The 107804-nt window shown below is 41.0% G+C and overlaps 1 protein-coding gene across 14 annotated transcripts; it reads left to right on the top strand.

Moving 5' to 3' along the window:
• The first annotated feature begins 360 nt into the window (after positions 1-360).
• TMEM65 (transmembrane protein 65) lies at positions 361-100673 on the top strand. 14 transcript variants are annotated; one of them, XR_014953045.1, is made up of 12 exons: positions 379-735; positions 3400-3639; positions 7555-7635; positions 20983-21027; positions 23077-23144; positions 23918-23972; positions 25160-25202; positions 25839-25944; positions 53499-53610; positions 71693-71743; positions 72355-72811; positions 73659-100673. XR_014953045.1 is itself a non-coding variant. In XM_085572531.1 (11 exons), exons 1-11 carry the CDS (start codon positions 417-419, stop codon positions 72501-72503), a joined length of 1269 nt encoding a protein of 422 aa, XP_085428657.1. In that variant the 5' UTR covers positions 379-416; the 3' UTR covers positions 72504-100673. The 14 variants fall into 14 exon arrangements, 12 of the variants coding, with proteins under 12 accessions (XP_085428656.1, XP_085428655.1, XP_085428664.1 ...); XR_014953044.1 differs by having other exon boundaries at positions 72355-91303; positions 91392-100673; XM_085572531.1 differs by having other exon boundaries at positions 72355-100673.
• Positions 100674-107804: the final 7131 nt, after the last annotated feature.

Below are 107804 nucleotides of genomic sequence, written 5' to 3'. Positions count from 1 at the left end.
TGGGAAGGGAAGGCGCTGGGAAGGGAAGGCCGTGGCAAGGGAAGGCGCTGGGAAGGGAAGGCCGTGGCAAGGGAAGGCGCTGGGAAGCAGCGCTGCCCGGCCGAGCGCCCGCAGCTCCCCGGGCGCGGCCGGCCCGCTCCCCTCAGGGCGGCCGGGCGGGCGCCTGCGCGGGGCCGCCCCGCGGGCCGCTGGCCCCGCCCTGCGGCCGCGGCTCCCCGAGCGGAGCGGAGCGGGGCCGGGCCGGGCCGGGCCGGGCCGGGGTGGGGCGGCGCTGCCGCTGCTGGCGGGAGCTCGGCGGGGCGGTGCCTGGCGCGAACCGCCCGGCCCCACCGGCGGAGCAGCCGCGGGAGCGCGGCCCGGGCGACTCGGCCGCGGGCGGTTCTGGCGGCCCGAGCGCCGCGCCCTTCGCCGGCTCCATGTCGGCGTGGCTCGGCCGGGCGGCGCTGCTGCTGGGGCGGCCGGGGGGCCCCGCCGCCGTCCCCTCGTCCTGCCTGGGCTCGCTGCGGGGCCCGCCGTGCTGCTGCCGCCGCCGCCCGGGCAGCCTGCGGGGCGGCGCCGAGGGGCTGCTCCTCCCGCGGGGGTCGCGGGCGCTCGGCACCCACCCCAAGAAGGAGCCGATGGAGGCGCTGAACACAGCGCAGGGGGCCCGCGACTTCATCTATAGCCTACACTCCACCGAGCGGAGCTGCCTGCTGCGGGAGCTCCACCGCTTCGAGTCCATCGCCATCGCCCAAGGTGAGCCGCGACCCGCCCCGAGCCCGGCTGCGGGCGGGAGGGCCGGGCCGGAGCGGGCCGAGCCTCTGAAGTTCGGGGGTCGGTCCCCTCGCCCGAGCGACTCCTTCGGGCGAGTAGGAAACTCAGCGGGAGGAGGCATCGAGAAGCGCTCGCCCCTGTGTGTTCACGTAATTGGTATAAATGAGGCACACGACCTGAAATTTAGTTTCCAGAAGCATCCGCAGCACCTTTGGAACTTAAATTTGCCCAGTGTGGCAAATCCTCGGTGGGTCTGTCATCTCACCGGGTGTTTCAGAGAGCTACGGGTGGCCATTTTTCGGGATGGGAGTAGGAAAGTGTGTCTCATGATATCCTCCGGACACCAGGGCAGCAGTAAATTGATTTCAGACCTCTTAAGAGACGCCGGGCTGCTGCTGCTCCGGGAGCTCATTCATGAGTTACACTTCCCTGCACGGGGAGCTGCCGGCGCCGCTTCTTGGAAGTGTCGGTGTGTATGTGCTGGGAAGGTTTACAGATGTATCTCTGAATACAGGGCTATGCAACGCCAATTAAAGTAAATCACAGTGATTTTTTCTAGTCTCATCCAGCTGTTCTTGGCAACTTGACACTGTTCCTTTAACAAATCAAAAGCTGACAAAACCAAATCCTCTTAATTACAGCCTCCTTACTTCTAGTTCTGATCCTCAGTTGTAATTTACAATCCCTATTGCAGCGAAGATGATAGCGGGTACTTAAGAGATCAGTGTGCATTTGATCTAGGCCTCTTTGTGACTTTGATAGTAGCGTGCCCTTGGAAAGGGCATTTCTGTGTCTTGTGGCTCCTCTGTAGATGTCTGGAAACAAATTTGGGTGGGCAGTGAACAGGTCTGAGGGTCAGCTGCAAAAGTGTGGCTTTTGTGAAGAGACAGAAGCCTTTCAGGTATCTCTTTGGTTTTGTTTGTAGCACACTTGCATATGAGCACTGGTGTTTCTAGTCAGAGTGAGAGTAGTTCACTTAAACACTTCATTTTGGGAGCAGCGCTTCTGTTTTGCAGACAGTGAATCAGTTTTATTTTTTTACAACACAGAGGGTAGAATGCTTTGAACTGTAAGTTGACAGTAACTTTTTAATATTAACAACTAATGCTCTTCCCAAATAATTCCTCAGCACCTGAAGGGTTCTTTACTGTGAGGTTTTTGTGTGAGTTTCTGTCTCATTGGTTATTGCTCAGGTTAAACAGGATGGAGCTGTGTATCTGGAGGATTGTGTGGTGGATATCAAAATAAGACTTTAAGATTTCAGTGTAGTATCTCAACTTTTATACAGATATAAATCAACAGATGGTCGTATTTAGTATCGTGTTGCTCAGATGCTGTTATAGTGTGAAAGTCCACTGTGTAAAATGCTGTGACTTTCTGATGCTTCGGGATTTAGAAGCAAAGTAACAAAAGCATTTTGACATTTTACTGCATGGGAGATTATTAGTTGGTTTTAAGTTTAGTCCACTAGTGGAAACTGCAATTCACTTGTGCCTGAAACTGTAATGGTTAATCATGCTGGAGAGATTGTTTCAGCAAAATCTCAGTTGTGGGTTTAGTAGTCTCATCGGTAAGGGCTGCGTAAAGCATTGTAATGCCATCAGACCTCATCCTTGGAGTCAGATTCTTGATCTGCCCATCTAGCTTGATAAGACTTTTTTTTGTAGATAACCTTTTCCATTAGCCTGCTGTATTCATGGGGTATTTTTACCAGACTGCAGCATGGTAATAGCTGTCAGCTTTTACCTATAAGAAATTCTGTTTCTTCATGTGTTACGAAAAAAGAAAAATCATAACTGAAAAGGGCTTCTAGTAAGTCTGATAAAGTGAAATTGGAGAAAACCCTTACTTTTAATTTATTGCCCATAGCTGTTTTCTGTAGAGGATTGGTATTGAAAGAATTCAGATTTTGTGTGAAGAAGGTCAGAGAGGTGTTGGATATGTATCATCACTCTTAACACTGGAGTGCCAGAAGACAACAAGGTGGATAGAAGGGCTACACTTGGAAGAAAATTAGAGGCTTTTCTGAGCTAGATGTTTGTATTCTGTATTTAAAATGCTTTATTATGTTTAGAAATATTTTGTATGGTTGCTCTTTCCTGCTGTTGAAATGGTGACTGTGTAGCAATGACCTGAATAGGTATGCAGGTTGTAAGTAGCAGATGAGGGGAGAGCTATCTGTGCCTTGCTTTCCAGGTACTTTCTCTGATTGACTTGTGTCACTTTTGATCTGTACAAATAATGAGTTCAGTCAAGACAAAACTGTTTTAGAGATGTTTGGTTTCTTATCAATCCTCTTATTCACTGGCAGCATGCTGTGGCTCTCAGCAGCTGATTCTTTAGCTGAGGTCCCTTGTTGTACTTTTGTGTTGATTTCCAATGAAAGTGATCCAAATGCAACCTTCACATTTTCTTCTTTACTGCTTGTGTAAACTCCCATGTTCTGTTTGAGTCTGAAAAATCAGTTTCTCCTTGATCATGAAATGGCTATGCAGTTTTGCTGCTGTGCTTAAGCTTGTTTTGTGCCTGTTATCTTTTCATTATTTTTTATGGAAAGGGAGGTGTTAGTCCATACCCTCTTAACACAGTCCTTATTGGGTTAAGTTTTGACCTTCTTCCTTCAATACCTCTTCTGTGCCCTAACAGACCCCATATCAGCTAGGGGAGGCTGTCAGCAATATGGGGAGACCTGGGCACATCAAGAACCAAATGGGGCAAGTTCCTCAGCCCATTCCCAGGCCTACCACCAGAAGGATGCAGTTCCACCAGCTAATTGCCCTAGCACGAAATATGACAGGACACACTATCTGTGGCCTCCGCTAATGGCAGAGGCTGCGGGGAAACCCATCCTTTGCTGCGGCTGCTACGCTGAAGGACGGTCCTCAGGTAGGTGAGCTGTAGCTGTTACCTGTAAGTTAGGTGAGTCTCTGAAGCATTTTTGAAACTTAAAACATCTGTTTGTGCTGTAGAATATGTAGTCACATGTTCTACAAAAGTGTAGGTGGGGAGAGGTTTGTGAATATGTTCCTGCCTGCCATCACCTTGTCACCTGTATTACCTGCAGGTTCATGGAGCTTCCAGATACTGGGCACTAGAGGTTGGTTAAGCAGCCTAGCTTATGAATAAACACTGACTGAAATTCTGCTGTTGTAGTGCTTCAGAAGACAGAACTCTGTGAGAATGTGATGGCTGAGAGCTGAAAGCCTGAGTTTAAATTCATAGATGCATTTTGTATAATAGAAGTTGGGGGGAAGACTGTGAAACTGAATCTTGATAGAATAATTCTCAGAAAATATTTTGAAAACTGTCCTGATTTAGACTATAATCTGTATCTTACTATCTTAAAATTTAGTCAAAACATCACTGAGCTGTTCTTTCTGAAGACAGCTGCAAATCCTTTCTCATCTGGATTTAGTTTTCCCTCTGCATTGAAGTGTCTAAGTACATTTTTTTCCCTTGTGAACCTTGGAAAGATGAATGAAATGTTCCATTTTCCCAAGAGCTTTGAAACAAAGTTTTTAAATTTTAGTTTGTGTTTCTTGTAAGCATGTCAGCCACACCCAGCCGCACTAGGTAGAGATGATACATGTGGAATTGAATACAAGTGATTTGTATCTTTTCATTTTCATGGTTATAGGAGCACTGAAGTAGCAAATAGGCTGGTTGATTTCAAATGTAATAGTCCTGCTTTCTGTTTGTAGAGGTGGTGCCCTGTAAACAAGGCTTAGTTTTGTTTGCTTCAGATAGTCATATTTCTCTTGTTTCTTTCTTGCATAATGCAGATGAAATTGTAAAATCTTTCAGGAATTATGCAGAATGATTTAATGCTTCTGACTTTCTATAGCAATAGTTCATTGACAAAAGTGGTGTTAGGAAGAAGATGGATCTTCTTTCTTAAGGAGCTTATATTTAGGGTTTCTACCTTTAGTTTCCTGTGCGATGATTCATGAAAGATGCACTTGTAAGCAGTGCAGCAGGCCAGGTAATGAGGCGGGAAAATACTAAAAGGTTTGACTTTAAGTAAGAAATACTAAACTTGGTATTTTTGTTGTGTCTTTATTGCTTCCTAGGGTACTGTTGGTCTTTTATGGGCTGCTTTGCAACATTCTTGAGCCCAAATCTAACTACTTTTCATTAATATTACTAACACAGTGATTATCTAGGGTCTCTAAGAAATCTCAGTCTTGACAGTGAGAGAATTCTTTATTTTCCCATCTTTTGTTGCAAAGATGGGAAAACAATTCCTGTTTTCCTGTCTTTCTGTACATACACATAAAATACGTATGTATGTGTATATATAATGCATAAAATAGATGCTTTTAGTATATAATGTATATACATTGATCACAATTCTTTTGATGCAGCTATAGTTGCATTTTATATTTTAAGTGGAAGACTTTTGTGAAATGATCACTAAGTGGAAGTGTAATTTCTTCTTCTGCTGCCTGGTGAGGTTGTGTATTACCTGGAAAACATGCAAAAGCACCATAGCAATGAGTCTTGACAACTGGTTCTGTAATTTAATTTGCAGGTTTTGGAGAATGCTGTTTCTAGGTAGATTTTCTTTGAAGGCACTGGGATGTCATACCATTCATAATAATCTGAGATACATAAATAATCTGACCAAAATGGCGCATTCTGATAGAAAACTGTTCATAAATTCTAGTTACTTCATCTTGTTTTTGTTAAAAAAAATTCAAAACCGTAGCATGCAGGTAAAGGGCTCCACCTCCTTGCATTCAGTTGGGCTGACAGCTGATGCAGAATCTTAGGGAATTCATAAGGTTTTAGCTATTGCTGGGTGAAATCTTATTTGGTGTCAGAAGAAACCTCACTGACTTATGTTCTGGTGTTAAATGTATGAGCTTCTCAGTTTACTAGAATAGCTTAGTGAGTGTTTGAGCCTATGTGCCTCTAGTTCCACAGCTTTACAAAGAAAAGTTAATTCAAAAGATGCAGTGCCATCAAAGATGAGTGAATTTCATTGAGGCTTTTAGACACTAAAGAAGTCTCCTGTGAAAAAGATTTCCTCTGTTGCGTAAGTCAGATGCTTCTTGCTGATATGAACAAACTGGTTCATCTGCCATGGTGGTTTAGGACTGCTTGGATTTTAGCACCTCTTTTTGTTAGAACTGAATCTGTACTAACACAACAAAGCATAATTCCATCGTTCTGGAAGTACTTGTCCTGTTTGAAGAGTGATTTCACAGTGCGAGGTTTGTGGCAAGCACTGCCCTCAGCCCGCTGAGCTGGGAGACAGGAACTGCTCGTGCTGCTGAGCTTTGACAGGTACTGTGGCACCTGGTGGGACAGTTCTCTCTTCCTCTCTCCCTCACAGACCCAGCACATGCAGGTGAATGCCACACTGTGTGGAGCAGTGTCACCTACTTCTCTGTCCCTTGCTGTGACCTAGGGCAATACATTTTTTTACTCTAGTGTTTGGTTGCTATTCTAGGAAAAGGTCTTCTGGCAGACTGCTGGCGAGTGTCTAATTCACAAGTTTGAAGTGCCCTGTCAAGCTGGTAAAATGACAAACTCTTGCCAGTCTGCCTTTGTGAGTTCCTTTATACTCTCAGACCATTGCAGTCTACACCAGGACTGTTACCAATCTCACTGCTGTGTCAAAAATACTAGGTGGTGAAAGAAATACTCAGTTTCAGATGGAAGGATGAGCTACATTTTGCTTTTGAAACTTTTTAAATATACCCCCCACCTCCTGCCCAGAGTCTTGGAGCTCTCTCATGAAGGCAGAGTGCAGAAGGAAAAGTGTAACTGAGGCTCTACTGATCATTTTCATTAACATCTGAACCTCATGAATCACAGAATCATAGAATATCCTGAGTTTAAAGGAACCCACAAGATTCATCAAGTCCAGGTCCTGGCCTTGCACAGGACACCCCCAAGAATCACACCATTTGCCTGAGAGCATTGTTCAAACTCTTCTTGAGCTCTTGAGGATTGATGCTGTGACCACTTCCCCAGGGAGCCTGTTCCAGTGCTGGACCACCCTCGGGGTGTGAAACCTTTTCTTAATATCCAACTTCAACCTTCCCTGACACAGCTTCAGGCCTTTCCCTTGAGTCTGCCACAGACAAGAGGTCAGTGTCTGCCCCTCTGCTTCTCTGGGCTGAGTAAGTTTGGGCTGTTTGGCCTGGAGAGCCTTTCTTCAGTTAGGAAGAAATTCTTTACTGTGGGGGTGGTGAGACACTGGCATAAGTTGTCCAGAGGAGCTGTGAGTGCCCCTTTCCTACAACTGCAGGTCGGATGGGGCTTGAAGCAAGGGGGTCTAGTGGAAGGTGTCCCATGGGGTTGATCATTAAACAGTCTAACATGGGGATGATCATTAAATCCCTTCAAACCCAGACTGTTAGGTAATTTAGGGGCTGAAGTTTTAATGTCATAAACAAGAAAATTGGTGCATGGTCACTCATGATAAAACTGTTCTGAAACTACTCTCTGAAAGTGTCAGCTGTAACTGTCTACCTTTTAACTACCTGCAGCAAGGTAGTGTTTTCTGAAGTTCATGATTTTTCTGTTGTGGTTTGGTTTGCTTCCATATTCTGAAATTTTACTTGCTCACATAACTTAAAGCAGATTCATTCTGCTTGAATGCAGAAACTTTCTCTTATTTTTTTTTGTGGAGAAAACCCTGTAACAATCAAGCGGAATTGGTGTAAAACTCACAGAAATTCAGTCTTAATATTTATAAAGGATTTTTTATTGCTGATGGCTGCTTCAGTATTGATTGGAATAATTTAAATAATGACTGATTGCTGTTTTGCTTTTGAAAACTCGTTGTAGCATTAAGGTATCCTAAACCACTGGTACCACTCGAGAAGCCAGCAGAGGACCTAGAGTTGCCTGAGACGACCAGTGAATTTGGTACAGTAGAAAAAACCCAAATGGAAAAGTGTGTTTCCTGACATGTGCATTGCATAAGGCCAGCAGGCTGCTAGTTTGACAGACTTCCTGCATGCTTGTTTTGATGCATTTGGCATGTATTGCTGCAAGAAATAAAACTACACAGTTTTTGTTTGTGTTCATATAAAGCCTTCAGTCTCAAGAATTTCAGCAATCCACATCTTCAGGTACTTATGCTTAATTTGACCAAGGTGTTGCAAGCACAGGTCTTTTGGAAACTGCTGCACTATACTAGAGTTTCTAGTTAATACTTGACCAGAGATTTCAGATTATGAAGCAGCTTCATTTTTCTGAAGCAGCTCAGTATCAGCTACCTTATGCTTTTTTTCTTGGAAAGTGATATGCATTAAATTATGGGGTCCAAATATAATGTAGGAATGATGCTATTACTAAAAAAAATTATTTAGTTAGCTGCCTTTGCCCTTTCCTGCCAAAGGTAAAATAAGATTGTTTCAATTAAAATAAAAGATTGCTCCAATTAAAATTTGTTTTGTCTTTTGCATGTGTTTCAGCATGTGATGAATACAAAATAGGTGTCATGCACAAATATCTTTTATATCATTAATCAGAAAAAAAAATCTGATTCTGAAGCCATTGTTCTTCAGCTGTGTCTTTTGTAAAATAGTACATTTTAGAGCTAAAAGGAATATCTGTCTCCCAATAACTCTCCTGTCAATTACAAAAGCTGCTTTTGATTCAGGGCTTTTTATGAAGATCACTTGAAATGCAGCTTTTACTTAGAGTGCAACTTAAACCCTTGAGAGTGATAGGTTCAAAACATTTAGATCTCCCTGCAACAGGCACGAATGAAATAGATCATGTGTATTCTGTGAACACAGAGGTTCTAGTGTGTAACCTCAATTAAAAGAAAAGGAAGTCTGCCAGTTTCTCTGAGAAAGAAATTATTTAAAGCTGACTCATTCAACTGAAAACTCTTAGCTTTAGTCAGCCTCATTTATTATTTAATCAATCCAAATATGAAACTACAAAGGCATCTGTTGTCTCCAGAAAAAAAATCCTTTCTAAAAACAACAAGTAAATGGAAAAATAAATACATCATGCAAACAGAGTACTTAAAGAAGCTGTCTTGGGTCCCTGTGCTGTTGTTGGGATTTTTTTATGAAAATGGCTCATTTTGGGGAAAGTTGGACATGAATATGTGAGCTGCCTTGTGCCTCCCTTCTGCTTTATCCTTAAATTAGTACAGTTATATTTCAAATATTCTGAAAGCATGTATTTTTGTTTCTGTTTTGTTGCTGTGTGTGAGAACTTCCTTTAACAGTGAATGAACATGGAATTTCTGGGACGTGACTAACTCATGCCTAAACACATGCTTCCTCTGAAACATGGGGAGTATTTTAAGGCAAAGCCCACAAAATACTTTTTTCAACCCAGCAGAGTGCATGTTTCATTCAAAACTATGGACTATAAAACCATAGATTTTTTTTTCAGTGTTCATTTATTTAGGGTGCTTAGATATTTATATGCTAATTGTTAATAGCATATTCCCTGGCAGCCATAGTACATAGTGATACTTGCTACTTGCTATACTTTTCGCCTGCATCAATTGCCAGTTTGATTTTGTATGTAATGGGTTCATAATATTCATTCATTTTTGGATATCTTTTGAGTTTTTATTAAATTTTATTTAGACTGAGATACTTTTGGCAAATATTAACAGATAATTTTTTAAAATCACATTATTTTCTCTAGATAATAGAAAGGGGAAATAGATACATATTTAAAACACTGTGTTTTGAGATGGATCATATTCTAACTCTCCTATTGGCTTAAAGCAGCCATAAGAAGAAGGTGGTTTATTTTAGTACCTCCTACTGCCTGTGTGTAGGGATAAAACCTTTCCTTAATGCTGTTAATATACTTCATGGCTTTTAGGCATTTCCAGAATTAAAACATGTTTTACTGTTTGGCAGTGATCCTGGTGAAAGGCTCCCGCATGACCTGGGGGAAGGACACAGCTTTGAAAAATCTTTCTAATTTCAGGAAAAATTGAAAAGTTTGAGACAAAAAGGTTTCTACAGTGAGACCAACTTCAACTGAGAAGAGCCAAATACAGTGTCCAGAGTGGCCTGGCCTTAGATTCCCAGAGCTCAGTTCATGGAGATAGTCTGGGACCTGTTGTCTGGGATTCCCAAAACATTCTGGGAAGCCCTGGGGGAGACAGTCCCTAGTATGTGATTCTTGTCTGTGCCATGGACAGACGTCTCTGCTTTGGGTTGTGTTGTGGTATGTGAACTTGTACTGCCACAAAGCTCGGGTCCAAATCCTTACTGGGAGCCAACAATTGCTGCACTTTGACCTGCTACATTTTTCTTTTAGGCATTATCAGTTTCTGGTTATTATACAGTTACAGTAACTTTTAAAATTATTTGCACTTGATAGTGTTTGACTTTGTGCAGTGATCTATCCCTTAGTACTGGCCAGTTTGCTGTAACTTATCTTGCACTAAGGGTATGAATCATCAGTCTCCATGAGGATATCATTCCATCTTTCATAACAGTCTGAACTAGTAGAAACTGTGTTTTTTTACTTTATTTAATGTTGTGGAATACTGGAGAAAAATGTGCATGGAACAAACTAATTTCTTTAGCCAGATTCCCTTTCAAATACCATCAGCTTGTATTTTCAGATTACAGATAACCTCTTGATCCAGTTGTTTCTTTGCTTCAGTTCTAGTAACAGGTTGATTTTCACAAAGTGCGAGTAAAGCTTTGATGTTACAAATGTAAAATTAACTGTTCTGCTCATGAGTGATATTTAACAATTTCCAGCTAGATTTCCAGCCATATTGTCTGATAAAGGTTTTTGCCATAAAGAAGAGATGGTACAGCAGCTGAAAACCCAACACTCGTTCCACAATTTCATTATCTTTTTATATTATTTTATGGAGTAAAGTAAATCAAATAAATAGGTAGCTGCAAAAGTGATGGTGCTGTTATAAATAATCAGCCTGGTGAACTTTTCCTCTTGCAAATATTCAACAGACTTCTGATTCTGTGTCCCTTTCCCTGAACAGAAGAAGTATACCAATGTGCAGTTGAGTTCTGACAAATCACAAATGGCCCAGGCTGAAAAAGACTTCTTATTGGGAATTATATGTGACCTTTTTTAAGTTTTTTATTTGTTTATTGGATATGGTTTACCAAAACAACAAAAAAAAGTATTTGGATTTGTAAAGTTTTCACTGTTGGATTGCATCTCAGAGTGGGATGCTAGGAACCTATTGTGTCTACCTCTTTTCCATGCTAACATCAGTTTTTGCAGTTGCAGATTACTGAGTTTTACTGTGATTTGTGTCTGATCCTGTGTTAAAAGCTCAGTTTAAAAAAAACTCAATTTAATTGCTTTTTCCCAGTCATAGAGAAAAAGCATTCTCCCTGGTTTCCTGCAGTGGGTAAGAGCAGGCCTGGAAGAGCTGTGGATGAGGTGATGAGTAGTAGATGTGACTTGGCCATATGGGTGTGGATTTACTCTGGCTTCACCTGTGTTGTTGTAAATGAGTGTTCTTTCCCAGTCCCAAAAAACCTCTGGGTATGAAAGTCTCAATTCTGCTTCCCATGGTCCCACTGGAGGTCTTCTCTGGGCCTGGCTGTGTACCTGACTGAGAACAAGTGCCAGAATAAAGAAGTCCCAAATGCATGATCAGGTGGGAATTTAGAAACAGGAGGAAAGTATCAAATCACCCCTTGCAGTAACAACATGACTTCAGTTCAGGGTGCAGTTTTTTATGTGACATAAGTTTCTGCCTTTCTGTTTTCTCATGGGAAGGGCCAGGAGGGTTTTTGTGCCTCAGGCAGGAGCCTGTTCTGGGATCTCTGTGTTGCTAGCAGCACAAGGTGACTTGCACTAGTGAGCAATACTGGTTTTATCTCCCAGGTTACCTTTGCAGTTTTGGCAAATACTTGCAATTATATTTTTTAACTCAACATTTGTCTTGTGCCTAGGAAGGGAGCTGTCTCTCCACTCCCTTCCTCTGGCTGTCTATTCAGGATTATTCATCGTGGTCTGAGTGGCTACCCCCACATCACCACAGTACTTTGCTTCAGCACTGCAAAAAACAACTTCAGCCTGAATCCTTCCCCTTCTTTGCTGCTGGATAAGGAGCTGTATAAACATTGCACAGATTTTGGAGAAGCAGAGGGAGAAGAGAATGAGGAAGGAAAGCAAGCTGGAGGCACACTGTGATCAGTCTCCATTGCACTGTGAAAAGCTAAAGGGGTGCATATTTCATTAAGATCTCCAGTAAATAGTGGCATTGCAGTATGTCACTGATGTGGGCAGTGCCACAGCATACTTTCCATTGCCATGGGGAGAAGTGTTAAATACATTAGATTCCATATTTCCTCTCCTCTGGAAAACAAATCAGGTATCTGTATGCAGAAAACTCTAAGCTGAGGATTTGTGCTTGTACTTCACTAATTCTCAAGCTGATTAGCAGAACTGGAGGTGATGGGTGTAATTTCAGTACTCACAGGATTCTGCTGCCTGCTTACAGTGGAGCTGTGACAAAAGAACAGGTTAAAATAAACTGTCAGTGGAAAAGGGGAAATTTGTAAAGCTGAAAACCAAAAAATGTCCTAAGTAGCAGAACTGTGTGTTTCATAAACTGGCATTGGGTACTTTCTGAGAAAGTGAGGAAGCATTGGGATTAAATAGATGGACCAGATGTGCAGCTCTTCATAGAGCAGAGGTCCTGAGGCAGCTTTCGAGGGAGTGTGTGCACAGCTGGCACTATACTCCAGGGGTGTGACAGGAACTGAAGCTTGCCTTGGCTCTGCAGCTGGAAGCTGCAGGGATGCACTTGTGATTGAATCCTCCTGAGTGAGGCCTCATGCTTGCCAGAGGCTGGAGAAACACTTTCCAGGAGAAGGCTGTTCCTTTTTTTGTTTTGCAGAATAAAGGCAATTGGTTGAAAGAGTAAAAAGTGAGCTTAATCAGAACTGTTCACTTTTAGGAAGAGTAGAACACAGCAGCCTTTGTCTTCTGCTTCTTCCTTCTGTCTGACTTTATTTACAAAACTTTCAAAATATTTCAGATTAATTTTTGTGAACAAAGTGAGTTTTTTATTAGAACTTAAAATTCACGTGCAGAATAAATTATTGCATAATGCAGCTGCATAACAACCCAGTAGATATTTCATAATCTTATTAAATTAAAGCTAAAATAAAATATTTTAAGGTGAAGTTTCATGTGAAGTGATTTCATCTGTTTATATATTATAATCATTCTTTCAGCTATTTGCCAGAGACAGTCGTCATTGCAGATTGAATTTGACTATGCAGAGAGTCAGATGGGAGAGTCAGACTAATTTCTCAAATGAGGCTTTGCTAAGGTATGTGAGGAAGGGAAGGGAAGGGGGTATCAAAGTGATGAATCTACTGCATTACCTCTAGCAGCAGGTGAAGAGTTAAGAATAACTTCATTCCTACTGCATCCTGTATTCATGAGGCATTTATATAGAGAGGCACAAATTATTTGAATGTAATTTATGGCTGGAATTTAAATTGTCACTGGTTTCCTATGGTGTTCCTTTTGCTGATAGGAATTATTAGATTCTTAAGGACTTCAAGGCAGCTCATAGTTTCGTCTTTAATGCCCCTATGCAATGAAGAATTAGGAGGAATGTCATTACACTTAGTATGAATCTGTAACAAAATGTTTGACAATCATTTGATTTATCTGTCCTCTCTTATTTTGGGTTGCTTTTTTAAGTCTGAGACAGATGAACAGCAATAAACTCCACATGCATTTAAAGTTACTTCAGACAGAAGCTTATTTCTGTAGTTGTACTTGCTTCCAAGGTCATGCTCAGTCAGGGAATGGAACTTTCTGCTCACGAGAGTGCTGGTACTGAGTGGTATGTGATTTAATAGCAGTTTGTCTTCAGCTCTCTGTAAAGATTGTAGTTGAGTTTTCTCAAAGGAAAAGAATAATCCCACCAAACATATTTAACAAGCCAGCCCCCCCCTGCCTGGTGCTGCTGCAGCTGCCTGGGGTGGTGGTGGCTGTGGGAAGGGTTTTTGCTGTCTGAGTGCAGGTACTGCTGGTGCCAGGGGCTGTGGGAAGCACAGCTGTGGCTGGGCACAAGCCCCTTGTGTTATTACACTCTGTTTTGTGCCAGGGCAGCAGAAGAGGGAGTGTTGTGGTTCCCCTCTGTTCTGCACAAGCTGTTGTCACTGAGCTGTCTCCTCTGAGGGGTTCTGCAGCTGGCTGCAGGTACCAGACATGGCCTTGAAAGCCAAAGCTGCTCCCTGTTCTTAAAACCATATTCCCACTGGCTTTCTTTCCTGGGGAAAGGAATATAGTTTTGTGCAGGATGGGAAAGGGCATAAGGGAGAGGAGGGGCAGGAATAAAGCAGCTTGTCTCTCGCCAGCTTTTCAGATTTCTTGTTAAAGCTGAGCCTGGGGGGAACATAAATGAATAAAGGATATTGTACATATAACTCCTTAGATATTTCATGAACTCTCATGTTTAGACAGAAATGCTGCCTAACACAACTGTTTAAGGGTGATGAAAGTTCTCTAGTAGATCAGATTTCTGATTGTGCACAGAGTGCTGATAATTTTTGTTAACAAATCTTTTGTGGTGTCCCACAGAATTGTTTTGCTTGTCCTTTTACAGGAATGTATTGCACTCTGATGCACAGATACCGTGGTCTTGTTTCCAGTTTAGCACTGTTGCTGTGCTGGTACTCTGCTCAACTGCTGACCCATGAAATGATGCCTAGATCCCTCCCTTGAATGAGAGGGGCCCAAGAAAAAAACCTTACTGACAGAGAAGTGCCAAAATCTCTCCTTACTGAAACAGTTAAATGAATATATTTGGATGACACTAATTCTACTCTGTCAGTCAGAAGGACTCATCTGATCTTTTTCCAAATCTAGTGGAGAGGTTGTTAATAAGCCCAGGCAAAGATTCATTGATCTAAAATGCTGTGCCACTGGGAGATGTCCGTCCTCTGGCTCCCAAGAACTCCTTGCAGTCCTCCAGCATTGAAATGTGGAAGGTGAGGAGGGAAGGCAGAGCCAGCCTCCTCTTGGCAGGATAAGTATTTGGTTTTTTGAGGTAGAGAATTTTAACTCTGCAGATGGTTCTTTCCAGTCAGGGAATTACTATAGGAAGCTTGTTTTTTGGCAGCTCTCAAGTATCTTCTTTTTTTTTTTTTTTTTTTTTTCAACAAATAATAATATAAGCATTTACCTGTGGAACATGGATCTCAATATTGTTCCTGTTTGGTCTCCTATCAGTTTGACTGCATTCCCGGCACTTTTATGCAAACACTTCAGCTGTTTTTCTGACATTTTCTATTTCTCTCTGAAGGAGACAGCTCACACTCTCTATTTCTATCCTTATGCTGCATCTCTGTTACAAGCTGCAAGTCCTTTCTGTGTTGTCATCACTTTAGCTGATTAACCCCCTTGAATTCCAAGGCAAGCATCTTAAGTCTAACTTTTTTTTTTTTTCCAGCTGTGGTTTGAGACCTTTTTTAAGCAAACCACTGCAAATACTATTTTGGCATGAACCTACTTGAGTGGAAATGCTGACCTTCACATTTTTAAGGCACTGATGGAGATGGGGATTAGGTCAAGGATAAAACCCTCTTAATGATGGGGACAGTGATTTGAGCCTCTGGGTAGCTGTTTACATTTCATGCTTTCTCCTACATTTCCAGTCGGGGTTCCCACCTCAGGTCTCTCTGTTTTGTCAAGCATCTTTAAAAAGATATGAATACTGAGCCACATTTTTTAAAAGGATAATAGGATAAGTGTATTGTATACTCACTATAGAGGATCATAGGTGTGAACGAAGCCTGAAGTCACTACTGGGGTTTGTTCTGAAGGGAACACACTGCATTCCTACAAAGCTTGTTCAGTCCTTTGTTCAATAGATGTAACAAAAGTTTCAAATAAAGGTGATAATCTCCTGCTACTTCAAGGTTTTGTATCATTTTGTAATTCTCTACAATGTTACAGGGAGTATTAAAAAAAAAAAAAACAACAAAAAAACCTGTCCTATTTCTATTTATGCAGAATATTTGTTTGGAACATAGTTACCTTCTCCAGTAGTAGAGAAATTTTCTATCGCCTCCTCTATTTGTACCAGAGCTTTGCCCAGCTTTCCCTCTGCTGGGCATGTGACTGAAGGGGCTGACATCCAGGTTTATATTTAGCACTGCACAAGTAAGCCTCCTTTCATGCCTTAATTGCTGTAGTAACAGGAAAACACTTGTAAGTTATCACAAATGATGCAGAATTTTTTTTACTGTCAACTCATGAATTGTTGTTTCCCCACCTGGAATATTAAGGGAACCCAATTGAAGATCAATGGGACAAGATTTTTCAATTTTGCTAGATTGCAGTTTTGGTCAAAACATTGAGGAAGAGCAGAGGAAGAAAAAAGGATGATGAGGAGGTGTCTTATGAGCTTATTCCATAAATGAACTTATACGTCAGTCAGAAATTTTGAAGATCCATCTCTGAACAAAGCAATAACACAGCTCATTTTTAGGTTCCAATCCAGAATTTTGGTTGTATAGATCCTCTCATGAATTCACATGCAAAGGAGTACCTCTTTTTAGTAGATAAAAAAATTGTTCTGATTTCTTGTTCTGTGTAAGTAATGTTTTTGCAGTATCAGTGATGTGTATCTGTATGATTAGCTGAAATTATCTGGACAGGCTTTTTGGAAGAAAGAGATTGATGAATTCAAGAGAAAACCCTCTGTAACTTCTAGATTACATGCCTTTGGAGCCTAAAATGATTTTATAATAGATCTAGATTATTAGTATTTATTGTATTCCTCTTCCATTGTTTAATAATTAATTTAAACAATTCAGTCACTATTTAAAAATCTATAAAACACTGCTCATATTTTTATCTCAGATATGGCAATACTCAGCAGAAGCAAATATTTTCCTAGGATAGCTCTGGCAGTAGTACCTGCGTTCAGTGTTAGTGTTTCCTGCCCCTGGGTGACAGTAGCAGATTCAGCTATAAAATTTTATGGTGGTGTTACCTGCAATTCAAATCAAACATAATACATGCCTTTAGGCTTGCAAGTTCTCTTGTATGCCAGTTCTTAAAAAATTTATAATTCAGAAACTGGTGATGACAACTTGCTAGATTTTGGTTGGGTTTTTTTTTTAATAAATGCGCTCCCATTACCTTTTAGTCAGTTGTCGTTAGTTTGTCAGCTAAGAATAATAATTCTAAAACTAAATTGCAAGTACTTTGTTATAAGTGGCTTTAACTTGCTGGGTTTGGGCCAAATTGTGGATAACAGTATTATTTATGTTGATGGTTTCCTATTTTACTCCTTTACCCCCATGCTCCTCCCACCTCCTGGTTTCTAACTATTTTTTAAAAATAGTTAGAGGAAAAGATGGTAGTATAAATTTTAAAAATATCAAGAACAGATTTAAGAAGCAGTAAATGTTCTTCTGCTTCCCAGACTTTGCTAATTCAGGGTTCATGACATGTATTGCACTTGAACCTTGGTTTATATTTATGGTAATGAATGTCAGTTAGAAAATAGCAATTCCTCACTTCACCATTTCATTTTATTCCTTCTGCAATAAGATGAATTCTATGTCTTGTTGAGTGCTGTGACGCAGGATGAGATGGCGAATGGCCATTGCGAAATGCAATTCTGGAGTACTTTAGAGTTGTTTTCTTCTCTTCTCCAGAATTGTTTGATTCTGACTGAATTGAGCTCTTTAAAGAGGGTTTTGCAATTTAGATTTTTGTTTTCTCTCTGGGAAAATAAACAAAGGACATGTTTCCTTTACTGTACTCTCTGAATATTTTTATTCTCATTTTTTGCTGAGTCTTGAAAATTCATATAGTCAGAACAACTTCCTATGAATAAATACCCTATGCTGAAATACATTTTGCTATCTAGAGATTTAAGAAATTTGTTTAAAGAAATTTTTTTGGCTCTCAGTGCCTTCACATCTTGCAGAGTTTTAAAATACGTTATGCTTTAAAAAGATAATATTGGAAGTAAAAAGGTTTTTGGCTTTCATGCCACAGTGATTGGGTTTTTTTTTCTGCTTTAATTCTTTTTCCTTTCCCATGTCCAAGCTTTAGACCAATCTTTGGCCTGTGCAAGTAGAGCTGAGCTGGAGCAACCCTTTCCTGCAGTGAGCAGCGTGGCAGAGGCAGAGCATCAGTTCTCAGGGAAGCTGCCTTTGTGCTTTAAAACTTTGTTTGGTGCTCCAGAGGGGACAGCTTTTCCCATGAGCCTGGTCCTGCAGGTACCGTGTGACAGGCTCTGAGCCCCACTGCTCTGTGCTGGGGGGAATGAGACACTCTCCCAGGCTCTGTCCTGGCTCAGGCAGAGAGGGAGCTGCCCTGTCCAGACCATGTGCAGGGCTCACCAGCACCAGTTACTGAACTTCATCTGGAAGACTTCTCCTATCCCAGTCTCATTAATATGTGTAATCACATTTTTTTCACAGATTAATTTTTATCTTGATGGTGAGGGAAGCTGTAAGCCAGACATGCTTCCACATGAGTTTACAAGACTCTCTTTTATAAAATAATGTTCTTGCATGTGCAGTAGGAAGATGCCATTACTGGCATGAGCTCCCTATGGCTGATCAGGAGCAGTCTGGTTCTCCACAGCATGGTGCCACCGTACTGTCCCCAGTGACCTCTCTTGCAACTTATGTCCTGATAGTGTTGAGGGACTCCTTGATAAAATGCCTATTTAGCAGGAATCCCATGCTACTGAAACAGATTATGTCAATGATTAAGTAATTTTTGTTTATATTTTTAACCCCATGGTATTTCCCTCTATCTTGCACAAATTTGTCTTTCCTCTAACCTCCAAGTAGTGTCCCCCAGCCTCCCTTCTTTTAGAAATGTCCCAAGGTAGTCCTTGATGTATGTTCAGAAGGAGGAGCTTTTTAGTTATTATAACTTGGAACTCCCATTATGCCTAGATGCAAGACATTTTTATTTCTTTTTCCTTCGACCAAACACCCTTAATTCTTCCTTGTGGCACTAAGTTTCTCAAATCAAATATTCACTGGGTTTTTTTAGCTTTTTTAAATAGCTGTCTAGCTAGACTGAGTAGAATATAATCGTGTAGACTGACAGGTGCTATCAAATTTGGTTGTAGTTAAATCCAGAGAGCTGATGTCCTAGAGCTTTGTAATGTTTTGTGACAAGTTGAATAGTCTTTTGTATTCTGTATTGATACCCAAAATAGATTGAAATTATCTAATCTAACTGGCTGTCACAATCAGGGAAACTGTGAAGAGATGTCTTCCTCAGAGGTATTATGTTTCCTGGAAATTTGTTTATGTTGTTACAGTTTCTTATCACAGAAACCTTTATATGGAGACCTAGATGTAGAAGCTAGATGGGCACTGCAGCAGGGGCGGTTTCAGTGGCAGTGCCACAGGAAGCCCAGCAGCCACAGTGGTTGGTGTGAGTGCTTCCCATCAGAGCAGAAACCATGGAGGGCAGCCCTCTGTGACATCCTGTGCTTGTGTTCGGTTTGGGGTGTTTATTCTCTCCCTGGCATTCAGCAGGATGGAGCAAATGAGTTTAGGGAAGCTCCATCAGGAATGTGACAGTGTTGACTTAGGTTGCCCAGCCACCCTCAGGGCATCTGGACCTTTTGGAAACAGTGGCCTCAGCTAATCTCCATTTCGTGGTGGCTCCAGATTTTCCCCAGTGTTGTGGAAATTTATTGTCTCTGAGAAGAGCTGCCCAAAGGGCAGTACTGGTGTATACAGATAGTTCTTTCTTTGTCCGTGCTTCTGTAAAAGATCTGCTTAACCTGTGAGAAAATAAGGAGACCATATGAAAATGGGTCCTGCCCCCAATGCCATTCACCGTGAACACATACTGAAAATTTTGGTCTGAATTTTTCTTGCTGTCAATACTCAAGGCTTCAGAAGATTCACTCTCACAGGAGCTCCTTATATTTACCATGTTCCTCTTCTAGCCTGAGCTTTGAATCTGTGGATTCCTTGGCATTTTCTATGGGAGAGCAAAATAATCTTTATTTCTGTCGTATTTGGGCTAAACTTGTCCCATTTGCATGGTGAGTACACCTGGTGTTTGTAGAGCTTAGGTCATGTTTATATTGGGCAGAGGGAGGAAGCACCTCTTCAGTAACTGCTTGAGCTTGAAAGTGTTAAAGACCTTCAATTAGTAAAATTATTTTGGAAGTCAGTGTCCTGGTTGGCTAAATAGTGGTATTATGATCTAATATTTTTTCTTCAAAGATACTTTAAGTTAATGTTTTCATTTCTTCCTTAAAATAGCTTTGAATATAAGAGTGCCTTGGATGCAAGAATACTCACTCCGATCTGCAGTGCTGAGACATAGGCTCAAATTAATCACACTCTGTGTTTGCAGCATTGTCTTTCCATGTACTTGTCTTCCCAAGTAAAATTTGAATACTCGAGTATTGTAGGTTCCACATTTTACCATTCTTAACCTTTGTCTGTAGAAGTTACCTCAGCAGAAGTATGGCAACAACTTGTCATAATATTGGAAAATATTTGAGGAATTATTTTTTTCTGTTTTCAAAAGGAGGTCTTGTGCATTTTTTAATGTAGATACTGAGTATAAGAAAAACCTAAAAAAGTAGCTAGGTTTTTTCCCTTGCTGCTGTTAAACGAGTAACTTGCTGTTGCAGAAGCCCAGCATCTCTGGTCACAACTGCGTTAGTTTCTTGTAGAGAAAGTACTCTGTCAGGCTCAGGAGTGATGTCCTGGTCCTTGCAAAGTCTCATTGATTTGACTCTAGAATACCTGAAACATGTGCCAAATGACCAAACTTAATCTGCTGATACCAAAATCAGTGGTCTCTATTTTTCTTTAACTGTTATATTGCTATGAAAATTACCTTTTGTGAGAATAAAAAAGGTAGAATTTGTTTTGCAGACTCTCTGGAGGAAACAAGGTTCTCTGCTGCATGTTTAGAGGACCTCTAAAAAATAACATGCAATTATCTGTAGAAGATTTGATTTTTCTAATTTTAGTGTGGTTTTGTAATTTTCTAATTAAGATGGCTGTTGGACTGTTTCTGAAGTATGCTGTTACTTTGCATAATCACTTATACTAGTGTAAGCTTGTAATATTTTAATACCATGTTAACTTTTGTAAAAATAATAAAAATCTAGGTGTGAAGTATTTTTCTTTCCATTTGAAAGCTGTTAAGTAACATAACTGCTTTTTTGCCTGCTAGAAATTTGGTAAAGACTTGATAATGAACTGAATTTGTGATGAAGCAGCTAACTTTCTCATTTCATTTTGACTTCTCTAGAGAAGTTGGAGGTTGCACCACCATCTCCAGGACAACTGAGACATGGTAAAAGAAGAATGTTTGTTGACTGTGGTTCTGTATTTGTGCAGTCTCTCTCTGAATTGGCTTCATCTGTGTTCCACAAGTGCTGGTCTGTCCTCATCCCTGTTGTATGGAGTAAAAGAAAACCAAAGCAAGCACCAACACTCACCCTGCTGCCTTTGTTTCATAACACCTCGGCTGGAGAATGTGCAACGCTTAGAGAAAGTAGGACAGAAAGCCCAAATGAGAGCACACAGTTCAAAGCCAGCAGCAGACATTGTTTTTCTAAGCCAGGCAATGTTGGTGCTGCAGTGCCTTGTGGAGGTTTTGTGTTTTAAAAGGACTGAGAAGTGGTATAAAACTGCAGAGAAATTGGAAACAGATTATGCATTTATAATACCATATATAATATAATCAAATTCTGATTTTGTTTCCAAATTAGCATGTTTTTGTGGTTTTGTACTCTGCACTGAGCAAATTTATTTAAGCAAACATTTTCCTTTTCTAAATATCTACTTTTTTTTTCTAATTTGTTCCCCCCCTTGTCCCTGGAGTTCTGTTTGCTCCATGAATTCCAAAATAATGTGCATTTCAACAAGAATTTGAGGTGTCAGTTAGCTCCAGTACACACATTTTGAAAATACTGGGCATATCTGTGTGCTTGTTTTGTTATTTACGTTTTGGTGGGTTTATCCTGTGATAGTTTAAAAATAATTGGAAAGTTTTGTAGGTTTTGTGCTGTAGTCTTTTGCCTGTGCACTTTAGAAAATAGGTGTGTTCTCACAAAGTAGTTTACAGATGACCATTCATGTTCTAGTACCTAAGCATGAAAGATCTTGAATGTGGCTTTGGATGTTTTGTGTGGTCATGGATTCATACTGCCTGCAGAAAGGAATCCCAAAAGGTACTGGTACCAGTTTCTTTTCACATGACTGTGAGGTTCATGTACTCTTCTTTTGTCCCTCTTCCTAGGTTTGCATCTCTTTAAGTTTATAAAATGTAAAAATTATAGTCCAACATGAAGTGAAAAAAATACCCCAAACTCCAACCAAATCGAAAAGGAATGCTGCATCTTAAATGTTAAAAAAATGAAAAATTTAAACTTTCAGCTGTATTGTTGTCATGTAGTCTGTCCTCATGCTGTATTTAGTCTTATGAGGTGAGCACCTTGAAACTCAACTGGAGACAACGCTGTGCAAATTTAATCCCAACTCCATCAAAAGCTTACAGGCAAAAACCTGAGAAAGAAAATGAAGCAGTACAAAAAGGAATGATACTGTAGCACAGTGCTCATTTTTAGAAATTACTCAGACCAGCATGTTCCAAGTTTCTGCAACAGAAAATATTTTCAGAAAGGATTTAATGGGTTTTAGAAGTAAAAAAGAAGAAAGTACGTGAAACAAAAGGTGAAGCTTGGTTTCTCAAGCAATGTATTAAGAAGCAGCTACAAGTCTAACTTGCACTGAGGATAATGCACAAACAAAATCAAGATACAATTCATAATTTAAATTGTGATATAATTAACAGTATATGACACCCTAGTGAAACCCACCTTAGCATTTGCAGATTTGGCTGAAGGAGTTTTGACAAGAATTGTTTATCTCTAAACAGTGCTTTTAAATATGAAATTTTAGGGATGTGTGAAGAAGATGGAGCTCTTGCACAGAAATAGCAAGGGACTTGCAGGACAGGGCCTTTCTCTTGTGAGACAGTTTGATGATCTTCAATGATACTGCCACATCACTGTAAGGTCTGTAAATAATACCAGAGTTTGTGTAGTTTTAAGTATTTCTCTTATGCATTAGTAGGCATAAGTGGCTTCCATCTGAAATTGTACAAGTATTTTCAAAGTAGGTTGTTTAGCTGGTCCTTCACAAGCCATTAGTAACATTTCTGTGTAGCAAAGGGTTTTACCACACCTGCCAGCAACAAAAAGGTGACCAGTAGGAAAGGAATTATGTGTATTTTGGCTTTGTTTCTCTTAAAAGCAATATTAGACATTTCAGTTGTTCCTGTGCACTAGTGAACTCTCTTATAAATATTTATTTTTTCTTTGTTACTTATTTCTTTTAGTGTTCTTCCACAATGCATTACCTTTTGTAGGGTTTGGATTTTTGGATAACGCAATTATGATTGCTGCGGTAAGTTCACTGTTTAATTCCTTGAACAAATCTGTAAGATTCATATTTTTCAAGAGAACAGAATAGAATGGCCTATGAGGTCTAGTCTAGAAAGTCCCCTGCTTAGGACCTTCTCAGGGTCTCTAGTCTAACCTCCTGCTCAAAGCAGAGCCAGCTGTAAGACGAGACCAAGTTGTTGATGGTTTTGTCCTGAGGGATTTGAGAAATCCAAGGGCAGCCTGTCTGAGCAACCTGTTCCAATGCCCAGCTGTCCTCAGGATGGAAAATGATTTGCTGTATCCAACTGGAACATGTCTTGTTTTAGTTTATGCACATTGTCTCTCATCTTTCCACCATGTACTGATGTCTCAGTGTAGACCATGTGGCTTTGTTTCTTCAGCTGAAAACATAAGGAGCTGTAATACTGTGTTTTATTTGTTCGCTCAGTATTTGTAGAAGTTTTTGTTCAGAGCTCTACATTGAGCTAAGAATTGCAGTGGGGAAGATGCTATGCAGGGATATGCAGGGTTGTAGGTTTGTCTGCCAGCTGCCTGGTACAAGTATGAAATATGTAAAAATGAAATATTGAAAGATTTTCAGAATTAGGCCCTTGCTTTAGGGGGGAATATATGCCAGGAAGATAAGATCTCTGTGATCTAATAGAAAAAAAAAGTCCATTTATCCTTCCACTTTTAACATATACAAGCAATAAACAATACTTCTGTCAGTTGTAACAGTATAATTTATTTTAACTCCAAATCCCTCAAATAATGAGAAAACTGTTTATTTTTCAGGGAACCCAGATAGAATTGTCAATTGGAGTTGTCTTAGGAATTTCAACTATGGCAGGCAAGTATTAAAGTTGCAGCACGTTTAGACTGATATGGCACATTCCTATATTTTAGGCTGAAAGTGCACAGGGCTGGAAATGGCTCTTCCTCAGTCTTGCAGCTGCCTTTCCTAATAAAGAAACAATCTCTGGGTGAAGCTAGGACATATTCCATTTGTAGAAATGGAATTTCAGTTAAAATAGTTTTTGAAATGCTTGTTTTGATTTCAACCTAGTAATTAAAATCCTGGGGCAGTTGGGAAAGTGTATTTACGTTTCTGTAATGGAACTGCTCTAAATTCCCCAGGGCCCACTGTCAATATATGTGGATATATGTATTTGTACCTTGCTGTGTGCTTGCAGTGCTAAGGGGAGATCAGTGTTGGTGTCTTTTTACTGCACTTCTTGGTGGCTCCTCTGCCTTGGTGAGATACCACTGGAAGGCCAAGCAGCCACCCTGCTCCTGCACTGGGGCAAAACTGATAAGCTCTGCTCGACAGCTTTGGTGCTTCTGCAGTGTCAGGGGTGCTCATGGATCCACCAGCTGCAGGTGCAGCATTGCTCAAAAGCACAAGGAGGGAGAGCTTAACTGAAAATGTTACAGCAGAGTGAGTCAAAGATTTGGAAATTTGCAGGCCTTGGTTCAATGTGAGATAGTCACAGAGAAGCTTATCTTACTAAGGTCTGCTGTGAAATCTTGCATTTTGTGTGTAACTTTGTTCACTTGTGTGCAGTATTTCTTCTTAAATTGACACAGTTCATGTATATATTGACATGTTTATCAAAGCTGCATACCTGAGTGACAGCTCCTTCTATTTCCAGTGCTCCTCTGCCTCTTCAGGCACTGGGAAGGCCTTTCTTGGTGTCCAGCATTAGCTGCATGGAGCTGACAATCATGTGCAGCTGTTCTTAACTCTGATCTCAAAAGTTATGTTGATTTCTAGGTGTCAGTGTTGTCATTTTGTATTTGTCAAGCTTTCTCCGTGTAAATTGAGAAAAACAGTTGCACCTCTTACTAATTCTAGTATGCTGCTGTTATTAAACTGTAATAAGGTCAGAATAAAAACACTAAAATATAAGGAACTTAAGTCTAGTCTTTAATTCTATGTAAATTGAGAGTAAGTGAGGGTCACTGGAGGGTGGGAGCTGCTTGTTTTTTTTTTTTAGCTAAAATAATACCTTTTTTTTTTTCTCTTCCTCCCTCCAGCTGCAGCTTTAGGAAACCTTGTTTCAGATTTAGCTGGACTGGGGTATGTATGAACTTGTGTCAATAATATTAAGTGCATTCATTGAGATGCAAAGTGGAAATTTTTTTTTTTTTTTTAATATAGCTCTGCCTAATATACCATCTCAGGTAGTTATCCCCAGATCTGAAGAGATTTCCTTCTCCTCAGCTAAAGCAGTATCTCTGCAATGTCTTCAGGTCTAGGCATATCTATTTCTGATAAAAACAGATACAGCTTCTTTTACTTTTCCAAGGAATTCCTGCATAACTGCTGAAAGTAAAGCTGTTTGTTATGCCTTTTTTCCCCTCTTTACCTCTGTTTTGTTTTCTGCAAATTACAAGGCTTGCCACTAACTGCTCTGTGTGTGACCTTTCCTCCAGTAAAGGTTATTTATAAAGCTCTGCAAAATTGCATTAACACCAGTTGTGTTATACTGCATAAGGTTTTTTGGAAATATTGTATATTAAATCAGCAAGATAATTAATTACATTGAAAAATGTAATTTAGTAGTCTGAACTCTGTCCCATAGTTTTCTCTCAATCACTTTATTGGTATGCTGAAGGGAAAGCTCTGGGTTTTTGTGTTCATATATTTCAAAACCCTCACTAGGAGATACTGTGTGATTCAAAAATGTTTGTTCTTGTTTTCTTGTTCTTCCAGTCTTGCAGGTTATGTGGAAGCTTTGGCTTCCCGGCTGGGTCTGTCAATCCCTGACCTGACACCCAAACAAGCTGACATGTGGCAGACCCGTCTCAGTGCACACTTGGTGAGTATCCTGTGGGCAGCACTGCTGGTGTGGAGCTTTTTGTATTTAAACTAACTGATAAATGCTTTTTGTCACTTTTTCCATTTATTCCTTAATGGCCACCAATTTAGTCCATGTTCCCCAGAGGTTTTAGTCTTGAACCCATGTCAGGGTAGAAGCAAGAGATTGGAGTTTTTTGAGCTTCAGTGGGTTTTTTGTATGCAACCAGCCCCAAGTGACATGGATAATCTCTGCCATGACTTTGTGTATGCTGTGCAGATACCTGGGTTGAGCTCTGGCTGTGGTGATAAGATAATTTACTTGGAAGTTATGACCACTTAGTAGTTTGCTCCTATACATTTTGCCAAGTACTTGCTATTCATATACCTGTGCTGATTTGTACTAATTTCAAATATTCTATAATTAACTTGGAGAAGAAATCACCTTTTCTCTGGCCAAACTTTTAGCATTTGAATTAATATTCACTGCCTGTGTTTACAGTTACAGGACACTCACCTTGCAGATGCATTTTCAGGATGATTACTTACTTAACATTTAAATATTTGAAGTGGTCCCACTTCAGTAGTGAGAGCAATGATTCAATAAATATATTATCAGAAACTGAGGAAAGAAACAGGTACTTCACTTTGCCAGAATGAGCCTTCATTGGAAAAAATACTTTAGTGGATTTAAGGGAAAAGAAATAGCACTTACTGAGGAAAAGTTAGGGTAGAAAAAGTCAGGTTTTAGCAGTGATATCAAAGCACAGAGCAATGAAGTGTTGGCATGTTCTCAGGGGGTTGCCCCATATTCTAAGAGTCTTCTCAGTAAAAGCTGAGCCTATGGCAAAACCCTGTTATTGCACTCTATTCATATTCTTTTTCTGTGAAAATACTTCTGTGCACCTTTTTCTGTATGATAGCGTTTTGCCTTTTTTACCTGCTGTCTCAAGTTTTTCAACACTATCTACCTGCTGCTATTGATGTGGTTTGGAGGCTGCTTGTCTTATTTTATTTCCTCTCCTCTTGACTTCTACATTCAGGTCAACTGAAATGTTTTCCAGTTTTTGTTGGTTTTGCCTTGTGCCTTTGAAAGCCATCATGTTTGCAAGGAGCCACTCATTCCTTTGGTGATTTGCAGTACCAGATACAAGCAGATGCATTCATAATTGCACCTAAAATGTGTTTAGGTGTTGTTTGGTAGTTTGTTGTTTTGGGTTTTTTTTCATTTCATTTTCTGTCTTCTTGGCCATTCTGCTAATCCTTCGGAATGTTTGTTTCCTCCCTTACCAGCTGTGCAGCTCTTCATGAACATTGCCCACCTTCTTCTTCAGAATTGTCTTTTATCACAGCAAACACTGTTTCTAACCTTGTCATATCTGCCTCTCCTTCATAGACTGAGTTTCTAGTCTGCATGCTAAGAAAAATTTGATTCCCAGCTGAAAACTAGAACAAGGGTTGTGTGTCCCTGGTTGTGGTGGTACATGGGGAATGAGTAATAATGAATCAGTGAAAAACTTATTTTTTTCCCCCTCTTTCTTTAGGGTAAAGCTATTGGAGTGACCATTGGCTGCATTTTAGGAATGTTTCCTTTGTTGTTCTTTGGCGAGGAGGAAGAAAAACTGGAAGAAAAATAATAATCTTTTTACAAGACATATACAAATGTAAACTACTGTACCTCAATTATTCAATTATGCCGTCAATATTTAGGAATTAACAGACAGTAAAAAATGTATAGACTTGGGAACAAAACCTTCAGCATGTCATTTTATGGAAACACTAATTTATTGTGGCCTTGTTGTGTTCAGTACTTCTTTTTATAAGATATCATCTAACTTTTTATTTAATTGTAAATTTTTGAAGTGTTTTCACTTATGGCAAGATGTTTACCACTTTCCCCTTTGAACTTTAATGGATTATTACTTCCATAATCTACTATGGATGACAGTATCACTCTTCAGCTGCATATTGGTTGCTTAACAGTTGTAATTGCATGACAGAAATATCACTGGTGTTCATCAGGTCCTTCAATGCAGATTATTAAGAAGGTCAGTGATGAGTAATTTGAAGTCCCTCACTTTGCAAGGAGACTGGTTGCCCTCACCAGCCATCATTTTGCACTGTCTTAGATTAGATATTTCAGTGATCTTTGACAGTATAGTTTCATTTTTTTCACAATTCTGACCTAAGTGTCTCTGAATTGTCTTCTGAGATGATCATGTTGATGCTTTGACAAGGTAAGTGTTTCCAGTGTAGGCTCTCTACCAAGTCCATTTTTAAAGTGGTGTTTTAACACCTTCTGTACTTCCATATCCGTGTCTCTTTTTTCCCTATCTAAACAGTGTTTTGTGAATTGAGTTGAAATATCCTTAAAATTATCTTCCTCTGGTTTGAATGTGGTATTAAAAAATTCATACCAACTGTTTCAAAACCATAAGCAACTTTTTTTATTGTTCTGCTTAATATAAGGTATGAATAGTTGATTGGGTAGATGAGGCCAGGGAACAGTTCAGGGTATGAATGAATGCTGACATTGCAAGTTTGTAATGAGTGGTTCAGTTGAAATTATAAGTGTACCATCAGTCTGGATTAGAGGACCTGATTTGATGATAATACCTTTATGTTTAAGATTCAGCCTTTGCTACTTCTTTTTCCTGAGACAATTAATTTTAAAAAACCAAGCAACAAAAATAGGAGAATTGAAGCCTTTTTACTTCTTTTTACTTTTATTTTTGTAGTCTTACTTGGCATATGATAGACCTGACAGTGCAGTATCATGTAACTCTGCTTTTTTATATGGTTATGAATAAAATTATGACAACTATTGAATATTCATATTTCAGGATCTTACTTGCCAATAGCATAATGCTAAACTGCTAATTGTCCCTTAGAGGAGAAGGTTTCTTACTTGTTTGAATACCATTTGGAAAAGCCACTAAAAAGTGGCACAGCCAAGGCACTTTAAAAGTTTTATTGCTGAAATTGCTAGCACTTCTGAAACCTAGAAAGAAATGTTAAAAAAAAATCAAGTCCCCTGATGATTTTTATTTGCTATAGGAAAAGTCTTTCTGTAATGTTTGTGTTTTACAAAGCTCATTGCTTATCTCATTGTTACAAATATGACTTCTCTGTTGATTTCTAGAAACCCTTTAACTGCAATACTGAAACTGACTTATTGAAGGTGGCACTTGTATCTGTTTCTTAAAAAGCAGATGTTGAAAGCTTGGAGTGAGTAGTCCTAATAGTATGTACTGTATTTTGTACATCAATCCATGAAAATCTGGATCAAGCTGTAAAACTGAACAAAAGCTCAGCCAAGCATCAGACAGAGATGCAGAGGAGTTTCGGCTTGTGCTTCAAAGGTGGAAGCTTTGTTAAAATAAAATTAAATAAAAAAACAAATAACAACAACCCCCACAACTCTAGGAAAAAAAAGGACATCAAAAAACCCCAACCCACAAAAACAATCCAGAAAGGCAATTATGCACTCTTTCACCAACAGATTGCTGCTGGTGTGCAGTACTTCAGTGCTCAGAGGTTTTTTTACTCATCCACACATTTGTCTTTTAACTTGAACTTACTTGTCTTGAACTTTTAACTTTTCGCACTTTTGTTTCTATACAAAGTTGTATGTATTTTTCACATTTTTCTTAAACTGAAGTACAAGTCAGAGCAATTTTGTATAGCTTCTTTTGTTGCTGTTTTTACAATTACTTCAACACTGTTTCCCATTACAATACTGGCATCTTGATTGGAATCTTCCAGCAGTGGCCAAATCTGTTCTTTGGCATTGTACCATCGGAACACTGTTTTCATCACTCTATTGCAGCTCATGAGAACAATTGGAAGGTTGTGCCAGCTGTCACAGTAGTATTTGTTTCATAATGGCAATAGGAAAGACTGTGTACTGTTGTTGAATAGCTTGTGCATGTAAATTGAGTACCTTTTGTTGCTGTATGTCAAACTATTGTACTGCAACCAGTGCTTTTATTGAGAATCAATGAACTAAAGTATCTTGAAAGAAGTTAATCATGTGTTGTCTTGTTAAACTGTTTAGTTGACCACAAAAATGTGACACATGGTAAGAAATATTGGGTGTTTCAGTGTGATACCATGATGAAGAAAGTGACTTCTGGGGTTTCAGTATTTTATAAAGGTGAAGAATAACTTGTGATGTGAGAGGATTAGTAGTGCTGTTGGAGGCTCAGAGAAGGTCTTTGTTGGGGCCAAGCTGCCCCCCTGAGAACAAGGTAGTTTCCTTTGGCTGCAGGATCTGCACTTGTGTGGACATGGCACTGCTTTGTATGGAATGGAAGATCTGTGCCTGATCTGTGCCCTGTCTCTCCACTAGGAGAATGGGTTTTTCTGGGTATACGGATGAAAGTAATTCCTGATGCTCTATCACACTTACTAAAAGCCTAACTGAGAAGACAGAGTCTCCTTTATTTCCTGGTATCTTCTCCCTTCTTGATAAAAGGAAAAAGAAAACACTTCAGGCTTGTTAAGAGACTTCAATATTGCTCTATTTTTTTTATTCTATCAGTTTGTCCTTTGTTAGCAGGAATTTCTTTTGCCTTAAAGGGCTGGTAGACCCAAAATTGCATTTGAAATACTGTCTTCTATTGTAATTTAAATTATAAATGTATTTTTGACTGTATGTTATCTCTAGGAACAAGGAACATGCATCTGATAATAGGGTTACCCAAATCTTCTTGCCAGTATTTTCTCATACATGTACTTTTACATAAATTATTTGAATTCAGACAACATATTTTGTATTGTCTTTAATTAAATTGTTGAACTTTCTGTAAACTTTTGTACTACAGCAAAGCTGTTCTGTGTTTCTTTATTAGACCAGATGCTGGAGGGGAAATATTAATATCCTGTGGGTATTCAGCCTCAGTTATACAAAACAGGAATTTATTATGTTTAAGTTATAAGTAAGTGGTCCTTTGTCACTGTCATAGGAAATACCACTATGGAGTGGTACTCCTGTCTCTTCATGCTCAGAAGAGAGCAATTTAAATAATTAAAATATTTGCATGGTAAACTGGTGGTGTTTGTGATTAATATTAATCAGAAGTTCACTTGCACTTGAACTTTTGGAATTAACTGCAGTTTTTGTATGTAAACTAAACCTTTTTGAACTTTCCTGGACTTTGGAGTTCCTCAATTTTTTTTTTACTCGTTGGTTAGTCCTTTTTGTGGATGTCTGTGCAAGAAGTGCTGTGAGTAAAACATCTGTAGTGTAAAAATGCTCTCATTTAATTTTGAGAATCTGTACAGGCTGACTATTGTTTTACTCCATTGTGGTGTTTTGTGTAGTTGAACTTCATTCCTGCTGTTCAGAGAGACTGTCACACTTCTATCTGACATTTCCTCTTCTTGGTCTGATGTTTTACATGGTCAATGACAAGCTGACAGAGCAGCAGTATATAAACTGAAGGCCTTAATAGAGTATGGAGGAATTATCACCCTGCTCTAAGAGTCTTATGCCTCTGGAATTTTTCAATGCCTTTATTAGATGTTTGTTAAGGCTATTCCCTTGTCTCAGTGTTCAGGACCCTTGGCATCCAGTGTTGCTTCAAAATAGTGTTGGGGCAGGGCAGGGGCTGTGGGCTGAGGGCTTGGGCAAACTTGAGATTCTGAAGCCAGGCAAGATAAATGCAGAATGAATTTTTTTATTTTGTGTTGGAAGACAGCTGTGTGTGTTAGCATGCTGATGTAGAATTTCTGTAAGTAGATGATGCCAAGGTAAGGCCTTTGGCAGGCAGGAAACAGTTCTGACTTAACGGTCTTCAACTGAGTGGCAGACACTATGTGAGCCAATGGCTTGAAGAACTAAATGCAGCTTCACAGTTATGAGTTACTCCTTCTGTGTATGTGTGCAAAGATTAAGTTGCTGTAAAATACCAAAACTGAGACCTTAAATTAATGCATTTTGTGTCTGTTTGGTGTTCTCTTCTTGATACTGTGCTTATCAGAGTGTCTTGTTTTTGTCTGTTGGTATGAAAAGGACCTTATGGTTTTGCCTGAAGAGCTTAAGCACTTCCAAACATGTGAGTATTGATTTATCTGTTAGAAAGTAGAGTATCTTGTTGTGGAATATGAAGAGTCCTGAGTGGGACCATTCACTGTTTAGAAAACTTGGATCGAAACAGTGAGATTTGTCATATGGGACCTACTGCTGTGATTCCTGTTGAGAAGAGGTTTCCACTGAGCAATACCATGGATTGGTAGAACAATAACAGGGAGTGCTACCTTGTCTTTGCACAGCCGTGCTGCTTGGGTTTGGTAGGGTGGTCTGTTTGCACTGTTGTTTCTTTATAGTTTTGTCAAAATGACTTGTCACTTCCAGCTAATAACAAGGAAAGTGAGGAGAATGAGATTCTTCTCTGTCATTTTCCCTACATGTGGATGCAAAGGGGTCTTATTAAAAGAGGGGAAAGAAAATATGGTTTTCATTCATGGTACTTTCAAGCGCTCTGTGCCTTGAGAGCGCTTTTGACATGCTGGAACATTGGAAGATTCCAAAGGGCTGGTGAGGTTTCCCTCCCCAAGACTGGCTTCTCTGCTCATCTCAGCTATTGAATCATGGAGGGAACCATCAAAGGAAAAGAGATAAAAAGGGACAGGGGTCCTTGAACAGGAAGAGAAGAATGTTTACAGGTGATTTACCTTTGCAATACAAGTGGCAAGCTACCAAAGACCACACCAAAAGCCAGTTGAATATTAAAAGCGGAACAAACTCTTTCAGGTAGGCTTTCATGAAGATCTGTGACTGTTTTCTTTCTCTGCATGGTTTCTGCTATTAGTTACTTGCCCCTTTTTGGGTAGGAACATTGGAGGGTATCATTTTCCTTCTACACACTGTGCTCCCTGGGAGCTGCACAATGTTCTAAGGAATGTCAGGACTGGGGAAAACTCTTCAATCAGAGCCACTGTTTATAGGAAAACATCCCATCCCTATAACAGCCCATGCTGTCTGTGATAGGTGGTCTCATCTTCATTTGTATTCCTCATTTGTATTGTAAAGGGAAGCAGACACTGGGATAGTTTCTCTGGGAAAAGAAATGTTTTTCTTGGACTGTATTCATTTGTGGCAAGGGTTATTGTGCTGACATGCTGAGGAGCAGGGCAGTCCTTCATATGACTATTAAAAAAAGAAGAGGTTCCTCCTGACCCCCCCATTGGAAACCTTAGTATCTTATAGAATAGTCCTCTCCTAATCTCTACAGTAGATGAATGACCTGGCTGTATGATTTGGCAGATTATAAAGTCCTAGGAAAGCCAGAAGGCTGTTGTATGTCATTTTTCTGTAGGTCACCAAGATGACATGTGAGGGATTTGGGTACTTGTAAACTCATTCACATGTGGATATCCTTCAGGCTTCAAGGCTCAGTTTTCATATGTTGGGGGAATTCTTGAGATGGGATTTCCCCACTTAAATGTAGGTTTTCCATGTTGAAACTGGTCTACTCCATCTGTATTACGTATCTCATGACCCCTTGTGTATGGCAGAACCAGTCCTGCAGAGTGTATTTTGTCTGATATAGATGTTGCAGTTCAGAGTGGGGTTTCTCACATGCTGAAGGCAGGAGGGTACTGGCTTACAGCCTCTGCCCCAAAAATACAGTGCTGATGTTAATTCCTACAGTCTTCTAATATTCTTTAAGCCATGGTGAATATTTGGAGTGTAATGGAGTTTCAGCCCTGCCTTTTGCCCAGGGTTTTCACAGGTTTTGATTGACCTGCCCTGTGCCATGTTGTTTTGGTCAATGAAATTATGAATTTTCTGAGATAGCTTGTTCCATTAAATGGAAGAGTTTATTTCCCCATTAAATTACTGGTTCATTGGATGGAAACTGCTGACTATTGTAAAGCAAGTCGACCTCATGAGTGAAGCAGCTTGGTAGCAAATAAGGGTGACAGGGAAACAAATTACTTCCTTAAAACTTTCCAGCAGGGAAAAGCTGCTCCTTTCTTGGTGGTTGTTCTCTCTGACACTCCGTGACAGCAGCAAATTATAATGTTTTTTGTTTTGGTTTTCATTTCAGCAGCTGTGACAAGTGACACCAATGTTCTGTGTTGCACAGCAGTGGGGATCTCTGTTGTAGATTACTTTGCATGAAAAAGGCAGTCTGCTAAATTAAACAGATAATCTGACAAAAAGGAACTTAAAGCATACATGAGGCAATGCCCACACTTTGTGCCTGTAAAACCAGAGACAAGAGGGCAAGGACAGCAACTCAGGCTGGAAAGCTTCTGCTGCCAGAAGCACTTGTTTAAGAAAGAAACAGTCTGCTGCAGGACAAGTCATAGGTGTCTTCTAACATAGCAGGGGTGTCCTCTGATAAACTCTCAGTATGCACTGTGGTTTTTGCAGATTTTATCTCACATACTCATCTAATCTTATTCTGGGTAAAGTTTGCAGGTAGTGTCCTTTAGTTGGTGATGTGATTTCTTTTGTATCCTCCACTTGTAGGAAAGTGCAGAAGGGTGTGGTAGTGCCACAGATGGTTAGAATAAAAGGTGAGGGGGTTTCTGCATTTCCTAAATATACTTTTTTCTTTGCATGGATGCTGTGGAGGTATGTGAATGTTAGAAAAAATTAAGCATCCATAGCTGTTGCTGTCCATAAAAGACTGTTGTGCTTGCACCTGGCAGCACTGTGTCAGATGTTGCAGGCATAGTGATGCTGTAGCTTTTTTACAAGCTGTGGTCTACAGCTTTGATATATTTTGCTTTCAATTGTGTGGAAGTTTCTTCCTAACCTTCATTTTTAAGTGTTCTCAGTTTGCTGCTTTGAATTAGTACTCCTCAGTGTTTCATACTGAGTAATTCCTCCCCATGGTAAGTGTATATGCATACTGAAAAATATTCATCTCTTGAAAATATGTCCATTCTTTTAACTACACTTAGTCACTGTTGGAACATAACCACTCTTTTCTGTATATCCAATTAATCCCCTGTAGCACTGTTGTTTCTGCAAGTAAATAACCTCCATTTTTTAGTGCTTTAAAACACAGCATTAAGTACTTCAGAGACTGTCACAAGGTAGCTATAACAAATTTGAAAATCTGAGTTACTTTCACTTCTTCCTGATACTCTTGTCTGTGCAGTCAAAACTGTCAGCCTTTATGACTGCACAGAGAAATGTCCTTCATTTTCACTTGCCTTTGGCTTTCCAACCCTGATGCCTCTAAACACTCACTGTTGTTCCAAATTTATACCGTGCAATTAGATTTTATTTTGTATTTAAATGTTTGAATTTTCTCCCAACCTCTTTGAATCCTGCCACTGGCAGAGTGCAAGCAGTAATTAAGGGGAAAGTGTATTTAGTTACATATTAACATTAATATTTTGCTTTCTGTCTTCTAAATTCCAGTTATGTCAAACTGTGCTTATTCTCAGCATTACTTACCACCCGTGCAAAACCAATTTTTTGCTGGTTTTCTCCACAATCTGTGTCTCCCTCTTTTTTTTTCTCCCCATAATTTTTAAGAATTATTAAATGTTCAACCCACAAGAGCAGCCTCTGGTTTTGCTGATCTTAGTGGACCAATTTATAGAAACTGGCAGTTTTGTCACTTAATAATACTGCTGGAGGAATCTACAGTATGTCAGCTTGTCATTCAGTTTGCAGGGTAGTATTTGTCTCACTTAACTGTGGCTGTCTAGAATTTGCACATTCCTCTGAGCCATGCAGGGAGTCAGAGAGGCACCTCTGGAAGATGTTGCACTCCTGTGTTTCCAGAGAGGAATAGCCGACTAATTCTTAAGTTATGCCCCAAACTTTAGACTTGTGGGTAAGCTGAGGTAAATCCAGTGTTAGTGCTTTATGGCTTTAGAGCTGTGTGCAGTTTCTGCCTCCTCAGGACCTGTGCTCAGACAGTGGGGCTGAGTTTGAAGATTTGCTGGCCAGTCTGAATCCTGGGAGAAGATGAGCCAGCAAAGTCTCTTGCACTTCTGAATCACAGGGGTGACCCAGCCCATTGAAATGGGCATTTGCAGATGTGATGGATACCTCCTGGGGCTGTCCCACATTAATTTCTTTGACTCCTGGGACTCTTGGCTGTATGACAGTTTTGATACATGGCTTTTAGGGTCTAGAAGATGAGTGACTCTTGCAATCAGTGTAAGTGTAGAGAAGAATAATAGTGGTGGATGAGAATTCATTTTAACATGACTGTACTCCAGACTTGGAGTAAACCCAAAGCTACAATAAAGTCTTTCTCCTTTAGGACTAAACACTACTAAATTAAAAATAAAGATGCTGGTTTAGGTTGTGGTGTGGGATTGTCAGAGTGGCATTTTTATTGGCAGAAAATAAAAGGGCTGCTGTCCTTCACTGGATAAAGAGGGAGACTGTTACGTTCTTGGCCTGAAAGAAATAATAGTGCCTCATCCCTATTGGAGACTTGCCTTAATGTCTTAAGTGACTTTTGGAAAAGCAGCTCAGATTCTTTGCTAAACTGCATTCACAGCCTCTAATTCTCTATTCATCTCTGGAAACTTGGCATTGCAGATTCTGGCAGTGGTATACCAGGTCTTCTAGACAGTTTGAAGCAGATTTGACAGGGCTGTCTCCAGAACACAATAGTAAATGGAAAATGTGCAAAGACTTCTGTGAAATTCAGTGAACAGACAGCAGGGCCTCTGTCCAGTGGCTGCTGGTCTGATTCTCCACAAATTTGAGAGATGCACAAATCTCTGTGGGCAGTTTGTTTGTATAAGGTGCATGATGGGTGTCTGGGAAATTGTGGAAGCTCCTTTTCCAAGAGCTACAGTCAAATATGGGCATCTGTCACAGGATGAGCACCTGTTGTGTGCATAAGACTGGGGGTAAATTTGTGCTGTGCTGAGGTCACTCCAGTTTCCTTCTTGTGATGAGCCCTTTAACTAGAGCTTAGTTGGGCCTGTAATGTCCAGGTACAGAGGTCCATAGGTACAGAGCATCTAACCAGAGTTATGGTGCATTCCTGCCCTCTGCAATGCTGTAGGTGTATTATTTGTCAATTTACTTGGGCTTTTAACACCAAAGTACATATGTAACCACTAAGGATCCAGCTGGAATCACTCAGGTGTGGAAAGTTACAGTTCAATGTCTCCCTGCAGACTGTTCTGGGTAAAAGGTTCATAGTACCTGAGGTACAGCACCAACAGCAAGAAAGGTGTGAATGTCCTTTCAGTCTAGAATATGAGGACTTATTGTGAGCACAGGATTATTTTTGACCAAGTGATAATAAAGGTTTTTCTTTAGAATGTGGAAAAAATTGTGGTTTTTTGGTCACAAGTGTGGCGGATTTTGTCGTGACACTGAGAGAGGTTTTCCATCCCTGTTGACTCAGTGTGTCCTCTGCCTGAGACACTCACTCATCCTGTCATAGTTTCAGCCTCCCTTGCTGACCTGATGTTTGGCCTCTAGTCATGTGGGTGAATAAATCTGCTGAAGAAACTCATTCATTGAGGAGCTGCTGGCAGACAGCATCCGTGGCAGCAAAGGATTTCAGCCAAGTCTGGCACCAGGAGAGATTGGGTTTGTACCAGCAACAGGGAGATGTTAATGAATTTAAAAGACAATTTGGCACTGGACACAAAACCCAACTGTCATAGCAGCACAGTGCTAAGTCCAGCTGTTCATACTGAATGCTTGGTTATGTGGAAGAGAGACCTAAATGACAGAAACTCACAACTGTGAAAAAAACAATGTGGAGTCAGTGAGGGAGGAGAGATAGGAGGAAAAGAGGAAAAGTAGCAATGAAGTCATGGTAGTTAAAATGGGATGTAAGCTTATTTGAGCAGAGATGTGATATAGATGTGAGGGATGCCTGCTGCTCTGGAGCTTTACTTAGAGTGCACAGAGTGGATGGGTCAAATAGGAAGGTGTGATAGAAAACAGTATTTGGGTGTTAAAAACTGTGCTGACAGGGGGAGGGGGAAGTGATGAGTCAGTAGGAAAGAGGACAGATAACTGAAAAAGGGATGAGAATTCACTTCTAAGAAATTGTTAGAAATAAGGAAAAAATGCTTCAAAATGTTATCAAATTAACCAACATATTAAAACCTCATGGGGATATGTGGACTGTTAGGGATATTAAGGCAGGCAGCAGGAATACACCTTGCCAGTATTCTTTGGGCTCAGATAGTGGGTGTTGAAAATCAGAAATGCTTTGGTTGAAGAGCTTGAGAGACTGCATTTTGTTGCTTTGACTAACCTGCTTGAAAAGTTTGGCCTCTGCATGGTTTTCTCTGTGATCTCGGGATTGTTTCAGAAATATTTAGCATTTTATTGCAGTTTGGCAGAGAAGTAAAGTTTTTCACATTTCAAAATGGAAATGAACAAATTTGGGGGGGGGGAATTGTGTAGCTCAGCAGCAGATAGAAGTCAGGATATTTCCCTCTCAACTAGCTTCAAAGGAAGCCATCTTCATTAGCATGTATATTTGAGAGCACATACTTAGTCTTTATCCTTAATCTTAATATAGAGCATGAATTTAAGGCAAGAGGCAACAAGAACAAGTCAGCATATGAATGGCTGTGGCATATTCTTTTCACTCAAGAACACATTTATTTTGATAACATCTCTGCTGGAACTCTAGCAAGCGTGCTTTTCCAGGGGAGATATGGGAATAAATAGCTACTTACCTGACTGACTGTAATGCAAACCTCACTCTGGTGTTCTAAACTGCTTATTCTTAAACAAACCAAGAATGTGTGTTGTTCTAGATAAGCATAAAACTGAATCACAATTCAAGGGTCATTGTTATTTAAACTTTAAAATAATGTAATATATCCTGTGTGTCACTTCTCTCTAGTTCTCACTGAATTTGGGTACCTTTCTACAGGGATGATGGGCAGAGTGGTCAAGCAGAGAGTGGTGGAGGTTGTTTATCCTGCCTTTAGCACATGGACAGTGACGTGGACTGAAAACTGCCTGAATGTCTGAGCACAGAGCCATGTCCAGCCAGTGGATGGTCACTACTGGTGGCCCAGGGGTTGATACTGGGGCCAGAGCTGTTTAACCTCATTGTTAATGAACCTGGTTGATTGTGCTGCTGTGTCAGCACATTTGCAGATGATGTGAGACTGGGAGGAGCAGCTGATGCACCAGAGTTGTGCTGCCATCCAGAGGGACCTGGACAGGCTGGAGGAATGTGACAGGATCTTCATGATGTCCAACCAAGAGATATGTCAAGTGCTGGCCCTGGGCAGGAGCAGTCCCATGCACTGCTACAGGCTGGGGCTGACCCCAGAAAGGCCCTTGGGGTCCTGGTAGACCCCAAGATGACCATGAGGCATCAATTGCCCTTGAGGAAGAGGTGAACACCCACATCTGGGACCTGTGCCAATAAATGGGCTCCTTTTTACAGAAGAGACTTGGACATACTGGAGCAAATCCAGTAAAGGGCCACAAAGATGGTTAAGGAATGGAGCATGTGTCATATGAGAAGACTTCGGAGAGCTGGGATTATTTATTCTGGAGAAGGGGAGGTTCAAGGGGACCTTACCCATGTGTGAATACTTGATTGGGAGAGAGTAAAGAAGGGAGATCTAGTTCTCAGTGTTAGGACAGGAAATTCTATTTAAGCATAACAAAACACCCAACATTTTATTGTGAGAGTGATGGAACACTGAACTGGGTTGTCCAGAGAGATGGTGGAGTCTCCATCCTTGGAGATACTGAAAACCTGACTGGACACAGCACTGAGCAACATGCTGTAGGTGACCCTGTTTTGAGAAAAAGACTGGACTAAGTCATCTGTAGAGGTCTTTTCCTACCCCAGTCATGATGTGATTCTGTGAGTATGGTATCTTTTTGTTTTAATGTGAAAATAAAAATCTTCACTGGAATGAAACTGCAATTGTTCAGATGGTTTCAGAAAGAATAGGAGTGAAAAGCACTGTGTAGCTAAAAGTTCATTGGTAGTTAAAACTTGAAAACATTGCTGTGTTCAAGTCCATGTTTTACCTTTTACAGGATTGTCGGTTCTTGTCAGAGGATCACAGAATCCTAGAATGGTCTGGGTTGGAAGGAATGTTAAAAATCCTCTAATTCCACCCCTGGCCTTGGAAGAGAATGAAGGGCACTTGTCTTGAATTGCACTAAGAGAGTTTTGGTGGTAGAAGCCTGGCTTGGAAAAAGTGATTTTGAATTTCCTAGCAGGATGAGCTGCTGCAAGCAGTGTATCATGTACATGGTGGGTGATGTACCACAGCTGGGGGAACTCCTAGAAGAGCTTGTCTGCTTCTGTGCCTGCCTGCCAGCAGTAAACAGAACCAGGATCTCTATTGCTTTTTAAATGCATCTGATTTGTTGCTCACCTCCTTTTTGTGTGTTTATTCCCAAAGGTGTTGGCTTTCTAAGTTGGTTGGCTCTGAGAAAGCTGGGAGTATAACAGCTGCAGGGTCTGATCTCCCTGGAATGAGTTTCTTGGAACACATGTGAGAAATGCAGTCTAAACCTTCAGTAGCTTGCAGGGCTTGGCATGAAATTGCTCTTGTGGGTCCCTTCCAACCCAAGGTATTCTGTGATTCTCTTGTGGGCCAAGTTTATCCCTGTGCAACCACTGAGCATTATCTGCACCCTCTGGGGTTTCCTCCTGAAAGCCATTATTTTGTAATCCAGCCTGGAGAGTATTGATCACTGAAAGAGAGTAGCTTGGCAGGTTCTGAGGGCTCTGTTTGAACTGGAGGTGCAGCAGTGGGAGTGGGCATTTCTTTTTGTCTGTAGGGGCGAGAACAAAACTGAAGAATTTTATTCTAAATCATCTTTGGTATTAATGTGTGGTTTAAACAGTGGCTGGGGAGGGGGTATAATCTGCAGTTGACTGGTGGTGGCACATGGAAAAGACTGGTTGTAGGGTAGGTGAAAAAGATGTTAGCAACAAGAGCTTCTGAAGTACTATCTGCTGAATAGTAATCCTGGTTACAGGCACCCCCAGTGTAATTAGTGTGTGAATGGGCTGTGGGATTGCAGCTGGAGTAGAGAATTTTCTTCTTAATGTATTTATAATTGTGAGTAAAAAAGTGGAGAGGAGGTGGGTCTTTTAATTAATAAAAATGTTGCACATCATCAGCTTTATGCAAATATTAAAAGACATGTCTGTGCACAGTGACATGTAAAAGCTGCTGGATAAAACTTGGACAACATAAGGGCTCTTATTTATTTGCAAATCAACCCTCATTTTGCCCATTTCATTCCTTTTCTGGTTTTTGTGTTTGTGCACTGTGGGGAAGGGCTTCAGACAGCTGTGCTGACAAATTCTGGTTAAACTGTTGTACCTGAGCCACAGGGTGACCTTGAGGAATGTCTGACATGATGAAAACATGTTTCTTCCAGCTGTCTGTGTTAGATTCCTGTATCTCAGGTTTCTTTTGCATCTGGAAGCAGTGTGAATTCACTATACCAAAGCCTGCATCCAGACAGAGATCCTACAGTAACCCTGTACCTTGGGAGTATATAGAATGATGCTGATTCTATAGGATTTTATGAGTAAGCCATAGAAACTTTATGCTGATCCCTGTCCCTCAGGATGCAGGGTTGGATTTCTCCATCAAGAAAGAAATCCTCCTACTCTTCATAGGCAAGAAGTAGGTAGAACCTTTCTTATTTACCCTTTCTTCCCTGACTTTCACAGCAGTCATGGCAGGGTCAGGCCCTTGGCCTTTCCCTGCCCAGTAGCTCTATGGGTGAGTGATGAGGAATAATTTTCAGTGGGACAGACAACAGTTCAGTGTGGGCTAATTTCCCTGTGTTTCCTCAAAGTGTGCTGATGCCCAACCCTATGGCACCATCTCAGTACTCAGATAACACTGAGGCTGGTGCAGAGCTGGTAAGAGTTGCTGTCTCTGGACTCAGGCTGGACACTGGAGGAGGCTTTCAGCAAGCACTGGGGGAGGAGGTAGGGAAGAGTCAGGGTCAAAAATACATAAGGACAGAGGATGATGAGACAGTCAGTGATTGCTATGAATCATAGCTGGCCTGGTGGAAGGCTCACATAGGATGGATCGGGGTGGATTTGGAATACTTATGGATACTTGCAAGGACCTAAACTTAAGAGGAATACTGATGATTTTCAGAAATTCTGAAACTCAGAGGAACTGCAGATAACAAATCCTTTTGTGTTTTATCCTTAGAGTTTCCCAGGGGCCAGCTGCATCAGTGTGAGCCTCCTTCAGCAGCTACAGCAAGAGCTGATACTTGCTGTTGGTGAGTTCGATCCTATCTTGTGGGAGCTGAACTGCTGGAGAGTGCTCCTTTCCCATGGAGTCTGAGGGTGCCTTGGACTCTGAACACTTGAAATTCAGCATGAAATGAGGCTGGTATTTTTAAATGCAGGAAAGTTGTTGCTGACAAGTGTTTGCAACAGTGTCTAAACAAACAAGAGATGATGGGGAGCAAGGAACATATCTATGATTATAAAAGCAAATGGAAATATTAGGCTTAGAGAGAACCAGAATTGTGTTGCAATTAGTTCTCCAGGTTGTTGGGGTCTACCATTTCATGAGGCTTTCCCATTTGGAGTAATCATTTCCTGTGCCTTTGTACAGAGGCTTTTCAGGTTGAACCTGACCCTAATGCTGGTCAAGACCAAGAAAATGCAAAGACCAGAAATGAGCAGATCACCAGAAGTGAGCCTATGAGACCAGCAGCCTTACAGAGAAACCACAACCAGGATTCACCCATTCAGACTCTCTCTCTCTAATAAGGATGCTGATAGAAAAAGAATTTACCTCTCTGTGGTAATTAGAAAAGAAAATGGTGAGGCATAGTTGCCATTTGAGAGAAGATGGGCTGCCAGTGCAGAGAAGCGTGCAGGTACTTGTCTGCTGGGGCTTGGGTACAGCCTGGGCTTGAAATCTGGGAGGAGGAAAAGGAGCCAGGTCAAGGGGGCCTTTCAGAGATTGCTTCAGAGCACCCTGTTTTGGGCAGAAAGCATCTTCAGTGCACTGTAAGACCAAGCACAGATATGCTGCCGAGTTAAACCTGCACCAGAGGTGTCCATGATGTCATTTACCTTTTACATAACATGGACATGAGATCAAATGTAACTTGGAGGCAGGATGAGGACTATGCATCTTGGTGAGCAATTAAATTTCATTTCTATTTATTGAAACCTTTGTATGAACTGTTGTAAAATCTTGGGTGTTGCCTTGGAGTTCTTGGTATAAACACAAATAAATGAATAAGAAACAAGAGGGCAAAATGAAAACCTGAGCCATTATGATAGTTTTGGGAGAGAGAGCTGTCTCCTGGGTCTGTCTAGCAGGTTCTCCTGGAGTACAATTTGCACCAGGGCTGCTGGGCAGCTGAGCTCTCAGGACAGACACCACAGTGCACCTGCATATCTGATGTGGAGAGTCTCTTCCATGTTTTTGAGAATAATGGGCTGGTTGCATTGGTATGATCCAGGTGTTCCCTGCATTTGTGTTGCAAACCAGTCATTCCTCACAGGTGAATGACCAGAACTAAATGGTCATCACCTGCATGCAGGCATTTGAAATGTTTTGTATTTTGCAGTATTTCACACTATTTAGAATAAATTCAATCTTCAGGTGGAATGTTTTCCCAGTGAAGAGTGTAATTTCATTAAAATGGAAATGTTTGCCTGATACCCGCTGATTTTTATGGGTCTCTAACTGGAAGATTTCTTTTCTTCCACTGAAATGCCTAAAAGTTTCTTTTAGACTTAGGTCTGCAAAGAGGTTACTGTATTCCCTTTGGTGTAATACAATATTCAAACTTGAGTGAGTGGAAAAGATGCAAATGAAAAGTGCCAGAAGGAGCAGAGACTGTTATGTAAGAAAGGTGTTGAAGTTTCTTGTCAGAGGCACTACTGGCAATGTTTGTGCTGGTTAATAATACAGTTTTTAGGAGAATTTATTACAAATAAAATGCACCTCAGCTGTGATAATGTTGATCTTAAGGTATGGTGTATTTAGGGGCTTTAGCAATAAGGATTTGGAACAGTTGTGAGACTCCTGGAATTTTACTTTAGTATTCTTTTCTAAATTCTGCATCTTATTCCCTTAAACTGACCCTTGATGCATTGTGTTAGAGCTTGAATAGAGGTGGACTATAATGTCAGATAAACCCTGGGCACAGAGGAAGAGAATGAATGAATGCAAGGTGTTGCATTTGGCGGCTGGTGCTTTTCTAAGGCACGGGGAAGGAATCTAGCACATGTCCCAGAGCTCCATCTACCTCCCTCCTCCTTTCCATGGTGTATAGGGATGAGTGGAGGGCCCCAGACCTCCTGCCATGGAGGTGTGGTGCAGGAGGTGTCGTTGCTGGTGACTGTCTTAACACAGGCTCGAGCTCTGAGCCAGGCAGCATTTTTCTGGACCAGGAGGCATGGCCTGCGTGCATGGAACCTGACATGCCAAAGGGACAATATTCTGCAATCAGCCCCAAGCAATTAGTTTTGAAGAGATGCTGTTGTTTTGTAAAGATGCCAGGCTCTGGATGGAGTCAGGATGTGGATTTATTTATTCAAATTAATTCACTTGCTGGCAAGCAGAATTCCTTTTCCGGGTGCAGGCACTGACCGTGGTGCCTGTGGCAGCAGCTCTCTCCACAGAGAGCAGCAGGTACAACGTTCCCAGGCATTGTCCTGGGGAAGGCTCTGGGAATACCAGAGGAAAAAAATGAGAATTCTTATCTTCACTTTCTACGCTTGTTATTGTGCACATGTGGAATGTGTTATGGAGATTTGTTTACCAAAGGGTGATTTCTTAATTGGCTAATGGTGATAGTGTTTAGATTTCAAGGACCAGTCTGGTCAGTCAGTATCAGACTGTCAACAAGAGCAATGAGTGTTTCTAAATAGAATAATATAGTATAATAAAGCAATTGATCAGCCTTCTAGAATCATCGAGTCAATGCCAATTATTACCCAGCTAGGGAGTTGCAGCGACAGTTGCCACTGCTCAGCACTAAGGTAAACCAAACCCCTTCAGGCTTTGTGTAAGGCCCCCAAAGTCTCTCTCAATGAGAGACTTAAAAGGACTTAGTTGTTCATGTACTCTGACTTAGACACACAAGAAAAATACTAGTCATATTCTCAAGAGATCAAAGCAACTTTAGAAAATCAAAGAACTTCGACAAAAAATTTAGAGCAGCATTCAATCAACATAAAGCACTTCTCAGAGCATTAACTTAGCCCATTCAACTAGCAAACTCTAAGCCTGTCTGATTTTAAGTTTCTCAAAATCCCAAAAGGGAATTAGAAGAAGAGGAAAGGTGAGAAAAGCAGTAAAGATTTTAAAAAGAACAAGCATAACTACCATTCCTGGTTCTAGCAGTGTTCAGCTGTTAGAAATTCTAAGAGAAGGCAGGGTCAAGACATATGCCTGCCTCGTGTCTCAGATTAAATAACCTTTGGCTTTCCTGGGTCCTTCCCCTTAGGTAGCACTTCTGGTCATTTGGCCTCTCAGGAGCTGGGCTAGGGGCTCCAGAGATGGGTGTGGAGTGTTGCCTCTGGTGTGCCAGGGATTGGCAGCCACTGCAGAGCTGGGATACGGGTTTGGGGTTTGGGTGTGCAGGGCAGGGCATCACCTCACCAGAGCCAAGGCCAGACCTGCCCCTTCCCTCCAACGTTTTGAGCCTGAAATGTTTTCAGCCAGCAACACTTCCAAGCTCCCACAGCCTGAGGTGCTGCCCTCTGAAATGCAGATGAAAAATCAAAACCCCACAATTCCAATAAAGGTTTGTAGGGACAGTATGTTTATTACAGCGCTGGACGCGTGTGAGGGATCTTTCCCCTTCAAAGGACATTCCTGGCCCTGAAAACTCCCGATCCTTTTTTATCACTCTTACGAATTTACATATGCATAGAATTTCACAATAGGTTCATGCATATTCATTGTGCTGATTTTGCATTACACTTACAGCTAGTTACACTTGTACTCAGTTTTTTTCAGAAAGTACAGAAAGAACTCCTGGGTCACTCTGCTGTTTCAAGGCCCGAGGAGTCTTCCTTATCTCTTATCTCTTCAGCTTCAGAATTTGCATTCTTTCTCCTCAGCTGGGGCAGTTTTGCTAGTGCTGCAGTTACCAGAATAAACAGCATATTTTACTTATGTTAGCAAGCTCAAAGCAGCACATTTCACCTAAATCCAAATGGATTTCTACACTGTTAAATTTTCACTCAGTCTTGTCTCCCCTTGGCAGGCACACAAGGACACCTGTGTAGAGCAGGGTTGCAGAGAAGTGGCCCTGTACTGTCCCACCACAGCACAAGGGCTGCATGTGGGATGTCCCAGTTAGACAGTGTAAGGCTGGGACAAAAGCTGCCTCCTTTCCCAGCTGTATATATTTGCATGAAATCTTCTATCTGCTCCTAATTTTTCTACACCTTGACTTACCAATTTCTGTCTTTCATCTTTCTCCAAAATTCAGTTCTTTTGACTTGAATGGAGTAGAGGAATGAATAGCCAGAGGAAGGATGGAATGATTTTATGGCCAAGGCAGCTGAGTGCTTTGTTCAATATATTCATAGTAAGCTCCTGGAGGCAATAAAAAATCAGACCATGTGTGAAGAATTCAAGAAAGATCTTTGGAGGCATAGTGACTGCAGAAAACCACGAGATTCCACTGTTTGTAATTGTATAGGGATATATGTGGTGAAAACCAGTCCTAACATCATGTACAAAATGTTTGGCTCTGAGCTGACCGTTGCCATTCAGGAGTAGTTTACGTGGGCTGTGACTGTGTGGTGATTGTCTTGGTTGCTCAACAGTGATCAAAAAAGTAAGTTAAGGTGCCCAGGAATTAGTAGGAAGAGGACAAAGCAGCAAATTCTGTGACTCTTGAGCAGTCTCAGGCAGTCAAGCTAACAACCACCTCAGGATATGGAAAACTCCAGTCAAAAGTGTCATGGGAGCATTTAAGTAATGGTAAGGTGTTAATTCATAAGGGTATGGCTATATTGGAGTACAGGCAAAACAAACTTATACTCTAAACCCATTGGACATTTATCTGTAAGCATCACTGCTTACAAAAAATTCAGTGATGCAAAGTAAGTTTTTACTGGCTCAAATTCAAGATCAGTACATTATTCATAAGAAGCAAAGGTACTGCTGAATTATTCAGGGCTTGTTGAACAAGTGTTGAAAACCAGAAACACCACACTAATTTAAGTGTTTTTTCTTTAATTATACCACAGCTTGCAAAGCCAGGGCCCTCTAGTTGTTGCAGTTCTTTCTCTACAGGCTTGGTAGGGTAAAACAAATATTTGATGCACAAAAATATGCATATGAGACATCAATGGCTTTTCCTGATCAATGGCTTCATGATAATGCATTGCAGCTTGTTTGCACATTTCCAGCAGCTTGGGGAGGATGTCTCATAGTGCTGTGGCAGGTGCTGGTAGCTGAGATGGCAGCAGGACCACTTTGCTCTGGCTGTTCAGTGTATTTATGGAGGAAAAAATGTCTGATCCTCTCCTCCTGAGAAGGCTAAGAGACCAAGAGAATCTTCCTGCTCACACACACGGGGCTCCCTCCTCTGCATCCTGGGCAGAGTGAGCCCAGGGGCTGCTGCCAGCAGATGTAGGTGCTGCTGCAGAGCAGTAAGGACCTCTCATTTCCAGAGATTGTAAGATTTGTCTGGTGTTTGTTAAAGGCTGAACATTATTTACCCTGCAACAGAGATTTATAGAATTTTAAAGAGATATTCTACGCCTTTGGGAAAAAAAACAATTTTATGTATAATTTTCAGGGTTACTGAATTTTTAAGGCTTTCCTTAGAGAGTGGGTCACATTTTCATGTGGAATAAATATTGTGCAATTAATATGAAGCACATACTGGCCTTTTGCCAGGTGAGCATCTGACTTTTTATTAATTTCCAAAAATCCATTATAAAAATGTTTTCTTGTTTTTCTCAATGCAGGGATTTTCTTGCAAGGGGGGAAGGTAACTGGCCAGTTATGCACAGAGCATTGACTAAAAGACAACATAAATAATGAAAACAGGTTAAAATGTGTATCTGTTTTCTCAGAAGCCTTGGCATGTTCTCTAACTGCATAAATACACAACTTTGGGTTGGGTTTCTGGCTGCTTGAACTGGTGGTTGATGCAGAAGGTACTGCCTTTCCCAATATTTAGAGGCATTAGGGTGCGAGCTGTCAAACTTGGAAACGGAGCTAGTGGGAAGAGAGCTGATGAGATGGTCAGATGTAAATGATTTCTTTGGGAAAATCACTGCTGGCTGAGAAAACATCATTTGTAGAACAAGACAAAACATTGCATCTTAATAATTTAACTGAAGAGGGAAATAAAAGTGCCCTTTTGATGCTTTTTTTGCTTTTCCTTTCAGTGTGATTTCAGTGATAGCACTACAGACTTCTGGCTCTCTAGTTCTGCTTCCCAGAGTGAAGCCCCTCTGCTATTAATGGGTGCTATCCAGCTTGCTGAAAAAAGCCACAGCAAAAGCCTGAATAAATTCTGTTGATTTCATTAAAAACCTTTGCTGACTTGCAGTGTCTCCTTCCAGCTAGGTGATAGGCATCATGCAGCAAGACTCCTGTGCCTGCAGAAGCCCCCTGGGATTTCTGGGTCACTGTCAGTTGGGCTGAGGCCAGCACAGGAAATTGGCTTTTCTCACACTGATAAGGTGCTGTACTTATCTCTGCCATGGTCTGAATGAACAGTGCTAAGTCTGTACTTTTTTAGCTGGATCTCCAATGACTCTGTCAACAGCTGTCTTTCTTTCAAGGCTCCTCAGCATATTGTTCACATCCACCTGATGGCTCTTAGACATTCAGTTAAATATCTCATTGCTCAGCTTTTCAGAGGGCTCTTTCCCAGCAGGACCTTGGCCATTTTGGGAAGACTTTCTCAAAAGGGTCTGTATTTTTATTTTCTGCCTGGTGAAGGTGACCTTAAATGCCCTTATATTAATTGATTCAAATCTTCAGCTCTGAGCTAAGTGCATTATACCCCAAACCATTCAAAATAGCTAAAATAATTTTCTCTATTTCATTTTAAGTTTCCCTGGCTAGCTTTGTCATGTGGATTCTAAACTGGTTGTTAAATAGCAAAGCAAAAACTGTTTTTATGCCTGTAGGTTAAATACAGGTTAAACACATCTCACAAATGAAATTTCCAAATTAAGCATGGATATACCTAATCCATTGTAATCTGGCATTTCTGTGGGCACGCATACAGATAAGAATTCCTATTAAGTAATTTGATTTATCTCTCTTTCCAACCTTTTCAGATCAAATAATATTTTTTTTTCTATTATGACTTATTATGCCATTAAAAATTATGAGCAAACATTAGATTTAATCACCTCAATGTTTCAAAGGCAAAGTTTTCTGGATGTTTTCATGTCTGTTATAAATTATTTCCTTAAATTTCCCTTTTTAATTCCCTAGCCTGTTAAATAAAAGTCATCTGGTTGGTTAAGATGAACAGTAGCGAATCAGAATGCCTTTGGGGTATGAATCATCATTACATCAGTAATAATGACAGCAAAACAATACTGCCTATAATTTAAAAGTTGAGAACAATTGTAATTGCTGCTATTTTACACTGGAAGCCACACTGACCTATTAAATTTGTCAAAGCTGCAAGACTGGCAGAGGCAGACAAAGCAATAAATGAGTCAATAACACCCTTGATTCTTCAAGGAAGATACTTCTCAAGTTCATTTTGCTGTTACTAAAAAATGTTTGCCTTTCTGTTGTTAGATTTTTTTTAAAAATTGAGGGTAGAATTAGTGTCATGGTGTCTAGCCACACCAAAACCCCTGACCCCCATATTTAGTGGAGGAAGAGAGACCTCTCTAGAGATGAGCTATTATAGCCACACAAATTCCTATGTTACAATGGGCTTGTGCTTGTCTTTTGGAACAGTTAAATATTTATAATCATGTAGAAAAGCATTCTAGTGATGCCTTCTTCAAATGGATTCAGTTATCATTTGAATTCTATTAAATATAAAAAGTCTAGATTTTCTCTTTCAGGTGTGTATCTGGCATAAATATTTTATTAACTTCAATCATATGGGCTCCCTTTTAAAGGTCTCTCCATTTTATTTCTGTCAGACTTTCACAGAAAAATGGATGGACTTTAAAACTCCATGGCAGTACTTTCTCTTGTACATTTTTACTGTGAAGTGAGTTGGCTTAGTAACATAAATCCAGCTGCTTAGGTTGGGGAAAAATGTATCGATGGGTCCTTCTAGGAGGCTCTAAAAATATTAAAACTAATATTTAACTCCCTAATGATCTGCTTTAGGATCTGATTTGCTGGTCAAGGATGTAAACTCTGTATCTCTCGGAGTAAGTTGGAAATGCTTACCCTGGATGGAGAATAGAGCCTTTGCCTTTTCATAAATATGGTCTGTCAGAACTTGTTAGTTCAGCACCAAAAACCAGGCATCAGTACAACTGGGGCAGGTGAAGGAGACAATGAATGTATTGCTCACCTGATTGCTCACTTGATGAAAAATCATCAGTTAGCTTTATTACTGTGATGGTGACAGCTCACATCTGTAACCTAAATGGGTTTGTGCCCTTGTCAGTGCTGGGGTAGCAGAGGGATGTCTGATGAGCCAGAGATCCTCTGCTTGACATAGGAATAGCAGAAGGCAAGAATTGTCATCTGTACAGAGGGGATGTGACACAGTGAGGGGGCCCAAGCACAACACAGATAAGAACAAGCACCTGGTGCCTCAGGTGCTGTCCTTCCTAGGGGAGCTCTTCCACTATCTCCTCGTGCAGAGCATTAACATCATAATGCAGGTGGTGAAGCATCACAGCAGGGAGAGGTTTAGGAAGGAACTGAGGTGAGGTGACTGTAAATGTAGGTGAGTGCTTTTCCCTGGGCAAATGGACTTCAGTTAATGACAGTCCGGGTCTTTCTATTAACAAAAGCATTTATATCTGAAAACGAAATGACAAAAAAAAAAAGAGAAAATCATGCGACTGTAGTAAAGTGATTGTAGAAACCTTGTACTCGTGTTGAACACTGGAAAGTTATTTCATCACGTGTCCTGTGGTGGCAGAGTGAAGCCAGTTGTTTGCTGCAGGAGTAGCAACTATCAGCCACTCTCAACAACCCAAATGCCTGTCAAGTGTCATGATATTCTTTGCTAGAAGCCAGAAGGAGCAGTGCACTGGAAAAAAATGACTAGAAAAATAGAATTGGCTTCTGCTGGGGCAGTATCATAGGGCATCATTCCATCCTAGTATAAGAAAGATTTTTTTTTACAGTGAAAACAACCAATGACTACAACAACGTCCTCAGGAGTGTGATGAAGTCCCCATCAATGGAGATTTTCAAGGTGTGATAGGATATGATGCCAAGTAATTTCATCCAGGCTCCCCTTTCCACAAAAGGTTGCCCCAGGTGACTTTCCAAGGTTCCTTCCTGACCTGGTCTATGATTCTAAAAGTGACGTGAGCCTGGATGTTGGTATGGTAAGAGCCATGAATTTATTCTTTGATCCAACTATATGTTATACTGATAAAACTTATCTGAAGAATTGGCACTAAGCTTTCTTAGGGCAGAGTTGCTGCTGAAAGGTGCCAACAAGAGATTCTGCTTCAACATTTGATTGCCCATATCAGAATGTGCCAAAGCAACTCTACTTGGGCTGAACTCTTTTGACTCACCTCTCAAGAGTAAATACATTGCTATTGTTCTTGTGCAGGAGTAATTTCTACCTTATTTGATAGAAAGCCAAGCAGCACAAATCTTATCTGCTTCTATCACTTTCCACACTTTGGTTTTGCACACTTGAAATTCAGTGTTCCTTTGGTTGCTTCACACCACCAGGTTAACACATCATTAATGAAATCAGAAGCATTTTTTCCCTCTGAAGCGCTCATGCATAGTTGGGAGGTGGCAGAAGGAGAAACAAATGTTGGTATATCCCATTCCAAGCAGCTAAAGCACTGCACTGTGCAGGTTGCTGATTCTCATTCCAAACACGTCCTAGTGATGCATCCCAGACCGGGAATAGCACAGCATGAAGGAGAGTTGCTCAGGATAAAGATCAGCAGTGCTATTCATCAGTTTTGTGTTTGTGAGCTAGTGAGATTGCAGAGTCATCACTACAAAACTCCACTTGGTGCACCAGTGTCACTGAACATGTGTTGTTGCTACTTAGGGAAGTAGAAAACAACGGGAGAGGCTTTAACCAGTCCCAGGGTATTGTGATTCCCCTTGGTGAGTCTTTCCTCACTGGGTGTCACAGCAGCCACTGTAAGTTCTCTGCAGTATTAAGGCACTGCTAGGAAAGGACCAGGGGAAGCTCAAGAGCTCACTGGAGACTCAGAGTACAGTGATTTCCTGAGCTCACCCTGACAAGAGATACCTCTGAGCACACCCAGGCCTAGGAATAGCCTCATTCCCCTAAACACTTGTACAGGATTTACCCAACACTTCATCTGACATCAAAGCTGCATCCTTCATGATTTTCCACCATTATGACTCCTTTCTTTCCTCCTTTTATATTTTCCATTCCTTGTAATGTAATGCTCCTTTTGATACCCACTATCTTTCTTCTAATTTACAAATGATGACAAAACCAAACCTGGAACACAAGCTAGGATGCAGATATTTTTCCATTTGTTAATAAAGATCCAGACAATCCCAAATCATTTTGGGGCTGACTCATTTGATGTACTGCCCAGTAGCCATAGCATCTAACTTCTAATTGTTGAATTTGTAAGGATGTTTACTGTGGAAAATCTGCTAGTTCCAGACTGCTAACAGACCTCAAGGGCACATGGGTTATGGTTTGAAAAGTACTGCAATGCAAAATAAGACCAGTAACTGTGACACTGTTTAGCAGATGGTGACATTGTCATTCAGTTGTGGCAGAAATGGAGGCTGCCATATTCATCAGTACTGTCCTGTTGCAGTTTGGTTGTGATAGGGAAAGAAATGGACTTGCCTGTGCAAGGCTGATCTAGAAGTGCTTCTTCTCTGTGCATACTGAGACTGTGCAGTTTGAACCCAAACAGTGTGTCCTAGTGACCCCAGCACTGTGTTCCACCAAGAAAATTGGAGATACCTGCTTTGAAAAAGCAGGGAAAGTTTCTCCAAGACAGATCCACATCTCCTTATCCCACTGAAACCTCCTGCAACTGTAGGAGCAGGCTGGGCAAGGATACTCACTTTCCCCCAAAATTGAAGGATTTAATCTAATCTAGGGGAGAGGAAAACATGTCCTCCATTCCTCCATCAGGCTTTGTGGGTGACCTTCAACAGCCATTTCAGCTCTGTGCCTCAAGTGCCCACTTCTAAAAAGAGGTAATGGCACTGACCTGCTTGTCTCACATGGGTCAGAAATATCCAGAGAGGCTGGCTAAGCACCAACAATGCTTGTGGGTGGGAAAGCTGCCAGTCACTGGTTTCTGGTGGCCTCTGCCAAATCCAGTAGCAGAGGGACAGCTCTTGTCTGACGGAGAATTGAAATTCTGTCTCATGGAGAATAACGGCAACTTCTGACATTTGTTCAAAATCATGCTGAGAGCAAATGATCTGGTTTATGATTACTTGTATGGGCTTGGTTAAGAGATAAGGAGAGTTATGGCTTCATCTTCTCCTTTACAGAGCATTGACAAAGCACCAAATGACTGTGAGAAATGTCAGTGCAGGCTGGAAGTAATGAACTGCATCAGCAGGATTCAATTGCAAGGGGCAGGGGCCAAGAAACCTTTGCAAGGTGAGCAAATGAGTAGAAGTTGTCTCCATATAGATGCTGCTGTTTTTCTCACAAAAATGCCTAAGATGCTTAAGAGGTTAATCAGAAATTTATGAAGGGCTGCATAGTAGCTGGCCAATGCTTTATGAAAGACAACAGCTTCCTTAAAATAAATGAGGCTGTTAAATAATCATTGGGTTCTTGGTATATAATTATCAACATGCATAGGGAAATCAACAAATGAATAATTTCATTAGCTTATTCACAGTGGTTTATGCCCCATGAATGCTAATTTAAGTGTCAGTAAAAACATTAGGTTAATTCTGGCATATTTAATTACAACATAAGTAGGTTCTACTTCTCACTATTGAGATACTCAGTTAAAATCTAAAGCTAATAAAATGTCTGTGGAAGCCTCCAGTACCCTGCAGAGTCTGCAGAAGAAGAAACCTCGCCCTTGCCCACGGACTCATACTTGAGGCTGAGGGCACTGTTTGATGCCCCACAGAGGCAAGCAGAGGCAGGTAGGGGGTGGGAGGTGAGCTGGCAGCTCTCAGCAGTGACATTTCCTCCCTGGTTTGCAGCAGGGATTTGGTGCTGCTGCAGCTGCGTGCGTGCAGCCGAGCTGTGCTGGCACAGGATGAAAACACACCAAAGTGGAGGTGCAGCTGCAGACTTCAAAGAGTAAGTGGGATAGGAGGAAGAGGAGGAATGGAAAGCTGCTGATATTTCCAGGTTACAAATGAGATGTGAAGAGGGATAAAATTGCTTTATTTAAGTTGCACAAGGCAGTACCACTGAAGCACTCACTTCTGCCCTCTGCACCCCAGCCCAGCATCTCACATGGGTCCTGATGCTGTTGAGGTAGGATGGGAATGAATAGACTCTGTTCAGAAGGTGAGAGAAAAGAACTCTGATTTATTTCAAAATACACTGCTCTTTTATACAGAGCTTCATGTAGACCAACTCCATTGGTCCTGAAGTGAAAACACCACACACTATTGGTGTGCAATGAATGATGTACAGTAGCAAAACCTAACTATAAACAATGTGAATAAGAAGAGAGATAAAGAACTTTATTTATATTCTTCTTAACAGTTTCTCAGGCTTCTGCCTGGTTAGAAACTTTCTGTTTTCTCTTTGACTGAATCTGAGACCTACAGGGTCCTGCCTCTTAGCTTGCTTCCCCTGGCTTGCTCCCATGGCAGGGGAAGTCCTTTTTCCTCCTCTTTATTCCCTTTTTTTATATGGACATATTTCCTCATATGATCACATCCAAAAGTACTGGTTGTTTTTTTTTTTTCTCTTTCCCTGTGGTTACTCATAAAACTAATTACAGTAAATAAATGCTGATTGCAGTGTCACAGTGAAGCAATGAATTGTGAGGGTAGCATTTAACTCTGATTCATCTGCTTGATTTTTGCTTTGTGGATATTTTTAAAAATCCATAGCTCATCAGTAGGAATCCAAGGCTTTTCCTCAGAACTTGATACAGTGAAGAAATTACAGGCAGAGGTCACTGGGTGAAACTTCACCTTCTCTACTCCCATGGGATCCTCAGAGGCTACTGCTGGATGGGGTCTGTGCTACATGTGAGCAATGCTGCAGGCCTACAGCCTGTTATTGGAAATAAGTCTGTAGCTGGAGTTCAAGAATTTTTTAACAATATGTAACTTCTCCTTTGGGTTCATATGAGAGACAAAATGAGCATAAGAACATAGGGGCTGCCCTTGAGGAACAGCCTGCTCCAGAAACTTAGTTTGTAGATGCTTTTACTGAAATCTGCCTCTGCCTTCCTCATACAAATAAGGATTTCCTGTATTGACTTCAGATCCTAAATGTGTGTTAGTATTGCAAGAACACCATGAAGAGTTTAGCCCTAAACAGCAAATATCACAAATTAAACACTCAGTTCAATGCCAAAAAATATTATCTCCATTAACAGAAGAAATGTTGCAGGATTGACTGGAAATAAATAAAAACAGCAAATAGTAAAGCAGCAAACAGTCTCCACAGCAAATAGTAGAACAGAAAAATATCTTGTCAACTTTGTGCAGAAGCCAAGATATTGTTGAAGAAAGATGAGTAGAAAACAATATATGATTATACTGTTTATTCTTTTACCATATCAGGTGCATGTGAGGAAGGGGTGTGAAGAAAATGCTTTTTACAAACCACTATCTGAAGCATCAAATCATTCAATATTGTTAAGAGAAAAAAAATGGACTTGAATGTTTGAAAGGCAGCAAATGTCTGAATGTGAAAAGGACAGAGGCAGCCATTCTGTTTATCAGAATCTCTGAGGCAACAGTGACTTTACAATTGGATGTTTCTTTTGATTTGTATTTGTTCTGTCTCAGATTAGTCATATCATGGTTATCTATTCTCTTTGCTGTGTTTTATGGTCATAGCCTGTTCCTTAACTCTGAGACTCAGATTTACTGAACGTTTTACAAGTAATGCCTCTTAAATCTGGAAGAGGATGAGCAAAATCTGTCAGGTAGAAATTGGAAAAATAATTGAATTTTACCAAATTGAAATGAGCCTCTCTGGAGCTGATATTTGGCCTTTATTGAGCTAACTCTGATATCTTTGAACTCAATAGGAGCACAAAGCCTGTGTAGGGCACTTCTGAGAGCCTTGCTGACTTTATTTTCATACTTATCCTGAGAATACTGCTGTAGTCAGATGTCTCTGGCCAGAATTAATGTTTTCTCAAATGCTTCTTTGTGGCTCAAGGTAAGGTGGTTGACATTGTCTGTTGGAGAGAAGGTGTGAGTTGGCAGATGTCATTTCTTTGTAGACTGTGGTGCCAAAGGCCTTGGGGTGGGGAACAGCTTCCCCAGAACCTAGCAGAGAGCAAGGGAAAAGCTGCCATCAGCAGAAAACTTTAAGCAACAAAAGTATTCTAGAGCTGTTAGATGTCCTATGGCATTCACCCAGCCATTAATCAGCACCACAGAAATGCACACACCTACTTAGGTGCTTGCTGGCAAAGCTGAATTTGCTTATTGTGAATCAGCCTCCTCTTAGGGCATAGAAACCACTTGAAAGCCAAATGAAAAGATCTTGTTTGCACCTTAGTTCTATAAATATTATACCCATACATAAATTGTCCCCCTGTTTTGCTGCCTACATTTCACTCACATTTATAGCTCCATCCTCTGCTTTCTGCTCCCTATAAATAGCTCCATAGGATACCAAAAGCTAGATTTTTTTCTATACATTCACTCAACACATCACTGGGAACCATCACACTGACTGCAGTGTGTTTTGATTTGGGTTGTAGGCAAGTAATAGAAAAAATACAATGTCAGGTTATTAGAAAAAAGCAGCATATCTTGTATCTTTGCTACTGGGCAGTTGTATGGGATTTGTTTCAAGACAGCAATGAAAACACAAGTTTTCAGAGCAGTTTCAGGGAAGAGTGATCTTTCACAGCTGACCTGTTACTTCTTGTTTTAGAATAGTAAAGTAGCCAAATTCCTCAAGGGACACTTCCATATAAATGCTAATTTACCACAGGTCTTCTATATCTTAAAAATGAAATAATATACAGTGTCATCCTCTACTGAGAGGGGAAAGATATATCTGATATCTGCAGTAAATCAGTAATCTTCTTTCTATCTCTCTATACTTTTGTTTATTCAACTGTAAAACAATTTAAAAATTCTTGCCCAGCAAGCCTATTTTAAACATATATTCAGAAATGTATTTTGAACTCTGAACAGAAAGTATTTCTTATGCCAAGTATTTCTTTATTATACTAAATTTCAGCTTCAGTGTTCATATTTTCACCACAGTAGCAAAATTTGACAGTCTTACATAAACAAATTTTCTATTTGTATTTAAATAATTCTGATTACTCCATGAAAATAATTGCTAAAGGAACCAATAAACAATCGCTAAACTGCTTCCTTGCAGTATATAGAAAATATTGAGTAAAATTGTGATGGAAGAAATTGCTTTGCTAGTGGCAAGGTATTAATAAGTAATACACATTCTTAATGAGAACCTCAGTGGAAGTGATGGGGTTGGTGTTCCCCTGTGCAGAGCATGTGGCTGCCATGACTGATGCTGGTTTCAGAGCTGGCTGGTGTGTGTTGTGCTGTTGTGCCACCTGTAATTTTGTGGGGGTTGTGATTAGATCCCATTCCTGCAATTCATGCCACCAACTGTATGTCTGTCTGAGCAATTCATCCAAGACCCCCTTTCCGTGGGGGAAGACTGACAGTCTCAGAATTTCATTCATGTCATTCTATAGTTTTAGATGGAAACTACATTTAGAAATACTTGGAATTAAGCATATTTAGACTATGTTGTTTAGATAAAGGTGCCTGTATGCCTCCATTTAACATAAAGACACACAAAGTCCACACTAACCAGCTAAGAAAGAGAGAAAAAATCTCAGATAAGTGATTCTCATGTTGTGCTGATTTTGGCTGGGGCAGAGTTAATTTTCTTCATAGTAGCTGTATGGGGCTGTGTTTTGGATTTGTGCTGGAAACAGTTGATAAAGCTCTGATGTTTCTATTATTGCTGAGCAATGCTGACAGTCAAGGCCTTTCCTGCTCCTCACCCCAGCAGTGAGGAGGCTGGGGGTGCACAAGGAGTTGGAGGGGACACAGCTGGCCTGAGCACTGGTGCCTCCTCTTTGCTCTGCACCTCCAGACAAGGCACAGGCTCCTGGGACTGGTGCCACAGGGAGGCCAATATGTGCTTGTTAAACTGAGATGAAAGACAATCCTGTACTAAAGCTTGCCCTCCATTCTCACCATGGATTCATGGATGGGGATTCAGTACTTAGGAAAGAAAGTTGTGATGTGCAGTGCCAATAACTCATTCAGAAAGGGCATACACTTCCTTGAAACATGTATTTTAAAATACTACCTGGAATAGTTTACTTTTTCCCAGTCATTTACCTACAGCATAAATATTCATTATGATTGCATAGTATTGATGATGTAATTTGCTAATGCAGTCTACATTATCAGTTTTGGGAAACTTCCACTAGTAAGAGAAAGAATAAATAGATCAAGTCATAATTAGGTTAAAAATGTTGCTGGTTTAAGACCTTTCTAGTCAGTTTAATTTGAGACCTTTGAGTCATTCCTTTGAGACCTTTGCAAATCAAAATACTGATATCACACTCTGAATAGTCACAATATCTTTTCTGACTGGCATGTATACTTTTGCTCTTCTGACACATTCTTTCAATTCTCTACATTACTTAATCATGTCTGTCAAAAACTCCCCACAAATCTTTTGGTGAGGTGTCTGTCCAGGGCCACATCTGGGCTGGCAGTGCTGAGGCAGGCGCTGTGCTCTGCCCCTGCTGCCTGTCTCGAGAATGTCAGGGACTGTTCTGCCTCTGCAGATCTCAGCCTTCAGACCAAAGCTCACAACATGCTGAGAAGTATTTCTAACATCTGTACCTTTTGTTCTCTGACACCCAACAGGTGTCAGCACAATTTAATGCTTTGCTATCAAAGAACCATCAATCTCACTATGTCCTGCTTTGAAATGTGCTTTCTTTATGCAAAGAGACTGTTTTTTTAACAAAGTTTCCCATATTCAAATGTATTCTTTTAAATTCTGGCCATTTTACCAAGTAGTTTGGATCACTTTGCAAAGTAAGACATTCTTTTGCTTGCTTTCTAAAGTTGCCTGATCTTGTAATCTGCTGCATATTTCCACAGCACAAAGCTCTTGTCGCAGTCAAAACATTTATTTAATGCTGGCTGAGAGTCTGATCTCTGCAGAAGCCTGCACCAAACAGTCTCCTGTGGAACTGTTGATACCTGGGCAGGCTTGAAGAGTTATATGTGACCTGGCCTTGAATGTATCTAATCATTCATAATCACAGAATCATAGAAGATGCTGAGTTGGAAGGGACACATTAGGATCATTGGGTCCAACTCCAGGCCTGTGCAGGCTCCCAAAAATCACACCATATGCCTGAAAGCATTGTCCAAATGCTTCATGAACTCAGACAGGCTTGGTGCTGTGACCCTGATGTGTACACCTCTGTCTTGCATGTTGATTGATGAACACACTTGTTGTGGTTTAACCCCAGCCAGCAACTCAGCCCCACACAGCTGCTTGCTCACTCCCCCAGTGAAGTGGGGGAGGGAAAAAGAAGAGTAAGAATGAGAAAACTCGTGGGTTCAGGTAAGGACAGTTTAACAGGTAAAGCAAAATCCACATGCTCAAGTAAAGCAAACCAAGGAATTCATTCACCACATCCCATGGGTGGTCAGATGTTCAGCCATCCCCTGCAAAGCAGGGCTCCATCACACATAACTGTAACTTGAGAAAACCAATGCCATCTCTCCAAACATGTCCCCCTCTTCCTCCTTCATCAGCTTTATGAGCTGAGCACAATGCCACGTGGTGTGGGATGTCCCTTGGGTTATCTGGGGTCAGCTGTCCTGGCTGTGTCCCCTCCCAGCTCCTTGTGCACCCCCAGCCTCCTGCTGGTGTGGTGAGGAGCAGGAAAGGCCTTGCCTGTGTCAGCCCTGCTCAGGATAATGAAACATCCCAGTATTACCACACTGCTTCCAGCACAAATCCAAAACACAGCCCCATGCAGCTACTATGGAGAAAATGGACTCTATCCCAGCTACTATGGAGAAAATTAACTCTATCCCAGCCAAAACCAGGACAATATTGCAAAACACTCAAGTGTCTCAGGATATCTGAGACTATAAATATAGTGTATGTATCTGTAATCTTGTGGGGAAAATGCCCAAGCCTTCCTTTTTCACAAGCCTATGCTAAATTACAGGGTGGTATCTAGACCCTAAATTAAATGCTTGTTTTACTGATCTGGCATAGTCTTTATACAGTGTACATTATCTGTAGTTACCATGTTTTTCTTTGGGAGCTTCAGCAGTGTTTCAGCCCCATGGTGCTTCTCCTAGTTTCCCTAGAAATGTTTCAACATCTCTGCTTCCTGCCTCCAGGCATCTTGTCTGCAAATTTTAGTGATGGCACCTCACCTCCTCCTCTGTTCCTCCTGTGGGTTGAACACCACCAACATCATATGAATTGAATATATTCTTCTTCTTCACTCCCAGTTTGGCATGGGCATGTCAAAGCCCAGAGTGGGCTCCACACAAGGCACAGGCTGTCTGCTCAAGCTCCAGTAGTGGCTGGAATGCAGCTGCCAGCCCAGACAGGCAGGAAGCCTTGCCCTGCCACAGCCAGTGTGCAGGAGTGGCACAGCACAGTCTGTACCTGCATGGCTCAAATTGGTGCTACCATGGACTGTGGATTTCACAGTTCCCTGGGAACTGAAAAGCTAAACAGTTACACAACAAGCTTGGTAACTGTCTAAACCTACACATCTAAACCTGATGAGAGCTGAAGATTTTCACATTAAAATGTTGCCAAAATCGGCAAGTTTTAGTGCAAAATCTGCAGTATGGCTGTACCTAGGATTTTCTTTCTGACAACATGACTGACTATAGGCACAGCCCAAAGCAGCTTGTGGTAAGGACACAGTTGGCTCTTTTGGCTGCCAACTCATGCTCCTGGCTCAATTCAACTTACCATCATCCCAAAGCAAATTTAGAACTCGGCTAAGTGGGCAGTTTAGTCAGAAAAGCTCTCAGTGAGTCATCTGGTGTTTCTAGGATCACTCCTGGTGTCAATGTGGGATAAGCACAAGGAAGGTGGTGGCTCCTCTGCTGCAAAGTGCCACATGTGAGCCATCAGCAGAGCCAGGACATTGTCCCCGGCAGTGACCAGAGCTGGTGCCACACAGGCAGGGCAGCAGATGCTGACTGTGCAGGCTGGTGCTTAGGCTGCCTCTGGAATTTGTGCAACACATGGACTGAGGAGTGGAACCTTCGCATTTCAAGGCTTCATGGAGAAGGTGCTGCATGAGAAGCTCAGTCATCAGGCACTGCTACAGATCAGACTTGAGTTATAATCTGAAATCAAAGACAACTAGATTACAGAGGATGGTATTCAAGATTTTCTTTTATTGCTTCTGTCTCTTGCTGCTCTCAGGGAATCACATAGAAAGAGGCAGTAAGAAAGCATGAATTTTGCAGGGTGTCTCTTTGGAAATGTTTTGGCAATATTTTGATACACTTGCAAAATAATTTATAATGAGTTTTTGTCCATTCACTTCTCTTAGACAAATATCTTGGAAATCCAAGGCACTTTTCAGATTCAGCAGTTCCAAAGGAAATAGCAAAGATGATGGGTCAGATTTGGGTCTGCTTTTTAGTGCAGATCTACTTGTTTTCTTTGTACAGAAGAAGGACTTCAGGCAACAGCCGTGACTTCAGAGAAATTAGGGCAAATATTTCATGGGAGGTTCCAAGATGCTGCCTACTTGGTACCTGACCTAGAAAACATCCTTTTAAGCAAAAACATTAAACTCAGAAAAGGAATTTTTGTGGTCTGAACTGTACCAGAGGCTGCTGCCTATACCTGAGAACACAGTCTAACTCCCTGCATGTAAACCTCCTCTTTACTTTGGGTTACTACTGGAAAATGTCCCTGGAAGAGGAGATGATGGGTGTCCTGTGCTGCCATAAAGATTCTGGAACGACTTTCCTTTAATATGAGTATACTGGAATGAGTTTCCTTTAATATGATTACTTATTTGAAGTGTGAAGGACACCAATAACTTTCACCAGTTTGATGGGAGTTGCAGGCACTCAGTCCATAAAATATGGAGAATGCTGCATAGAGGTATCACACATCACCTCATAAATACAATAGGAAGCTGCAGTGCATTTTACCCCACTCTGACACACACATCAAATCCTATACACATATTTTTCAGCAGCATTTCATATTTTATAAGGCAATCACATTACTGGGAAATTAAAATTAGCCATAGAGAGACAGATCCTACAAGTTCTTTGTAGTGGAGGGAGAGAAAATGGACGGAATTTTATCAGAAAATGAAAATCAGGTCAGCTTTATTGCCACATCAGGTGTTATTTATTGCAATGGGCTTGTTTTAACTCCAGCACTCAGAAAAAGAAAAGCCCCAAACCAGTCATCTGTCCTAAATGTACAATTTGACTTCCTGAAGCAAAGCCATTCACAGAGTGTGCAGCAGAGTTAGCTCAGTAGCTCAGTTTGTGCCACAGAATTAATTGGAAGATTTTGCCAAGAAATTTGCCAGTCTTTTGCCATTATTACAAGCAGTGGTACTGATAGGAATGTATCTGTATCCATGAACCTCCATCCTGCCTTCTTTCCTGAGGTGGCTGTGGAGACACTGTCCCCAAGATACTGCTCTGTGTGTGTGTACCTGCAAAATGACCAAGACTGTAACAGTTTTTGCCTGCCTATTGACCCCATTTTCTTCACTTTCCACATGAATACTGAACATTGTTGATTCTCCCCACTTTTCCTTTGGTAAAACATATGGGATAGCCTTAAATACAAAACCTGAATCTATTTATTTTACCATGCTTGAAAGTACTCCACCTGTAAAATGATTGCTTCTACAGTTGATTATTATTAATCAACTGCTAATCAAAAAATAACATGTTATATAAACAGACTGCTACCACCCCCAGCCTCAAAAATTACTTATTGAAATATATTTTTGTACAGTTAAAATACTCCTGTTGATAGATTTTCACTTTGCCTCCTCTACACTTCACAGATAACAGTGGAGTTATATATAGTGATGGAGTCTGGCAGCAGGGAGGAAGTATTTCCCAAGGAGTCTGTTACTGGTGTGTGTTAGGTAAGAGCTGCAGACACAATCCTGCCCCACCAGCATGGGCAGTGAGAGTTTCAGTGGCCTGGGAATACCATGACAGTGTGCAACTTTATCTGCCTGCATTGCCAGGGACAAATGGTGTCTGGACAACACTGGAATGGGAGAGAAATCATCACTTCCCATGGGTGGGAGCACTGCTTTCAAGGCAAGAGGCACAAATTGTTGCTAATTCTGCCATTTTCTATAGGATCACAGGTATATAAATATTGAGCAGACAGTTAATTGCTGTGAGCTTTTAGGAGCAAGGGAGTTTTTACATGGTTTAACAAATTGTCAATCAGAGTGGGAGTATCAGCTTGGGAGGGACAAGATGAAGTCTTTATATTGTAGCACAGCTACAGTGGACTAGGGAGAAAAGATGGGCAAGCACAGAGCCTTAGTGTTAATTCAGAGCTCCTGTTCCTCCAGGCCAGCATGTGGTAGAAGGAGATGGGGGAGTGAAATCCCACTGAGGGCAAGTAAGAAAACAGAAGATGAAAGTTGGAGCAAAGTGGTGAAACAAAGGTTGGACAGGTAATTTCCATGGGAGCCATAGAGGGTTGTGAAGAGAGAGTTCCCATTGAACTGATACCATCTGTTGTCACATTGCACATTACATTGGGCAGCATCTCAGCTGTCCAAAGGCACCCTGAACCCAAACTGATGCTCCTGAGGAGCATCATCCTGAGCCCCTGCTCAGGGAGAGGGGGTCCCCCACATGTGTTGTGTTCCATCTGCAAAATAGAAGTTGCATTTAAAAAGCATTTTTATTCTTCCTAATAACGAGGTTATAAATAAGGCAGTGAAGTATTTTAATTTTTGCTTGACTAGGGCTTATTCAGCTTCTAATTTGGAATGGCAGCAAAGCTTTAGTATTAAACAATCCTGCTGAAGCTCTGGGTGAACTGAGGACTGGAGATACTGGGGTACTACACAGGTCTGGGGTTTCTAGGCTGAGCCACATCATTACATCACCAGAGGTAAAATTGCAACAGTGTACAAACATGAATATGCGTAAATTATATATAAGGCATTGTTATGAGATCAAATATAGGAAATTCTTTAGGTGCTTGGATTTATAGCAAAGATATTTAGGCTCTAATGGTCAAAGAAATGTCAGTGGGAATTCAATATATCTGTCTATTTGTAGATCTAGGCCACAGTCCCTGTCCCAGAGGGATTTTAGTCCCACTAGATACTTCTATCAGGAATGAAGGATCAGCATAAGTGATGATGTGCATTTTCCTTTGATCCTTCCACTGCTTGGCATTCTCTTCCTTTGATAAGGTGCCAATCACTTCCACCCCCACCCCTCCCCCTGTTCCTTTTTTTGTCAGACCACACAGAGGAAGTACAAGAGGTGATTGGAGTGGGCTGATTAGCCTTCACAGTCCTCAGTGCCCTAGGTATGGAGCTGAAGGCCATAAATCTCATCCAAATTTCCCCCTTAATATGGTTTCTTGAGGCTCTTTAGGTTGGGGTTTGGATGGAGCTGCTCACTGAGTTCATTCATTTCTCCTACACTGTTGCAGATTTCACTAGCTTACTGATCTATATCTAGGTCAGCTTCATAAAGCATCATTTCTGTTCTAGGGCTTCATAAAGCATAGTTTCTGTTCTAGTCTTCAGCTGGGAAGATAGCTGGAAGGGGCTGGATGACAAATGGTGAGACTGCATGGATCTCCAAGTGAGTGTTAGTCTGTAGCTTTTACTTAGTGCCTTATAACTATTTGCAAAGATTTGTGAATTGAAGTAAGCAGTGTGTAAGAGACTAAAATTGTTAATGGCTTAAATTTTCTAAAATCGTTAAAGGACTTCTTGCCCACCATAGCAAACTGTAAAGACACAGCTGAATATTTGTGAGCACTCAAGCTGACCCCTCCCCAAATATGCTTAAGACCTGGAATTTGGATTTTGACAGGAACTTCAGATAAGATGAAGTGGGTACTACTGTACAAGTGTCCCAGGTAGAGGGAGGAGAATGTATCCACAAGTGATACAGGGAAGAGAGATTGGAATGCTGTGTTCAGAGGGAAGCTGCTGATGTGCAGAGGCACAAAGGGTGAGCACAGCCCTCCTCAGGCTCCAGCTGGTGTTGAATGAGGTAAGGAAAGAGGCAAACCCTGTGTGGTGGGGAATTGTCCCTGTCCTTACTCCAGCAAACTCAGCTGTGTTAACTCCCTGCCAGGGAAGTACCAGAGCACTCACACGTACCCTGGAGGTGTCTGACTGCTGATGGGCCACCATGAGCCATAATGAACTCAACTGCACTGGAGCTGTGTCTCCTTGGAAGGTGTCAAAGACTCCCGAAATGTCCCAAGATCCACAACATTACATCTCCCAGTTGAAACTCCCTCCTTCAGAGGAGGTATCTGGGCATTCCTATTTGAGCCTGAGTGCATATAAGCCAGAGTTTGTATTCTGGGGGTTTCTTCACCACCTGATGGATCGAGTCTGTGACTCACTTTGACTAAGGCTGTGACCATCACTTTGACCAGCAAACACTGAAATGGCAGCGGCTGAGCCTCTTCACAAGGCCTATGGGTGGTGAGGTTTTCTACTCTTATAATTCCCTTCTCTTTATTATACATTTTCTGAAGTGATATTTTTCTGCTTTTATTTTGTCATATTACTGTAGATAACAGCAATCAAAATGTCTCCATACCTGTTTTCTGTTTTGTTCTATGATAAACCCCACACACGTATAATTACAAACACCAATCATTCAGTGTTGTTTCACTCTAATCCACCCCAAGTGAGTCAGACATTGAACTATACTGATGGTATGGGCTAAAAGTGTTCAAAATTAATTGCTTTAAGGGGTCAACTCTCCTTTAAAGGTGTGGGGGCTTGGCTGCTCCTGGGGAAGGACAGAAAGAGAAGAAAAGCAGGTAGATTCTAATGACAAATTGTTTGCTGCTCTGCTAATCATGAAATAAGGAGTTAAAATGTAAGCCTCAGCAGCTGTGAGGTTAGACCTGGCTGCAATACACACAACCTCTGCCATAGGGGTGACAGGGAGGGAGATGGAGTTGGGTGAAGAAGAAGAAGAAAAGGAAGGCAAAGTAAGCAAAGAAGAAAAGAGGTTTAAGGCTGAGTGGGAAAAAGAGAAAACATGAGAAATGATCATCAACCCTGATTTACATTTTATCTAGAAGATGTATGGCTTTTACAGACTCTCAGAAAAAGAATATCTGCTCAGAAACAGCTTTATCTGTCACTTTGTGGAGCAAAGTTCTTTTTCACAGTAGAAGGAAAAAGCCACAAAACAGCAATTTGCAGAAATAAACTGAATTTCCATGATCAGCTATACTGTCAAACCTGTCCTCACCATGCTCTTTTTCTGTACCTTGGACTTCTTTCATGTCAGTTTTTGAATCAAGCAGTAGAAGTGTAGCCCTTCAGTGAATTGGAAGGAATGAAAAATTAGAGGTCAGAACAATCTTATTATACATGGGGAAGGAGATTTACGTTTTCTCTGGGTCCATAATCTGATTTTCCATTGTAGCATTTATCCATACATGAAATCTTCAAGCAAAAGAATTTAGTTTAATTACTATGTAATAATTTTCCAGATGGTATCTATTACATTGGAAAGTGATAAATATCTCAGCTAAATTAAAAAGAAATATGCGTCATTCCTAATAAATTTCAGCAGACATCTGCCAATAAGGCAAATCTTCTGCAAGGCAAGTGTTTGAGTTGCAGGAATACTGAAAAAATAGAGGGAAAGTCTACATGTGCATCACTATGCACATACATAAATAGCAACAGATGTGAACATGTAGGCAACCATCTTTTGGGGTATTTGCCAATTTAACTGGTTACAAATCTGCCTATATTCCCAGTATGCTGAGAAGGGATTCAACTTGCAGCAAGGATTTCAAAATTACACTTAATCCTGTCAGCCTGTCCTGTAATCAGGGCCTGTCGGTCTTCAAAAAGCCCCTTGGTGTGGGAAAGGTAAGTGATGAATATCAATGAATGAGAAGATGTGAGCTGTTCCCCCATGTACAACAAATCACGATGTGTCTGCTGCAACTGGATATTTGGTAGGAAGCCTCATTTTCATCATCATTCAAAAATCCTGGTGGAAACCCCAAACAAGGATTAAATTTCCTTTCAAAACACTAACCTACCATTTTATGAGTCCCAGTAGATGTTTTGGCATTGCATTTTTTGTGTGGTTTGGACTTTGTCTTTTTGTGACTCCTATTCTAGTTTTCCTCTTGAGTTCCCCCTCTGCAAGGCCATTTTCTTGCTCCTGGCTCTGCTGGGATGAGAGACAGGTCAAGTGCAGGGGCTACCTTTCTCATGCTGTGTCTGGTCTGTCCATCTGCAGCAGCCCTAGTGCAGAGGGAATCCCCCTGCCAGGAGCCTGCAGCTTGTGCAATCCCTGGGGAGTGCCTCTGCTTTCCTTCCACACATTGCTACCTGCTTGTTCAATTCCCGAGCTGTAATGCTAGCCAGGAAAACAAGCACAGTGTTTGGAGCTAGAGCCCTGATCTCATTTTGGAGCTGTGAAGATATTTTAGGAACTCAGGATGTTTGAGGTGGTTAGCCTCTCTAAAATGTGAATGTTCAGGGCCTTGTTGCCTCATTAAATAATAAAGTTACTGACTGTCAAGTGCATTGAAGACCTGGGATGAAAACTGTGTCCTCTTAAGCAACTTCTGATTTTAGTGTGATGGTGGTAGGCTGCCTGCTAATTACATGGCTGTCTTGAAATTGGTAACTCAGCTCCCCATGGGGACCTGCTGTGACTCCAGACACATGGTCTCTTAATTTTCTGAGAGCAGCAAGCAGATCAGTCAACAGCTTGCAGATCAGAGGACAATGCTGCTGCAAGCAGGAACTGGGACTTCAGGATGCTGTTCAATAAAAACCAAACCCAGCTAACTGGTTTTCGGTACAGGACACAGCCTGGTTCCTCATGATTTGCTCATTCTGCAGCTACATAGCAGTGTGGGGTTTGGGTTTGCTTCTGAAGAGGAGCTGAGTACTGCAAGGTCAGGTCATGGCACAGAAGCACCTGCAGTGCCAGGGGAAGGCTACAGGGATATAGAAGCATTTGAGTCTAAAACATCTTCTAGAGTACAATTTCCTTTCCAAATCTATTTCCAGAAAGCCAAAGCTGTAGGTCACTGCCCCAAAAGTTTCCTGCTGGAGGAGGGAATTATCTGAACAGAAGGAATGTTCAGACAGAACTGTGAGGACCAAACCAGAGTGCTGGTTTGTCTGAGCTCACACAGCAAAGCTGAAAGATCCCACCTTTGGATGCCAGCCTGTGCCTTTCCCCAGGCTCCCCCTCTTTCAGGTGTCTGCTCGTGCTTCATCTGTTACCCCTGGGCAGATGAAAGAAAAATGTTGCTGGTAAGATTTTCTCTCCACTGTTGCTGACAAGCAATCTGTCTGTTCCTTATCATTAACACTGTGCTAAAAAGCTCCGCTCGTCTGCGTGTACTGCTAAAGGTCTTGCAGCTGATATGGAAATGTCTGACGTGTCTGCATTCCCTGGACCTCGCATTACAGTGGGGATTGACATTTCCTTCGGACTTGAGGTCAAAAGCCATATAAAAATAAAAACCCTTCATAAGATGATATAGATGAACTTGCACTGTAGCTGGCCTGAACCTCCTTAGTATCCACAGCAATCAAGTCAGTAATATTTTATAAGATAATAAAAGCTTCTCTGTCGTCAGAGGTCTGTTGGAAATAAAAGCATCCCCTTTTTATCCATCAAAGATACAGTGCTTTGTTCCTGCCCTGTGAGCAGTACTAGCATCTTCCCCATAGGTCAGTCCAGCTTTGAGATCTTGATGAGTGTTACACTACAGATTTGCTGGCACTAAGCATTGTTGGTGTTCAGGCTCTGTGGTCTGTTTTACATGGCAAAATCTGACCCAAGGATGTTGAGAACATCTGGAGGAACTCAGGATAAAAGCCTTGTCCCAGTAGTAGCCTACCTGCCAAAGACTCTTCTCCCAAAGCTTTCTCAGTGTGCTGTTGCCTGTTGTCATCATTATCACCACAATTACTAATAATTTGAACCACTGTAGTGCTTTAAGTACATGTCTGTTCTAGGAAGAGAATCTCCCAGAGGCAGACAGAGTGCACCTGTCTGTAGCAGAAGATGGTCCATGCAATAGAGAGCTCACAACATAAATAGATGGGATCAGAGGTTGGGAGAAACAGGTGGCAGATCCTCCACTCAAGGCTCCTCTCCCTATATTAAGCTCTACCCTACTTATGAAACCCAGAAAGCTTTGGTGACCATATGCTGTTAGTGGGAAAGCTCAATTGTCCTTAAATCCTTACAGGATGTTATCTGCCCCTGTTACTTAGCTGGTGGGAGTGTATCCATCCATCTCCAGTTATCTAACTGCCATCTCCTCTAAACTAGTTTTCCATGGTCCAGTATAGCTCTGAGAAAGAGATAGGAACATATGGACTCTGCATTCCATGGCTACTCTCTTCAAAGTGTAATGAGTGCTTCCTTTGGGAATGCCACTAGCTCGTAGAAGGTGCTTAGGTAGGTCTCTCGGTCTCTCAGACTACAACTTGACATCCATAATCAGATTAATTGAGATTACAGACAAGCTTGTAGAATAAGTAACAGAGGAAAATGCTGAGCTGCTGATAAGCAAATAACTGCTGAGAAGTTTCAGGAACTCTGGCTGTATCATTTTAGGGTGGCATTAGATGAGTGAATTGCACCTCAGCTACATGCTATGGAAAAAGGGGTGTTTCTTCCCATGTCTTTATGGAAGTTGCAGATCTCACCCAGCTGCAGATGTAGCTTTGGACCTCTTCCCCAGGACAAAGCCTGAAGGTTTAAAGGCCTAAAGAGCCCTGCTGATGAGTGGTGAGTGGTGGTGGCAACAGAAAACATTAAAAACCTCCCACAAAAAAAAAAAAAGATTAGAAAATCTGCAAAAAGGGACAAAAGAAAATATTGAAATAGCCTCAACACTTTAATCCCCATCCCATTTTAATCTAGAACTGTACTCTATTAGTATAAAAATACCAATTGCATTTATTTTGTTAAGGCTTTGCTGAGTAGCTTGACCCCCAGTCTAATGCAGTTACCAGGCATATTTCTCTTCTACAGAGAGGTGAACAGATGGCTTTTTTGTGTGTGATTGTGTAAGAAAACCCATTTCTGCAAACAGGGGATGTCAGGTGAGTTAGTGGAACAAACCTCTAATTCTGTAATAAGTTAATTGTGCAGTGAAACAGAGCTTAGTGTCAGGTTGGTTTCCACTCAGCTCAGGTAAATTAATTAACTTTCCAGTGTGTTACTGGAATGCTGAAGCATTTGCTCCTGTTTCTGGATGTGCATGATGTCAGAACATACACTGCAAATGAAACCAGGAGCTTTTTCCTCCTTGCTGATATCAACAGGAGCTGGTTTGATCCAGCCCATGGTAACCCCTGTCATACCTCAGTCTGGCTTGGATGGCAAAGAATCACTGATGAATGCTTAAAAAAGATAGCTATGAAATCCCATTCAAGAGTAAAATATTTGAGGCTAGGAAAGGCCTTTAATGGCCATCTCAACCTTCAGTAAGGCAAAGATTTTCTGTTGGTTCTGTTGGTTCAGATGCATTGCATTATATCTGATTATACTGGTAAAATAATAAAATACAGTTTTGTTGCTGATTGCTATTAAAACATATATTTGTATAAAAAGATTAAATCTCATTAGCTAGAATTAGAAATACATATATCTATGTGTTTAAAATGGATATATGCTACTGAATATGAGTGAAGATATTGTGATTGCTCCCATTTGGTTGCACACATCTTTGATGAAGACTCTGTCTAAGCTTTTGGAGAGAAACAAAACCTTCAAGGGCTCATCTGACTAATTTTAGGAATTTGCATTATGATGAGATGGCCAGCATCCTGAAAGACTCTATACCTCTGTGCTGATTGAAATGAGGAGGTAATGATTAACACAGAGGTAAAAAATCTGCATTGAAGGCATCCATATTTCCTAAATAAATTTGACTGGATTTTTACTGTAAAATTTTTAGTATTAAAAAAAAAAGGCATTCCTTAGAAAAACCAACTAATGACATAATAGAAGAGCAAAAACCCAGTTAATGAAAACTGTTCTGGAAGAGTTTATGAATTGGCCAGATCGTTAAGGTGAAATTCCCAGGCTCATTTGTCATGCGTCAGAAATTACAATGGGAAAAAACTGAACTTTGCCCTGTGCTCCTGAGATTTTACTAAACAAGGTCATGCAACTGCCAACTGAAGACTGACATAAAAGCTGCATTTGAACCAGATTCCATAGCAATTAACATTTTATTGAGTTAATCAGAATCAATATAAATTTAGGTTGCTTTTTTTCAGATGTGGAACGGGTGGTGAACAGAGTGAAAGCAGTAGAGGCTGTGAATAATGGTAAATATTCATTACTTGTCCTTTTTATTGTAAATGGGATTATTTATGCCAAAATCAGTGCTCTGTCTTAACTTGAATATTCAGCTAGGCCTATTATTATACTGCACAAATTATTATGCTGCAAAAATTATATTATTATACTGCACAAAAAAAACCCCCAACTTTTTATTTGTTTGATGCCTCTCTTAAAGGGCAGGAAAATTCAGTGAGAGAATGGCATGAACCACAAGGAGAACAGTTTTTCCTCTGTCTCAAGATAGCCATGTATCACCAGTGTTCCCAAATTAGCTTATTAATCTTCAGATACTTTTTTAAAAAGGGTAGAAGAGGAAAAAAAGAAATAAAAATTAAATAGTTGGTTAAATAGAGATGCTGAAACACAACATTTGCAAGATACTGCTGAAAACACTTCTGATGCAGAGGAATTTTGAGGAAATAGCTGAAACACAACATTTGCAAGATACTGCTGAAAACATTTCTGATGCAGAGGAATTTTGAGGAAATAGAGCTTTGTCCACTGCTACTTTCTCAGACAGAGCAAAATGACTTCTTTGTGAAGCAAAGCTTTCAGTCTCATCTGCAGTGCTGAGGTTTTGTTCTCCCCTCCACAGGGGCTTCAGGAGCTCATGGGGCTCATTACACAGCAGGAGCTCAGGAACATCTGTCCTGCCATGAGTCAAGTGGGCTGACACAGGGGAGCTGGTGTGCTGACATCTGGCAAGAGATACTCAAACCTGACATGATCACTGCCTGGGTATAAACTTAGAGGAGACTTCTCATGTTGGGAGCCTCAGAGATGTCCTGTGGACCTCAGCCCAGGAGGAGGAGACCTGGGCATGGCTTGCCCTGGACTCTGCTGCTCAGTGTGGAGCTGGCTCTTGGGGACATGGGCCTCTTTCACCCTGCTGTTCCCAGTCCTTCCCTCCCCCTGGGCTGGGAGAGGTGTGTGGGCAGCATCCCTGCAGGAGCACCTTATAGATCCATCCCTGCTGGAGTCACCCCTGCTCTGCAGATCCAGGATGTTTCTCCTCATCTCCTCCTGCTGCACAGGAAGGGTAATGATGCCAGGTAACTTGTAAAACTTCATATCCAACACATTTTGGCTTCTTTCTGCTTTCATAAAAAGTTAAGTGTGTCTGACCATTTTCTCTGTTTATAGGCAGGGCATGGAAACAAAATCAGAGACATGTGTTGTGTTTGTTCCAGCAGCTGTGCAGCTCACACTGCTGGCACACGGAGCTGCATATGGCAAAGGTCCACAGCCCCACACAGTAAAGCCTGTATGATATAATGATGCCAAGTCCTACAGCTCCCTCTGGAAGCTTTGTCTGTCTTTCTGGGCACCCAGGAGTGTTTGACCCCATGTGCTTCTCCTTTGTGCCTTTTTCTTCTACTTATTGCTGATGATGAATTGCTGTCTGACATAGAAAAATAACTGGGCCAAAGTACACTCAGGCAGGAGGGAGCAAAGGTAAACGTGTGTTTTATTTCTGTACATTTTATAGCTGCTGCAGAAGCACAAGCTCTGATGTGCAGTATTTTCAGGAGTTCAAACCCTAGTAAAAATTGTGACATGAGTGGTACTTACCATGTATATGTTTTCCTTAAGGGAGATTATGTGAAGTCATCACTGCCATTCAGACTGGAATTTTTGGAAAAGGGCACCCTCTGTCACACAAAATCCCTTGTGCCTTATGTACCCCCTCCCTTGTGCTGGTGGCAGCAGCTCAGCTATGTACCAAAGGTTAGCTGCTGAGTCACTGGAACCAAAGCATCCAAACACTGGCTTACTTGAGAGCTACTTGCTAGGAATGATAATTCACTGATTTGAGGTCTCTTTCATATGAATTTGTGAGAAATTTAATTACCCTTCTTTCCTGAAAGATTTTTTTTTTTCCATTTCACACTTTTCCAGGAACAGGAGCAGCAGAGCAGCCAAACAATGCTGGATGCTCATCTTGGCAATTTCCAAAGTGCTGTGAGCAGAGTATGCCAGGAATCTCGTTTCTAAACAACCACTCAAAGTCTTCTGCCTCTGTTAAAGCTTCCAGGCCCCTTATTCTGAAAGCTTTATCTGAGCTGAGAACTGCCTGGAGAAACTCAATGTGAGCTCTCAGAGTATTCACACACAGTGGATAAATATGGCTGATAAGCATGGCTTGGTAACTCACAGGTGACTGAGTCATTTGGTAGAAGAAGCAGAAACAGAACTGCAGCTTCCTAATTAGCACAACTTGACATGACTTGGCAGAGGGAAAAATTCCACTTATTGGTTTACCCAGGCCCAGATGTACTGTGCAGTGAAAGGTAATTACTGGGACATGATTGCTTACAGGATGTGACAACAGGCTCTCTAAGGTCTTGGGGTTCAGACTAATTTTTTCATTTCATATCTGTCTGGTACCTAGCACATTTGTTTAGTCTTATCAAAGAGATTCCAGTGATAAACATCATCATAATTCATGGCAGCCCTGCATTTTCTGACATGTATTTCTCTTGCAGATTAAATATCTAGCCACACAAAAAAGCATATAAATATATAGTCTCATGGAGTAAAGGTGCAGTCTGGGCTATCATCCTGGAATGGAAGAAGAGAATTATGCTCTACTCTTTTGGTTTTCTGAATTGCAGTCCCACTGAGCACAGCTGGGAATTGCACTAAATCCAAACATTCAGAACAGAGCTGAAGATTTCAATGTGCATGTTGTCACTTCCTCACATGAGAGAGAGTTTCCCTGACTATGTTGGAAGAAATAGTATCCTGACTGTATCTTTTAACTCAGACAGGGAAATGTAAATAGCTCAGGCTAGGGGTGCCATGTATCTGGAGCTACAGAGCAAATGAGTGAGCTGTAACAAAAGCAGAGAAAGAAGCTATTTCTTGCTGCATCAGATTGGAAGTTACAGACTATAGATTTTCTGTCCAACAGAGTTGAGGAGTGCCTGCAGATAGGTTGAGCATGATCTGACTGATCCTGAATAATCAGAATTCCCTGACAAAGGTTCAGGGAGCTAGCTTCCTTTATATTCAACCAAGAGAAACAGTGACTTGTACACAGGACACCTAATACAGACATCCATGTTGACTACAAAGGGATTTATGGGTGACCAACACGACTGTACCTGCATCTATAATTAGATCATGTATTTCATTTGTGATTTCATAGCTGCTCATGCTCAGGAGTCCAGAACCCCTCAGCTTTGCCCTTCAGGTGGTCACTCAGGGTGGCTTTCTAGGGATAGTCCTGGCCAGCTGGTTTGACAGTACAGATCCTGCTTCACACTTGTCTTGGCTGCATAAACTGTCTTACAGATTAAGAGGTGTTATGCTCACGTGGAAATTCTGTCTGTATTCCTTTTATGATTTTGATTCTATTTTCTGAGCTTGCTCCATGTATTGAATTAGATTGAATGTGTTTGTTCAGGCTAACAAGAGAGATTACTTGGACTACATGAAGATTTGGACAGTGAACAAACTATCTTTGTAAATAGGGTAAATACATGCTTCCAATGCAAGACACAAGCCCTTAGGAAAAAAAAAAAGACAAAAAAGCAGTTTTGAATCTACTTTCTCTTTCATCCTCATCAAAGTAGATAGCAACACTTGTTACCATTATTTATGAATTGAACTTGATTTAGTGATTTAGCAATCAGTTACCTTGACATCCTCAAAATGAAAGTGGCTAGAATTTAATCTAGGTGATTTATGCTTCTGGAACTGGCAACTCATCTTAAACAAGCTTCCAAACACCAGAATCTTCTTGTGTTATTGGCCACTCAGAAATAACAATTATTCTAGAAATAATCTCTTAAAGCAGAACTGAATTTTCTGCATTAACTCCACTGTTGAGGTCTTTATCAGCCCGTGGCAGCTTGAGTCAAATATAATCTGCAGCAGTCGAAAACTCCAGAGCATCTGACATTTCTGAGCCTGATGGGAGGTATTTTGGAGCTGTGAATTGATGTGAGTTTGGACTCCTTGAACTCAGTGAACTGAGTAAAGGAGAGTGTGATGGTAACAGAAGCCAATGCCCTTGCTTCCCAGGGACTGGGGCAGCAACTGAGCATCACAAGGGCCTGAGAAAAGGGCTTTCTGGTGCTTTCAGGTGTGGCTGAGAAGGGATTTTCCTAATAAGAAAAGTAAATCTGTGCAGTAATCAGCCAGACCTACTATCACTGTTTTTACTCCCTTTGCAGCTGCTGCTGTGGTGCCACAAGCCCCACTGCAGCAATGGAGCAGTTCTGACCTCTCCAGAGCCTGGACTCTCCATCAGTCAGGTAAACCTGCTGGCCTATTGTGAAGGAAAGCATTCTTTCAGGCAATAGTAGAAGAGCCATAGCAGTCCTTACTGCTCTCAGTGAGACACCAGATCTAATATTTAACACTTTAAATATGCAAGTGCAACTCTCTTTTTGTTGTATAGCTTAGTAATGAGAACCCTTTTTGCCAAAATCCCTACAAAACTACTTTTTGCTTGCCTGCCCTGACCTTGCTGTTTCTCCTCTCTGAATATCATGCTCAGAAGTTGAGAGAGCTGTTAGAGGGCAAGGAAAAATAAACAAGCAGCACTTTTCTGTTGTTTGGATTGCTGTGGTGATTTATGAACAGGGTTATCTGCTGGAGCTTAAGGGAGCAGCAATTACAGACCTCAGGTCATCAGATTAGTTCTCACTGGGCCAGAAGCTCCTTTAGGAGTGGTGACAGATTCAGCTACCAAGTGCTGCCTTTCATGGAGCATATGCAGTTACTTCAAAAAGCCAAAGGTTTTACTGCAAATGGGATTTTTTTTTTTTAATCTACTGCAGAGAAAAGGACCAGAAAACAGCAGGATTTGTCCCAGGGAGCGTCCATTGCTGGGAGGGGATGAAGGAACTGTGCCAGTGGGGCTGGTCCCAGCTCCCCCCAGCCCTCCCCACCCAAGCACTGGTGCCTGCCCTCGCAGGGGGGTTTGCAGGGGGGCAGCACGATCCAGTCTCTCCCCTGCTATGCTCTGGGCCACTGCCAGCTGGCAGATCTTCAAGGATGCTGAGGACTTGTGCTGCATACCATGGGGAATAAGCAGTGCTTTACATCTGAGTGTGCTCAGAGCTCATGGGCTTCCCCAGCACCAGTGCAGCCAAGATTCTTCCCATGTACGGGACAAGACCTCTCTGCTGTGGCTTTGCTGTTTGGAAAGTAAGATAGTGCAGCTATGCCTGTGTGGCCCCGTTGTGTAACTGATGGAAAGGGCAGCAAGAGGCTGACAGAAATTATTATTTATAAATGTGAAATGAACTGAGGTAAACCTGACAGCAATGATTCTGTGAGCGATAAGGGGCAGTATGGTCCTTGAAATTGCATTGAAGTTTTACCACTGCTGCTGTTGAGTTCATATTCTTAAGGGACCCATCCAAGCAATGGGCTGGCTGGGAAACATGAGCACATGGCCCAAAGCTGGTCCCATCAATGACAGTGCAGACATCAGTGCAAAACAGCACTGTGTTTTTAAAGCAAGGAAATGGAGCATTTTATTGGAAATAACCAGTTAAAGTAAAAAAAAAAAAAATCACTTCATAATCATAATAATTGGTTGTTTAGTAGGCAATTAAAGAAAAATGCTGTTCATTAGATAATATCATTAAAAGCCAAGAAAATCAAGCAATTTACTGACATCTGTGCTGTCTATTAGTTTGCTAATTTCCATTGATTTGTCTCATTTCACATTTCTGGAATGATGATTACCATCCCTTTCCATGAAGTCTATAAGTTAGGGTATTGCACAGTGCAAGCTCTATCAGAGAGTCTCTAACACACAAAATATTATCTTACTTCATTAAACAATCTAACATTGCCCTAAGCAAACACAATACCTTTTGATCTCCTCTTTAATGAAGTCAGGATAAGTTTTGTGGTACATATGGCATTTCCATAGGCCAAGGAAGATGAAAAGATACCTCTGATTTCAGAATAAAGAAAATTATCTTTATTAAGCAAGAAAACTTGGGTATTGACCATGTCCTGTAGAAGCTTTCAAAGAGAAGAACTGATTTCATAGAGACTGACTTGGGAATGCCATCTCAGTCTGTCCTGGTCTAAATATTGATGCTTTTGCATTTGAGGTTGAGGCTCCTCAGGCTGCAGATTCACTGTCACCATTCAAATGTGGCATCTGAAGGTGACAAAAGCTACAGCATGCAGACCCAGGGCTATTATAAAAGTTTCCAACTGCTATAACTGTCCTGTTTTATGCAGAGTAAGGATCCTTTATAAGTTTACCAACAGGAAAAGAAACCCCTGTGATTTTCTGTGTATGTCTCTCTGTGCTCTGAATTCTCTCTCAGGCATTGTCTCTGGTAGCCGTCAGCCAAAGTAATGCTTTTCTATTTAGGTGGTACTCTGTGATGACTCTAACAGATGATATGTTTTATACCTGCTTTAAACTCTCGAAGTATTTTGGGTGCATTATTTCTCTGTTTTCTTATTTTTCCCCCACCCTTTTTTCCCCCCAGTGGACTAATTGCAGTTGTTCTGCTTGGTAAAGCATAGAATTTAGATGTTTTATCTTCATTCAGGCTTGTGATGAGCAACTTCACAATCCCACTTCCAATATTGACTTGAGTAATTTATATCCTAACATGCTGAAATATCTCTTGCAATGTGGATCTAACTGATTTGATGAAGGACGTAAGATAAGTTACTTGAAGTTCTCTAAGTTACTCTAAGTTCTAAATTCAGAAAAACCTGGAATCTTGTCTTGCAAAGATTGTGACATAGAAGAGGTTTATGGTGACTGGCAGTACTGTGGGAATAATCATTAGCAACACCTTAGGGCTTCTTAGGACTAAAAGAATTGTCTTGAGTAATTCAACTTCACAGCACATCTGAGGAGGTGAGTGATGATTTGCCAGTCTCTGAGACAAGGAAAAATTGAGCTGTGCTAGTCTACCTCATACCTAAGTTTCAGAAACCAAACACAGCCCCAGTTTTGTTTGCTAACCTCTGAAGTTAATAGTGGAGTCCATTCATTTAGCTGGCTGTGTGAACAGTTTTGTTATTTGTTTGTATTTTTGTTTGTTTGGTTGGTTTGGTTTTTTTGGTCAAATATCTGATCAGAAGCATGTTCTTGCATCAAAAGTAAAACTGTGGCACTCAGAACCAAACTCTCTGAGCTACATTCCCAGCACTGCCTGCAGGAGTTTGACAGCAAGTTCAGTGGAAATGGAAGAACGCTGATATTTCAGCTACTATAGATTTGCAATAAATAGCCAAAGTATGTAAAGAAAATGTGGTTTAAATGCAAATGAAGCTCTGCCTCAATACAGTTATGCATCTTAAGATGCCATACCTAGCCTCTGCTCTAGCCATGAAATAACAATAGAACATTTGTAGCATTACGCACTTGCCTTGCAGTCCCAAAATGTCTGTGGAACTCAAGAAAGGGCTGGAGAGAAATATGTATCCTTTCTGAATGCCCCATGAGCCAGAATGAAACCTATACCTCTGCCTACAAAAATATCAGTGGTCATATTGGCTTTTTTTAAGGCAGTGGTTTGCTCAGAGCTTCTGATCCCAACCAGGGATCAGCATGCTGCTCTGTGGTTGGGATCAGAAGCTCTGAGCAAACCACTGCCTTAAAAAAAATATAAACCTATAAACTAACGAGCTTACATCCCCTAATCCTTGAGTGGAAACTAATTAGTCTTTATGAAGTGGACATAAACTGGATAGAAACAGAAATACTGGCTGCTGGGACTTTTAGAAAATGCACTATATTTCACTTTTTATAAGCATTGAATAAAATGCAATTGATCAAAATGTGCAACCACATTATGAAGATAAATGTCTGTGCTACTTGTGCACATTAAATATCTCAAAGTAGATATTGCAAATACAGTAAAACAGATTTTGTTCTGAAATAGCTTCAGATATCTTTCACAGGTGCTTTTTTCTTATGTCTGAAGAATCTAAGAACAATTCTTTGGTGAAGGTCATTATGGATTTACAGAAGTTGTATATATTTAGAATTTGAATAAATAAACAGCTAAAAATATTAATACTCATCAAAACTGAAGTTCTTCCCAGAAAAAACATTGGCCTTGGCAGGTTTTTCAATTTTAAAAGATCTAGTGATATTTTTAACCCAAAATTGTTATATTTATGGCTCAATATGGCTTTTAATTATTTAAACTAATATTTTTGGCAAATGCAATATGACATCAAACCAAAATACTTTCCACTGTCATTGAACTTTTTTGACATACAGTTTCAATCTTCCAAGATTTTCAATTATTTTCTTTGTCTAAAAATGACATTTTATCCCCAAGATGAGAAGGAAGCTGCATATTTGTTGATCATGAAAGTATGGCTTGGGGGTTCATTTCCCTTCCAGGCTAATCCCTTCTGGGGACAGTTAAATCTGTTATATGAATATCCTCAGATGTCCAGCAGTGGCTGTGGTGCTTACCCTCATGTGCCTTGATAGTGCTGTGTGGTTTGGGGTTGTTCAGTGTTTTATCATCCTTCCACACTACTCCTGGAAGCTCCTGGATATTGTTTAGCCTACCAATGACACAACATAGATGTTTTCTAAGAGTGTTTAATGTGGAAAACAGAGCAGCTAAATTAGACAAAGCAGTGTAATGAGGCCGCAAATCTTATCAGGTGTTGTCTTAATAGGCAGTGGAAGGCAATTACCTCCAATGGTGTCCCCAATTAATTAATTGTTAGCCAGGAAATTCAGCTCGTGGGTTGTTCAGAGAACCCCAAATGGTGTCACATCCTCCTATGGGCTAACTCAAAGAAACTTGCTGCCATCAGAGAAGGATTTGTGAACAACCAATAACTGGGCATCCAGACAACAAGAGTTTGTAGAAAATAGAGTTGCAAAGTTCTTGGACACAAGTTTTTGTAATACCCTGGGTGGGTGTCGCACTTTGATTCTGAAAACAGCCAAGCCAGTACACACTTGGTTTGCTGAAGAGGTGTAACTTGGCCAGGATTACAGCTTTTTGTCATTTGTAAAGGCTTTTATCTCTGCTGTGACAATTTGCCTTTGGAAAAACTCTCCTAAACTTTTCACCCAGCTGATGTTTGCTCACAGTCTGGATGTGCACACACAGAGCTGCCCTATTCCTGTCGTGGCTCAAGAGACTTTTTACACAAACCTCTAGAGATCTTGGAGAGAAAGAATTGTTGAGGGACAGGAATTACAACGTGGTGTGGTGAGCAGCCACAGGTTGTGTCCCATATCTGTCTGCTGGGTTGAATACCCTTAAGGCATATATCCATCATACTCTCAATTGCACATCAGAAGACTCATAGCTGCACTGTGCTTCTCTGAGGTGCCACAGCCCATTCTGGCATAGTCCAGCAGCTGGGCTGGACTGTGTGCTGCAGGCCCTTCTGGTACTGCCAGCACCTCTGCTGGTTCTTGCCTGCCCCTCAGGTGGCTGCTGGGGGTCAGCAGATGGCTCATCCCCACGTCCCCAGCAATGGCACATCTCTCTTGGCTGTTCAAATAGCATGTGAAACACTGTTCATTGATAACAGAAATTCTTGCTGGGCAGTTTCCATCCTGTTTGTACAACCTTTCTGTTGGTTATTTAAATTGCCAGAGGCTCACACTGTGATCACCCAGCATCTGCTCCTTTAATAACATATTCTTTCCCTGCTGTAGGGCAGTTGTTATATTTGATATATTTCCTCATTTTCCAAGGAAGGGACAGTATGGAAGACTTTAGGAAACACATTCAGCACAGCAACACTGCCAGAATGAGTATGTCATCTTACCCAAAGCTTTCAAAAACATTTTGTTGTACCTGTGGACACTAGGGCATAGACATCACTGGTGTCAATGCCACATGCCACACCCCTCATTATCTGTGCCTCTTCTGGGTTTTGTGGCCAAAGTCTAAAATCATCTGTCAAACAGAGGAGGTAAAAAGAAACAGAAGGTGAGCTGTCTTCACAGCACAAACATGGAGAACTACATAGAGGTTTCAAAAGAAACAAAAGAGATTATTGTTTGCAACACAAAGCTGAATGGTGGGGCTCTCACTGCAGAGGATTATCTCTGGGACTGGACAAGTGTTTCATTGAAGATGGGAGAAATGGGAATTACAAGCCTTACTCTCAGCTCCTAAAGTCCCTGAGCAGCATTTCCCTGGAGTTCTCCAGGAGACTGTTACATTCTGGTTGCCTGGCCTTTGTCTTGCATCACCTGCTGGCTATTATCAGAGATGGAATAGCAAGGCTTCTTAGGGTTTATCTTCACACACTGTGCTTGTTCTTCCCTGTCAGTGCTGCACTGAGAGCCTGAGATGGAGCAGGAGGCAGGGCCAGGAGATATTTCTTCTTTTACTCTGCAAAGGAAAGAGAAATCCAATTCATGGACCTGGTCTGTTATCTCTACCCAGAATAATGATGCACACCATGTGGCTCTGCCTGCCTGTTGGTGGCTGCACTCACTGGGAAGTTGTCCAATACCAAGCAAAAGGCCCCAAATCAGCAACTGTGGCTGAGTTGTGGAGCAGAACTATGTCATTTGTTTGCCTGGAGGCCAGTGGAGTGAGCTGGGCATGCTGCTGTATCAGCATGGCTTCTGCAGCATGAAGACCTGAGGAATCATACATTTTCTTTGGTATTCCAGGAGATCTCTTGCCCTGGGAATTCCCACTGCAGTCACATTCCCAGAGGGTGGGCTGCCCATACAAAAGGGAATCAAGTGGAAAACATGGCCTCAGAAAAAAAGGATATGGAAAACCCTCTACGGGCATTTCACCAGCTTAGTGTAGACAAGCTCTTCGGTTTGATGCTGCCCACTGCTCTTGATACCAGCTGGGGGGACCATGTCTGAGTTTGACTGGCTGATCCCATTTTTCTTCTGAGCTTGCTGGGTCTTGTAGTATGGTACTTAGCACTTTTCCTCTCAGTGTCTCACTGAGAGTGGTTGGATTGTGTGGCTATTATTAACACACATTCAGGCTCTTAGCAGCTGTAGGACACAAGCAGTAACACATAGAAGGAGATTTGGTAATGTGACCTTTTGTTTGTGCCAGGGTATGGGCATGAGTTCCAAGATACAGAAATTACCTTGGACCTTTCTTCCCTCCCTTGTTCTATTTACAACCTGAGAGTATTTAGGGTATAGGGCAGTGAATCAAAATGGACTTAGACTTTATTTAGCACTGTAGTTGCAGTTCTTACTTTGACCATGTGAAATATTTTCTTGGTAGATTGATTTCCTTTGGCTCATTTGTTGATCATTTCACATGAGAGGTATCCAGGAATTTTACTGAATTAATTTTTTTTACTGCTTTGCCTCTACAGTTAATTTTATAAGCTGGTTCTTCAAAGCAGTAGGTGGACAGTCAGTATTTCAACACAGCTGTACATAAAGGTGCATACCTGCTGTTATCATGAAATGCAATGAGGTGTGAATCAACCAGAATCTGCCATGTGTGAGCTCAACATGCTCATTAAACAGCCTTTTCAAGCATTTTCTTTCTCAAATAGGAAATGATGATGTAAAAGAGGATCATCAAGGAATATGAAAGTAAACAAAGCAGTAATATATTTAAGAAGTGTATATTACCTTTCCTCTCAAGATTTATAAGTGTTTTATAAACTACTAAGACTCAAACCTAGCAGGGTGTTATTGTAATGAGTATTGAGACATCTTACTTCACCCTGAGTTGAAAACAGTCTTGTGCATGCCAATAAGTTTCTGTTATAGATTTCCCTATGTTAACAGAGGTTGAGATATTATGGACAGGATGGGCAGTCTAATATTAAGGTCAAAGTAAAAAAATGTTGTGGTTTACAGAGACAACAAAAGTAATTTCTTTTCCAAATGCCTCTGAGGAAAATAAGATTTTTGGGGTTTTTTTTTATTAATACAAATGTTTATTTGCCTAGCAAGGGAAAGGATCCTCTTCTCAAAATTTCAATTGTAAATCAAGTTCCAAAGCCCATCATATTAATGTTTTCATTGTTCAATTTGTTAAATTTGTGGGGGAGAAGATTTTTTTTTTTAAAGCAGAAGTGTTCATATAATCATGTGATTTCAGAAGGTCTAGTTTTAATTAAAACACCAGATATTAAGTTTTATGATAAAATTATAAGATGTAGCAAAAATTAAAAGAGAAATATTTATTGAACCTAAACCAAGTCTTGTTCATTGTTTTCTTCATGGATCAATAGGAGTTTTAAAGGAATATGAATTGTTATAAACCAATGTTAGTGGAGGGGTAAGGAAGGTGATACAAAATTCTTGCATAGAAAAGAATGAAACCAGGAGCATTTTAAATTTCTGGATGGGATGTGACACTAACTACATTGTAAAGAGCAAAGGTGTTGTGAATAAGTTTTAGGGAAAGTTTGCATTTCTAGTCTCACTGTAAGCAAGACTTCAGTATGTTTAACTTTGCTATAAATATCTCACTCTAATGGCACTGAACTTCAACAACTGAAAATAAGAATAAGATCACAGAATTATGGTTTTTGTCAGTATTTGCTGGTAAACTCAGAAGGAGCATGACACTCTGTCAGAAAAGAGTTTTAAATTGCCTTTAATAATCACATGGCATGCTTCAGGATTTTATCCAGGCCCAGGTCGCTACAGCCCAGTACTTGCTGGATTCATCATAAATTAAAGTAGTGATAACCCATTAAACATACTAATGATTTTTATTAATGGGTTTAGTATAAGATGCTGTTCTCATATACATGATGGGCTTTTCACCCACTTAGAAAGAATATATTTTCTTTTGGAATTTGCTGTATGAAAACTGTAGCTCTCCTACCCATATAAGCCCTTGAGGTTTCTAGCTAGCCAAGGGCTTTTTGTATTCTAGTTTGATGTATTTTTCTGGCTTGGTCTATCCAATCATGCTACTATTCTGCCTTTCCTGTTACACAGCAGAAAGATCAAGAAATGAGTTTCAAAACAATAAAAGGTCCCTTCTGTCTCTTGATTCAACAACAGAAGTAGACATCTTGAAAAACCTGGAGGCTGATGCCTGCAATTTTATTTTCTGCTTTTTGCTCAGCTGGGAACATTTTTCTTATGCTGCTTGACCAAACAAGTATGGTCCCCCCAGTATTCAGTACTTGCCTATTTTATGTGCAGGGATAAAGGCAGCTTCAAGGCAGTAGCTTTGAAGCACACACTTTATTGCCCATTTCTTGCTAAGATGTGATTCATCCTTGAATATTACAAAAGCCACACTCACTGAACTTATTTGTGCCACCTGTCTTCTTTCTGTAACATTGCTGGGACAAGTCGTGTACACACGACCATTGCCAGCACCACAGGGTGGTGCCCAGGGCAGTGGGATGTGCAGCACTGACCATAGCTCTACCTGATGAAATTAACTGCTTAAACCTGCACTGAGGCTGTCAAGTTTGTTAGGAATCTTTAATAGCTATGTGAGGTGGCACAGACAAATATATTTTTCCATGAGAAGAGGCCTCCATTCAACAATTCCTCTTCCCATCTAACTTGGTGGTAGATCTTCATGGTGCTGGGTGGCAGAGATGTGGTACAACCTTCTCCCTGTCATAGACAGGTGATAGAACTCTTGATTCAGCTGTGAAAATGCCTGTGTTTTTCATATGGAAATGAATGAAGCCAACTACAGCATTCCTGTTTGTAAAGGTTGGCTGAACCTTTTATCTGTAAAGAAAAATCCCAGTGATACAGGGAACAGCTGAAGAGATCCACTGGTTGGATACCAGTGCAAGAGGCAGTCCCAGTACACTGCCCTACAAGCAAATTCTGTCTTTAGAATATAGCAGAATCATATTCATTTCTTAAAATGCTTCTCTTGGCACATGCTTTTATGTTCCAGCTTGAGAATCCATCAGCTGTATGGTAATGTCCTGATGGATTTAGCTCTTCCTGTACCTTGGGGAAGGTTCACCATGGGTAGCAGAAGGAGCTTGAAGGAGCACACCAGGAATAACCCTCCTCAGTCACAGCCACCCAGCTTGAGGGAGAGTGGGAGTCTGTCCTGAAAGGGATGGAGGACAGAGGAGCCTCAGGCAGCCTCCCATTATGAGCTGTGGGTTTAGCATTACTTCTAGAGCAGATGGAATTTAATCTTTCAGTTGATACATGGACATTTACTTTCTGCTTAAGTCAGGTATATACCTCAGAAAGATTTATAGAGCTATTATTCTAAAGCCACTTGGTCACTTTTCCTTGCACAGACAAAACAGCCAGGAACAAAATATGCTTGGATGTTTTGGTAGATACATTTTTTGAGGAATGCTGTGGAAAGTTACACACCAACTCTGGGCTGCCTTCAAAATCTCTGCATTTTTTACTCTTTTATTGATGTCTCTGTTTTTTTACCACAGATATTGATTCTGTCAGTTCTGGTTCCAACCAGGCTGCATGTGGGAGAAAAGTGAGGTCTGAGCAGAAGGTTGACATGAAATGAACAGCAAAGAACTGCGCAGCTGTAGGAAGTCCAGCACATTCTGCAATGCTCTAAGTCTACATGTAATACAGATGCCAAAGCAATCAGACTTGGGGGACACCCAAACATTTAGGAATAGATTTAAAGTATATAGCCTAAAGACTGAAATCCTTTATTCTATGAATAGAAATGCTTTATCAAAATTTCTATAGATTGGACTTTTTTTCCACTCATAATAAAGCAATTTTTACAGCACATGCTGGGGGAATATGTAGAAATCCAAATTTTACTTGTCTCTGCAGTGAAGTTTTCTGCAGAGGAATAGACCAGATCTCCCAAGGCACGGGGCTTGATTATTTTAAATGACTGAACAGGAGCTAGGAAAAGATTAGACAGTTGTTTTGATAACAGCAGTACCTGCAACCAGAATAGACAGAGTGAAAGCTGTTGTGCAATAGATTTCTTGTTTATAGTTTCAGGTCATATGTTAATCAACACCTAAAAGACATAGAAGGAAACCATTTTTCAGGGCAAATCATTCATGAAAACCCTTAGGTCAGTTTTCAACTTCTGGATTCTCCAGAGATGGCTTTTCTCAGAGATGAAGGACCAGGCTTCAAGTACTGAATGAGGTGAAGCTGACCTGGTAGTTCCTTGTTTGCTGTATGTCCTACCTAAATGCCTAATGAAAAAAGCATTAAAAATTGTGTGTGCTCACCATGAGAATGTGTTGTGGTTGGCATCTAGCTTGAGTGGCTCCATCCCACCAATGTAGTACCCCTCTGTGCTTCTGGGTAGGAAGAGAGAGAACACAGCTTATGGTATCCAGCTTTTATGTCTCTATGCAACACACCACGTGATTTCAGTCATGAGTGAAATGTCCCCTGAGCCAAAGTTATCCCAGCAGTTACTGACTTTGCAAAATATTTTGAAACCAAAAATGTGAAACATATTAAATGAGTGCAGAATCTTCTTATTAAGTTGAAAATGAGGTAGTTCTTGGATGATCTGGCAGCACTAAATCCTAACAGTAATTTTCCTGGCCTGAAATGTTTCTTCCCCAGTTTATCTAGGTCACAAAAAAAGCTAATTCAATATTGCAGCCATGAGTACTCTGTCTGGGTGGATTAATGGACTGAACTGAGCTTCCACCTCTTCCCCCATGATACAGTGTCAAAGACCTTAGTCAGTAATTATTAATACTATTGGCCTACATTCCTGTCTACTTGGGATTGTATATATTTATATGTATAGATACATATATATGTATGTATAAATTGCTTTTCTGTAAAATTACCTTCTTCAGTTTTAGCCTGGTGAAAGGGTTTTTTTGACGTTTTCACTCACAGGCAGAGAGCTGGATCACAGGCCATCACAGAGCTAAGGCTCCTGGGCTGAACACAGCACTGCCTGTCTCCTCTAAATTTCAGCCTGATAGGCAGCAAAGCATTTCCTCCATGCTGAGCTTTTAAAAGGCAGGCAGAGAGATTTGGGCCTGAAAATCTGGATGGCAGCTTTAACACCCTTTAGGTTTTGCAGTCTTAGGGGCTGGCATAACACTGTGCTGGTTGGCCTAGGGAGAGCTGGGCAACTGGAAATGTTTCAGTGCTGACCACAAGTATAGTCAGTGAGGCATTCTCTCTCATTTCATTCCAGTGCTGTTTTCTACCACTATTCTTGCCTTTTTCCTGGAGAAAAATGGGCTGATCCCTCTGCTTGCCAAAGCAGTTGTCAGAGTGTTCCAGGACATGAGCATATGCCATAGGAGCATTTCACACAGCTACAGTGGATGGAATAGAGGATTCCTTGGGATGGAACAGGGTCTTCAATACAGCCACACAGCTAATATTAAATTTTCATTTTCATTAGTGCTGTAACATCCAGTGCTCTGTAGGGAAACAGTGACCAAACTTTACAGATGCCATTTAGTAACAATGAAGGAGGCCAACTTACTAAGTGCTGATCTTTGTGACAATTCACCTTCTAACATACTGCAGCTTCAAAAATGGAGAAAGCACGGGACCAATTTCCACGTTTCCTTGACTCTGACAATTATTTTCCTTCTGGAGGGCCTATATATACCACAAAGTTTTCAATAGGGATTGGGGAGAAGCTAAACAGAGGAATTTGTATAATACTGGAGGTTTTAGCAGGGTGTCAAATTGCTTGATATTGGCTTACTCACTTTGGAAGGTATTTACACTACTTGTTTATGTATTTTAAAGGACTGAACAATTAAATGCAGCCCTTGTGACACAGAAATAAATTCAGGTTTAATTTGATGAGGAAACAGGTGCTTTCTAGCACTCTTACTTCTTTCACCAGGGACATTGTTTAGGTACATTGAAAGTATGTTTAATTCATGACTGTTGTGTCTCACAATTAACTTCATAAATAAACACTCAAATGTCTGTAAATAGGAAGATGATTTATCATGAGATCAAAAGGCCTATGAAGAGCTTTGATATAGTCCTTGTATGAAAGAATCACCATTATCAAAATGCATGTTTGGCTGCTACTGCTTAGGGCAGCTAAATTTTCACAATCTCTATGGAGAATTGATGCATTTTTCAATGTTACTTATAATTTTCAACAGCAGACAGAACCATGCTTTGTCTGCTCCTGGGAGGGCAGCCTAAAGTCCTAATAAATACACTTTCTTGTAAACTGGACAGATTTTGGTCAATTGAAATACAGAGGGATACACCTAACAATTTCCTCAAACTCTTTTGCTTTATCTTTATTTTTTGGTCTTGTTTTGGAGTGACCTTGGTAATAACAAGTAAGTTAGGAGACAAGATTTTTTAAGCCTTATGTCAAATATGGCAAAGTTTGTGGAACTGCATTTGTCTGTTCGTCAGTGAGTTATTTCCTCCAAATGCTTCTAAAATCCAGCTTTTTCATCAGCTTTGACAAAGATAAGGAGCCTGAAATTTAGTAAATGCCAGTAAGTTTCAGAGAGGTAGAGAAGAGAGAAATCAGTCAGTCTCACCTCGCCAATAAAGTTGTCTGTGAGAGCTCCTTGGTTACGTGCTTGGTTTGACTCATCAGCATTCTGCAAGAACAAGAACATGGGGCAGCAGGAGTGTGCTGCCTAGGGCTTCTCTTCTGGTAGCTTTGGTTTTCTTCACCCCTGGAGCAAATTGAAAAATGATGTTTCTATCTTGTACTCTGGATGAGCACGACCTGCTTCAAAGAAGTCCCTTGTTCAGGGAAGGTTCTGTTACGGTGGGATACATCTAGCATTTACAGCACCCAGCTAAGAGCTAACTTGTCCAACAAGCAACAAGTGATGTGCCCTGGTAACACAGGTTGATTTTGTTGGCTATCCCAAGCTTTTATTGCAATCATTTTGCACACAGACTGACAATTTAGTATGACTTGAACAGCAACATGAATGAGCTGAATTCATGGACACATCTGTGACAGCCCTGCCTCCCTGATAACTGATGTGCTCATCACCCTTAGTCTGCGAGGTACTGAACTTCACTGAGCACCCTGCTTTCTCCCCATTCACCTTTCTAGGCCTTTCTTCCATAAGCACAAGGGCCCCCCTTTACCCCAGGATGCTGTAAGCCCCAAAAAGGGGCTTACACAAGAACAAGAAAAGTCACCAAAAGGACCAAGAAATGGTGTTTAAGTATTTCCAAAGTGGCTTAATATCTCTTTTGTCCATATTTTTCTCCCTAAAATTTGCAGGCTGTCAGGTCTCCAAAATGTGTTCATGCAAAGGAGTTTGGGCGCCACAGCTGAAGTTGTCATCATGTAATTCAGCTGAATCTGGTTTCTGGATTAGGGTACCAGAGGCCACCTCACAATGTGACTTGTAGAAAAGAAGCTCTGTGTTCCCTTTCTCCTTTGATCATCCTCCAGCCCCAGACATTTTTCTCCAAGAATTAAGGGAAGTCAGAAAAAAAGTCCTCTATTTCCAAGATCTGCACTGGAAAAGGTCAGCCTTTTCCTCCCTGTTTATTCTCAGCCTTATGTGTTCAGAGACAGAACATAAATTCACAGAAAAAGCTCATGCTTTTTCCCTAGGAGAATGGGGAGGAAGGATCAGCCAGAGCTCTTCCATGTCACTGGGCTCTCTCTATTTCACTATAGTCCCAGTCAGCTGCTCTTTCAAATTTTCTGTCCCAGCATCATGGCACAGTGGCTAAAGCAAAGCTCTATTGAAATGGTTGTGTTAGGTCTGGCCAGGGCACACAGCTCAGGTGAGGGGATCTACAGCAGTGTTATGAAGCTGAAGCATTTTGATTTCACTTATAATGCCTTTCCAAGGGTAAGTTTAGCAAGGCTATATTCCTTCCCTGCTTTCATCTTTCCTAATGGGATGTGAAGCCTGCAATTAGGACCCACCATAATTGTGGCCTATATCCATCAGGTCCATGAATGTGCTGTGAATAACACCACCAGTATGGGGTGGCTGCAAGTCAGCAAAGCTATTTCCAGGAAAAGAAATTTCCCCTTGCTCTTCTGCCCTCTCAAACTCTCCTCCCCAGAGCTCCTTCGAGTGGGGTGGCAGAGTGCTGGGACAGTAGCCAGAAATGCTGTCAGCTCTGCAGCTCTGCTCTCTGCCAAAAGCAAATCAGGAAACCTGCAGTGAATGCAGGAGCTCAGAGCTGACATGGAGAGCTGAAAGGACTTTGCAAAGCAGAGATTAGTTTCTGGCAAAGGATGTCTGACACTCATGAGCTATTAAAGCTTTTGGATATAAAAAGCACTGGCCTGTTTTATTAAGGGTGAGCCCAGCTAGATGGCTTTCTAGATGGGAACTGAAATGCTGCTGCTTTCTGAACCCATGAGTCAGTTTTATAACTCTGCTTAATTGCCATTTCTTTGCTTGCACTCTTAGTGCATCTGCTTAGGTCAGAGCTGAGTGACATAACTGGCATTTGTTACACATCTGGATCCTGTCACTAGAAATGAAGATATTTTTAGCCTGAGTTGAATCATTGCTATTATTAGATTTTTGGCTGGAGCTTCTGCTGTATTCTTCCTTCTTCTCCATCTTCTATCTTCTGAAGGTTTATTTGCTTTGTTTCTCCCAAAGCTCGCTAATGAGGATATTGTGAATTTATCACTGCTAATAGAGGAGAGAGTCTTGGGATTGCTCTGAATTTTAAAAGACAAGAAGAATAATGTGCAAACCTTTCTGTAAGAAACAACATCACTAAATTAATGGGGCGGGGGGGGTGGGGGTGGGGGGTGGGGGTGGTGGTGTTACTCTTAAATCTGTCCCCAGATTTTTTCTTACAGGTAGGGTCTAGTCTTGACTTCTTGCTTGGAGTAGGAAAAGCATAAAGGTAAGATAGATATAGATCCTAACCTCTTAAATGGTGAAAAATGAAACACAGGGGAAGTGAAATGATCAAAGATCCCTGAAGGCATCAGCACCACCACCAAATCCAGCTCTTCTCAGCTAGGAGTGAGGTTGTCTTGCCCTGTGTCTGAAGTTTCAAATTGTTCTTGCTCCCATTTTGCCCACCATTGTGCAGCCTTTTGAGAGAGCTGGTAGTTTGAGACTCTGCTATAGGGGAGAATAAATAAACTGATAACATATTTTATTTCCCATTTTTTAGAAGCAGATAAATTAATGCCAAAGTTCTTATTTAAGGTCTCTTTTTGGTGATAAGGTGTTAAGCATTCTCTAAATTGTCTAATTTAAATTAGTTGGAGGGGAGATCATTTTACTGTAACTGGTTATAATAATATGTAATAATATGTAATAATACATAATAATATGTAACAACAACAACAACATACACTGCTCAGGCATTAACAGAACAGGATTTTTCTCAAGATATTGCCATGCCATGAAGCTGCAAGCTGGGGTCCATCCCCTGGCTTTATGGCAGCCAAACACTAACAAGGAAACATGTGGGTGCTGTACTGAGATCATTTTCAAGGCAGAGGCACAACAGCTCCTTCCTTTTAGCAACTCAGCTCCGTGGCTATGTCTGAGCTGGTGGTCACTCAGGCTGGAGGGCAAGGAGAGAGTTCAGCAAGCCAGGCTTGCCACTCCCTCCTCCCACAGGGCATTTGGAGCCTGGTGGATAATTATGCAAATCCCCATGAGAAAGGGATTGAGCAGCATGGTGACCCTCAGAGCTGCCTGTTTCCTACCCTCTCTCCATTCATCAGGAGATACATCTGCCCTTACCAGAACCTCTGAGCAGCATGTATTAGCAGCTACAGCTGCAGGAATAGCTTCCCCAGTTTATGTTCAGCTGAGATGCAGTTGAGTTCAGTCCTTTCCTGCGCCTAGGATATGATTTCCCACAAAATCCTCAGAACAGAAATGAGGAAATTATCCTTGTGGAAAAGTTAATTTTCCTTCAGAAATTAGGAACCAAATAATTTGCTGGAGACACAGTTGAGTGCAAGTATGTTGCTGTATGTAGAAGAATTTTCAGAGCATTTTAAAGAAGACAGAACATTGAAGATGAGAGATGGTCTCCCTTGGTCTCACAGGAGACTCTCTGGGAGCTCCTTATGGTTTCTTTAGCCTCTGCATCTGCAGGCCCATGTCTGTCCAGGCTGCAGATTGCACAGGCCAGCAGAGGTGCTTTGCTGTGCATGGGCTGTAACAGACTGCAGGGCTTTATCCTGCTTCTCACAAGCAGCTCTGTGGCAGCTGCCTCCAACTCAATGAGCCTCCGTGCCAGGGCTCCAGGGTGTGCAGGATGTGGGTCACTCCAACATCAGCAGCACCCCAATCCATCATCCATCCTCTCAGAGCATCCACTCCTCTGAGCACAGGGCTATGATCTCCCCTTGACTTGTTTCTGACAGTAAGATTGAAATTGTTCTTCATAGGGAAATGATGAAAAATGACACCACAAAAGCAGTCTAAAATACCAGTCTTCCTTTCCAAAAGGCTGTTACAAGCAGAAAAAATAGTAGCACATAAGAACAGACCTGTTACTGACAGTCATGTGCTTTTGAATGTCTATGTTTGCAAAATTCAAGAGTAAGATTAACTAGATTAACAAGGACATAGTTTTAAGCAGTGTGCCTGCCTGTGTGTATATGTAGCTGTGTGCATGCTTGTTTTCAGGTTTCTAAAATCCAAAAGTAGCAGAAAGTAAGAAAAACCTTACAAGTTTTTGGGTTTACAACAAGGTAAATGCAGATACTTTTCTTCAATTCACATTTCTGCTTCTTTTGTTATCTGAAATAGACTTTTATTCCTTTATACTGTAATAGAAGTCTATAATCTTACCAGCTACCTGGACCAGAGAGGAAAGCACATTTGCTGCCATTCCTTATCAAATCCCAGTGGCAGAGTATGGAATTAGACTGTTTCTTGTGCCACAGCAGTCCTTTCAAAAAGACTCTTTCAGAAGGAGAACCCAACAGTGCATTACATGAAATTGCTTTCAAGGTGGGAAGAGCAAGATGTGCAGCTAAACCAAAGTGTGCTGCTAAACATAATAATAGATGTGGTGTGTTGGGTCACCTGACATAGCATTGCAATAACCATTTACATATACCATAACAATGCATCCCTGCTTCCCTAACTGGCCAGCATGAAAAAAAGATGTAGCTGTATCCTCTGTAAGACAGCTACACAAAAATAGATCACTCAATTTCATTTTAGTGTGTCTAAAATTATAAAAAGCTGAGCTGCAGGAGGGAGATTTCAGTTCCATTTCCCTGTATTGGAGGCAATCAGATTTCTGTGTCTCTGAAGTTTTGCTGCCCACTTACCAATTTCTCACACCCTACCCCAATCAGCTGTAGTATTTCTATGTGTGAAGATTCATGAAAGTTTGGGATTTTCAGCTGGTGTTTGATTATTCAGCACAAGAAAGCAGCTAGAGAGTTGAGAGTTGAGAGAAGCCTGAGGGCATTTGGGACTGAGCTGTGACCTGACAGATTCCAGATGCTTACACACAAATGCATCATCTTACTGTGGGTCCTGGTTTGCTAGAGCAGGGAGAGCAGGCTTCTACCCAGAGCTGCAGCATGGGAATAGAAGGAGGGGCAGGAGAGTAAGTGCTGAGCTAACCCTGCACACAGCTGGAGAAAGCAGGTTTCATGAGCTCTCTCACAAACTTTGTTTCCACATAGAAAAACGACAGAAGAATTTCAGCCAGTCTTGAAGAGAAAATGTATCTTTATAGTGCTATTGTCTATTCCTCTGTCCTCCCAGAGAACCCTCTGGGAAAGCAGCAGACTTTTTTAAGTGCCACACATCTCAGTACCGGGAGCCTTGGCTGGCCCTGGGTGGCTCTGTTTTGGATCTCTGAGCTCTCCAGTGACCTGATGACCACATTAAACACGAGCAGGGACACACCAGCTCCTGGTCCTTCTCTAGTCACACAGCAAGCCCTGGCCGGTGACCTTGAAGGGTCACCTGGTCCAACAAGGGAGCCTTGATGCAATTCCGCAGCCCCTGGCCTCATCACAGCTTGAAAGCCTTCAGTGCTGGGACTCCACCACACGCTGCAGAGGCTGTTACAGAGCGTGATCATTCTCACTGTAAAAATGTGTTTGTTACATGGAGATGAAACCTCTTCTTGTGCAACTTGTACCTGCTGACCTCCTCTCCTTGGGATGCCTTTGTGAAGACACTCCCATCCTCTTTGTAGCTTCCCTTTAACTATTCAAATAGTATGATGAGTCTCCCTCCAAAAACTGAGTTGTCTCTTCTTCAGGGTGAAAAGAACCATCTCTTTCCACCTTCTTTCACAGGGCAGGTTCTCCAGCCCTTTGAACATCTCTGTGGCTCTCCTTTGGACCCTATCCAGTCTGTTCATGTCTTTTTTGAATTGTAGGAACCAGAACTGGACATAGTAGATGATCTCCAAGCACAGGTTCATCTTTAACTATTGTCCTTGCTTTTGTTGTTATCCCTTTTATGACATTGTCATCCATGTACAGCTTTTCATACATAAGAACTGTAAATGAATATAAGAATTTGAAAAAAGGTCGACTTGGAGTTTTGAAAGTTTGCAGAATCTGGGGAATATTCAGTACATAATCCCTCAGAAAGTTTAGGTGAAAGGTTATTGTTTTTAGCTGTGAAATGACACTTCAGAATTAGAGCTGTAATGGCTGCAGTTTTAATCTTAATGTGTGGCTTTAAAAGATGCACATAAACATTTGCTTATAGTCAGTGTCAAGTAGTAACTTCTGAAGCATCTTCAGGGTGGTCTTGATAATGCTTAAAAATACACTCATCTCCATTGCAGAAAAAGAAGGGTGAGTTACTTGTGACAAAGCAGGAGAAAGCACAGAAATGCATTTTGAACTTGTGAAATAGCTGAATTATAAGCATCCTTTTCATAAGAAGTTAGGATTTGAAAATGTTCCTGAGAAAATATTTTTAATTGATGTGTCTTGAACGTGTTGACCAAGATCCTGTTTACTATAAAAGGCCATAATCATGCACTTAATGAAAATACATGAGTTTGGAAAAGATATTTTCTCTCCTCCAGTCAGTTCCACATTTTTGCTGCTGCAGCATCTTGTAAAGCATTTCAGTAAGGTTGAATGTCAGGTTCACTGCTTGTCTCTAATACATACTTTGGTGTTTCAGTGCTGAGACTTTCTCTAATTAAGTTATTTATGTGGCATAGAAAGCTTGTTCACCAGATTTTTTTTTTTTTAAATAGATAAATTAATTAAATCACTTGCAACTTTGGCAATTAGTTAGCATGCAAATTGAGATGATCCTCAGACTACAAATTCACCACTTCCAACTCTTCTCTGGCTTTTCCTAGATCTTTTAATCATCAGGTTGTGCAGACAACCCTCTTGTGCTTCTGCCTCTGCCTCTTTCTTATTTCAGTCTTTGAGGTTTTTTTCCCTGGTATTCACTTGAAATCTGATGTCAAAGTGCTGCGATGCTGTTAAAGTTACCAGTGTAGCAAATAAACACCAAGGGAGGTTTTCTCTCTGCAATAATGCAGCCTCTAATACATCAATATGTGGAATATATATATATATAAAATACATCAATGTGTGTAGATCAGGTCACCATGTCTCCCAGAAATAGAGTACAACTTGAAACAGAACTGAGAAAGGCAAAAGAACAATCACACTGCTTTAGAAGGAAAGACTTTAAAAGGGACTTCAATCTGGAATGAAAATGAGAGTGGATATGACAAAAGAGGAAAGGATTAATTCCTTCTCACAGTCTGTGCCACAGGTAGAACCCAGCTAAATTACTAGGTCATAGGTTCAGAACAAAGAGAACACACTGGTTAATAGTGCAATTTCCCAGTTTGGCTTCTTAAAGGAGGTCAAAAGTAAAAACAGGCTCTGAAAGGGAATAGATAAACTGACACAGTAATGAACTATGGGCAGGTATGAGACATGGTTATCTGGGTGAAGCATCTGTCTAAGACATGATCAAAGCACAGTTTAAAACCATTAAAATCATTTCAGAATGGTTAATTTGAACTTGCTCTACTCTGGCTCTGAAGACTGAATGCCCACCAGCAGTGGAAGTGCTCCACGAGCACGACTCAGATTTTATTTCAACTGAAAAGCTCAGATCCTGTCCAGCAACACTTGGGGACACAGACTGAAGCAGAATAAGATAATTAAGAAACTTTTTTCTGAAGTGCTTAGAGGTGAACTGTGACACATGTGAAGTCTCACCGTTATACAGTTATGGACAAAGCAGCATGACTTCAGTGGATTCACTTTTCAGATGAGGAGGATGGAAGAAAAATTATCTCCCCTCATTAGTATTCAGATGGCATAAATGCATGAAATGCACTAAGTGCACCTAAATATAGAAAATGGCCTAAACATACAGTAACACTGTGGAGCACCCATAGAGGTACTCATAATGACCATGTGGAAAACAGCCTTTGAGTAAAAAATTATTTTCACTCTCATGGTTGAAAAATGGGTTTGGTTTTTAAGGCTGTCACCAAAGTTTCAAATTTTGTACCTGCAGGGACCTGCTTTCATGATATATGTCTCTCTCTCTCCATCCAACAGCAGAAATTTGAAGGGTCACATAAAAGCATTCACTGATTAACAATTGACTGAGGTTTAGATCCAGGCTTAGAAATTCCCTTCTATTAAAACAATGCAGCACAAAAAGTTTCCTTGCTTTGATACACCAGAAAAGGAGAAAGAAAACAAAGGAATGTTGAAATTATGAAATTTGATCCTATTTGATATAAAGATATTGCTGCTGTTCATAGTTACTTTACCCCACATGTTCTTGGAGCATATAAAAAAAGTGTTTGAAATGTAAAATTCAGAATATATGTAGTAAAGCATGTTTTCCTCAGTTGACTGGCTCCTAATGCCACAGTGACAATGTAGGAAAAAAGCTAGATATTTATCCTGCCTTGTGGTTTCTTTTTTTCTGGGTTTTTAGTGGGCTGCAGTGACATCTATTAGTTGATGAGCAGTTATTTCTCTCTAAGCATCACTTTTTTTCTAGTGAGGGTAAATTGCATGGTTTGAGATATCAAGAATTTGTTAAGTCTTCTGATGTTGAAGCTTATGGTGTTGGTCCTAGTTTCTGGTTGATGTTATTTAGGAAGTATTATTTCCTGTATATTTATAATAGTAATATCACCCTTTTTTCTGTTTTTAAGTCTCTCCTCCATGATAGGAGAAATTGAAAATACACCCAGAACACAATGTACAGGCTCAAGCAGCAGTAAGCAAACAAAGAGATGTTAAAATATTTATATGAAGTCTAGGAAGAATTATATCAGGGACTGAATTTTTTTTTTTTTTTTTTTTTTTGGCCAGAACAAAGATTTTTTAAATGCAGTCATTCACTTCCACCTCACCTGGGAATGTTCTTGGCAATGTGCATTTCTAAGAAACATAAATCCTTATAGGAATCTCACTGGATTTGCTCTTAATTTGCCGACCAGTTACCATGAAAATGATATGCAAGTAGCAAGCTAACATTATTCAGTTGATTACTATACATAATTTTACATTAAATTGATAGTGTTTCTATAGAAATGTTAGGAAGTGGGCACAACATATGAACAGCTAGATTAAAAATAATCAAAGATAACCATCTTAAGCTTCAGAATTGTAATTCAAGCACCCAACTTGTTGTAATAAAATGGCAAATAAAAGCAAATGAGAACAGACCACAAGGCAGACTTACAAAACTCCAGTCTGAATCTTAGTGAGCAATCAGTCAAAAAAGCATATTAAAGATTGCTGATGAGAAGCAGTATGCAGAAGAATAACTGGCTTGCCAAAATTATTTCTGTTTTGTACTTTTGTAAAAGTAATCACAAATGTTATTGTTGCCAGGAAGGAGGGAGAGCATCAGCATTAATTTCACGGGGACAGAGCTGTTTAGATCCACAGGTCGTGTCAGTTCACTTCAGTCTCTGGGAGTGAGTAAATCTATTTATTTTTTTCCAGCTTTTTCACAGAGACAGATCAATTCAAATCTTAGCACATATCCCAGCTGAATTCTGTAATAGTTCCTCCAGGTACTTCTGGAGGTTCTTACTAATTTGTTTTATGAGCACTACCAGGAAAACAACTATTCTCTCTTGTGGAATCCCAGGGCACCAGGAATATTTCTCTGTCTGCTCTGGGGTGTCCTGACCCCCAGGGGAGCACTGACTTTGACCCTCATTCATGGAGAAAACTTCCAAAGCCTCGAGGTAAACTAGAAACCACAAGTGTGAAACAGATTGTAGAGATTGTAGAGAGTAGTGTAGTATGTCACATGGGTGAGAAATTTAGGTTTTAGGATTTTTTGTATGTTGCAGATGAGTTCAAGATGGAGAATATAGGGTGTTGTCTTGAGTTCCCTTCTTCTTTCTTTTTCTTCCTCTTTCTTCTTGGATTTAGGTGGTGTCTTGTAATTGGGTAGAAAAATCTGCATTGCAGGTCTTTAGGGGTCAGTTATTGGGTTAGAAAGGAAAATAATTTAGGTGTCACTTCTTAATTGGGTAGCTTAGTTTTTGATTAGACTTAAAAAGCCTTGTAACATGGGATTGTGAGCCATTTTTGTGCTGTTTTTCCTGTATGCAGTGTCTGGTGCAGACAATGTGCTGAAGTTTTGATAAGATAACAATAAACAGAAGCTGAAGACCGAAAAAGTCCAATACATCTCTCATTCCTGGCACAGAACTGCTCCAGGAGGGTCTCCCCTGCCAGGGGAGCCCCCAGGGAGTGCCCAGCTTGGGGCCCGCAAACTCACACTCACACTCACACTCACACTCACACTCACACTCACACTCACTGCTATTTTGTGGGTGGGTAGCAGTGCCATAGGCAGGGGAAGGACTCAGACACAATCCAGTCATTGCTTCAGCAGATCCATGGTCCTTTTTCTCACGTTGGAGACTGTGGAACATGGGATTCAATTGGATTTTCCTTGATCCTAACTCAGACACCAACCCGTTTGGAACTGTTTCACGGCACAGCCGTCTTGCAAAGATGTATCATCATACATCACGAAACTGAGGCAAAATTATTCAGCAGCCTTTTAATGCTGGAAGTAATTCTTCAGGTAAATTCAGCAAGTGATCACAGCAGTAATGCTCTTTTCAGTCTGCCTGTAACAACAGCCAATATTTTTGCAAACCCTTTCCTGCAGCTTTTGGTAGTACTGCTGGATGGGAAAGGCCAGAGGTAACAGCCCAGCCTTGCAGCAGTTTCACTGTTCTTGGTGGTCTTGCATACATCAGTGAAAGCTGCATGCCTTAGATCCTTGAAAATGTGGGTCTTGGCTTTTTGCAGTAAGAATCTATAGTTTCAGTTGAATTAAATTAAAAATACATATCTAATTACATCCCTTCCCTCTGTCTGTTTCCCCATCTTTGCAAGTCACATACACACCTTTTAATGCCTTTTTGGCTGTGAAGTCCTGTGTCTAAGTCAAGTAGATTAATTCTACCACTGGAGAGATGGAGGGAGGAATCCAGCCTGACCTATCTGGCCTCTGTGCTGCCCCTTAGCTGCTCATCCATCCTCCATTCTTATCCTGTAAGCATGTTCAGAAGTCCAAATGAGAACTATGGTTAGGAAAAACAGGATATGTTTTTATGGGTGATTGATAGAACTGCTTTGCCTAAACAATCTATTCAGACAAGTTGTTTGTTTCCTGAGTCATGCTGGCTGCTGAGATGTATAAAAGAACTTCAAACTATTAATTACTGAAGAATCAGTCAAACTGAGAATTGAAGTTCCCACAAGAGAGACAGACAGCAAAGAGAAAATAATAAAGGAGCTGCACGTCCCCTGTTGGTGCATGTGTTTGAAAGGAAGATGTAAAAGGGTTTTATATTAAGAATAACACAAAATTTCCATCCCTTCATGTCTGATCAGAGGGACTGCTCCAACTCTTGGCAGTTTGATGCTTTTGTCATCTGAGTACATTCAGCCCTACAAATACACAAAATTGGCCCAAACAGAGGCAGCATGCAGAGTGACCCTGCCTTTCTACCATTTTGGCTTTATGTAGGAGAAAGAGCCTTTTTCTAAACTGTCAGCATGTTATTGTAATTCATTGTCTGCATAAATATATTCTCTGCTGGACATTCAACATTTCTAAGAAGGAACTGAAGGAAATAATTTTCCTATGATTAAAGAATTCTGAGATGTTGTTGAACATCCACTCCCACAGTTACTGCAGTGTAACTTGTCAGGCAGACAAACAAAGACTTAATTGTTGTTGACTAACTCAGTTTTTTTAACATCCATATGGGATGAACTTTTTCCATGCTGAAAAAATTACTAAAATCCATCAAATAGGAGGCAACCCCATCATTCAAAATACAGTGTATGTAATTCATCCATGTAAAACCATGTGCCTCTGCCAATGAATCCAGCATCCTGCACCCTGCACCTCTAACCTGAAGCACAGGCATACTTTTGAGCTCTGTGAAACATTTCTATGTATCTGTTTCTAAAATATTACAAAGATTGACCATGCATGTTCATGAGACAGTTTTATCTGTCCCAGTAATAGTTTTTGGGAACCTCAATACCTATAAGTCTCTTGCTCTTGCTAGTACAGGATAGCTGGGAATGTAGTGTACCCACTACAGGTCATTAATTTAATAAGTTTCTCCTCAACAGAACCCAATAGATTTTTTTTAATAGAGCAATAACATTGTTAAAATCATAATTCCATATGCCACTACATAGCAGCTATAAAACATAGTGCTAAAGTTTAAAACTCTGGTTATAGTTTCACATTTCTTGGGAAATGTATATCATCACATCCTAGGTTGATAAAACTCTAATCCTTGTTGTTGATGAGTTTTGGATTGCTATAAACCTTTCATTTCTTGATAGTCTACAATTGGATTGATTTGTCATGATTTATGTATTGTGGGCAAGATGCAGGAAGAAAGGGATGTAATATTAGCATATTTAAAATCATTTACCTTTTGTTTCCACTCATATTTTTATCCCTGGTGAATGGTATTTAATAGTCCAAAACAACACTCTCACTGTGTTGATTTGAGTCCTGAGCAGACAAGTGATAACAAAGTGGCTGTAGACATTAGGAAAAGCCAAAAGGCAATGAGGTATTAAAAGTATGTAATTTTTTTAGGTTTTTTTCAGTTATTATCCAGAAAGATGTCTGAAATGATTGATTAATTCTACATCCCATCTGCTGGTGGCTGTTCTCACATGTCCCTAGTTCCTGTCTTGGATGGTTATATTTGACACAGACCAAGCTCCTTGGTCTTTTGTGCTTGCAGTAAAACTTAAAAATTAATGTCATGACTTAAATATCAGACAGAATGCAAATTAAAAGGTTATTTTTTCCTAGATGTCATAGCACAAAGACACCATTTGTGCATATGGTTCTTGTGGTTTTTTTTGGTTTTTGCTCCTTTATTTTAACTTTTGGGACTAGCATTCCGAAAGATGGTCTCAAAGTCTTAATATGGAAACCATTTGGATGAGAGCTCTTTATCCAGAGACCAGTGTATTCAGTGGTTATAAGCTCTGATCAATTTTTCATTCTATGAAAGATTCATCTTGCTGCTTAGAAAGGACCACAGAGTGCAGTGCTGGTAGTGCCACATCCTCTGCTCCCAGTCTTGGGGCTCTGGAGTGCTGCTGCAGACAGCCCGTGGGGTGAGAGTCACTGAAGCTGTTCTGCATTCCTGTCTCTGCTCACACATCCTGCAGAGGACTCATAAACAGAGAGGCAGTAGGGATATATCAGGGCCTGGGGAGACACTTGTTCCTGTTTTCTTACCTAAGATTTTGGCAGGAGAAAAGCTTTGTGTCAGTTTACAGCCTGGTTTGTTTCCAAAGTGAAATCTAACCCCTTCAAAATTATGAAACCACCTGTTTGTTCAAAGGCTGCATGGGACATTTTTGTATAAATGTGAAGTGAAATAAGGCAGGGCACCAGCCACATGAGGGACTGCAAAGCCCCCATGAATGATGACAATAAGGTTCATTTGCTCCTGACACTGGCATGGCACACATGAGCTCGGTGCAGACCTTTTTAGAGCCTGTGAAAGGACAAATGTTTGTGGAAGAGATCTGCTTGGAGAGCCTGGGGTAACACAACCAATAGAGACAGGGGAAACAGGGGACCAGGTGGAAACTCATCAGAATTTCACCCCTTCTGCTGCCACCATACAGCACAGAGGGAAAAACCTCAGCACCAAAAAAGCTGATCTTCCAGATTGCTTTCTACTGTAGTTGTTGGTAATATGGGCCATTAAATGGCCTCAAATGTCCTTCTTTTTAAAACCACATCAGCTCCCAGCTGTATATAAGACTGAGTGACCATAATGATTTTAGTACCTTCTTAGTACCTTTTTTCCCTATCTGTAAACCAAAATTAGTAACACTAAGCTTAACAGAAGATGTTGTGGGGCTAAATGAACTTCTGGCTCCCATGAAAAAGTACAGTTTAGGGCCACTGCCTTTGATAATGCTACTCTTCACTAGATTTATCCCACTGGCTGTTTTATCTGATATCTTTGTATTGTAGGTGTTAGATAGAAAATAAATTGAACAATATTTGCAGGCTCAAGAGTAAAGCCATTATCAATTTTGCCAACCATTTAATAAACAAGAAAGTGATAAACCTCCAAAATATTATTTAGAAAACAATAACAAAAGCTAATGGGATTATTTTCACTTGCCATCTAGTTTTTATTCTTTAAATGCATAAATATTAAATCCAGCAAAGACTGTTGAATATTTCGTTATGACAATCTAAATGGAAGGAGCTCAGACCTCCTCCTTTGGACTCTCGGATGAGCCCTAACAGCATGTGTTTGAGTAAAGAAAGCCTTCCAGAAACACATCTTGTTCTTTGCAGATTTCCAGACAGGCAAAAGAGTCTCAGGTCCACACTAAGGTTTAGAATGAGAACAGCTTACAGGTAAATATGAGATTTTTTCATTGCTAAATATGACTCAGCATCAGGGACTTTCAGAAAAATATGTTGTGAAGCCACGAGAGTTGTCAGCTAGAGGAATTTTAAACAACTGATGCTCACTTCTGTGTTGCTTGTGAACTATTAAGCAGGTGTCTCCACCTCTAATTTCGTGAAGACTTTCCACTTTTGCTCCTGATCATTTACACAAATGCTCTCTCTGACAAGGAGTGTATAACCCAGACATTTTGATTGGAGTAATACCAAGAATTCATCCCCTGCCAATTTCAAGCCCTGTGTCAAAGCAGGTTGGTTTTATTTTTTCATTTTTTAATGAAAATAATTGTTTTCAACAAAGGATGTATATGACAGATGAATAAAACCGGTTTTGAGACCAGATGAAAGATATATCCTAACAGAAATGAAAAATGCACCCATACATTTTTTAACTTGTGACATTTTGGTACAGATGGAAAAGATAATGTTCCATGACTCTTCTGCCTCATTCCCATCTCTGGTGCAGCTGCAGTGTAGGGGCAGTGGGACTATCTAACTTGCAAAAAGTGCTTTGCCACAGAAAGGCTCCCTTCAAATCAAAGGTCTCCTGATTTGGAGGCAAGGTCTCCCAGTTTGGAGGCAAGGTCATGACTCCTGTTTCTAATTCTCAACTCTGTTATTCAGAGCTAACCAAGTACCACTTTATGGTTTACTGCAGCTGGCTGAAGATAGATCTATGAGCAGGACACCTTCTTGAGCTATTGCATAGTGGGCCCTGCTCCAGCCCGTGAGAGTGGAGAATGCAGGAGATACCTGCACATTTTCTCCCTCTGGATTGGATGACTGTATGATTTTGCTGTCAGATGTTGGGCATGGACTACAATGGCACATGACAGATAGTAGGTCCCATGCAAACAGAATGAAAAGACAGCATTGGATGGGAGAGGGCATTGTTAATATTGTCTTATTTTTCTCTTTGTGTCAGTGCTGCAGTCTGCAAACATAACTGTGTGAGGAACTCACTTCAGCTCCTGCTGAAACCACATTTTCTGTTATTTTCATATTTAATGGTCTGGCTTAGACCACACACAGATTACAAAGTGTGTTATGACACATGGCTGTTGCTGCTGATTGACATTTGGTTTACCAATACCACAGAATTTCTCCCCAACTTCCTTCAGCTGATTTATAGTAGGGAAGAACAAGTTGGAGGACTATTCTCATTGGGAAATGAATTCTCATCTCATTGGGAAATGAATTCTCATCTCATTGTTTAAGTAGATTTTCAAGATGACAGTCCTGTGCTTCCTTCACATGCTGCAAGGACAGGAATGGCTTTTTGTTCAAATATGTGTATTTGTCACTGGCCATGCCATCCATTGAGGATCTACATGGCCCTGCAATCAATCATAATCTGTGCTAGATGTGGATTTTTAAACGGGTCTTTAATGTTAAGCTGTATAAGTGATAATATGGGGATGAGACAGAAAAACAAGGAAAATAAATGTAAGCCTGTTTAGGAATCTATGTTCCTTACACACTTTGCCTATTTTTTTGAATGCAGAGTAAATTGTTTCTGTCTGTAGATACAGAAAAGAATTGCCACATGTGCAAATGATTATTGTAGGTGGAGCTTGGATTTTTCAGGATGACTGTCTGGCTCAGATAGTAGCCAAACACTGGAGATAGAACAAGTCACCTCTGGTCTGTTGAACTGTCCAAGTTACTACACTACAAGGTAAAGCCCCAAAGGGGAGGTAGTAGGTCAAAATTCAGTGGAAGACAGTACAGACCAACTTTAGGCACCACATAAAGAAGCTTGTCACATTACCTTCTTACTGGTAAGACACAGTTATTAATAGCCAAGTTTACTAAGGTTTGTCAAAGTCACTTTGGATGCCCACAGAACATTCTTGAATATTGATCTGGTAGTCAATGAAGACAGACCTGTAGGGAGTAATTCTGCTTATTTAAGCACCATTGCAAGCAGAAAAAAACCCTGAATATTAAATCTTCCTAGTGTACTTCACAGACTTGGAGGTGGAGACATGGATACATAAAGGCCAGTATTTAGTCAGAAGAATCCTGGCTGTTAATCCTCCCAGTTAAAGCTCCATAACACACTATATATCTGGACTATGAGTTGCTTCGGATCATTTCAGATTATCTGATCCACATAAAATAAAAAAAGATTGAGTGATTTTTCAAATACCTATCCAAAGACTGGATAGGTCTGAGATATGAACACAAGTGTGCACCAGAAATCCCACAGCCTCAAAATTCCAGAGTTAAGTCTGTAAAACTATTACCACAAATTCATGCTGATTTTCATCAGTACCATTTATTATGTTGGAAAGTACTTAGAGGATAAAAGTAATTTAGTAGTAATTGTGCTCTGAAATCGAATTACATTACACACATTAGTTTTCCTTTTGGAAATGTGCACAACAACATAGCCCTGACTTTAATGCACAGACAATGCAGTCACATGCATGGCTGTATATTTTCTTGTACAAGTGGGGTCTGGTCTTGTAATCACTGAATATGAACAAAAGCATTTTTTAACTCTGGTGTGCAGGACCATGATCATGGGTACCTGTGAATGTGACTTTAGATTTTTCCCTACCACTATCACTCAGCTTCTAAAACTTGCAGGACATAACTACACCAATTTTTTCACCTTAGAAGTTCCAGTCAATTGATGTGAAAGATATTCCTTTCATCAATGGAATTATGTGGCAAGAAAACAGACTACACATTGTAGTTTAGGTTTTCAAATCATGTCAGGAGAGTTCACACAGTCTGGACACACAATTGTAAATCTCTGTTGCCTTCCCCTCACAACCTGTGTACAGAAGAGACAGGTATTTAAAAGACTTGAGGAAACTGTGATTGAATAGAGAGGATTTCCCCATCCTCCTTGTCCCATGCTGCTCCTCCTGTCTCTGGGACTGTGAGAGCTAGCAAACACCAGCCCCTTCCTCCCCAGGCAGCATGTTTCAGAGAGGCTCCTGCTATTTGCAGGTTTCAGGCAGCTCCATCTGACTTGGGAAAAAAAGACTTAAGCAACTGAAATTAGTGGAGGATGGAGTACCACAGAGCTTGCCGGGCTCTATTTGTGCCCCTGGTGCTGCTCCCGTTGGATTTGGCCCCTGCATCCCCCCCTGTGCTGTGCAAGCAGAAAGCAGAGTATGTCCAAGTGTCCTTGAACATTGCTCAGCACATTGCATGACCTCGTGTCCGAGTGAGCTGGGAGTTTCGTGACCTCCACACGTCTTGGAGAACATTTGATACTGCCCACACGGCCTCGCTGGCATGGCAAGTGCTGCCAGTTTGTGATCAAAGAGTGCTTTGAGCTTCCTGGCAGCAGCGGGGTGAGGTGGAGTGCCAAGGGGGTTGTTCTTCACCACCCACATTGGTGCAGACCCAAGGGAACCACAGCTGATGGGTGACAGCCTCCAGAAAATCCTTTGAGGACGGGGAAGTCCAATCATAGAGGCTGGCACTGTTCATTGGCCTCTAAGAAAACCCAAATCAAACAATTATGCAGTAAATACATGTTACCTTCCAGATGGAGTCCTGTGGGCTCTGGGGTTGGGTTTGGCTTGCCATGAACACAGGGATGCCCAATGCTTTTGTGAAGCCAAGACCCTTTTGTGAAGCCAAGACACAAACTGGAAGCATTAGAGCTTTTTCCAAGATATATTAGGTCTTTAATATGCAAAACATAAACCATGTCTCAGATGATGAAATGGGTTGAGCAGCTGGTAAGAAGGTCTTCTCTTAAGGACTTTCAAAGCAGGAACATTTAGATACATAAACGACCATTGAGTAAAGGCCAACAAAAGCTCATCCCCTGACAAGCTGCTGTCTAAAATCTGCTACAATTTTTGACTCTCTGAGCCATGCTCCTAAACTCTGAGCATTGCTCATGCACTGAGCACTGGAGACTTGCAAATTTGGAGTGATTTGGTACTGAAATTACTGGTGTTGCAGGGTGGTTGTGGACCTGCACAGCAACTGGACCCTGCGGGAGTGTGGGACCAGGCCATCTGCATTCTGGGGACACTGACAGCCAGCACGTGCCCAGTGGCCAAGAAGGCCAATGGCACCTGGTCTGTATCAGCAATAGCATGGCCAGCAGGACCAGGACAGTCCCCTTTTCTTGGCACTGGTGAGGTGACACCTCAAATTCTGTGTTCAGTTCTGGGCACCTCGCTATGAGGAGGACATTGACGTGCTGGAGCATGTCCAAAAAGGGCAGCAAAGCTGTAGGAGGATCTTGGGGAAGCCTGATAAGGAACAGCTGAGAGATCTGGGGTTTTTTTGGCCTGGATA

Source organism: Lonchura striata, chromosome 2, assembly GCF_050655825.1.
Source record: "Lonchura striata isolate lonStrDom1 chromosome 2, ASM5065582v1, whole genome shotgun sequence".
Lineage (NCBI taxonomy): Eukaryota > Metazoa > Chordata > Aves > Passeriformes > Estrildidae > Lonchura > Lonchura striata.
This window is presented reverse-complemented; position numbering and strand designations above follow the sequence as displayed.

Bases quoted from the DNA above. Each gene is read 5' to 3' on its own strand.
- TMEM65 (XM_085572529.1), top strand. From the start codon at position 417: ATGTCGGCGTGGCTCGGCCGGGCGGCGCTGCTGCTGGGGCGGCCGGGG. The intron at 3,640-7,554 runs GTAGGTGAGCTG...AACTCGTTGTAG, and splicing joins CGCTGAAGGACGGTCCTCAG to CATTAAGGTATCCTAAACCA. The intron at 21,028-23,076 runs GTAAAAGAAGAA...TATTTCTTTTAG, and splicing joins TCCAGGACAACTGAGACATG to TGTTCTTCCACAATGCATTA.